This window comes from Biomphalaria glabrata, chromosome 7 (genome assembly GCF_947242115.1).
Source record: "Biomphalaria glabrata chromosome 7, xgBioGlab47.1, whole genome shotgun sequence".
In the NCBI taxonomy this organism is placed as follows: Eukaryota; Metazoa; Mollusca; class Gastropoda; family Planorbidae; genus Biomphalaria; species Biomphalaria glabrata.
The window spans coordinates 6,548,483-6,692,661 of NC_074717.1; the positions used below are offsets into that span (position 1 = coordinate 6,548,483).

Consider the following 144,179-nt stretch of genomic DNA (forward strand, 5'->3'; position numbering starts at 1 on the left):
TTTTGCAATTATAATATAGATTTTACAGATTAACTAGCCGGATATGTTTTGTCGCCCACAAGAGACGGTTCATGTATCACTGATCTAATGCATTGGATTTAACTTTATGTAAAACAATGTGTCCCAAAGTGGGATACGCGTACCCAGAGGAGTTTGGAGGTGGTACGCATAGCACCTCATTAACAATGCAAATTTTGAACAATTTATGCTCAGCTACAATAAATTATGAATAATACGTTGTAATTAACATTCTTGTATACATTTTGTGCTCTATTGTACAAATAGCCAGATTTAATTTACATCTTAAAAATAAATTTTACAAAGATGATGTTATGAATAGGCATATTTTTTCTGAATTTTTGAAATACACCTTGCCTTCTCCAACTTCATGATTGATATTGAATTTTCAGCATTTGTAGACATTAAGTCGAAGGAACAGATTGTTAGACGTGGAACAGCATCTCACATCAAAATTAACAACCAGAGAACCAAATTCTATGATCTGTCATCTCAGCAACAAATGCGAGGGGGTGCGAGGGGGTACTTGGCGTAACCAAAGTTATAAAAAGGGGTACACATTTGTCAAAAGTTTCGGAAACACTGATGGATATTAATTTAAGTAGAACGTCAGAGACTGTGCAAGAAAAAAACGAATCTACTTTGAACGATGATACGGTTCTCAAAGGTTTGAAACAGGACTTCGATTTTTTAAAACATATTTTTGTCTTCTAAGTAACTTTATCAAAATCAAGTGTTAACAACTTAGTAATTCAAGACAATATATACAACAATGAACTTATCTCTCCTCCCCCCTTCCCCAAATAAAAAAAAAATCATCTAAAAAAAAAAACTTAAATGGTCATGTTAAAATGGTAGAGAGTTTTGTTGTTGTTTTTTTTTTGTGAAAGATATTCAGAGCCCCTCTCTCCCCATAAAAAAACACGTAACAATGGTTCATTAATAAATTTTATAAATTTTTAAAATTGTACAAGCACATGTACCACAGAAAATAGTGGTAACGTATTCTGGTGTAGAAGACATAACCATTATGAACCATACCTATATACAGTGGCATAGCTAGAGTGGGGGGAGGAGGGGGGGAGAATTTCAAAATCCCCACCGGGCCCCCACTTGAATGGGCCCCCAAACGAGTGCTTTTTACATTAAATATTAAGTATTACACAAAATGCAGGGGCCTCCAAGTAGGTCCTAGCTACGCCCCTGCTTACATAGATAAATCTAGATCTACCTGAAGTTTGCATCGCATATATTACGAGTATTTAAGACGCAACATTTACATTAGGATTAATCTAAGGGGAGATAATATTTCAGGTGACACAGACTGTCAGACATGACACATACACATATCGGATGTTTGGCTCCGCACACACATATCATTCACATAACCAGGACCCGATTAAGACCTGATAAGGCCAAGCTGTTTGAAGTATGGAACCCCTCTGTAATCAATATACATGAGATCTTTTACTCATTCTACAAAATGAGTGCAAATATCACTGGAACTTGGAACCATTTTCAGGGGCTACGAAACAAGTGGGGGCCCTATGTTATAGCTTTTGTTGCCTATACGATACTATATGTAAATCTAAAACTTCACGTAACTATGATTATCTGCATACAACTAAAGAGACAGTAGAAAAAAGCAAACACGTATGTAGATCTACAACAGCTACAGATTTTACAACTTACTTTTTTCTCTTTTTTTTTGGTTTTTATTTCTCAAGGACACGTAATCCCTCCGTAATCCCTAGTTCTGGAAATTATACTTGGCGAATCTTTGATGAATCTTCACACACTTAACGCGAGAACAATGACCAGTATATGAAGGACTTCAACAATTTTCATTTTCATCTTAATTTTTCATAAATGTGACAAAAATTAGTCCGCAATCTAACGAACTATATCATGTCGCGCACGGTGATTTCCCTGCGCTGTCATAAGCGCTTGAACTTGTAGCAAGCGTAATCACAGACTTGGAGACTTCAGTGAATTTTTTTATTATACTAACATGCCAAATAAATCAATCCACGGAATAACATGAAACAGAGTCGACTCTTAATAAAGATTTATACCACTTCAAGCACTGTAGAAAACATGAACTGCTAAACATAGATCTAGATTCAGATCTATATCCAAAGGAAAACACGAAATGATTAACAAAAGGGTCCCAAGGAACCAATGAATGTGTGTGTGTATAGGTATTGTGTGTGTGTGTGATTGTTGTAATTGTTATTTTGTGAGGCCTGCCACTTGACGCTACAACCGTTGATAAGGTGTTGGCTTACCTTATTATTGGGTGGACCTAACAGAGTTGCACTACGATAAGGGTAGGTGGAATGGGGGTAAAGCGCCTCAAGCGGCCGGAAAGGGGCTCGTTTTGTCAGGTAACTGAAGCAGACTGGTGGAAAAGGGGAGGGTGTACCTACCTACCTTCACTTTGTCACTGCCACAGACGAACACATACACACCTACGCTAACTCTTACGCTGCAATGCCAGACACACTCATTAACAAAGCCCGCCATTTGAAAGATCAAATCGATAAAGGAAGCAATGGGAGGACACTATTTCAAGAGAGGGGACAAGGAAGAAAAAGCGAGGTGCGGGGGGGGGGTGAGAAGGTCAGAGTCTCTAATTGACATTTGTCATCGATTTTATTGATCCAATGTTCGTTCTTCTAATTGTTGGAGCTCGTCCGAACCTGGACGCTCAATGAACAGATACTTTCTTATCTTATATATTACAGACGTTACTTCATCCGAACATGTAGCGCTCAATGAACAGATACCTTCTTATCTTATATATTACAGACGTTACTTCATCCGAACCTGGAAGCTATATTAACAGATACCTTCTTATCTTATATATTACAGACGTTACTTTATCCGAACCTGTAGCGTTCAATGAACAGATACTTTCTTATCTTATATATTACAAACGTTATTTCATCCGAACCTGGACGCTCAATGAACAGATACCTTCTTATCTTATATATTACAGACGTTACTTCAAAAAAGAAGATAATTACGTCCTACGCATTTCATGTGTCAATCTAGTCATGCATGTTAATCAGTGACTTAAACTCTGCTACAGCGTTGGTTTTCCTGGCTGATTCAGGCAACCCGTTAAATTCTCTGATGGCACTAGGAAAGAGGGAGAACGTGTACGAATACATCTTAGAACAAAGGAACGACATGTTTTGAAGTAGGCTATAGCTACACTTTGTTTTTGAGGTAGGCTATAGCTACACTTTGTTTTTGATTCAAGATCAGCGCCCAGAGAGTGCATATTGATGGTGGCGGGGAAAGATGTGTAAGGCGCCTCTTCGCTTTGTCTTGTGCAGATGAGTCTAAATGGGGGGGGGGGGGGGGTAACACTCCAATAATGAAATAACACAAGGCGAAAGGCCAACACTATAAATGTAGTCGACGCCGATGAACGGTGTCGAACAAGAAGTTGAATTCGTAATGAAGGGAACCGTCGAATGTCGTTTTCTCTAAATATCTACTTCAGAAACTGAAGCCGACCTTACTCTAGAGCTGCCAAAAGTCATCTAAATATCTTTCGCTACACTTCCTAAAATCGTATTCTCTAAATATCTACTTCAGAAACTGAAGCCGACCTTACTCTAGAGCTGCTAAAAGTCATCTTATTACCTTTCTCTACACTTCCTAAAACCCAAGTCTTGTTTTTAATAGTCACGTCACAGTCTCTATAATAAGCAAAAAATTATCTTTCTATGGGTAATCTTATCTTATATAATACAGACGTTACTTCCAAAAAGAAGATGATTACTTCCTACGTGTCATGCATTTAGTCATGCATGTTAACCAACGACTTAAATTCTGCCAAGTCATTGGTTTTCCTGGCTGGCTCGGGCAACCCATTCTATGCTTTAATAGCGCTAGGGAAGAAGGAGTATTTGTACAAATTTGTCCTAGCATATGGAACGAGGAATGTGCCTTTACCTACACAAGACACAGCGCGGAGGCGTCTAACAGATGTTTGGTCAATGTCACAGAAAGGATGGGAGATAGCCCCATCTCGGGCTTGATCAATTCTTAGAAAGGGCGATGAGGGGCAAGGTCACATTCATTAAAAAATGATATTAGCCTATATATAATTTGTTTTGATACCTCTTTTTTTTTTCCATGTTCAAAATCGAAATTAAATCTATGAGCGTCTGATTCTCATTTTAGAAGCGGCGACTGAAATAGTTTGTTCTTCATGCTTCAGCTCCACTTGAGTGTAAAAGCTCGTTTTTTTGAGGGGACAATTTGATATTATAATTGCTTAAGTCGGGCCCTCCATGGGCTGTTGCGCCACTGGAAATAGCTTAAATTACGTAAATTAGAGACAGAGATTATATACACATTTTTTTTTAAAAAGATATCTCACTATTTTGCTCAAAATAGGAACTATTTTATGGACATCTGATCCACATTTCAGCAATAGATTGGTTTTGTTTTATAAGCTTCGTACTTTTGTTCAGAAATGAAGATTTTTTTAAATTTTTATACTAAATCTGGCCCTGGACTTTATTTATATGGAACAATTCTTTTGGGAAGGAGTGATTTGGTGGGGCACCATTAGCGAATAGCACATGGTGACATCAACCTTAACGACGCCTCTGCAAAGCAAGATTTACCTATAGGCAGCGCAAAGTAGAGCTTAGGGCCCCATATAAATATTAGCACTGGCATACCTGGACTTCAAAAGGGCCCTATATTTCAAATAGCTTTTCAAGTTTAAAAAGGGCACTGTAGGCCTACCACTGGGCTGACATCTAATATTGTTACAAATAAATTTAGACTATTATATGTCTAAATGAAAAATTTGTTTCATTTCAAATGAAATAATGTGTATTTGTTGAATGTTGTTTATTACTTTTTAATTAAGCACTATTAATGTCTTGGCTTATGGTGAGCTTATTTCATCGACGTTGATTAGAGCATAGGGATTTTCATCCATGGCGGAAAAAAAAAACTGTTAATAGTTAACTTTTTAGTGTATCAAGTGTACAGAATGTTGATACGCTATTACATTAAAAAGAATGGTGGTTTGGAAAAAAAACACTTAATTTTTCAGAGAAGATTAAATTTAGCACTAGAAGGACTGAAAGGCTGTTTCTATTACGTTGATGATATTATAGTGGTAGGAAGAGAAAGAACGAAAGAAGAAGCACTCAGAAATCATGATATTAACCCTAAGAGAGCTGAGGAAGAGATGTCAAGAACAGAAGATTAAACTGAACCATGAAAAGTCTGTTTTTAGAACAGCTGAAATTAACTTTCTCGGTCAAATTAACTTTTGGGCTCTTCACATGGGAAAAAAAAAGATGAGAACCTCTTCTACTGAATATTTAGTCAACTTAAATTTGGTGTGGGATACAATCTGTAGTCTCCAGTCAGGAGCGTGGTGGCTGATTTGTGGAGCACTTGGCATCCGACCCCAGTGTTTGAATTCCGGTGAAGAGTGGGACTTTGAATTGTGGGATTGTTTGGGAAACCATGAATCCCCACACAACTCTTAACTCTAAAATCTGAAATGGGTACGTTCTTTTACACGTATTTCCTACCACTATCAAGTTGAAAGTTTGCACAGTTATCATTGTCGATGACAACACTGAAATCAATAAAAAAAAACAACAACTAATTATTAAATCAATCAGGAGTAATTGATTAATTTTGTTGTATATAGAAAAAAGTGTTCGAGATGAACCATAGTCGTTTCACGTCAGAAGGAGGCCAATGATGATGATGATAAGATAGAAAATGTACTGAGCTAATGGGAGATAAGTCTTATGTAGAGAATTGGGTCGTTCACGAAAAAAAAAAAAATTAAACTAACAAAGGAATGGTAAAATCTTTTTTTTTTTTAACAAGTAGCTCAGTGGCAAACAAACAGACCATCCATCGTGGAGGGTCGAGTTTGAATCCAAACTCAAGCAACTTTTTTTGTTTGTTTGTTTAATTATGCCTACTTCTGAAAAGGCAGCGCGGAAACCTTCTCAAAGAAACTCCCCTCCTCAACTGTTCCACAAAATTGATTGGACCATATCGTTCTGAGCATGCCATAAGCATGAAAGTTGCGCTAAACAAAAACAATTAATAGAAATATTTTAAATCGCACAAATTTATTATTGTTAGTCTAGATCTGCCATTGACAGAGGTTCCATCCAAAGCAAAAGACAGAGGAATGGAGAAAAACGGTTGACAAATTTTATGCGGTGCCCCAATGGTCCAACAGACTAAGAGATGGGTGAAGATATATTTAAAATCAATTACAAGATTGATTGAAAATAAATAATGCTATTCACTCAATATTAGTTTAGTTTGTTTGTTTTTAAGTATTTTTTTTATACTTGTTACTTTTATCATCTCTAATCGAGCGCCTCCCATTCTGGTGGTTATGAGATACCGTTTGACCATAATAAAACCTGCTGCTTTGCAGTAAGTGTAGTATAGTGAAAGAACAATGCTGGCAGAAGAAAAACGCCAGAGAAGAAAAGCAAGGCCAATGACACTAGCTCCAGCCCTTATGGCCCCCGTTCAGGCCAACGTTCATCCCCCAAATTGGGCCCATGTGTATAGCCCTTTCATGCGCCTCAATGTTTGCCCCATTCTGGCCCCATGAGGGTTCCATCAGCGCTTCATCTGGGCCCCCTAACTGAGCCCAAACTCAGCCCTAAGGGCCCCCGTTCGAGCCAACGTTCATCCCCCAAATGAAGCCCATGTGTTTAGCTCTTTCAGGCCCTTCAGTGTTGCCCCATACCGGCCCCATGAGGGTTCCGTCAGGGCTTCATCTGGGCCCCCTAACTGAGCCCAGACTTGACCCTTAAGGGCCCTATTTGGGCTTTCATTAATTGTCCCCAAAGGGCCAAGTATCTCTGGCACTGTTGGGGCCCACAAGTCCTTCCCCTTACTGGCCCCACAAGGGTTTAACACGGGGATTTCCTGGGCCACCTGACTGAGCCCAGACTCAGCCCTAAGGGCACCCGTTCGGGCCAATGTTCACCCCCCAGTTGGGGCCCATATGGTTAGCATGGGCTGGCCCAGTTGGGGCCCTTACTGGGCCCAAAATCTTTGCTATCAGGGAACCTGCCCAGTGTGCAGCCGAACATTCCGGGCTCACATAGGTCTCACCAGCCACACGAGGAGGCATAAAACCCCAGTGCAAAGCCCTCAGCCCCCCTGGATGACAAAGTGGTCATCATCGAATCACGATGGACGAATTTTAACTATAGTATAGAGATCCACAAAGGATATGGCGCCTTACTTAACAGTAAAGGCAGCTACCCAGAGAGCTGAAAAAGGGCAAACATCACCATTGAAATTCCTCCCTCCAGATGGCTAATATTAACCCATTCATATTGAAAAATTGTTACAAAAACTGAAACATATATGAAAGAAGAAAAACATTAAAAATGCTTTTTAAAAAGACAATACCGCCTTTATGTAATTTATTTGTTTTTCTCTTTAAAATTAATGAATGTTAGATGTTCCTGAACATTAATTTGATTAAACTCTTCAGTCAGAAAAGCCTTGCATTCGGAAATTCCCCAAAGCGATAGTTATTCCAAGAACGCATTACAGTCATTTCAAAACCGATGTTGGATAAAGACCTAGATCTGGAAATCTAGTAAAATTTAAATTTATTTCTTTTAATTTGTAACTAGAAAAATGATAAAGGTCAAACTAGTGTTTTCACTGTGTGGCCAAAGAGATAGTAGGCCTATGCCTAATTCTTTTCTCATCAATATACATTAACTGTTAAATTTCTAGAAAAATCGTCACAACCGTTTTTGATATCAGCATCCAGGTTCCGCCCTCCACGTCCACGAAGTTATGAACTGAATATAGATTTGGTTAAAAAAAAAAAAAAAAAAAAAAAAGACTGATGACAACTGAAAACGACCTAGATTAAGGCCTGAAAAAGAACAACTCAAAGTTAGGGTATATCGACGAAAAGCTCAAGAGAGATCTAAATGGACAGGGGCGTAGCTAGGAATTTGCCATCATTTGGTGGCCCGGGAGCTTGACCTCTTTGGGGGGCAGGGGTCCTGCAATTTGCGTAATATTTAATGTTTAATGTAAAAAAAAACACTCATTAAAAAAAAAAAAAACAACAGCAAAAAAAAACAACAACACATCACCAGGGGATTTTCATATTCTCCCTCATCCTAGCTACGCCACTGTAAATGGAAAGATGAGTTGAAGAAGGCAATAAGGCTTGGCTCAAGCCACTAGGATCTTCTTATCTTATATAATACAGACGTTACTTCAAAAAAGATGATGATTATATACGTCCTATACGCGTCATGCATATTAACCAATGACTTAAATTCTGCCAAGTCACTGGTTTTCCTGGCTAGCTCAGGCAACCCATTCCATGCTCTAATAGCACTTAGGAAGAAGGAGCATTTGTACAAATTTGTCCTAGCATATGGGATGAGGAATGTGCCTTAAATTTATCTTTGTGTCTTTCTGAGTAGGCTATTTCATTAAATTTTGGTTTTGTATTAGAAGATTATGGTTCAGTGTTTTATATATTAAACGCTGCTTAATGAGAAAAAAAAAAGAGAGCTATTAGCTTAATACCGCATTGTATTTATAATCACTACGTGATCAGCTTTAAAACAGGAAAATAGATCTATAATTCTCAATGGTACACAATCATATCAAATTTATAATTTAAATATTTCTTTATCTGCTACATAACAAAGCCCTGTTGTGGCAGTTTGTCATACACACTAAAAATACTAAACATTTTTAGTTTATGTTGCATAATGCAAATATAATAATTTTATGTAATTATGTTAAATTTTAATTGAAATTTTACTTAACATATTTATTCTTGTTGACATCAGTTAAAAGATAGATCTATATTTATCAGATTAAGTTTTTTAAAAAATGCACACTCTTGTTAGCACACATTTTTTTTACACGCATTATATGCATGTTTGACATTTTGTAAAAGAGCAACAAAAAATCTGGCCATCGTGATAAAATATTGTGTTGATGATAAAGGAAAAACTTGATAGACAATTAGATCTAGAGTCTACATGTAGCCTATTTTCTATATTATTATTATGTGTTCGCGAAAAAGATGGAGATGTGCGACAGGTCAGTCAGCTTTCCGTATTCAGTTGGATATGCAATATACAGGGAAAGGACCATCAAGATTAACAGAGGTAAGTAAAATTACGCTACTTCCCTTCCTAACTCGGTCACCGTTCATGTCGCTGCCAGTGTCAATAATAAGCTAGGCAAAAATAACCGCGACGCAGATGCTTGCTCTGCAAAATCTTAGAATCTAAACTAGAGAATCTAGATTAATCTTTTACTCTTCAATTGTTAAAATGATAAAGATCCTGACACAAATTGCACAAAGTTGCAAAAAATTCGTTGCAATTTAAGCTAAATCCCTACCAAACTTGATTCTGATCTCTGGAGTCTGGAGTGATTCTCATAAAAATTATTATTGTCGCACCCATTTGCTTTGTTATGGATTTTTTTTTTTACCTGTCTAGACCTAGTGTCTTATGTCTAAAGTCAAAAGCACTGTACCAGAACTAAAATCTAGATCTAGTTTTTAAATTATATATTTATATTATATTATAGATATAATTATAATAATATTATAACATAATAAATTTATCTAGGTCTAGCTAGACTAGAGAGTCTACTCTGCAGACTCTGGACTCTAGTAGATATTCAAAACAAGGAATCAAGTTTAGATCTACTAGACTAGAACCTAGTAAAACATTACATTATGATTAGTAGATCTAGACTATATATTAATTCATAAATATGAGAGACTCTACTAGAATACTTGATACATGTACTTTCAACTTTATATTATATACTAATATAGATCTAGTACTAGACATCTAGGTCTAGATAATAAAAATAAAGGTATATACATAGATTATAGATTATTAATTATTTTTATAGTTCTAGATTCTATAATCTAATACTATAAAATATCTAATTTATACTCTTTCTATCTAGAGTGACTTAGAGTCTAGATATAGATTCTTTTTCAGATTCTAATTCTATCTCTAGATTTGTTTAATGACTAATTTAGGATTTAGAGTCATGTGTAGACTGTATACTATTTTAATATATTATAAGTTTTTCATATTTCTGTAATTTCTGATCAGACATGAAAGTCAATTGTTAGCACTGAATTTAAATTAGAATATCTACATTTTATTTAAAAAATTGTGTAAACAAAGTAAATATATTTTATATTATAATTTATTGTGCTGAAATCTACTGTATACAAATGGATTCTAATACATAAATATATATATATAGAAATCAACATATTATATAATATTATAATATAACTCCTAGTTTATCATCATCAGGACTTAGATCTAGTATTTAGCTAGAGAGAGTATATCAGACTTTTTTTGTACTACTGAAACTCGCTGACAATACCATTAATTAATACCAGAAAGCATTCATTGTTGTTGCTGTGAGATGACATACATATTTTATAGTTGTATGGATGGCCCCCAAAATGTCAAGTTTTTTATTGTAGATATTCTTTATCATCCATTGTTCTCCAGCTTTTGTACAATATAATTAATAATATAAAAAATGAGGTCTAAATCTAAGTATCTCACAGGATCTATGTCTATTCTGTCTACTAATTGAATTAATATTTGTAGGAATATAAGGAAGGTTTAACTATTGAAAAGCTACTTAAAGATCTATAGATGAAAAAATAATTGAAGCTAATGTCTTTCAAGTCTCTATGATTTTGATGATAAAAATAAACATGGATTGTTAGCTCATTTGAAATATTCTAGAGGCTTGATTTAGATCAGGCTGGGTAGTTTTTTTATTTTCATGTACACATTATGTATTGCATAGCATATAATATACATTTTTTTCTCTTTCTGTGTAATTGTAATTACTAAAGAAAATGAGACTGTAAGATGGAACTCTTTTTAGTTAAGGTTTGATTTAAAGAAACAAACAACCATTTTCTAATTTAATTAAAAAGTTATAAGAGGAAGAAAGTGAATAGAAAATCAATGAGTACATTGCTTTGATACACAGTTAACAGATGTTGCTGTGCCACACTCTTCTGTGAAACACAAGTGGTCATTGAACTTTTAATGCTGTTGACTGTCATTCAATTAGCTCCACCTAAACACAAGCCCTTCAACAAGCAAAACTTAATAGTTACAATAATGTACATAAAAAAATAAAATTATAAAGTTGCTCGCAATTTTCAATCTGAATCATAGTAAATGTCCCACTATTCTTGACCTTTATGGTTGTTGAACTATCTGATGGTGTAAAATAATTGCAAGTAATATTTTGTTTGGGAAATAAATAATTTAGCTTTTCAGCAAATAGGCAATGATAATAAAGTTAAGTTTATTAGGTGCTTCTGGCATCTGGGATATATTTATTTAACTTTTGTAACAAATTGTGTACCTATTATAATGTTTTTGTTCTCAGCTTCCACGCCATTTGTTAAACAACATTCCAGAAGGAAATGAAGTTGTTGACATAATATTTGCACTTGATCGTCTGAGTGTTCAGAATTGTACAGAAAGAAACGTGAATTCTGACCCTAATAATGATGAGGCTTTCATTTATTTGAAGGTAGGACTTGCCAGTTAGCTTGTTATGATTGTCTGGCTTGTTATTTTGTTATGTTTGATTTAATGAGACTACTTTGATGCTAGATATAATCTCTGTAACATTGAAACTATGTGCATATCTTAATAAGTGAAATACACCCTATTTTGATTACTACAAAAATTTTTTTTTTTTTTTTTTAAAGTTCAGTTAAGCATTGTTTCTTAATTTCGATTTGTTACAGAAAGTGCTGGGGTTGTTGATAAGTTATGAGCCCAGGCGACCAAACAATACAGAAGTCCAAGCAACTGATGAGGGTCAGGACAAGTTTGCCAGGAGCTTTGCTAATCTTGGAGGCATTGAGGTTAGTTAAGTTACCTTAAATGTTTTGCTAAATGCTACAGATAATTGTTTAAACATTTTCCATTGCTTTTTTTTTCTTGCTAATAATAACACTCAAAATCATAAAAATTTTTAGGAATTTGGGTCATTGTTCTTCTTATCATATACTCCATGGCTAGGAAGAAACAGAGACACTTTGCACCCCGGTCTCTTTGTTAAAGACCTTGTCTGTTTATTTGTCTATTTTAATGCCTCTGTTTATTTGTCTATTTTAATGCAGCTGCTAGATTGGTAAAAGAGGTGGCATAGGATCTGAACAAATTTTTCAGGGATTTCATAATTTCTTGCTTTTTTCCATAGTAATTCTCAATCAAATGCTTTTTGAATTCTATGAAACTGATTGTCATCAGTTGTTGGTATGCCAGACTTGGTTCTGAACAAAGATCTGCTTAGCAGAGGATTTTTTTTTTTTTTCTCTTTTTTTGAAGCCTGCTTGCTCTTCTCTGAACCTTTCATCCATTAGGGATTTTATGATGGGAATGTAAAAAAAATATCTTTAACTTAAATGTAAATATATTTTTTCATGGCACAGATTATGATAAGGTTTTTGATGGCAGGAACAGTTTTACCAAAGCTTGCATTCAATCGAACAGAAAAGAAAAGTGAGTACATCGTTATTGACTTTTATCAGTTTGTTTGTTTTTTAACCCTTTCAATCCTACCATTGGAAGGAATTAAGAACATTCCATTGCATTGTTTAATTTGTGTTAACAATAGAGTTAATGAAGCTTTATCAAAACTTTTATTATTATTTTTATTAGTTTTAACCTTCCTTACATGGGCCTTGATTTTATCAACTATCTAATGACATGCCAAGTAAATAACTGTATAGAAATAAGCAGTAAATATGTATATAATACATGTTGAATGATCATTTTTTGACTAGCTAACTGACCCCTGAGATGTGAACTCTTGTTTCTTTTATACTTAATAGATCTCAAGAATCATTTGTAGAAGATCTTGTTTTGATGGTGAAACGCTGAATATGTCTACATATTTTAATATGGTCAAGGTTTTGACCTGGCCTGTTCCCTGAACCTTTCTTATGCTAGTCTCAAATAGTAAGGAAACAAATTCAGCTCTCTTGAAGCTGCAGTCAAGCATGAGAATAAAATGTGGTCCAAAAATACAAATGAAAAATTATTTTTAATTGAATTTCTAGAGTGAGTTACGACAAATGTTTAGATTGCTCCTGTCTTCTCAAGCTTTAGTTGTCATGAATTCTTGCTTCATTGTGTCAGATAGATTGGTTGAAGTATTCTTTTGTAGAAACTGTCACAAGTAGATATACAATCTCAGCAGATGTAATTTTTTTCTTCTTCGAACCAAAATTAGTAAAATTTAAGTTGTCATTAAATTATTGTAATACATTGTATCTTCTGACAGCACCAGTTTGTGAACATCCAAGGGCACTAAGAATCAAGAGCCTGGTGCTGGAAATACTTATAAAACTTAATACAGGGGTGAGTAACAAGGATATTGATCTCACCTTGTTAAAATGTTTTAAACAAAAAATATTAAATGCAGTAGTTTGTCCTTGAATAAAAATCTGGACGGATGCTCTTAGGTTACTCGGCTGTAGTTGTGTATTTTAACTCTAGTGGGGAAAGTAAAAGTGATGGTCGATATACTATCAGTGTAGCACCCTCATCAAACATAGACCTAAAAAGATTTTATTTTTTTACATGCATGTCTGTGCTTATTAGTGCTAATTGTATTATACTGATTATTTGTGTACATTTTTTTTTAGTGTGTCGCTGAAAAGGCACTTTCAAAAGAACTCTTTTGTGATGAAACCATGAACTACTTGTTCACATTGTTGGCCACAAAAAAAACGTTTGTTAATGCTTGTCAGTTAATAGAAGATATCCTACAGCACAGGAAAGATGTGTTGGATTTACATCGAATCAGTAAGAGTACAGCTTGACTAACTTTAATCAATTTAAGTTTTATCATGTTGTAGATATTGTTAAACTGAATTATTGATAAATTCTTATTTAATTTTTTTTTAGCTAACTTGCGTGCACTAGTGGCCTGTCTTGATGATTCACAGCTGGCAAATTTCTGCCGAATACTGGCCGTTGCAATTTCTGACCTAGATATCTACGAAAACAAGTCCTCCTGTAATTATTTTCTTTTCTTTAACTTTTTTTACTATTTGTTTGAAAATTAGGGAATCGTACATTCATAACATATTTGATTTTTTTTTTAAAATTCTTTCATCATTACAGTATTTGCCCAAAATAAACAGAAGAGATCTAAAGGGTTTGTAAATTTACGAGACATTAACCAAGGTAAATCCAACACATTGTTATTTTAACATAAATATTGCTGTATATGTTATTGAAAATATGTTACGACTTATTTAGATTTCTTTATATATGTGTCTAATTACATTCAGATGCTATCTTTTTTTTTTTTCGTTTTTGTTACATTCTGATATTACATCTGATTTTGTTCTTAGTGTCTCATTAATTCTGATTTAATTTTTTTTGTCTCATTACATTCTGAAGTTATACTTTTGTATTATTTACATTTAGATAGTATTCTTTGTGTCTTATTAATTATACATTTTTAAAATTATTATACATAGAGCTATTGTTAAGCATCCCAGACTTGTTACCGCGACTTGTACAGATTGCAATTAGCAAAGAATGTAAGTGATTTTGTTTGTAGTTTTATTCTATTATGATGTTTTAACTTAAACTCTTTAAAGAATTGTCTGATGACCCACATGATAGTGAATATGTTTGCAAATCTAGGTGTAAGTTATAAGTAGAACGAAAATACTTGTATGCTGTATTTTCTCAATAAAATCTTGGTTAGAAATTATTTCTGTATTTCTGCAGATATTTATAACCAAGCACAATTTCAATCTAGGTTGTTGGTTACTGTAAAATTGCTTGTCTATTTACTGTAATACTAAATTTGTGTTCAGGGTTTTAATTGATTTAATTTGTTTATGAATTCATTTGTTTAGACGTTTCTCTTAATAATTTTTTTTTTTACTTTTGTGTATCAGTGAGCCATCATTACAATAGTTTTAATCCCTAAAAAATATTAGATAAATTATTTTTGTTAAAAATAATTTTTAAGATAATTCTTTTAATGATAAAATTTGATTAGAAAGCCAGAGACAAAAAAAAAAGGATGGTCATAAATGTTTCAGATACACCACGCTACAGAGGAATGCCAAGTGAACTGGACTGTTGGATGGAGTGGATTGACAACCAAATGGCAGATGAAGTCTACGAACCTCAAGTTGCTGATGATTATGATGACTTTGTAGGAGGTAAGCCTCTTTTGTTCAGATAGTTATTTTGTCAAATAGAAGAGACAAAATTTTAATTTCATTTTAGAATCTCTATTGTAGTTTCAGTATTTATGTTTAATTGTTATTAAAATTTACTTAAGTAAAACTATTAAACTAAGATTTTAAGTCATTTTATTGCAAGGGGGAGGCTGAGTGGTAAAGTGCTTAGCTTCTGAACTGGAGGTCCCGTGTTCGAATCCTGGGGAAGACTGGGATTTTTAGGGCACCTCTGAGTCCACCCAGTGCCTGGGTACCTGACATTAGTTGAGGAAATGTAAATGCAGTGGTCTTTGTGCTGGCCACATGACACCCTCATTAACTGAGGGCCACAGAAACAGATGTCCTTTACATCATCTTCCCTATAGACCCCATGGTCTAAAAGGGGAACTAACTTAAGAGACATTAAAATCTAGGTCACTATATCACAAGATGAAACATTTTTATTATTAGCTTTATTCTTCAGCAAGTTAAAGCTTTTCAAAATAAACTTGCCTTATGATTTAACCAATGTACTTTTCAGGTGTATCAGAACCTACATCTGAAGGTCAGCCAATGATTGCCCAGCAGGCTTTGACAATAACTGAAGAACTGGTCCAGAGGGTAGAAGTTGTCTATGTATTAGGTCTTTTTCTTCTTGGCAAACACAGGAAAAAGGTTTGTCTTTTAATGTTTTATTTTTAAATACCTTAATTATACTATTGATAATTTTTTTTTTAAATTTAGCAAATGCTCATGACATTTTGGTTTAATTAATTTTAAAGGAAATGGCTTCTTAGGTTAGACCAAAATATTTAATTTAGTTAATATTGGGTAGCTTTTTTTTTTTTTTTTTTTTCCTGACATTTAATACTATTTCAATTAAATTCAATTACATTTCATGCCATTGGTTATACAGAAGGTTTCTATTAATTATTCTGATTTATTTAAAAATAAAAAATTTACGCGATACTACCTTCATTAGTCCCTTCCATCTAAGTTTGTCATAATTTTTTTTTACCTTATTGCATAAAAGCTGGACATCAGGATGCACATAATAACAATGGTTGTTGTGTATGTGTATATATGTGTGTGTGTGTGTGTGTGTAAAAACTTGTTAAAAATCTTATTTTCATCTACAGGTGCAAAGAAAACTAGCTGAACTGAAACTAGCATCAGGGCTGAGTGATTTGTTTGATCAGTTTATATGGAAGTGTCAAGTGTAAGTCAGCAATGAATTGTAATCTATACTGTATACAGAGTAGCTTATTACACCTAACCAATTTTAGCAGGAAAAAAATATTTGAATCTTTCCTTTTTAATGGTGATTTTCCTTTTAAATGTCTTAAAACTGCATTAATTGTCAAATAAAATCATTATGATCATAGGGTTGACCTGCAGTCTTGAAATACAATTTCTTGCTCTTTTTTTTTATTTTAGTGGTCGTTCACAAACAAGACATCGTTTGAGGGGGCATAATTCATCCTGTGAATGTAGTCCAGTAAGTACTATTGTTTGCTTTGACATTTTCTCATTTTGACTTTATGAAACCATTACTTGTTTTACAATTGAAACACTGAAGTTCTTAATGACCTCTGACACTGAAAAATGTATATTCATATTAACCTCTGACACCTGAAACATCTGTATTCTTAATGTCTTCTGACACCAGAAACACCTATATTTTTAATGTCTTCTGACACTGAAACATCTATAATCTTATTGTCCCCTGAAACATCTATTTTCTTATTGACCTCTGACTCAAAACATCTCTATTCTTAACACTACCATACTGGTGGTCTGCTTTTTTTTTTTTTGTTGTTGTAACTTCCAAAATGGCAGCTTTGCTGGTGGACTGGTTTTTTTTTCAGTACTTGCTGATTTCATTTTTTAAAAATGAATCAGAATCTAAAAATAACCTACCAATCATAATAAAACTATATGTTGCCTGTGCTATCTAGGAAAACCAGTGACTTGGCAGAATTTAGGTCATTGGTTAATACGCACGACTTAATGCATATTGGCACGACATGGCCTAAATTGTGCCGATGTGCCTTAACTCAAACTCTAAATGCATGACGCATAGGACGATATCATCTTCTTTTTTGAAGTAACGTCTGTATCATATAAGATAAGATATGTTTAGCTTTGCAATTGGCTGCCCCCATGTGTGTACAATGAATTGGTGTGGTTTTACATGAACATTTTCAGAAAATTTGCAATAAACATGAACCGGGCATGTAAAAAGTTGATCGATATTTGAGTTGATATTTAGACTCTTAGAAGTAAAAACTTCATAAAGAATGTTTTTTTTTGTATTGAATGATACTGTACGAGATTGATTAATAAGGAAAATTGTGAGATTCATTACATATAGAGCTTCAAAGATAGTAAGTAAAGAGGGTGGGGAGCTCAGGGCATAGGTGATAGTCTTTTTATGTGGCTCAAGGCTGGTAGGTTTAATGATGTCTGACACTGAAACATCTATCTATATTCTTAATGACCCCTGACACTGAAACATCTATATTCTTATTGACTTCTGAAACACCTATATTCTTATTGACTTCTGAAACATCTATATTCTTATTAACCTTTAACTTTGTACACTCTTACATTGGCACTTCAATATTCTTGTTTTCATTTGTTCAGGAAGTTGCTCTAAAGATTCAATTTCTGAGACTAGTACACAGTTTCTGTGACCATTCTGAGTAAGTTTTTTACCAATATTTAATCAATAATAATAATTTAATTTTTTATAGAGTGCTGGTGCTGTTAAGAAACAAATCAGCACAATGTCTCAAATACATGATGAAGATGTTGTATTAGTTGCTTCAGTATGTTACCTACAGTCTGTAATACCTTTTATTTCTAGCTACAAACACTTGTTGTTATCAAAGAGTGAATTAAATGAAGTCAAGAAAATCAATGGTAGGTACTAGCTGCATGAATCTTGTTTTTTTTTTTGTGTTTTTTTTTAATCTGTATTTGAGTTGCACTAAAAATTTCTCATGGTCAATTCCTATGACTCTTTTATTTAGGGATATTATGAGTTTAAAGTTTAAAATTGATGTGTATCATTTTGTCATTCCTTGAAATAACATGAATTATTTCCACATTTTTCCTTTCATAGCTTCTTTGATGCTAGTTCTTTCTATTAGTTCTTTCTCTAGTAGTTTGTATATTTAAGAAAAAAAAAAAAGAAAGACTCAAGATTGTTATAAAAAATTTTTACTTTTGTTGACCAATTGTTGCATTTGTCTTCTCTTTATATAGTTCGTGCTGGAGGATTGACACTGCAAAGTCTGGATGCAATAAACAAGTGAGTCATTCATAGTGCAAGTTGTTCATATTTTTAGTCACCCATATATTGGTTATTACTTGTGCATCACATTTTTTTGTGTATTATTGCTATTGAAAATGATCTAATTATATTCAAAATAGATCTTTTTTTTTTTTTTTTGTCTAAAAGAAATGATTGTTAATGTGAAGTCTAGAGAGTTGTAATATTTAGAATGGGAAAAAAAATGTTATTCCCTCACTGTTTTGTATCAACCATACTGCACCTTTGCTTAAGTTACATACAAATTTGTTATGACTTTGGACAATTAGTTCTACTGTAATATATGTATGACCTGACTTATTGGTGTCATTCTGTGCAGGCAACTCATGTGCAGAGGGTCCAAAGGTCTCCTCACAAAGATTGTTGAGGTGATGAAGAAGGAACCAACTACCTCGACCTTCAGGTTATGGTTTGTTCTGTTTGCATTTCTTTCCATTTCGTTATTTTTTTCTTAATTAAAGGATAGTCTGGGTTTAAATCTAGTAATTTGGGGCAGGTAATTTGTAAAGAACGTAGACCTAACCTAAAATCTGTGTGTTAAAAATTTCTAGATCTCAAGGACTATGCCTATACATTTAAGCATTTCAGACGAATTTTGTTACAACTTTAAGCAATAACATTCAAAGTTAAATTTTAAATGCAGCCTAGGTCCAGACTTTTAAGGTTCTAGCCTTTATAGTTTTAGTGACTACATTTGTCATGGCCCATACTAGAAATAAACAGTTAAAAATTTAGTCTGAAATTGTCAAGCCACAAATAAACCTATTTTCTATCCAATTAGGTACATTAAAATATAGGATTATGTCAAAGAAAGAAATTTAAAGGTGCATTAAAATTATCAATGTAGCTTTAAAAACCTAACTAGGCATTTAAAAGTAAATTATTAAATATAGGAATTAAACTTTTTTTTTTAGTTACTTCCAAATCTAGATGCTATTTTCATAACCATAAAACAGTCCATTCATTTGTAGTTTTTATATTTTGTCTATCAACATTTTTTGGCACATAACACCATTGACCCAGTCAAGCCCAATTAGCACTTTTTTTTTTTTTCTGGCATGTTGTCCATCAGATAATCATGAGTTGTCCCTATCTTTTAAAATAAGCTGATGGTGTTGAATATTTCTAGAACATTTAAGACATTTTTGTGCCAAGTTAAGACACTAGATGATTAATGGAATGTAAAATAGTTCATTCCACTCCATTTAAAAAAAAATTAAAAACAACTACAAAACTACAAATGAATGAACAAGTAAATGAAAATAATATAAAATATGAAGCAGGTTCATTCTGGCTTTGTTACCTTGATCCCCTGTCTTGTTTTTCTATGCAGGTTTTGGCTGGCCAGAGCTGTAGAAAGCTATTTGCGAGGGGACACATCCTATTGTGATCAAATATTTTTGATGAGACGTGGCCTGCTGGCTGTAAGTTTATCTCAGTTGATAATAAAATAATCATGCATTTTTTGTGGTTAAAATATATTTCTTGTATTGAAGTAGAATACATGTGTCAAATCTTAATCTCAGTTTGGCTTTTAAAAGTAGTACATTCTGCCTTGAGCAATCCCCACTAAAAGACTTTCAAAGATCTTGATACAGATTTAACAAGTAAATATTTGTCCCATTTTCCTAGCATGTGGCTGGCAACATTGTGGAGAGTGAGATCAGACACAAGGAGATCCTGCAGAGCAGCTTTGACCTGCTGGGGGAGCTCATCAAGTTCAACATAGAGGCTTTCAAGGCATTTGACGCCATACTGGCCAGTGAAGACAAGTTTGATAAGTTTGTCACAATGGTCAACAAAAGTTTGGTGGACTCCAACATGTTCATACGCAGTCTGATTCTCTCCCTGGAGAACTTCAGAGCAGAAGGATCAGAAAAATGTAATCTCATTTGTTTGCTTTAAAATAGTCATATATATTTATATGTACATGTGAATGTAAAAAATTATATATGGAAGTAATGTTTAATTTGGATTCTTACACAAATGTCTATTTTATAGATAATGAAAGTAAAAAAATTGGTTAATGCAGACCTGCCTACCGTTACGCAAAATGCGTATTCGTTACGCAAAATCTCCAAAAAATGACCGCCAGTACGCAAATACGAATTTAACAGTCGCGCTACGCATTTCGTATGCTTTTTTTTTTCTCCTCTCTAAACTAGTTTACAAGCGGTCACGGAGGTCACGCTAAGCCCACCTGTGGGGAAAGGGGCGATACAGAAAAGGTGGGGTGAACACAATGTGCCCAGATGTATACGTTGATTGTTACTTAATAGCAATTAGATTTAGTCTAGAAATGAAGAACGCGAGAGTGAGGGAGTGGCGGGTTGGTACCGTCAGTTAGCTGTTACTTAATAGCAATTAGATTTAGTCTAGAAATGAAGAACGCGAGAGTGAGGGAGTGGCGGGTTGGTACCGTCAGTTAGCTGATACACCAACGTGACTTTTTTTTTTTTTTTTTTTTTTTTTTTTGTGTAAGTTCATGAGTAGAAATTAATTATGTTGGTGCATTCCTGATTCTCGAATTCATTTGTATAGAAAAAAAATCGAAGATCTATCGATTCAAAACACATTGAGTGACATTGTAGATATCTAGTCTAGATCTGGATTCTAGATCTAGAATCTAGATAACTTGTTATACAGGAATAGATCTAGCTAGAGTCTAGCTAGTCATTACGTTATGATTCTCTACATTACTCTACAATCTAGTTATACTGGTTATAGTATGATTGAGAATTTAGATTGACTAGATCTATATCGATAACATCTTATCTTATCTTATATAATACAGACGTTACTACTACAATCTAGTCTAGATCTAGACTAGATTCTTAGTCTTAGTATAGAATAGATCAAGGATGAAGGTATGCCTACGAAAGTTTGGAGTAGACCTACGTTTGTAGTGGATCCACTGCATTGGTAACACTTTTGAGCCCAGATCTAGAGTAGATTATATTCATTATATAGACATAGATCCGCTTCTAGTCTAGATATCATCTCTATTGATCTAGATTTAGATTGTAGATCTAATCATGACATCTAATATTATATATATATATGACAAAATAGTGGATCACGTAAGTGTTACGCATTCTGGTGCCAAAATACGCATTTTGACCGTAAGTGTTACGCATTTGGACTTTTTTTGGTAGGCAGGTCTGTTAATGTTTAAAAAAATGAATGTCAATGAAAAGTAGAAAAGATTTGAATTGCGATTTGGACTTGTCTTATGGCATTGTGGCTGGGTGATTTTGATTTCATGACAGGTCTTTAGAACACATAGATTTTTTTTTAGGATGCCCCTGAGCCCACCCAACTTTAATGTTACCTCAAAAGCATTGAGGGAGTAAAGGCGGTTGGTCATTGTGCTGGCCACATGACACCCTCATTAACTGTAGGCTGTAGAAACAGATAACCTTTTCAATCTGTGCCCTCCATAGATTGGAAGTATTAGTCACTGTTGAATGTCAGTTAGATTAGGGCTCATATATTTATTCCATTGCATTCTTCAGCGCTAAACTTTGTGACATCCTTGGATGGAGAGAGAGGAGAAAAGCGAGAGAGCCGACTAGTGAGCTATATTGGAGACTTCAGCAAACAGCTGGAGTACCTGTACAAGCTGATCAATATCATCAGTGTCCAGAATCTCACTCAGGAGAATGTCAGCTGCCTCAATACCACACTGGTCTTTCTGATGTTTGCAAACAAGCGCAATCAGCTTCCAAAGTATCTCCAGGCCCTGAGGGATGAGCAAGATGACGCCCTAGAAAATGTGAATGGCACCTCAAGTATATTACAGAATTTTAGGTGAGCCATGATTAAGGAAAAGTCCATTTCATTTGAGTGTTCAATCAACTGTTTTAATGGTAGGCTCAGTTTTAATCTAGAGGTCCACAGACTGTTTTGAAACTAGCTTAACTAGTTAAAAGCTTGTTCAAGGGTGAGTGAAGTAATGATTTCAGTAATCAACTTTACAATGGACTAAAAGGTTTTTTGAGTTAGCATTAAACAAAAATTAAACCATAATGGTAGAGAATATTACATTTTACCATTAGTTTGTCAAAGAAAAATTGTTGGCTAAAAATAATTAAAACATGTTGTGGATAGGATTGTTAAGGAACCATAATCAGGTGCTCTTTCATATTCTGATTTTATGAAGATGATGATGTGTCTTATAAAAAAAAAATTGAACGATATTAGTTGTTTTTTTTTCATTTTGTGACCTTTCTGTTTATTATTTACATTGGAAAAATTCAGAAAGGAAGTTAAACTATGTATTCATTTCAATTAATTTTTAATTGGTACAAAAATGTAAAGTTAAGCTTTTTTTTTTCTCTTTTCCTTTTAGCTTTTTTTTTTTTTTTTTCAAGTGCTTGTACAAGTGGCTACATATCTCTGCGCAAACTTCTTTATTTCTTCAACTTCAGGATATTTACAGCCTCACACCTGCTTCAGCACTTCATTTCATTAGGTTCTTGACCTTTTCACACACAGACCCTCTATTAGAAACTTCCATTCTTTGAGTATGAGGACAGAAGCCTAAGTTTCTTTTCATTTAATTGACCACCAGCTTGAATGACTAGAACTTTAGTCCTTTGACTCCACATCTAAGTGAAGTGAAAGCTACATTATACCCCCCCCCCCCCCTCCTGGCTTTGTGTGTGTAATGGCAATCTTTTTTTTTTCCCCCAGAGATTTGTTGATATTTTGGCAAGATCATTATTTACATAAAGACAAAGATTGTAGTGCCTTGGAAAAGGTAATGTATTGCTGCATTCTAGACATTGTTTCATTTTTTAATATATTCAATAAGTTCAATATATTTCATTTCTATTATATATTTTTATTATAATTTAAAAATCAACTTAAGTTTCTCAAAAAATATTGAAGAGGACCACTGAAAAAAAAAAAAAGCTAAAAAAAAAATGAGATTATAGTTTTAGATTAAAATGTAGTTACATTTATACCAAATTACTAATAGTTTATTTTTTCTTTCATTAATGATCAATTATTCTTTTACTTCTTTAAATAATTATCAATTATTCTTTTACTTATTTAAATCACAATCTGTACATTTTATTATAAAGATCACATTCCTGTTGTAATTACATCAAATATGCAATTGTTTTCTTTATAATTCAAGATAAGTAACTCATATTTTATGTGCACTCTGCAATAAAGCTTATATTGTACAGAAAACAAATGCAGATTGACTTACATTTACTATCCTTAATTTGAATTGTGTGCGATTATCCACAGAGCTCAAGAATTAGTTTCGCCTATTGGAAGACGACTGTGTCAATGCTGGTCTCTGAGGATAAGAGTTTGCCCACGTCAGTCAGCTACTATATCAACCCGTTACCTAGTGACAGGACCAACTGAAAGTGTTTTTGTTAAGGAACCTGGCTGGTTGTCCAGGCAAAACTTACATCTAGATAGTTCACTGCCTGTTTTTAGTGTCAATAAAATAAACAAAATTTGCTGCAATACTTTTCTCGATACAGTGACGCAGTGTGGATTTTATTTTTTAAAAAATTTTTTAATCTTCAATGGATTCAGGAAATTTTGAAAGTGATGACCATTGTACATGTTTTAAGTATGTGTTTGATGTTTATGTGTGATACATCGTTTCTGACTTTGTAAGATGTGATGAATTGAGACTGTAGACTTGTATCGACGCTGAAGCATATTTTGCATTTTTCTGTTATTGTGTCTCATGGTGTGAATATAAAAAAAAATAGAACAGTTACACAGTTAAGCATATAAAGGTTTTAAGTGGTGGATATGTGTGTCAGTAATCAAAGTTTAAAGTAATGGAAAGAGAGAACTCAAAACTGGTGCTTGTATTCTTTTTTTTTTTTTTATAGAAAACATATTTTGCATTGACAGGAAACTATTTTTGTTTCTTACGACTTGTCTGTTCTTTACACGCAGGTATTTTTAAGAACAGGCATTAGAACTGTAGTTGGAATCATCAAATTTAGATGTTTGGGTCCTTACATATGTTAGATTTCAAAACAGAATTGAAGGCATTAAAAGTTGAGATTTAATCATCCAAAATGATTATATGATTATTTTGCTGTCATACACAGAAGCGATATTTGCTGTTTCATTTTGAAGTTGAGCATTGAAAGTTTATTTTACTCAAAATAAGTCTGTTGGTAGAAAATTACATATTTGTATACATTTATATATATTTATAAATATTACAGATTTACATTTTTTTAGATCAGTTATTACAACCAAAAAAAAAGTTATTTGATCTCTTGTAACTATTAATGTTTAGTTTGTATGTAGACATTTTTTTTTTGCAACAAAAAATTTAATTTTAAACTTGTGCTAGTATCACTTATCATGTATCATGATATGAGTTGATTATCCTAGTGACAGGATTTGTTTGCAGAATACCTAGGTAGTGCCCCAACAATTTTTTATAAATAAAATTAAACTCCATTGGGGTAGTAGCCTACCTACTGTGGGTATTGTAACATTTCTTAAGCTGTTCATATGAGCTCTGAAATTAAAGAGAACATTTACAAGTTTAAAAAAATAAATTACATATTTAGATTCGATTAGATTTCAATTCTAAATTTCTATTAGCCTCAATTTATTCCCACGACTCCTATTTTTCATTGGTGAAATATCAGGCGATTATTTAAATATTCCTATAAAGTTTGAAATTTTTTTTTTTAAAAAAACCATTTGCTGTAAAAATTTTGAATGTTCCATTTTTGTCATAAACTATTTTGTAGCATTCTTATTTTTTTAAATCATGTAATTAAATAAAGAGTTGGCCAGATGTTTTAGACTAATCTTGTAAAATAGTTTGACCTGAGTAGCTACTATAGTTTGCCAGACTGGAATTGATGACTGTTGTGTGCAAGTGAGAACTTAAGAAAGGAATGAAGGATGCTGCGTATGCATGTTGGCAAATATTGTTTGTACATAAATAATCTTCTGGCCAAACCCTGATTTTATTTCTGTTGATGTTATTCTTGTGAAATATGATATTTTTTGTACATAGTTTGAAATTGTTCAGAGAAAGTATTTGTTTATGCTCAAAAGTTGTTCTTGTAAGAAGCTTATCTTTTTTTTGTTTATTTTTACCCAATCTATCATTCTTGATAGTTGTATGTAAGTTTTTTGTGCAGCCCATTTTTATGTCAGGACTCTGTTAAGCTGTCTTTAAGTGTGGCATATACAAAAGAAGGAAAGAATCAGTGCAGGGTATGGTCTTGATACTAGAAATTGTATACTCTGTGGCTACTATGAAATCCTTTTTTGCTGGACACCATTTCCTAGCAGCCATATCAATGCAAGATGAGCTTATACTAAGGAGGTCTTCAGGTGTCTGGTTTGATTTTTTTTTTTTTTAAACTAATTTCTGATTCTCCCATGAAGCACTGGAGCTTGATAGACTTCAAAGAGTTGTTCACAAACTCATTTTTTTGTGTATTAATCTTAAAGAAGAATTAGATTGCAGTGACAGATACTTCATTTTTAATATATATTTTAGGGGGCTGAGGGCTTAGTACTGCATTTTTGTGTCTATATTTGCCAGGATTTTCCAACACATTGGGCAAGCTTTTCCAGCTTGGGGCCCGTTTTCTTGTTCTTTGTGATTTTCGGACCAGTACTTGCCAAGATGCCCTATCATTTGCTCCCTTCTCTCGGGTGTCGGGTCCAGGCTCTCAGGAAAGTTTTTACGGTGTCATTGAAGTCTTTCCTTTGACCACTCTGAGCTGGCTTTCCCTCTGTTAGCTGGCCATGCAGGAGTTGTCCTTTATGTGTAGTGGAGACTACATCAGGATTCTGCTCTATGCTTTTGGTACATCTTGCCAATTAATTTTCATAGCACTTCTGAGGCAGACCATGTGTAAGTTATTTGAAAAGACATCTGCACTTGATCTTAGTGCCAACATTGTCAGGCTTAAATAACAAAGTGGCAAGAATTTGTTTCCTTTTTGTTTGAAAGTCTCGTATTCTTATAAATTAATGAATGAACTTTTTATATCTATTATATTTAAATGATAGCATTTTGTTCTAGAACCATTACTTGGTTGATTGATTCCTGTTTTTGTATTTACAAAAACAAAAAAGGTTAAAGGTCGATTTTTGTTTCTGTTTTATGATATGTCAGATGTGTCTTACTATTGCCCTGCAGGTTACTGCTAGTCTAATTGCTGGAGCATTTTGTGTACCTCATTTGCAGTGTTTATGTTTGACTGTTTAGTTAGTTCAGCACTGTGAAGCCTACATTATTACCTCCCATTATTTAAATGTGTATGTATGTGTGTTCATTATCATCATCCGTCCTTGAAGTTCCTCAGGGAACATAAGGGCCTCAGTAGAAATATGCCACTCTCCATGGTCTCTCTTGCTACTCTTTTAATTGCTTCCCAGCTCTTTCCTGCACTCTTTAACTTACACTGCATCATCATGTTCCTTTTGCTCTTCCTCTGAAGCTTGTGCACTGTTGGTTCCACTCTAAGGTGTGTCTAGCTCTTTTGTTGCCATTTTTTCTTAGGGTGTGACCTCCCCAATCTGAGGCCTGTCTAGCTCTGTTGTTGGCATTTTTTCTTAAGATGTAACCAATCCATCTCCCCAATCTGAGGCCTAACTAGCTCTGTTGTTGGCATTTTTTCTTAGGGTGTGACCAATCCATCTCCCAAATCTAAGGTCTGTATAGAGCTTTTCTTAGGATGTGAGTAATCCATCTCCACTTTCTAAGATCTGCACCTCTATCTCTCTGTTTGCACACCACCCTGAGTTTGCAGTTTTCTAATTTTGTCCTATCTCTGTATTTTCAAGAAGTTTCTCACACATCTGTTAATTAGGGTCTGTTGATTTGTTGTTGTTTTTTTGTTTCAGTTGTTCTGTATGTTACAGCCCCATGTAGTAGGTCTGCCTTGACATTAAAGATTGTTGTGTGTTTGGTAGGAGGGACATATTGTATGTCTTCACTTCTACCTCCCCCCTGAATCAGTTGCTGTGCATCTAATTGGTTTTGAATTCCTGTTTTGTCTGTACAAACTTGATGTCACATCACCTTTTATTTACTGCTCGTTTTCATTCTGCTACATAATTGACATTTTTTGTTGTTGTTTCAAAAAGTTAGTTTTAACCACCGTTGATGATTGATCCCCACTTCTTCATACTTTTTAAAGAAGCTTAGGTCAGCAATGAATATCACTTCCCCTTATTTTGGTATTTTAATTTGGTCACAATTAGGCAGTGAATTCTTAAAAAAAAAAAAACAACATAGCAAGCTTATAAACAAAACCTAGTGCTGTACATAAAGTAAAGTTGTCTACTAAACAAGTTTTGTATTGAGAATTAGCCAATACATTGTTGTTGTTTTTTTTACTGTTAACTGGTATGTGAACCAACAGATGAAAATTATGCATTAAAAGGGGAAGTTATGCTGACACCAAATGATAGTTCTGTGATCAGTTGGCATTTACACTCATCCTAAGGTTCTGAAATTGTTTTGAAGTATTCAATGTCCCTGTCTCCACTCCCATTCTTTTGTTATGTTAATATCTGAATAGTCCTCCAACCATGTACCCTTGTGATGTAGACATCATTAATCGAATCTCTTGAACAGTGAGCCTCTTGTATTGATTTTATATTACTTGTCATTATTTATCATGTTTTTGTTTAATATCTGAGTATGTCTGTTATGTTGAAGGGTAGGGTTAAAGTGATTAACAGGACAGTCAAATATCTGTATAGGGTTATAATAATTTGTCAACTTTTTTTCCTTGTATGGTAAGCATTTTCTGGTGGATAAGTTCACAAGAATCTTAGATTTTTACAGAACTAGAAATAAGTTTCAGACTTTGTTAATGAATTTGTTCTACATATTGGCGTCAAACCGGGTTATTCAATCAAATTGAAAAATCACCATGAATTTTAAAACTTTTTAATGTCTTAAACTTGATACTTAATTTTGATTTAGAATTGTAATTATAATACATAGACCAGGCTTTTAATGTTGTTGTTTTTTTTTCACTGCAATCAAGTTCTGGAGGATATATTTGTTAACATATGTAATGTATTTTGTACTGTTTATAGATCTCAGATAGAATTCTAATGGTATCATTAACATTTTAGATCATATTGAAAAAAATTACAATTACTTAGAATGAATCTCTACTTTTTTAAATAGACGAAATATATTCCAAAGATTAAAAAAAAACAAGTTTGTCCTCAAGCTTACTTACTCATAGACTAAAAGAAAATAACATTTGTAGCTAGAAATTTATTGAGAAAAACTTGGGTTTAGTCGTTGTGTAAAGTATATTGAATTCAGAAGAGAAGACATGTCAACTTTTAACTGCTGTCATATTGACATCTTGTGATAATGTCACAAATTGTTTTCAGTAAATGGCAACATAAAAAAAATTGTACATACTAGACTTGTAGTCTAATTGTTTGCACTGGCCTGCATATCTTTTGATTCATTTTTTTGTGTGAATGTTTTAATAGCAGCTGTCTCTATAAGGGTGAAGTGAGTATGTGTTCCAATTGTACAATTATTTATATATTTTTTTTTTTTGGTATAGTTGTGAGTTGAGGCTTGCAAGTGCTGCTCCCTGATTGATAGAATTCTGAGATCAACTAACTCTTGACAATAAATATTTATGAAACAAAAATAAAATGCATTTACACAATGTTTATTACCCATTGTTCCTTGGACATTTGTTGTGTTTATTTCAAGGAATCACTGATTCAACTTCTGCATGCTTAAATAGCATAAAATTGTGTAAATAGTACCTGAAAGAGAAAAATTTGTTTGCATAATTTTATTTTTTGCAGTCGAAAACAAAGTCAAGAAAGGTCACTACAATTTGATCACGTTTATTGAATGAAAGTAGTTATATAATAGAAAAAGACTAAAATAATATCACATTATTGAAATTTAGAAAATAAAAAACTGTGATTTTAATCTTACAAAAGAGTGGAACAAAATATTTTTCATTCAATGTTGGTAACTTACACAGCTCTTAAGAAGAATAAAATACATCAAATGTTCACTTGACATAGTGCAAACACAGGATGGGAACACTTGCAAGTTAATACACAAGAATTGTATAAATAGCAAAAAGTAAACAGTATAGAGACATTTATCAGATCTAATACTCAACACAAAAAATAAGAATGGACCCTTCCATGTTGAGCTACACACAATTTGATCACTTTTCCTGATATTCTATCTTGTGTCATTATAAGAAAAATAAAGTCAGTTTTTTTTTAAGTCAGTTAAAATTTTTGCAAAACACAATTTAAATTTTTTTTATTTTTTTGTGTTTTTTGTTATATAAATTAATAGTGTAAATACTTCTGAAATGTAATGCTATGTGACTTAAAATGAGTTAAGCTGTTTATGAATCACATTTTTTAACTACAAAAACAGGTATTTCTATTTCTACATTTTTCTAACATATATAGTAATAGGTAAGTTCTGGTCTTAAGAAATTTTTAACTAAAACATAACCTTTGACATCTGACTAAAACCACTAAGGGTAAAAAAAAAAAAGGGATCTATCTATAACAAAAAATATTTGTAAAATAAATGCTTTTTTTATGTAAATTAAAACAAAATTGTAAAATTCACACATACATAAATAAGAGTATTATTGAAATAAAATATTCTAAGCCACAAAAGCCTGTTAAATGTTATGTACATATATTTATATATAGTTAAGAAGCAAATGGCATTCACAAACTTATGAGAATAATTTCAGCATTTGCTAAAAGCAAATGAAGTCATTTACCAAAAATAAAATTTAAAAAAATGTGTGTTAATTATTCTGATAGCAGAACTTGTAGGGACAAAAAAAAAATTGACAATGTGTTCTTTGTCAGAACATAAACATCTTGAAACCCCAGAGACACAATATCGAGAGGTTCTCAAAGTGACATAAACTCTTCAAGTGACTAGGAGACTTCCAAGTCTTATTATTCACATCTTTACACGAAAAACAAAATTCTATATTAATACTTTCAGAAAAAAAAATGATATTCCAGAAACATACAAAAGCTAGTTGAAGCTCTAATCATTAATTACAGTTAAACACAGATGACAGACACTCAAAATATTTCATTGAAATCACAAGCTAGAGTCATTAAGTCTAATGACTAATTACAGCTACTATAATATAAATAATCACATCCTGTGTTACACAGATTATAAATGCTTACTATTGACTATTTGGGGCCTCTGCAAATTTAAGTTATAATTTAACCAAAACAAGAACAACATTTAAGAAATACTTTTTTTTTTAAGTCAATACCTCATTAATACAACTTATAGAGCAATTGTTTTACTCTTAATAACTAATGAATGTTACTTTTTTTTTAAATGACCCATTCGACCCCCCCTCCCCAAAATGAAAGAATCCTGGTTAAGGGAATGTATAGATGTACTACACACAATATACCAATGATAGGCTTTAAGATCTAGATTTATAAGATGATGCGAAAAATGTTCCTGACATAGACATATATTATATCTAGACTGGAAATTGGAAACAAATTCTTATCTGCGATTCATAGACCTATATATATAGTGAGATTTTTATGTAGGTAACTCTTTTTCAAGCTGTAAGGGAAGTCGCCCCAATCAATCTTTTCTGTCATAAAAAAGTAATAATCTTTAGTTTTCAAAGTTTAGAAATAATGCAAAATCATTTCTCTGATTTTCTTTAGAATGGGCTATTAATCACATAACTATATATTCACGCACATATATGAGACAAAGCCATTTCCTGTTAGTTTCCATTGAGATAATGTTTCAAAATACCTAGATTGAAATAATTCATGTCTGTTGATTTTAATCATCTTGTGTACATTTAAATAAATTGATTACCTAGATCTTTCTAGACTATGTATGTAAAACTTGCAAAATAATAATTATGAAACGAGAGTACTCTTACTTAGGTTAGGGTTGAAAAAACAACAACTTTACTTCTTTTAACTACTTTACAAAACAACGCCTTGTTTCAACTTAAAAAAAAAATTTTACTACATTTTTTGTAGTGTTAAAAGATCTCCATGTCCAGTCTAGATATAATATATATATATATATATATATATATATATATATATATATATATATATATATATATAAGTCTATGATTCCTGAACATTAATTTATTATACTTTTGAATGAATGGGAAAGACCCAAAGACATTTATCATTTAGTCTGTTCAAGATAAATATTTTCTAGATCTCTAGCTAAATTTATTTATTTTTTTATTTTTTAACTTTGAAAAATTATATTGGTCAAGCTAGAGTTTTCCCAATGAGCTAGCAATTCTTTTTCCAGCGATATACATCAACTGTCAAATTAGTAGGAAAATCATTAGAGCTGTTTTTGAGATCCGTGTCCACCCAAGTTTGTTGAGCCCACCCAGAAGGTTTTGGTTTCCACAAAGGTACGAGCTGAACAGAGGATAGAGGTAATACGGAAATAAACCAAACAAGTTATAAATAAGTAAGAGACATACATTAAACCTGAGAACAAATATACACCAGCTTATGATCTTTGATCTGTCCATGAGCAATCAATAAGACTTATCATCTAATTAGAATTCTAAAATAACAAATGTATCTTCATCCTTTGTAACAGATGTATTGTTTCATAAACCACTGATTTATCATCTAATTAGAATTCTAAAATAACAAATGTATCTTCATCCTTTGTAACGGATGTTATGTTTCATAAACCACTGATTTATCATCTAATTAGAATTCTAAAATATCAAATGTATCTTTATCCTTTGTAACGGATGTATTGTTTCAAAAACCCAAAAATACCTCAATTAAAGCTCAACTGCAAATAAAGATTTCAATTTTTAAAAAAAAAATAATTTTGTTTAGTTTACTCTTGAAACTATCCATTGAAGAGAAGATGTTTTCTACCTATTAGCACTTTCTCTGGCAAAATAAATGTACCTTATTTCCAATCAGATGTCTTAGGAAACACTTTTGAAAATATTGCAAAAATCACAACAACCAATAAACTCCCTTTCAGTAAAGCACAAACAAAAAACTGAATTGTGGGTTCATAGAATACAACACAACTAAACTCATTGTGAAAATGATCAAAGGCAACAGATATTGCAATAATACAAATAGTCTAAAACTTTTTAAAAAAATATCACAACAAAAATGTGAAATACATTTTTCTTAAATTTAGTCTTACACATGGCAACATCTATAGCTCAACAATTTATTTTTATATGCTTACTATACATAACCATAAATGTAAACATAATTATATTTTGATATTCAAAAAACTTAAAAGCAGAAGTACAGTAGCAAGACATAATTCTGCAAAGTTATTACATTCTTCATAATTTTATAACAATATTTTAACCCTAAATCTGTAATTTGATCAAATCAAATTGTTTTTTCTATTAATCAAGAATTAATTTTAAAAATTTGTGGAAATTCTGATTGCTGTTATTGAATCTTAAAACAAAATGCAATGTGTTTATTCAAATAAAACTACTGGGTAAATTATGCTAAATATGTAACAAGATCAGCTTAAAATATATACTTTAAAAAGTTTCAATCAGATTTTTCATGTTCTGCTTATATTTAGTACATTAAAAAAAAACAATTTATATACAGTTTTTTTCAACTTAAAAAACAACAAAGAACAACTTGCACTATATTAACAGCTCGTCTAAACCAGGCATTTAAAAACAAAACTTGTATCATCTTGACTTGTAAGTTTCAGACGCTCCTTCAGAAAATTATTGTCCCAGCCGAAACCTCCTGATGGATGTCATAGGGCAGGGGTTCAAACCCTGGACCATTGAGACAAATGACGACAGCACATACCTCACAACCAGTCAGCCATCATAAATAACATTCCATAACATTTCACAAAACAAGAAGAAAACAAAAATCAAAGAAACTTGATGTGTAAAACTCACCACCTATTTGAAAAGAGATGATAGACAACTGTTGTTGATACTTTTCATTGTGGTACACTGTTTACTTTAAATACAAGATTAAAAGAAGTCCAGAGTTGAAATCCTAATCACCAGGACTCAAACCTGCTAACAAGCATTCTACTTTTCTGTTACCATGTCCCATACACTGACATAAAACAAAGACATAGAAATAAACTTTGGTACATTGAAATTGTTATTATTATAAACCCAATCAGCAACATAAAATTACTAAGTTACAACTAAATAATCTCAAAAACAACACATATAAACACATTAACAGACATTATAATTGTTTTATATAGGACTAGGCAGCCTTTACAAAGAATTACTTCTTTTTTCTTTAAGTCTTGGGCATATTGTCATTACTTAGACCATATTGTGCCTACTAGCCAGCATTTTTAGTTGTAGCTACACTAACATTTCTTTAGTCTGATAAGAGTTTGATAGAGGAAAAAAAATTGTTTATCTTCTGGATATATTGGTCTAAAGTAGAGATCCACGCTAAGCAATTCCTATTTTTGTCCCTTTGTTAGGTTCTAAATTGTTAATTGACACAGTTATGAATTCTATTTGAGATACATAATTACTACAAAATACATTACATTATGTAAAGAAAACAATTGGAAACTACTAGTCAATTTACTATTTCAAAGCAGTCACTGATTGTACAGGCCTTACATATTTTTTTAAAAATTTTGATAATTCACCCATAACGATTGCTTTACGTCCTTGAAAACAATCCAATGTCACTATCAGTGCTTTAAGCCTTAGAAATATTTTCAGGATAGAAACCTTATTTTATTTCCTTCTAATAAAATAAAATTCCGCTCAGAGTAGGCAAACAAAACCACAATGTCAGCCAAGACACAGTGGGGAATTTCTCACCTTTTAGGAAAAAGAGGGTGAGATGTGTAATGTTTAGAATAAGAATTATTTAAAAAACAACAACATTGTCACAATATTATTATTATTTTCAAGACCAAAAAATCTAAGCCTATAAATCAAATATGTCTCAAGAGTAATATTAATTCTGACACATAGTGAACACACATAAAAGTTTCAAAATCTGAAACAATGTTTAAGTACAAAATGCTTACATATTTTCAATTTATAAATACATTTACATTCAAAATAATTACATCAACCAATTTACATACTATATTGATATTATGCATAAGATTTAGAACTGTTTTGATCAACGTAATACAATTATTTATTACCATTTTATTGCTGATCATACTTGGATATTTTCAGCACATTGTTATCAGGAATACAACAAAATCATTAAAAAAAAAAACACAATTTCTCTAAACAATTCAGTTTAATATCTTTTTTTTTTGTCCATGAAGAATAAAAATACTTTTTGCACTAAATAACTTCATCCATTGTAAGATGCCTTACCCATGGAACAAGAAGAATTCTTTTTACAGAAAAGTTCAAAAAAAAAGTTCCTACCACATACAAACTCTAGAAATTTGCCATTAAAATTGCATCCTAAATAAACAGGAGCCATTAGATTAGAAAGATGTTCCTTCTCAAATGAAGATTATTGTGTCCTTGCTCAAACCTTCTGCAATGTCGCTTGAGGGGGGGGGGGAGGTTTTGAATGTAAAATCATTGTGATAACAGGCTGAAGCGCACTCTTGAACATGTGTTTTCATTTATTTTAATTATGTATGTTTGACATTAAAGTGGGTTTTCTAAAATGTAAGATCTACACAGATAGGTCTATGTAAGAGAACACCAATCTTTTATACAAAAATAAATATTTACATCTAATTATTTTAGGACTTAAGCAAAAGAACTTGTCAAAACATGTTTAGTCAAAACTGCCAAAGCTTCCAAAACTTCCACAACTGCCAAAGCTACCGAAGGAGCTGAGAGAACTCCAACTGCCCCAGCGGCCAAGTCCCCAGCCTCCTCCTAGCATGCGGGAAGCTCCATAGCCCAACAAGGCACCACCTGCTAGACCTGACAAACAGACAAAAAAAAAAAAAGTTTAAAAAACAGGTAATATTTATATATCAGTTCAAATTTGGGGATTACATTTTGTTATCATACATATGATTAAACCAAGAAGAAAAATCATAAAAAATCAATAGAAAAAAAGATTAAAAATACTTTTTTTTTAAATAAGACAATACCTTATAATAACTTTCAATAACTTATTGAATAATTGTTTTTCTCTTAAAAATTAATGAATGTTAGATTTAAAAACATTGTTTACCCCCCCCCCCCCCCCCCGGGACCCCCACAAGAAAAAATCCTGAAAAGCAAATCTATAGATCTAGTACACCTTTTAATATTCCAAAGATAAGCATTTAGATCTAGACTTAGGAGATGATGCACAAAATTTTCTTGAACATTAATTTATTAAACTCTTGAATCAATAAAGCCTTACATTCAGAAATTCCCGAACAGGACCTAGATTTAGTCTCTAGCCAAAATTACATTTATTTTATTTTTACTTTGAAAAATTATAACGGTCAAACTAGAGTTTTCCCGATGTGGCCAACGAGCTGGTCATTCTTTTCTCACTGATATATGTCAACTGTTAAATTTTTAGTTAAATCATTAGAGCCGTTTTTGAGATCAGCTGTCTGCACACCCTCCATCAAGTGACTTAAATAAAATGATCTAAATATTGGAATTATTTGACTGGTTAAAACCAAGAAAACTAAAATGACATAATGCACAATTGTAAGACTATTTCCTTAAGGATAATAAAGATTATGAGTAGGAGTAGGCCTATTATATTTCATTATTTGACTTTACCTGCAGCTAATTTCCCAGCATTTCCACCAGGAAAACTTTTCTTTTTTGTCTGGTAAACAACAGGCTGCTGATAAACGTAAGATTGCTGGGGTGGGACTTGGTAGCCACCTGGTGAGCATTTTCAGAAGATTTTTAACAAACAAAGCATCAAATAGACATCAACACTTTACTAGTTACCAAACAAACTGATAGATGCTATTGTTGTCCCATTGTCTAGCACCCTGATTGGGTGAAGTTATCTAGTCCTTTAGTTATAAATATTATGGTTTCTCTCTCTGTGTATAATAAACTAACGTCTTAACTCAATATCAATAGAAAGTCTTACAAAAATTTAATGACTGGGGGGGGGGGGGATAATTCTAAAAATAGATATCATCATTTCCTTTTTCCTATAGATTCAGTTTGTAATAATTGAGCTTGAATGAGACAATAGATAAATAAAAAAAAAAAAAGGTTTGTTTCCATAACTTAAATGAAAAAAATAAAAAAAATATCAAATCCTACTGCAGTTGGAGTAGATAAGGAGGGACCAAGTAAGAAGAAATAATTTAATTTAATTTAAAAAAAAAAAAAAAAAATTTTGATTTTACTTTAGTGGTGCATGGTAAAAGAAATTTGAAGGAAAAATACTATCATTTAAACCAAGTTCAAATATAGACGTTATTTAATAATAAAAAAGAAACTAACAAATAAATTTAAATAAATGCCAATGAATTAAAAATGAAAATGTTTCATAAAAAAAGAATGTAAATTGAAGTATCCGAGTACAAGTGTTGGTTTTAAAATGTTAGTGCATTCAAGTTAAATGTGCTTTTTTTTAATCTAAGTGCAAAGACAAACGCAGGTGGTGAGCTTATTGATAGGGATTAGGTCTGTTAGGAGAAAATGAAAATATAACCGCAGACACTAGCATTGACATTTTTAAGACATTATATTTCATTTGGGAGCCCCTATTAAGAAGCCTTAAATCTCAGGAACTACACAATGTTATTACAAACCAATGATCAGAGACCACAGGTCGATGCAGTGGTTGGATAAGGCAATAAACAAATACATAATTCAGTCCTCACACTACCAAACCTCACTCAATCAATTTGTAAATAAATAGTTCAGCCCTGATGAGCTTTGATCGTTAAAAGGTCCTTCTGAAAATGAATGGTGAAAACTTATTCAATTGTTTCTGTATGCAGCCTAACAAGTTACCACACTATTTTCTGGTCTCAAAACATGTCAGAAACTTCTTTTGAGTCTGGAGGAGTCAGAGATGTTCTAAAATCTCAAACCAAACTTCCAGATGAATGTTCTTGGTTAGGCATTCAAGCATTTAATTTTAATCACCACTCTTCATGCGGCCATTTTGAATAGCTTGATTCAGGGTTTTTCAGACCGCGGGATCTACAGGGTAGATAATGCAAAAGTCCACTGTTTCTTTAGTCTATAGACAAGTACTTCAACTATATGTGGCTCAAATGTAACAAGTTTTATTTTTTACAGTAAATTCTTTGATTACTATTTGACTATTTCTACAAAAGTGTCTCTCCAAAATAGGGCTCCACAGCCACATGAGGAAGTGCGCGAGATGAACCATAGTCGTTCTACGGCTGAAGGAGGTCAAGTATTTCAACAAAATCATAAAATTCATCTTTCAAGAACCTGTGGAGTGAGCTGAAAGAAAGTCTCATCCAAAGAATAGCCTAGCCTCACTCTTGATATTCTGCTAAGGACAGCTGCTGACCAGGAAGAGTAGATGGATTTGGTTAGGCCATCTCAGGCATCTGTCACACACCCCCCTACAGCAAAAATCAAGGGACTGATTTTGATGATGATTTCTACATAATAATTTAAAAAAAATGAATCTAAAAAGAAGCTCAATACCTCAAAGTTTGATACCAATGCAAGTAACAAGATGGCAATGTGCATGTAAACAAAAAAAAATATAAAAAAATGAAGCAGCACACAGCTATTTATACCTGGATAACCGTAATACCGAGGTGCTGCTGGGTAATAGCCTGGATATGATTGACGAACTTGAAACAAAAAGTGTAAAAAAAAAAAAGTAGAAGCAACACAGGAGATGAAACAAAACAATAGTAAGTAAAAAAATCACTTATATTAAATCATTTTTACCAAATCAAATTTAAATGCAAAATAGAATTTTTAAATATAAATTAAATTTAAAAAGAAAAAAAAAAGAAAAGAAACTATTAATTACTTTCAATAAAATTATTAAACTTAAGGTTACTTTGAAAAAAAAACAAAAAAAAAAAAAACATATAAACATATGTTCTGACACAATGTTTAGTATTCTGATCATGATTTTTTTCCCAGCTTTGTTGATTATGCATTATGTTAGTGAAGACTATGATCCAAAAACAAATGAAATGTCTATTGCCATCTCCAATGTGAAAATGTCCAGGTTTAGGAACTTATCTCAACCATATTTACCAGCATTGTGAATTGGCGAAGACAACATTAAAACAAATAAATGTGCTTTGAAGCGACAGATTGTGAAGAGTTGGCAGCTTTATGTCAGCAGTGAAAATAGATATTTTAAGTCATTTTGTTTCTTTACAAATATTGAAGGACACTTTCATCAGAAATTAAGCTTATTATCATTCGCATTATCCCCCCCTTTTTTTTTTTAAATTACTTTTAAACAAATGCAAGCAAATATAATTTTAATATAATTATCACTAAAATTAAGTCTTAAAATTTTGAAAATTAGTTATGTGAATTGCTAATTAAAATGTGATTTTAATTATGTATATTACAAGACACTGCAATAAACATATTAACAGAAGAACTCTCTGAATAAGAACTAAGTGTTACTCTCTATCAGTTATTTATTGCTATATAAAGTACATTACAGAGGTTCTCAATGACTGACTGCACAAGAAAAACATACCTGCAGGTTGTTGATAGTATTGTTGTTGTGGGTAGCCTTTTTACAAGATGAGAAAAGAAAATAATTTTTTATTTAGTTTGCTTTGACAAAAAGCAATTAGTCATAAGAAAGAAATATTTTCCGTTTACAGATATGTTCTATTATAGATAAATTAGTCTTTATAGACTCCAATAAAACAAAACCAGCCACTTAAACTCTGCCATCTACAAAGATGAAACACAAGTATTACATGTAGGTTACACCAGCTATCTTGAGCCAGACAGCCAGAAACATTGGTATTTGAGGGAGAAAAAAAAACAAGAAGAAAGAAGAAGCATGAGCAGAGCCACTAGTCTTTGCAAGGAACTCAGGAAACATTGTAATAGGGTTGCAAATACTAGGGATGTAGATTTGAAAGTTCATAGACAAAGGACGCAAGATATTGAGACCTTTAAAAAAAAACGAAAGATTTTAAATATGAAAACAGTTGATCTTGCCACAAAACTCACTTTTTCAAGAATGTTATACTTCCAATCACCCAGTAAAACACACAACCAAGTTAATTCCTCGAATGTTTTATGGGTTACTGAAGACACGGAGGCTAAGTGGTAAAGCTTTCATCCTGGGGTTTTTAATTTTGGGATCCTTAGGGCGCCCATGAGTCACCCAGCTGCAATGGGTACTTGACATTAGTTGGGGAAAAGTAAAGGGGGTTGGTCGTTGTGCTGGCCACATGGCACCCTAGTTAACCATGGGTCTCATATACAGATGACCTTTACATCATCTGCCCTGGAGATCACAAGGTCTGAAAAGGAAACTTTACATTTTACTATACTTGATGGTTTACTAAACAACAAGTCCAAAAAAACTTTTGAGTGCCATTTATTTTGACATTTTCCTATTATGGAAATAGGTAAAAATAAATTTAAAAAAACCCATTCAGATCTTTAAATCTATGGGGGGCAGATAAAGCTCATCTTCTTTTATGATCATGGACTGTTAACAAGGGTATCAAGGGGTTAGCACAACAACAACCAACTGCCTTGACTTCCTCAATGTACCCATCAGGGTTAGTTGTACTAAGGCGTGGCATCACCAGAATTCAAACTCAAGACCTCTTGGTTTAAAAGCCAAGGGATTTACCGCTTGGCCATCAATCTCTACAGAAAAATATTTTTACTGAAAAAAAAAAAAGCTGTCCTTATAAATCAGCTGGATAAGTTATGTTCTAATGTTGACTTCACCTTGAAATACCAAAAATAGTTAAGGGATACAAGGATATCCCAAAATCACCTGCAATGCAATTTGCGTGAACAAACTGCAGCTATCTGACATTGACTGGGGCTGCTATTGAGGATAAGATCTACAACTGCTCAATGGGACATATTATGCAAAATAAGCTGACCATATAAGTTCTTAAAATAATAATAATAAGGCTTGTCTTCGAGTCCAAAGATTAGTGTGGAATGCAGTATTTCCCGTGGCTATGCAGCCCCAGCTGTGACCTACATATTTTGCCACATCCAAGTTCTTAAAAAATGTTTGTTTAAATAGCAAGAGTTAAAAAAACAAACTTACCAGCATTCTGCGGAGGGGTAGGATAGTATCCAGGCTGCTGGTAATAAGCTGAGACAGAAAAATTATTTAAAAAACAATAATTGAATAATTAAGTAAGAACATGAAATATTTTTTCCTTAAAAACATATAGGTCAAGGGGGCATTTGAAATGAAAACCCTTCAAGACAAATAGGCCAATGGGGCATTTAAAATAAAGTTCCCTTCAAGACCTATAAATACATGGGGACTTGAAATAAAGTTCCATTTAAGACTTATAAAGATATGGGGCATTTAAAATAAAGTTCCCTTCAAGACCTATAAATACATGGGGGACTATAAATGCATGGGGGGCTTGAAATAAAGTTCCATTTAAGACCTATAAATACATTGGGCGTTTAAAATAAAGTCCCCTTCAAGACCTATAAATACATGGGGGACTTGAAATGAAGCTCCCTTCAAAACCTGTAAGTAAATAGGGCCTTTAAAATAAAGTTCCCTACAAGATCAGTAATTACATGGGGGACTTGAAATAAAGTTTCTTTCACTTGAAATGAAGCTCCCTTCAAAACCTGTAAGTAAATGGGGCATTTAAAATAAAGTTCCCTACAAGATCAGTAATTACATGGGCACTTGAAATGAAGTTCCCTTCAAAACCTGTAGTATATGGGAGGCTTTGAAATGAAGTTCCCTTCAAGATCCATAGGTCATTAAGACATTTAAAATGAAATTGCCGTAAAAAATATTGAGGCTCATGGGGCATATAATGATCCATTAAAAACCATTTCAGTCCATTTAAAATAAAGTTTTTTCTAACCTTGTGAGCTAAAAGGGTGCGTTGGCTGAAAGGATAAGCCTACCTGGGGTCCTGGGTTTGAATCTTTTTGAAAACTTGGATTTTGAATTTCAGGATTCTTTTTTAGGGCGCCGCTGCGTCAACAAACTCCAATGGGTACCCGAATTTAGTTGGGGAACGTAAAGGCGGTTGGTCGTTGTGCTGGCCACATAACATACTGCTCATTAACCGTTGGCCAAAGAAACAGATGACCTTAACATCATCTGCCTTATGGATCGCAAGGTCTGACAGGTGAGCCTTCCTTTTTTTTTCAAGTGAGCTAAAGTTTAATGTGACCAGCTCGGTGACCTAATGTCCTAGCCCTCCACAGCTTATTTCAGTTTTGTGAATAGAAAAACATATTTACCTTGTGGAGGAGGTGCGTAGGCTCCAGGAGGGGGTGCATAATACTGCTGCTGTGGGTAGTGAGGCTGGTGCGGTGAAGATGGAGGTCTGTACTGGGGGGAAGGAGGGGTGGCATATGATGGAGGTGCACCCACTGTTTCCAGATTGAATATGAAATAGAGAAAACATAAGCAGACATTAACCATTAGCTTTGATTTATAATATTAAATCTAAACCTGTCGAAAAGTGTAAGAATTATTTTTAAAAATCTATTAGCTAAAAAGACTTTTAAAATTGTTTTTTGTTTTTGGAAAAAACAAAATAAAACAATAGCATAAAATTCTTTTTTTTTCAACATCATTTCAAATGGTTATAATTATAGCTTTTCTATAGGGCTACTTTCATGCTAACAGCATTCTCAGAATGCTATGGTCCAATTTCATTTGTGGACCAGTAGGGGAGGAGGTGGTATTTGGGAGAAGGTTTTTCCGTGGTGCCTTTAGGGAGCTCAGTAAATAACTGCTCGAGTCGGGTGTCAAACCTCGAACCCCTCGTAGGTAGCCAAGCCAAGGCAAGTTCATGTGTACTTAGCCTCTCAACCATGCATTTCACATATGGTTACAAATTATATAGGTGTGACTGTATGGTTGGGTATACAACTAAAAATTAGTATTTAAGCAAGACAAATCCAAACAAATGACTTTATCTTCATTACAGTTAATAATTACAAAATGAAAATTTTGAATTGAGATTATACATTCTTTCGGTTGTTTTGCTTAGTCTCAAATGAAAGAACAAAAAAAAAAGCCATTCATTTATTACTATACTCATGCTTCTATGGCATGCTCAGTGTGCTGTGGTCTAATCTCTGTTGTGGCTATCAGGGAGGAGAGGGCAGCTGAAAGAATTGGGATTCAAACACGAGCCCCTACAGTTAGGTAGCCAAGTGATCAGGAAACTCAGCCACAAGGTAACAGTTTATATTCAAACTCTTTTCTATGAGCATTGCCACAAAGTTATAATTGTACAAAATTTGCTATAGATCTATATTATCTCCTTTAACCTATGCCAGTCCAAAGTTGTCTATTAATAAGTAAAGGGCATCTAAAAAAACAAAAAACTATTAATATAACAAATACAGTTATGCGAGCAAGAAAAAGATGATTGACCTTTTTGTCTTGAAAAGGTTAATTTTCAAACTTATACGAGCTTATAATTAGAAAGTTGAAAATGGGGAGAGTTTCTTACATGAGAGGTTCTCAAACCCTAGTGGTGGGCCTGCACTGGGAGGAGGGGGTGCTGATGCAGCAGGCTGTTGCTGATGCTGAACATGTTGTGGCTCATTGTCTTTCTGTGGTGGTGGTGGTAGCTGGTAGATAAAAAAAAAATGTATCACTACATATGTATGTAAATGGAATAACTGGAATAATTTAAGCTGTTCACTATTAAACAAACATTAGGTATTAGTCTATTTGACTATTTAGTGCTGTCTAGAAAAATAAAAAAACAATGATAAGAGTATCAATATTATTTATTATTTTCTTTTACAATGAAATAACAACTATCATTCAAAATGTTCATAACAATACAAAAGTGTGGAAACCTAAGTGTGATGATTACATTGTATTGTGAATGGTTGATAGAATCTAGGAAGATATGATTGTTTTTTACAAAGCTTATGTCAACTCACTCTGTCTGTCTGGTAAAAAGTGTGTACATATTATTTCTCCCACACCCATGGCTCGGATCAAGCTGAAACTTCACACAATTATTCTTTGACATAGACAAGACATGAATCAATAAAAAACTAGGTTATAAAGACAGTTAGTGTGGAAACACTCAAAATTGGTCCCCGAAGTGGTCCACCCAGGCAAGTAAAAAGGCAGGTTTCAATATTTTCAGAAAGAACATCAGAATGAAATTCTATCAAAGACAAATGACAGAGAAGAATGGAGAAAGAAGGTTGACACATCTTGTGTGGTGCCCCAGCAGTCAAGCAGACCAACCGAAGGATAGGTGAAAGTGAATGTGAAGTTAGATGTAAACCTGGCCTAACTGATGTATTATAATGAATATCTAATTGATCTAATTGTATTGTAAAGGGTCAATGTCTTAATCCTCAAGAAAAAAACATTTCTGTACAAAAAAAATATTTTTCCCTTTAGATAAGTGTTCTCTAGACATGCTGCAATGCTGCAGTTCACACGATAATATGAAAAACTACTGATTAATTGTTGTTTTAAATTATGTCCAACTTATATGCATACTAAATAGATTTTTTCTCTTTAAAAAAAAGTTAACATTTTTTTATGAGTAAATATAGTAGTTAGTATGACAGAACTTACATAGCTTAGCAATACAAATGTAAAAAAATATATATTTTTTGACAAAAAATCTAAAACCGTTTGCATAAATATGTTAAAAATATGGTAAATGGTCTTCTTCCCTACGAAGGAGCATCCTGTGTTTGTTGCTATTAATAATGAATAGTTGAAAAAGTGATGTATTTTTATGAAAAAACTGTCTAAAATATTATGATGTCAGATTTTCACTATCTTTTCTAGCTTTCAAGATCTAAACAGGACAGACAGACAGACGTTCCACACAAAACTAATAGCATCTTTTCCCCTTTCAGGGGCCACTAAAAAGTAACCAATTAGACGATTAATTACTGGTAATTCATTATTTTGTTTAATAGCAACAAGGGAAACTAATACTTCAGTATTCACAGATATGGCTAAATTTGTTAAGTTTATTCCCCTTAAATAATTGTTAACGCTATTTCTCCCTCACGCATTCTTCGATCAAGTTGTTACTTTAAACATTTATTGCACCTAACAAAACATGAATCAGGAAACAAAAATATTCACTTAGTCAATTAATTATTGGTAATTTATAATTTTGTCTGATATCAAATAAGGGAAATAACTTGTACATTATTGGTAGATATAGTTTTAAGGACAGAGTTCTTCCCCTTTAAATAAGCTTTGTTTTTTTTTGTTTTAATTTTTTTTTGTTTTTAATTTTGCTTGATTCAGCTTTGATTTCTTTCGTTTGTTTGATAAAGTGGATTTACGGTGCTTGGGACAATATTTGTATTGTTAGAATCTAGTGAGATGCAGTTTAATAGTTCATAATTGTAGTTCTGCGTTTGATTGTTTGCTACAGTCTTGCTCCAATTAAATCTTGTTATCTTATTAAATATTTATTCTATTCTTAACTAATTCCTGGAGTTGTTTTTTGTTTTCAATCATTGATTAGACACAGCCTGTTAGTCCATAAAAGTCACAAGTTCACAAAAATTTAAAAATTTGCTTTTTACCTCTTTCTCACCGGAGATACTTATCACACTCTCAATGAATAATTCACTTGGCCCATTTATCACTACCATGTTAAAATAAGTGGATAAGTCACCTAGATCTAGATGTTTAACAAAGGGAAACTATTGTAGATTCTGTTTTAAGCAATTAAAAACATTTCAGGAGAAAAAAAAAGAGTTTTAAACTGCTGAGAATGTGAGTGTCCACCCAACAGAAAAAGCCATTTCTAAACACTGATGGAAACACCATTCGAGAAAGAAACAGTTACGATTTTGACATGTTCTAAATTTCACTAAAGACGGCACATACTTTATGCATCATTGGTTGTCCAAGATCAGGAATGAGGATGTTAAAGTAAAGTAATTACATTTTGGGGATTCAAAAGAAAATAAATTTAAGATTTTGACATGTTCTAAATTTCACTAAAGACGGCACATACTTTATGCATCATTGGTTGTCCAAGATCAGGAATGAGGATGTTAAAGTAAAGTAATTACATTTTGGGGATTCAAAAGAAAATAAATTTAAGATTTTGACATGTTCTAAATTTCACTAAAGACGGCACATACTTTATGCATCATTGGTTGTCCAAGATCAGGAAGGAGGATGTTAAAGTAATGATAATTACATTTTGGGGATTCAAAAGAAAATAAATTTAAACACTTTATATTTACCACACTGCATATTGCTCTCATCCACTCACTGTGATAAGAAAAAAAAAATTATTATTTATGTTGATATTCACAAGTCATAAATCAGATTGAAAAAATAAAAACAAAACAAAAAATGCCAGTACTATAGCTATAATATATGCTAATTTTTTAAATATGTTTCTAAGTTATCATGTTTTAATGCCATTAATCATTAATCATACTTACTGGAGCTCATTGGTACTGGAAAATAAAAACCAGTGTATTTTGGCTTTACTGCTTGGCTTTTGGGGAATACCCATAATGCAGTCATATGTCGCACCTGAAGGTAACTCAGGCCTATCTGGCATTCCAGCAGTGAACTCCCCATAAGCAAAGTATTTACACACATCCTAGTAAAGAATCCATTGGTTTTACAGGTTACTACAATTTACTTTTTACAAATATATGCTAGGATTGTATTGGGTAGTTAATACATCTAGCCGAGATTCCTACAGGCCAAAATGGAAATGTGTATTCCCAGACCTGGAAATGTGCATTTTGAGGGGTGAATGATTATTTTCCTATACATAAAGAAATATACTCAGGAAAAACTAAAATCCTTTCAGATTGCAACATAAACAAAATGAAGCAATCCTAAAAATTAACACAGCATAAAGTTATATAAGACATGCTGTGCATTTTTCAAAATATTTAGACATTTTGTCTTTGTCATAGATTTTTCAAATATGTTACAATGTTGCCATTCTTGTCACTAATTTTATAATGATAATGAATTTAAGTGCTTTATTCTAGATTCCATAATAATTGTCTCAAAACCTAAATATTCTCTTACATGACAATGTATACAAGATATAAAACTTATAATAAAGACTACCCTAAAAATGATTTTCATTGGTCAACTCAAGTAGACTAATTACCTTCATGAAAATTGATCCCTGACATTTGGAGTCTCCTTGTTTTTTATAGACATTCAATGTTGAGTCTCTATGAAGTTCTAAGAAAGACTTGTTCCAGCCACCATTCAGAAAACTCTCTAAAGATGAAAAAAAAAATGATGGATAAAATCAGCATATATTTAAAATAAAAAAAATTATTATCAAATCAACTTATATTATTTTAACAAAATGTGTTCATTTATAAATGATTTTTAAAAGTGTGTGGTTGCAGCTACTTAATATCTACATTAAGTTTTCTCCCCCTTTATAAAGGAAAATCGAAATTGACTCAAAGGGTGATTTCTTTGGTAATTTCTAGAATCTTTTTAGCTTTTTTATGAATGTTTTTCTCTAACAGCTGCCTAAATGGGGTTTGTTTTTTGCCAATGACTTTACCAGCAGCATTTAGGATTCTATGAAGTTTATTTCTATTTTTAAACTTTAGATTGCCATACCATGCTGTGATATTAAAACTTAAAATATTGCAGATGTGAGTGTGATAAAACATTGCCAAGGCCTTTTTGCTAACATTAAATGAGGACATTTTTCTAAGTAATCGTAATCTTTGCTGCCTTTTTTTGCTGATATAATCAGTATTTGCAGTAAAATTTTATTTATTGTCTAAGACAGTGCCAAAGTATTTAAAATTTTGCACTATTTCAATGGTCTCTCCAGCTACAGAAACAATATCATTTTCCTTCTTTTTCCTACGAAAAGTGATTACCATTTCTTTAGTTTTTCTGACATTTAATTATATAAAATTATCTTTACAATATTTTTCAATACTGTGTTCTATTTCTCTGAAATACTCATTTAAATCTGAGCTCTCTGAGAGCAGGGCAAGAAGAGCCACATCATCAGTAAATAAGAGCAAAAAGGGTTATCGGATTGAAAATAATTAGTGTAAAAAAAAAAACACAATGACAATGTCACAGCCCCGTGCGTTAACTGTATGTGCATTTGGTATTACATTGTTTACCCTAGCTCTCTGAGGTCTCTGGGTAAAAAATTCTTTAGCACATAGTATTATTTATGGACTTCATCCCAGAATGGTTGTGGGAGAAATAATATGTACAATTATCTAAAACAAATCGTATTACAACATGATCATACTAATGATGTAAAACTGTAAGGTGAGCATTCAAAGTGTGTGAGCTGATTTTAACATGCTAAGTCAACAAAACATGTTTAAGAGATGGTATATTTATAAACAAAAGCTAAACACATAACAAAACAGTACTTACTGCTGAACCGTTTAACATATCCACTTTTAACAATATCTCCCATTCTCTCAGATTCACAAGAGATTTAAGAAAAGCTGCAGCTTGATTAAATATTTTAAATCCAATGCAATGGCAATGATATATATATATATATATATATCAACTGATAGAAACTGAGTCAATTAAAATATAACAAAAAAAATATATATATATATATATCACAGGGAAAATACTTTTTTTCTTACTAGTCTGGGCACCAAATTAAATTGCCTACAAAGTGTACATCTGAAAAGTTGCAGAGATACAATTGGTCTCCAAGACTATTATATTTATATTACTTTGGTCTCCAAGACTATTATATTTATATTACTTTGGTCTCCAAGACTATTATATTTATATTACTTTGGTCTCCAAGACTATTATATTTATATTACTTTGGTCTCCAAGACTATTATATTTATATTACTGAGTTTAGTTTAGCTGGGAGGAGGGGAGAATGCTTTTATTTTAATATGATTGATATTTGTTGAAAATTTAAACAAATATTAAGCTACTTCCAAAACAGTATTGCCAATATGCAGCTACTCTGTAACTGGGCCAGTGTCTTGGTTTAGAGTTAATTAAATCTTACTTAGAAAGACAGGCAATAGATCTAGTTAAAATAAATAAATTACATTATAGATAAATCTAGCCTATGCCTATGCATAACATAAAATCTATATTTTTTTTTTATTAAATATGAAAAGTAGTAAAAAGTAATAGATCTAGTGGTAAAGTAAGTGGAACCTGAATTCAATTGACTCAAGTCTTATCAATAAATCAGTATTTGTTGAATCAAGAAAACAAGATGCCTCAATTAACATTTTAATAGTATTTTACAGATTCTATCTAGATCTATAGTAATCTAGACCCATCTAAAATCTAATATAAAATATAATTTATCCTAATGGAGATTTCTAGAATGTCTAGACCCATCTAGCATCTAGAATTTTCTTCTGTAGCTCAAGATCTAACTTGACTAATCACTAGTAACTAGTCACTACAGACTTACTAATAACTAGAATTTTACAAGCGACTAGATCTATAATTTTATATATATATATATATATATATTTAATTTTTATAGAGAGATTATATATTAGAGAGAGTAGAGAGTCTTAGTGTTACTAGTCTAGTATAGTGACTATAGTTATAGTATAAATGTATAATATTTACAAATATTAATTATATTATAATTATATATATTATATCTTGATCTAGACTCTAAATTTTATCTAGATTCTACTATTTCAGATTCTATATTAGTGTATCTATAGAATACTATCTTATAGACTATAGATCTATTTAGAAATCTAGATTGTCTAGATGTAGAAATAGAATAATTACTTAAGACTTAGGCTTAAGAAGTCAAGTCTTTATTATAATTATACTTTATTTATTGACTTTATGTACTGAATATGAATTTTTTTTTATCAATAGTTGAATAGATGTCTAAGACTAAGATTAAGATGATAGATCTAGAATCTAGACTGATTACTAGAGTACCTAGTAGTAGGCCCTAGCCTAGAGAAACTAAATCTATTATTGACTTTTAGTCTTAGTCGACTTAGACTCTTATTTTAAGTTTTACTAGTTAGACTAATTATAAATTAACTAATTTGTACTAGTAGAGTGTAAGTGTCGCTAGTACTAGAGACTAGACTGTATAGACTCTAAATTGACTCTAGTCTAAGACTAAATCGTCTAAATTTAAATTATTCAAATTATTATTATTGTAATTGTTGTTTGATAAAAATAGAAAGGCACAAACAAGACAGTGAAGACTTACATTTAACAAGTTACAAGTAAATCACTAAATTTTTTAAAATTCTAAATAAGTAAATTATATTAAATATTTAAGATGTATTTAAAAAATAGTTATAGTGTCAGCAAACATATTACATATTAATCTTAGTAGATTCTTAGTCTATCAAATATTAGACTCTACTCATCACGATAGAGTGTACATTGTTTTGAAGGTAGATCTATAGATTTGTAAATATAAAGTATCAACAAATTCTAGAAATAACTAGACAATCCTCCAGTAATAACAACCAAGGGAAGTCACTCTTATTTGAAAAGAATAAACTGACCTATATATAATAATAATAATAATAATAATAATAATAATCTTTATTATCCGTAAGGAAATTTGTCTTACAATTTGTGCATTACACCAAACATATATATATATATATATATGTGTGTGTGTGTGTGTGTTTTCATAAAGGCTTATAAAATAGAAATCTATTATGTGTGTGTGTGCGCGTGTTTTACAATTCGAAGCTTATTTAGCTTGCGAATTCATGGGTGCCATTGAATGAAACAAGTATTCATACCAGGGCCGATTTTGCTATCCAGTCTGACTTTGTCTTAGGCTGTCTCTGCCACACAATTTTGATTTTTTAGCGCTTATTTCCATTCCAATAGCTTTAGCTGAATCCTTCATTTAGGAACTGAATTATTGTACTTGATAGTCATTTTCTCCAATGAAATTTAAATCATGTGCAAACCTAATAATCGTTTTTCTGTCAAGTTTAGGCCTATAATGGATATAAATTTAAAGGTACAGAAACTTCTTTATTTATATAGGCCTTCAATAAATAAATGGTCTATCTACGAATGCGAAACCGAATAATTTTTTTCTTTACTATGATCCTTCTATAACGTTTTGCTTGTGTCAGTGTGACAAGTCAAAAACTCGCTGTCAGAGTCACTCTAAATTATCACAGCATTAATTATTATTTTTCATTATTTATTTATTTTATTTTAATTATTTCCCCATCCTACCCCCAAATTCTTCACCCACGCCACCTTTTCCGCTCCAGGCTAGACTTAGTTGACCACATTGGAGATAGCTAGGCCACGTCTTTCGAGTTATCTTCCCTTGACCGGGGCAAAGATACGCACAGACTTTGATCTTATCGACAGGATGTCTGACGGCCGCGGTTTACACCACCTTGGTTTGAATGCAAGCTAATCCTTCTCCCCCCCTTCTCTCACGTCTCTCTTTGATCTAAGAGATTACCCTGGTCAACACACCGCGTGATATTCCAAGGTGCGGCTCCCACCTCGAGTCAAATCCACCCACGTGTAAGATAAAACTTAGCCGAGGGCATTTCCTGTGTCCGCCAGCACTTTCCAGGCTTATATAAAGTAAACCAACTCAAGCCAGACCCTTTTTCATTTCTCATTCGAGCTGAGCTATCGAGTCTGGACTATATCACTTATTCTCCCTCCTAGAGGAATACCTGGTGGTAAGCCGAACTTAATCACAAGTTCCACCTTAATTACTCTGTGTATATTTCCATTGGATTTTATCATGTGCATTTTGCTTAGTTCATTTATATTTAATTAGTGCATTGTGTATTTCTCACTGGCGTAAGTAGAAAACATAAACATGTGCTATGTATATATTTTTGTATTGCATTAACCTATTAATGCTACGTTGCTCAATTGATCATTGATGCAACTATGTATATATTTGTACATCTTATTTTATTTCCTTTATCTCGGTTGGCCGCCTTGATAATTTTACTATCGCACTAATACTGCGCTTAGAAAGGAGATATGAATTATCTCCCCTGTAATGAATTATCTCCCCTTTACTCATTTTACTCTAATGAGAGTTGCGCCGCTTGAACGGACACACCATTCAAGCGCGCTCCATTGTTCTCGACCCACGGTCATATGTAAACAATCATCTGGGTCGCTGACCACCGCCCAATTCACCCCCCCCCCCTTTTCTTTCTCTATCCACCTGTGTTGTTTATTTGAGATTATTATTTCCCCTTCTATGTACATTTTTATATTAGTATTTCCCCTTTTATGTACATTTATATAATGCTACCATCTGCCATCTATTTTCCAAATCCCATTTGTCATCATCTCCTCATTGTGCTCTAAAGCAATTTCACCAATCTGACGAATGCACCTCAGTCGAGGGCATCGATAAGATGTATGAGAGACATGTCCTAACTTGTCTTTATTTATCCGCAGCCTCCCTCAGGTGTCTGCCTATTTGCCTACTGGCCTATCTATGTGCTTAGTGCTAATCAGCGCTGCACTTGCCTAGTTGCTATCAAGAATCACCTATTGCCTATTTGCCTATTGCCTATTTAGATGCTTAGTGCTATTCAGCACTGTATTTGCCATCGAGAATCACCTATTGCCTAGCTATTGGATCAACGATCTATTTACCTGCATATGTGCTTAGTGCTATTCAGCACCGCACTTACCCACTGAGATCTACTCAACTCTACCACTTGGCGCTATCGGCATTGCCCGCCTATTCGACAGCCCACCTGTCAAGCTATTAGGCGCGACTTCCCGTAGATTCAGATCTGTGTGAGACGTCATAGCTACGCCAACTTTCTGCAACTCACTGGACATATCCTGTCAACTACGCTGCCCACGGCAGATCAGCTCTGCCCGCAGTAACCTTGTGCCCACGGTAGCCGGCCACCCGCCCTACTGTGCCCACTACAGATATTAGATTTTGGGGATTGAGACTCCACAAGAACTATATCACCGGCGTCCCTCTATCCGCTAGAGCGCCACCTCCAGCTGCAGAACCTCAAGCCAGGACACAGCCAGCTGCGACATCAACAGGAATACCAGCTAAGTCAGAGGACAAAGTGACATTCTCTCTTATTAGGTGCAAGAGTGATGATTAAACATAGAATATACTAGAGATAGATGCAAACCCTCCCCCTTTTTATTATTACAGGTATATTTATGTAAATAAATATCCTTTATTTTAACTTTTGTATCTATCTTTCCTTGCTTTGTCTCGTTGCGTGTCTGCTCCCGATTCACATGCTGATAAGTGGGGGTGTGATAGCATTAAAAATAATCATCCCCTAGACATAAAACGTGCCAAACACACGTCACATTTCCCCACCTGTCACAGTCAGCAGTTGTCGAGTTATTACCATCCTTAGAATCCTTGGGCTTTTGCCTCTTTCGTGGGCTTTCTTAGCCTCTTATTTGGGCTTACTTTTTTTTAAATTAATTTTATTAGCAACTTTGTCCATTTACAAAAGATACAATTAGACTATTTAATTAGATAATTAATGAAATAAAAATAAGTTTTAAATGAAACGATTCTATATTAACGACTGTATTCCATTGTCGCCTCTTGATCAATGTTTTCATACAGAATTAGGCTATAATTGTTTGAGTTTATGTCCCCTTTCACGTGTGTGTTCTATTGCCTCACCACATAGGCGAACATTGTTTTGTGATCTAGGGGCCTATTTAAATCACGAGTATGTATCGATATTTGTCCTAACAGAGGATATACAAACATGGGCGTAGCCAGGATTTTTTTCGGGGGAGGTGGGATTAAGTTTGTGTGTGTACACACACATAATTAATCTTTATTACATTCTGACCCTTCATTCTTTCGGAAGACGTTTATTGTACCCTACAATAGGTTCTTCCTAGAGTTAGTGGAAAAAATGTAGACTCCCCGCCCTTGTCAGCAAGGGGGTCTGGGGGAGCGATGTGGGTTCACCCAGCGCGGGGACGTCGCGGCTAAGCACTATTTCCGGTATTGAAAGCCAACAAAATGCATAATCTGAGGTATTTACAGTGCATTATCCTGCTACTAAAAATGTTTATTTAAAAAAAATCTTACGTGCTTTTCTTACTGACTTACATCCTTTCGCGTCGTTCAGCGCATTGGGCGGCAAACTTCTTCCACAAAAATCTGTCACTGGCAATGTCTGAGACCTCTTCCTACCTGCTCTAAGGACCCCCTCCCCCCATGAAAGTGTGGCGCCATGTTGTACTAGGATGTCCCTGTTTGCGCTTTCCTTGTAGGCCTAATGGCCTCCATGTCATCGCAACTCTTATTATGCGTAATTCATTTATCGGAGAATATGTCCTGCAAAACTCATGAGACGCTCTGTCACAACCTTACTAAGGGGTCGACTTTCCTTGCTTGAGACCCGATCTCTATAACTGACTCCTAAAATCAGTCTTAGCCATCTTTGTTGAACCACATTTAGTCTTTTTTTTTTTAATTTTGGCAGATGACTATTACACACTCAAAATTTTATGAGCGTCTCAAGAGGGGTCTTGATTATAAACCCTCTCCTGTAGAGGGCTTTTAATTTAAAAGCCCTTCAGATGACTTTGAGATTAAAACCCCCCTCCAGCGGGGTTTGGACCTAAAAAATACCTCTTCAATATAAAAAAGCAAATTACACACTCAAAATAAATGAGCGTAGCCAAATGGGGTTTTGAGTTTAAACCCCTCCAGCGGGGTTTGAAGCTAAAAAATACCTCTTCAATATAAAAACAATGCAAATTATACACTCAAATTTCTATGAGCTTAGCCAAGGGAGGGGATTGAGCTTAAACCCCCTCCCTCCAGAGGGCTATAGGTTTAAAACCCCTCCAGGTGATTTTGAGTTTAAAATCCCCCATCAGATAGTTTTGAGGTTGAAAACCCCTCTCTTCAATATTATTCTAAAGCAAACTACAGTCATCAAATTCTATGAGTGTAGCTAAGTCAGTTTTGAATTTGTTAAAAAAAACAAAAAACTCCAGAGATTTTTTAGTTTAAAACCTCCCAAAAAAATTATGCTGATAAAACGTCCCTTTTCGATATAAAATCTGAAACAAACTACTGTCACCTAATTTTAAGAGCTTAGCCAAGAGAGGTTACAATTTTCTACCAGTCACTAGGCTCCATTAATAAAGTGCAGTGAATAGTCATCTGCCGAAATTGAAAAAAAAAAGACTAAATGTGGCTCAACAAAGATGGCTAAGACGGATTTTAGGATTCAGAGATCGTGTCTCAACCAAGGAAACCCTATGCCGAACTGGAAGTCGACCCTTAGTAAAGTTGTGACAGAGCGTCGCATGAGGTTTGCGGGACATGTTATCCGACAAAAATGAATTACGCATAATAAGACTTGCCGTCACACTTTCATGGACACCAGATGGAAAAAGGATTCAGACATTGCCAGTGACAGATTTTTGTGGAGGCAGCTTGCCGCCCAATGCGCCGAACGGCGCGGGAGGATCTCAGTCCTAAGTAAGTAAAAATAGCAGATTAGGTTTTTAAACTAAAAATTTTAATAGCAGGATAATGTGCTGTAAATCAATACCGGAAATAGTGAATGGCGAGGTTGGGGTGTCTACAATTTTCCCACTAACTCCAAATGAACCTATTCTAGGGTAGGCTACAATAAAAGTCTTCCGAAAGAATGAAGGGTCAGAATGTAATAAAGATCTATTATGTACACACACACACACATATATATATGTGTGTGTGGCCGGGGGGGGGAGAAAAAAAACCCGCCCCCCAAAAAAAGAAATCCTGGCTACGCCCATGCTTTAAACTATATAATAATAATATATTAATATATTTAGAGAAAACAAAAGGGAAAAAAAAAGGGGGGGGGGAGAACACGTAGTCACAAAATAGCAGGGCCGGACCATTGTAACCAAGAAATATCACTCTTTTTTTTTTTGTTATTTCTATCTCACGTTAAAAAAAAGGTAATCTACTCTGTAGTAACTATTGAGGCGACAGAGCACGCTCAAAAGTTTTGACACCATGGAAAGATCACTCTTTTATTTTTTGCAACTCGGACGGAGGGAATTGTCCTAGGTAATTTAAGAGGCAAAAAAAAAAAAAAAAAGGGGCGAGGAGCAAGTAGTATTCATCCGTCACTAAATAGCAGAACCGGACTTAACCATTGTAGAGCCCTATGCGAAACGGATTTCGCGTAGCCAAGTTTGGGTAGCCTACGGATAGGATAATACGTGAAAATTAAGAGTTTGTATTAGAAAATAAATTCGTCTTTGCATTTTATTCATCCTTTACTACGCACAGAATTACTTTAAGAGCCTTGCATGTAGCGAAGTCATACAGTACATCTATTTCCTACATAGATCACGCTCAATAGCAAAAATTACCAAATGTTTCAATCTATCTACGAGAATTGTTGATCTCAAGTAATTCTTCATTAGTTTGAGGCGCGAGAAGCTTCTTTCACTACTTTCCACAATTGCGGGTATTGCATAATGCCGTTTTTTTGTTCTTTTTTTTAACGCGCGTAGGAGTGGCGTTGTCCATATTGAATGACATCCCAAAACGACAATTTTCGTCTATTTATTTTCAGGAGATTTGTATGAGTTTTCAAAAGATTTTAATAATTTCCGAATATTTCCAGGACTTTTTCATATATTTTGCAATTTCAGGAGATTTCCAGGACCTCCTGTTAAATCGACAGGAGGCCGCGGGAAATCCGTTATAAGTTCTAAAATAGTTTAATTTAATAATCTATACACCTAAAATTAGTGCGGGTCCTATAAACGTGCAGGGCCCACTGCGGTCGCATATGTAGGTTGCAGACGTGGCCTAAGGTCGGCCCTGCAAAATAGCGGTGTATGATACGCCGCCGGTCGACTAGTATATTATAATTCATATCAAGCTCAGCATTGTACGTCATCTAACGTCGCATGCACACGTTTTCAATGCTTTATCAAAATTTGCATATCATGAAGACAGGTACGGAATGAATAAATAGGCCTACCTATCATATGGCAGGCACGCAAGATGTGGGCCGAAAGGTTAAGTTATATGTTAGGACCGATTTTGGCATCCAGTCTCCCACCCCCGATAGTCGACAAGAAAAGAAACATAACTCTTTTGTAACGATTACTTTGGTGTACCAAAAGTTGAAATCCCAGCAGACCAACATCAAAGCATACTTGGATCAGCAATACTTGCAGACACTACAAATCTTTTGTAAGAGATTTTATACTTTTCCAGAAATGAACATTTAGGCCTATATAGCTCCTCCTTCGTGGTCGAAGATGAATACATTTCTCATTTCCTATGGACTCGAAGATGGCTGTTAAGTCCAATCCTCGCTTTAAAAAGCCGGCCGCATACGTGGCATGGGTGGGTTAGGTCAGTAGCTGATAAGCCTGCTTCTTGTTAGGCTACAAATACTGATGCTGCGACAATTAAAAAAAATTGAATGATTCTGATTCAGTTATTTGCAACATATCTTATCTCGAAAGACATTTTTTACTCTACCAATGAAAAATTGACACAATGCCAAGAGTTTTAGACAATCTATTTTTCCGATGGTTTTACGCGACCCTTGGAAAATTGTAATTCGACCCCCCACCCCATGAGGTCGCGGTTCACAGGTTGAGAACCCGTGCCCGTGCTCTAACATAATCTACATAGATGTATTCCAGAAAAGCAATATTGTCAATATTATTTAGATCTAAACTTTCAAAAAAATATTTGGGTCACGACACATTTTACTATAACAGAGAAGATGCACGCAAGACACATGATTGTCATGATCAATGATCACAAAAAAAAAAATAAAAAAAAAAATAGTTAAATACCAACAAACATAAGATTAATCAAATGATAATGAAACTGGTAAGAACGTATTTAGATCTATCTTGATCGTTTATTATTGTCATAATCTATTGTTATTTGTAATACACAAATTTTAATACAGATTTTCTCGAGGATAATAAAGATTGTTATTCAAGTTATTGTGATTATTATCACTGGGAAATTGTGTTTGGCTAAGGTGAGTGCACTGTAACTTCACTGACTTCTCTGAACTAGGTGAGATAAACTCTCCCTTCAAAAGAGAAAAAAAGAAAAACACCCGGAAGAGAGCAATGGCTCTTGCATTGCAAATCTCCATCACAAGAGTGCCTGTGACCTGAATTTAATAAGGAATAATGTGATTCTCGAAGATAAAGATCCATGCAATAGTTCTAGATCTATATTCTTGGTAATTCTAGATCTAGATCTCGCTTTAGTCTAAAACTAATGTTACTTAATGTAGATTAACTAGAATGATACAAAATCTGTACTCAAACTCAAGTGAGATAGACTAGACAGTCACAGAGAGACTCTTGACTCTGACTGAGAGTTAGAGACTATACTAGTATACTACTACACTACTAGATTATACTAGATATGTAGACTAGTCACAGTGGGATTATTACATTTTACATATCTAGATCTAGCTTCTAGATCTAGATCTATTTAAATATAGATCAGATTTAGTAACAGTAGAGTCAGTTAATCTAGCTAGAAGTCTCTATAATCAGTATAATCTATATATAATAAATAATAATATATAATATAATATTAAATATATTAAAATATATATAATATATTATATATATATATATAATATTATATTATATATTATTATTTATTTATATATCTAGATCTATATTCTCTCTCTATATATATATTATATATATAGAGAGAGAATATAGATCTAGATATATATATAATATATATATATATATAGATCTAGTAACACTAGTTCAGTTAGAATAAGACATAAGAGTACTAGAGAATTATATTTATATCGTTTATATAAATCTTATGATACAGATGTTACTTAAAAAAGATGATTATGTCCTACACGCTTTCTACAAACCAATTATCCTAGCTTGTCTTTCTAACTGATGCGAAAACAACCCTCCAAAGCTTGCAAAACTCTGATTCCTTTTATATTAAAAACCTCAGAACAGCACTTACAAAGCTCAACAACAACAGCAAAAAAACTGTTATTCAATGGATACCAGAGCTCATATACAACTAGAAGGAAATGAGAAGGCTGACACACTCGCCAAGAGTGGGAGAACTGACTCACAAATAAACTCTGCACTCTATCCAGAAGAATTGAAGAAATTAATTGTAAATAAAATAAATGAGAAATGGACGAGCTCTCATCCAAATCACAAGAAAGATGACGCTTACTATAAGCTATCCCGACAAGACCGTCTAATCTTTCGACCGGACACAACATAGTAATGTTATGAAATGGTGGGGGGGTATATAGATCTAGACTATTTTTTTCTAGACCTAGATAACTTGAGACAAAATCTATAGGTCTAGGTCTACTACTCTTATTCCTTGTTCCATATGCTAGGACAAATTTGTACAAATGCTCCTTCTTCCCTAGTGCTATTAGAGCATGGAATGGGTTGCCTGAGCCAGCCAGGAAGACCAGTCATTGGTTAACATGCATAACTATATCCATGACGCGTAGGACGTAATTCCAGTTGAGTATCTAGGACCGCAACTGTACTAAGCCATCTGACTCTGTGCTGAGCAATTTCTTTTGTTGGGTCCATGCCTTCTTTGCTTCTTGTTATAATGATCTACTCCATGTTTGCTTTGTTCTCCAAGCCTTTCTCTAACCTTGTGGGTTCCAGACAATAAAAAGTAAGTAAAGTTCCCCTTTCAGACCTTGTGGTCTATAGGGCAGATGATGTAAAGGTCATTTGTTTCTGTGGCCTACAGTTTACGATTGTGTCATGTGGGCAGCACAACGACCAACCACCTTTACTTTTCCCCGACTAATGTCAGGTACTTAAACATTGTTGTGGCAATCAGTGCAGACTACTGCAAAGGTTGTCCGTGTTTGTGTTTCATCAGATCGGGAATTCTTGGGGCAGTCTTTGCAAGATCACAACCAATGCATCTTCTGTATCAAGTCTACTTGTGTATTTAGACTTGATAGCTAAACAGGCTAAAAAACCATGTTTTTGCAAAATTATATTATATTGAAAATGGAAGAAAAAGAAGCAATACAGACAAATGGCACTGCAAATACATTCTATATTTGTGTAACTGAAACCAAATCTAGTTCTTTTTCATCGAATCACTATTAATGAGTTCAGTAAATTTTTTTTTGAACTTATTCAACTTGTCATGTAGATTTAGATAATATGATGAAATTTATTTCGCAAACGCTCACAGATGTTTCTTCCAAAGATGTTCCTTCAAGAGTTGAAGATAGTTTACTTCCTAGTCCAAACCTCCCACAGGATGACGTGAAATGGGAGCGGGAAGAGTTTGAACCCGGGACGACCTATAAGTCCGAACGACAGTCCAGTGTACAAACTGCATGACCAGGCAGCCATCATATATTTTCATTCTATGTATTTGCTTAAAGGATATTATAATTAGAATTATGTAGTTTTGTTATTATGATTTTATTTAGCATTTTTGCTAATACAGTCCAACCAATAAACAGTGGCGTCAATGATTTTTTCATTACAATACATAAAAGTGTTTGTGAGGGGCTGTAGTAAATTAAATTTCATTTTACCTTAGTTTGACATTTTTGGCTCAAGTCTTTGTCCTAAAAATATTTCTTGCAAATTTTCTACTTGACACTTGAAGCTTTAAAGTTCCTCCATTGAATTAACCTCTTCCATTAAGTTCTCAGGTTTTTTTGTTTTGTTTATAAGGAAGGGAAATGTTTTGAGAATATTAGAAAAGGAAAAATAACTCCCATTGAAATCTATTGTTGTAAATATGTAAAAGAAGTATCAGGCTTCATATCATAATTGAGAAGAAACAAACAAAATCTCTGTAGGTAGCAATGTAACTAAAATCTTTATTTTGGTTTTTATTTTTTTTTTTTTTTCTTAATTAAAATGTAAAATTTTGTTGTTGTTGTTGCATCATTACTATAATCACATTGATTATAGTTTGGTAATGCACTGTTTATCCCATCTCACCTCCTGAAAACATGCACACTGATTTAATGCCTCTGCAGTTCTTTTAATTAATAACTAACTTCTTATATAAACTAAATTTGGGCACTTGATAATCTTAGAGGGGGTACGAGCTTTCTTAGATTTGTACATATACATCAAAATTCTCCCCACACATACACACAACCACTTTTGACTATAGTATTACTCTTTTATTTAAGTAGATTATTAGAACAAAGACTTCTCCACGCCAAGACAATTAATCTAGGGCAAGCTTTTCGTATGTAGGGATAATTGAAAATCTAAAACAAAATTTCTATGTTCTTCGTGTATGATTTTAACATTGTATGTATGATTTTTATTTATTTAGTTTGAAGAGCATCTTGAAGTACAGAGATCACCTAGTTCTACACCAAGATGGCTTCAATAATGGTGAATGGGGGGCCTCCAACCCCTGATCTTGTGGAAATAATGAGGCTGCTTGAGATGGGTCTTGTCACCACCATCTTTTTTTATCGCAAACGCCCGGAGAGGAAAACTCTGAAGGTTAAACTCGAGAGCAGGCAGTTAATGTGGATTAAAACTCAAGCTGGACGCCCTGAAGGTGTAGGTAAGAGGAACATTAATTCATCATATATTTTAATCTGTATTGTTTTGTCGAGACGTAGTACAGTGCATAATGTATCTTGAAATAGTTTGAATCATATTGATGGATATCTAACACAAGCTCTTGGTGTGCACTTTTAGAGATAACATTTAAGCATTGTCATACATTTGGAACTCGGTTGGGTCCATGTCCATCATGCTGTTTTACCTTTTTGGTGTGCCCATCTCCGTTTTTTTCTTTTAGTCTCCCAGCCTTTCTCTTCTTTCTGTGGGATCCAGTCTAAAGCCTGCTTCGCAATATTTTCCCTTAATCTTAGCTTTGTAGGTCCAATCCAGCGTTATTTGCATCTTTTGATTTCTATTTGTGTTTGAGTAAGAGATTTTGTTTTGTCATCTTACACCCATTAATCTGTATTGGCTATTTGTTACTCCCCATGTCACTGTTGACTCATAAATATTTTTTTTTTTTTTTTTTTATTCTTTGCCTGTCAGCAGTGTTTTCAGAAAGTGGGCAAGACGGACATAACACAAATGAGAAATTAGTCCTTAATTTTGGTGTGATCTTTATTAACTCAACCATTATAGTCTCTGACTTCCTCTGTACCAGTTTTGCTCATTTTTGTTAATCCAACCATTATAGTCTCTGACTTCCTCTGTACCAGTTTTGCTCATTTTTGTTAATCCAACCATTATAGTCTCTGACTTCCTCTGTACCAGTTTTGCTCATTTTTGTTAATCCAACCATTATAGTCTCTGACTTCCTCTGTACCAGTTTTGCTCATTTTTGTTAATCCAACCATTATAGTCTCTGACTTCCTCTGTACCAGTTTTGCTCATTTTTGTTAATCCAACCATTATAGTCTCTGACTTCCTCTGTACCAGTTTTGCTCATTTTTGTTAATCCAACCATTATAGTCTCTGACTTCCTCTGTACCAGTTTTGCTCATTTTTGTGAATCCATTGACTATTGTCTTTGATTTTCCTTGTAACCACTAGTAACCAGTTTTGCTTCTGTCTATGAATAACTCTCTCCAGCTAATTTACTATGATATATATATATATATATATTTATTTATTTATTTTTATTTTGCTTACTTAAACTATTTTTAACTGAGTGTATATGCCCCTATTCTCTTTCTTTAATTTGTCTGCTAATTTTTATGACATCAATTACATTAGTTATACTTCGATGAAAGGGAAGACTTGGCAAAATCAGATTAAATTTTTATTGACTTAGTTGCCAACTTTTAAGCATTTTTTAAATTTAAAAATGCTTTTTTTTCCCCCTTTCTTTTTTTTTTTTTTTTTTCTAGCAAGTTTAAGAGATGTAAAAGAATTTCGCTGTGGCAAAAATTCAAGAGATTTTGAAAAATGGCCAGAAGAAGCCAAAAAGGTTGACAGTCGCATCACATTTACTATATATTATGGGAATGATTTCAAGTTGAAGTCACTTTCAGTTGTTGGTAAATATATATTAACTTGTTTATGTAAATTGCAATATGTTAGTAAATCTTTCTTAACTTGCTTGTACACAAATATGTGATTGCCTATTAGTTGGTAAAAATGAAGAAAACTTTATCTGAGCATCAGAGGCTCTTTTTTTTTTTTTTGAAATCACAAATTTCATTAACATGAAAATAGAGTCAAATAAAATATTGTAACATTAATGTGATAAACCGAGGCAGTGCTGTCATTAAATGTGCCAACTTAAAAAGCTTCGTCTGATAACATGTAATCAGCAAATAAATTTGCTTAAGCATCAGTATCAGCAACATTAAAGCCGTAAATGACATTTAGAAACAGTCCTACTGAACATGCGAGGACCAATTTTACTTTGACAATTTATGCGTGGACCAATTTTACTTTGATAATTTATGACTAATTACTGACATTTTTAGAAGCCAATGGGAGCTATTGTGCTTCCTTTTTTAAAAGACTGGGTGGTCACTGAGAGTGAATGTAACTCCTACAGCAATTTCATTATTTTAATAATGAATAAATATACTTAATTTGTTTGGTGATTTTACACATTTTTTTAGTTTGTGAAATATCTCTGTTACCACCATAATTATATTCATGCCAGTAGAATGTTACTTTTTCATCCAATTAAGTGCTATCGCCAATAAAATGAACCAGTTTTCTAGTGCTTTGATCTAATCGCTCAATTTTTCAGCCAATGATGCTAATGAGTTTGGTATGTGGCGTAAAGGTTTAGACTACTTGGTAAAAGAGTCCAAAGAAGCCAGCTATCAGCTGCAGGTGGAAAGGCAAGTAGAATTTGAAAAACAACAAAAAAACAAGCCTTTCACCTTAGAAAACCTCATTGTAGTAAAAGCTTGTCCTTGCACATCTGTGGTGAAAGTGTCTTGTTCTAGACTTCCCTGATTAAAGCTTGTTCTTGCACATCTGTGGTGAAAGTGTCTTGTTCTACACTTCCCTGATGAAAGCTAGTCCTTGCACATCTGTGATGAAAGTGTCTTGTTCTACACTTCCCTGATGAAAGCTAGTCCTTGCACATCTGTGGTGAAAGTGTCTTGTTCTACACTTCCCTGATGAAAGCTAGTCCTTGAACATCTGTGGTGAAAGTGTCTTATCCACACTTCCCTGATGAAAGCTAGTCCTTGCACATCTGTGGTGAAAGTGTCTTATTCCACACTTCCCTGATGAAAGCTAGTCCTTGCACATCTGTGATGAAAGTGTCTTGTTTTACTTGCGTCATGAAAGCCTTTCTCTTTTGTTTATTATAATTTGAACAAACAACAAAACAGCTTAATCATTTATACCGGCATACAAAATAAATAAAATATACAAAACAAGTTTGTTAAAAAAATATGTTTTTGACTATCATTTATATAATAAATTCTTTACTTTAACTTTTACAGATGGCTACGTAAAGAATTTTATCTGATGGAGAAATATGGTTCATATATGTAAGTATTTTCAAAACTGAATTATTGCTAATTGCATAACAATAACTATTACATAATAACAAGGTCTGAGCTTAAATATCAATGATGCATAGAAAACACTAATTACCTAAGAAATGTATTGGATTGGTCATTCTATGTACTTTCACTCTGTTGAAGTTTCCTTGTCAACAAAACATCCATATTATAAGATAGGGGAAATAGGGTTAATATTGAAGAAGTATGAGATGCTCTCTAACAAGACTACCTTAACTCCAGTATTTCAGAGCAATATATTCAAATCCCAATTCTCCCAACACTCTGGACTCCTGATTCAGTCACCAATTTTTGTCTCTAAGTCTTGTACTTAATAAAAAAAAATAAATGACAATTTTTTATGACCAGATTTCATCATGATTTGTCTAGTTAGCAAATTTATAAACTGCCTGCCTGGTTCTGCACCTTTTTACAATATGTAGGTCCTTGCTTTAGTAATAACAAATATCTCAACTTTCAGAGATTTGGTGCAATTTTAGGAACAATTTAATGTTATTTAAATCTCTGTCAAACTATTAAATGTTTTTGGCTAACTTTGGTGAGGTTTTTGTAACTAAGAATTAAAAGACACATCTCCATTGATTTAACCTTGTCTCTTTTTAATAGACTGACGTTGAAAAACTTGAAGGCCTGGCTGCCCAGAATAAATTTCAAGATGCCAACCAATCGATTGCGAGAAAGGTTTCAGGTAAAACACTAGTCATCCTGTCTAACCTAATTTGTTGGTGTGTGTGGGAATCCTAAGGTTTTGACTTGACTTGAATTTTGATAGCCACATGTGTGACTAGGATGGAGAGAGAGAGAGAGACTTAAGCTGAAACTAGGATTTGATATGTATTTCATTTTGTCATATCATTTCAACATTGTCTTCTATGTTGACCTACCATTTTATCTTTTCTTTCAGGAGTTTGACACTGAGAGTAAAGGAGAAATTAACTTTGAACAGTTCTCTGCCCTCTACAATAAGTTAATCCATGTAACTTCTGTAAGTAGGTTTAACTTAGACCTTTCAAAAAATTTTCTTAAAAAAATATTAATTGCAGTAGGTCAAATTTGGTATTAATAGCCTGTTTTGTGATCTATAATATTGAAAAATAGTTTGTTTGGTAGCTCATTATCTTGTTCTCTACATCTATTTAGATTATAGACGACAATTTTAGCAAGTATTTTGAAGTGTATGGAGAGGACAAGTATGTTGTTGTTTTTTTATTTTACTTTACTTTATAGAAATTGTATACCTTTTACCATAACCTTTATAATTTCAGAGTTGATAGCAAAACACACTAAAGAATAATTTCTTGTCATTTCTAAGAGCAATAATAACAAGAAAAATATAAAAATCCTTTTAAAAAACAACACAAAAAACAAAGCTATCTAAAGGGAAAGAACTCAATATTTAAAACTATACCAATAATGTACACGTTATTTCCCTTATTTTGATATCAAACAAAATAAATAATTACCAATAATTAATTGACTAATTGGTAATTTTTTTATTATTGATTCATGTTTTGTGAATACAATAAATGTTTAAAGTATCAACTTGATTGGAGAATGCGTGAGAGAGAAGTAGCATTAACAACTATTTAATGTAAACCTAACAAATTTAACCACATTTGTGAATACTGAAGGATTATTTTTCCTTGTTGGTATCATAATTGGAATCATAATAAATTTCCAGTTATTAATTGGCTATTTTTTTTTTATTATTGATTCATGTCTTGTCTACGCCAATGAATAATTGTGCAAAGTTTCAACATCTGAGAATGGGTGTTGGAAAAATAGTGTGTACACAGAGTGAGCTCCCATATTAGCTTTGTAAAACAAATGGTATGCAGCAGATGTGAAACACAGCATACAATACAAACTTTAATAATATTTGAAGGTCTCAATGATTTTCTTGGATGTGGTGAAACATGTTCTGTCAGGGCTTCATCAATTCCAAACCTTTAATCTAATAAGATATCATAATGTATCAGTGTAATGAGGGACCAAGTGTCAGAGTTTGTTTCACATGTTTTCAATGTCCCTTCAGGGTTGAAAGTAATCTATTTCCTAGTCCAAACCTCCCGCAGGATGATAAGTGATGGCAGTGGGTAGGGTATGACCCTGGGACTATCAAGATGACTGTACAACAGTCCAACCGACATACAACATGACCATTTTGAATCCTTACTAAAAATTTGGTAACCAATTCTGGATTCTAATCACTATATAGTAAACGAAATTGTTTTTCTGAAGATGCTATTGTTTTGATAGTTAAGTTTACCCGTAGGAAAAGATTCCGTCTCCTCAGCATGGCGCCTCTGTGGAAATCAGAAAGGTTTAGAAACAGGGCCCTTCAGTGGGCTACCACAGTTATGCTCTTCCATAGTTGTTAATGAGAATTTTTTGTTTTGTGTGAAATGATTTTTGCTTATGACACTGTGTGAACTATTATTTGCTTATGTTACTATTAAAAAAAATAATAATGTGAAATGTCAACATTTGCTTCTGTTTCTTGTTGTAGGAGAATGAGAGCAGAGAGTTTTCAACTGTTTTTACTTGAAGAACAAAAGGTGAGGATGTGCTGTAATATAGTTTTATGGTATTTATTAACTTGAGAACTGTAGTTCTTATAAATTGCTCTTAAGAGTTTGTTTATTCTACAAAGGAACTCAGTATGAAGAAACAAAAGGTAAAAGGGGAGTGGCAGGGCTTTTCTTTATTGCCCAGTTATTTTGGTTAGGGTGACATCGCTTCTGCAGCCTAAGCCAAAATAATAGATAATGTCTTTTGATCTTGTTCCTTTTATTCTTCACTCAGCCATTCCTGTTCATTAGAAGACTGACACATTGTCAGCTGCCCTTAACACAAATACTCACTAGAATAGAACAGGTATTGGTGAAGCTTGATCAACTTTTTTTTTTTAAATGATAGATTTTGTTTTTTTTTTCTTCTTCTAGCCAGCTTTTTGCTGCTGAGCTGTGAGCTTTTTTGCAGACTGTGCCAAGGAAAAATAGTGTGCTGTTCTCTTCAGTTGTTTAGCACTGCCGTACAGGGTGTTGGTTATGTTGGGCTGTAATGGTAGTAGGGTCTGCCTAAGGTGGATTAGGAAGGGGCATTCAAAGAGGATTTGGTTTAGTTTCAAAAGAGTGGACGCAGTGTCTACAAAGGGATAGTTGTGTGGGATTTATTATGTTAAGGTGGTAATTTAACAGAGGTGTATGTCCTGTTCTTAGTTGAAAGATGGTGGATTGCTCTTTGCAGGGGGAGCAAGTTAATACTGTCCAGTTTGCTGGGCATGGTCATTTCTTTGTGCATTATGTTTTTATAACAGCCACTTCATTTATAGAATTGTTCAATGGACAAATCATTTCAAAGTGTGAGCAAAAGATGATTTACCAGACAGACACAGAGCAGAAGATGATTTACCAAACAGACACTGAGCAGAAGATGATTTACCAGACAGACACTGAGCAGAAGATGATTTACCAGACAGACACGTGGTTTAGAGCCCTCTAGGCTTCAGAAAAGTACTAGGAAATATTTGTGGTTGAAATAATGTTGTTCCAATATGATAAAAAAATCTGTTCACAGGGAAAGTATAGTTTCAGCTCTCCATGCTTCTTAAAATAAAGAGGAGTGCGGCTTAGAATTGCAATATAATTATCAAAATTTTCATTGTCCAAATTCTTTTTTTGTGTAGGAAACCAAAGCTAATGATTTATCGTATGTGAAGGAACTTATGCTGGGTTTTCTAGAGGATCCAGTCAGAGCGGCACGAGGAACTTACTTTACTCAGCAAGAGGTGAGAACTGAAGGTGCTAGCGCTTAAGTTTTAAATAAATACAAAACTCTTTCATGTTAGTTTTTTGTTAGTTTTGGTTAATGGCATTCATTCAGATAGTTATCTTAGCATGTAAATATCTCGGTGAATAGTGACCTAACTAAATCGAAATGATCTGTGGCTTGTAACAATGTCACTCAATAATAATGTACTTTTTAAAAAATAAAAGTTGTAGAATCACTAATTAGTAAAAGTTGCACAAATTTGTAATTATTCAAGAATGTATGATGGTACATTGGGTGGGAGCTTTCTTGTGGTTGATAAATATGTTTCAGTGTCATACTTTATTTTCGGAATAAAAAAAATGATTCTGATCTTTTCATTTCTCTCAACATTCATCCCTAGTCCATGAGCTATCAAACCTCATCCTTTCTTTTAAATCAAGCCATCTACAGTCAGTCCTATGAAACTTAAAGTAACCCCTTTGAGACCTTATGATGTACAAGGCAGATAATGTAAAGGTCATCTGTTTTTATGGCCAGTGGTTAAGGAGTGTGTCTTGTGACCAGCACAAGGACTTTTACTTCCCCAATGTATGTCAGATACCCATTATAGTTGGGTGCACTCTGGGCATCCTAAAAATTCCTAAATTCAAAATCCCAGTCTTCACAGATTTGAACCCAAGACCAATTGGTTTGGAAACAAAGCCAAGCGCTTTGCCACTAAACCGCCATGCCCTCCAGTCTGAAACTTAAAAATATTTTTTTTTTACACATTCTAAATAACCTTTTCTTAGAGACTTCAGAAGAAAGGCTCTATTGTTTGTAATACTTTACAATTTAATATCAAAGCAGATTCTTTATTTTCAAACATTCTATTGAACTAGAGTTTACATCATAACATATTTTGATGTCAAAAAAATTCAAACTCATTATTTTGATGTATTGCTTACATAAACTCAGCCAGTACTGTGCATAGAATGTGCAGGCTTAAAGGATGTGATTGGCATACTGTGGTGCCCACTTCACTTTTCAGATTGTCACCTAACACTATTTTCCTGTCTCCAGTTTGAGAAGTACCTGTTCTCCAATCACAACCCATTGTATGATAGCAAGTTTGAAAGTGTGACTCAAGACATGAACCAACCTTTAACCTCCTATTGGATAGCTTCATCCCATAACACGTAAGCTGCTACTCTTGTGTATTTATGGAAAATGAAAATTTGATATATGTACATTTCAAAACTTTTATACAAGTTTTTACATAAGACATGAATCAACCTTTAACCTCCTATTGGATATTTTCATAGCACATTAGCGGCTGTATTGAATTTTTGATATATGTACATTTTAAAAATTTGGTGGAATTTGCTAAAAAAAAAACAAATTGGGATGTGTGGCATAAACTGCTTGAGTTTGAATCCTGACTCAAGCTGAATTGTATTTGGTAAGCACCTAAAGGTAGCTTGCACCTTCTCCCAGATAACCCCCCCCCCACACACACACACAGGTCCACAAGAGATTAAAGCATAGTGCAGCTAGAGCATGAAAGATGGGCTATAAGGAAGAAATTACACAGAAGTTTTGAATGACAGTGTACTGATGTGTGTATTTAAATTTTGTGTTCAATTATAATAATACAGTTGTGTTAAATTTAAAAAGAAGAAACTTGTAAATCCATAATATTTTGATAGAATTATATACATTTCTTATTGTCTTTATCATTTTCAATCCAGATACTTAACAGGGGACCAGTTGTATAGCAGTTCATCGCCTGAAGCTTATGCCAGAGCTTTAAGAATGGGTTGCCGGTGTATTGAGTGTAAGTTTTAAGCAAGTGTGGATGTATGGCAAAAATATTCAAAATAATTTTTTCTTTGTCTAAGACAAAAAGGTTAAAAAAAAGAATAATGTTCATTTATTTGAAAGAAAATGATTGCACTGAGGTATTTTTTAGTTTTTAACTGATTGACCTGTTTTTATTACAGTGGACTGCTGGGACGGCCCTGATGGATACCCCAATATATACCACGGTCACACGCTCACCTCCAAAATAAAATTTTTAGATGTCCTCAAAACCATCCATGATCACGCTTGGGATACTTCTGAGTAAGCTTTGTTCTATTTATTTTATACGCTTGTTTCTTGAAAACACAGAAACTACTTGTCATTGACTCCCTTTATTACTTTGAAGAATGCATTAGTTCCAAATTAGATGGACATAGCTGGACATAGCTGGATGTTTTGATAGTCACTTGTGGTCTGCAGTTCACACGTCTTCCTTCTTGTTGTGAACAGCCCAATACATGATTTAATGAAACTTCTCATTCAGTTCTCTCAGTGATTTGGAAACATGGGCAATTTTATTAAGAGAGAAAGAAAAAAAAACATTTATTAAAATATATTTATCACTCCAAAGAAAGAACACTATGATTATTGCTACAAAAAAGTGCCTTTCGTAATAGAGTCCAGACTGTCAGGTGGGATTTCAGATTAGCTAGGGTATGATATTATGGTCCCGTATCCCCAACCTGAACAGAGTAACGCAAGAACATAAAGGTACTAGCATGTACAATACACACATTGAATAAAAGTTATTCAACTGAACATTTAGTGAATACCAACAGTTGTTCAACGTGAATGATATTAAGGCTAACATAAGTTAATGTCCATTAGTTAACAACAAGGTTGTACTTTTAACAATTTAATGAATGTATGAAATAGGATGACATGAGTGATAAATACAAGTCAATAGTATGTTCCAAGGAAACACAAAGTATACATATTATGCAACGAAATATATCACACCTTCAACTCGGTGCCATAATTCAATCACGACACAGCCTACACTCAAGGCCTTAGATACACAGGCCATACCAAACCACACTGTGAATCAAGCTTGACTCCAATTGAGTCCCAAGCCTGCGTCCCTATTACAGAAATACATATTCCTTGAGACCGCTGTCCACACGATCAGAGGAACAACCAAACCACACTGTGAATCAAGCTTGACTCCAATTGAGTCCCAAGCCTGCATTTCTATTACAGAGAATACATATTCCTTGAGATCGCTGTCCACACGATCATAGGAACAACGAATTTCGAGCTACACCACGAAGACTAATAAAGTAAATAACTGACTTACCCAATACTGGGGAAGAAACACAGAAAAGAAACTCGCACAAGAGCTCCAGCCTCATCACACAACAGAAGCAAAACAAGGAAGCAAAATGACATCAACAAAAGTGCGTTCCTAGAAACCAAAACTCACAATCTCTTATGGTACACAAAGGAAAACACCAAAAGAAGATGCGCATGACACAGACTTCTAAACACATAAACACTGATCCAATGGCTGTAATTCCTAAACAATACACAAAATAATTTCTCCTATCTTAATACTTAGTTTCTATCAATAATAATAATAAGGATTTTATTTATAAAGCGCTGTTAACAAACAAAATGTAGGCTCAAGGCGCTGTAATATTACAAACACAAACATGACAGCTAAAATGTCAATTAATCTAAAAAAGTTTTAAACAGATAGGTCTTAATGTTCTTCTCAAAAGTGGTGTAGCATGTTGTCTGTCTGAGATCAATGGGGATTGAGTTCCAAACCTTTGGTCTGTGCACTGAAAAAGCCTGCAGACCGTAGCTTTTGAGGGAGAAACGTGGCACCACTAAAAGCGTTGAGTCCATTGAGCGCAGGGCTCTCTGGGGGACATATGGAGTTATCAGTTCGCTAAGGTACAAGGGCATCTCATTGTTATATATACACTGATGACAAAGTGTGGCAACCTTGTAATCGATTCTCGCTTTCACGGGAAGCCAATGGAGCGTGCGCAAGAGCGTAGTAGCAGAATCTCAAGTCTTGTTTTTCTTAGGACTATTCGTGCGGCATTGTTCTGAATATGTTGCAGCTTGGCTATTTTGTCATCGAGTATACCCGCTAGCACAGCAACGGCGTTGCAGTAGTCAAGGCGGGAGAGTATGAATGCCACAGCTAGTGTTTTTGTTCAACCATCAACTATATAGACAACTAATACACTTATCACACTTTATTCCTGTCAGTCTTTAGCAACTAATTAGGCACTTCTAAAAACAAGAGGCTTTTACAACATGTTTACACTGTACCTAAGCAATCACAAATCATTGTATCATTTTTTTTTTAAAACTAAATCCTAAAGCTAAAAAATTGTTTTTTAAGAAGCAATGGGTGGAGAATCTGAATGAAGACATTTACTAACATTTTATTATTTATAGGTATCCTCTTATTATATCAATTGAGAACCATTGTAACCTCAGCCAGCAGAGAAATATGGCTATAGCATTCAGGGAGACTTTTGGTGGTGAGTATTGCTTTGAATATACTCGAAGAAAAGGAACACGAATAGAAAATCGCACACCAATGTATGAATTAGATAAAAGACCTAAAAACAAGTATCCACTAATTTATAATATTGTGATAATGTTTGTTTAGATAAGATTGTAATGCCTTTTCTATTCAAGGATGTGCTGTGGCTAAGTGGTAAAGTGCTTAGCTTCCGAACTGAGTTATCCAAGGTTTGAATCATGGTAAAGACTGGGCGTTCGTATTTCGGGACCTAAGGGTACCTCTGAGTCCACTCAGCTGTATTGGGTACCTGACATTGGTTGGGGGAAAAGTTAAGTCGGTTGATCATTGTGCTGGCGATAACAGCATCGTTAACAGTGGGCCACAGAAACAGATGGACTTAACATCATCTGCTCCATAGATTGCAATATCTTAGGTTACTTTCTTTTCAAAGGAGAGCTCAAGTTGGTTTCATAGGGTTAACTTGTTCTTTGATTGCCAGACAAACTTCTTATGGAGCCTCTGCAGAAAGATGCAGTGTTGATGCCATCACCAAATGAACTCAGATTCAAGATTATCTTAAAGGTTTGCAGTTGTTTTTTTTGTTTTTTTAACTGTCCGCTGCTAAGATACTAAGATATACTAAGATACTAAGCATTTGGAGTTTATTTCAACTGTTTCTATAAACATGAATATTCCAAACTTTACATACTCAGAAATGGTTACTAGTATGCAATCTGCATATTTCTCATGAAAATGACCATGGAAACCTGTGAGTATGGTATTTCAGAAGTTATTTTTGTGTGGATAAAACCACATGACTTTTTAAAAATTTTTGCACATTACTTTAAATTTACTGCCGAGGGATGACACAATAGTAAGTTTCTGAGCAGTTTGTCAACACAGTTTTTGTTTCACTTCACTTTACATGCTGTCCACTGTTGTTTCCTTATAACTTTACTCTTCACCCACTGATTAGATAGTCTTGCATATCATTTCCTCTCTCTGCATAGACGTTGTGATAGGCCTGCGCTGATGGAGGGGGAAGACAAAATGGACTCTTCTGGGGTCCCAACTTAAGGATGGCTACTCTTTTTATTTCAATCATCTTGTATACGTAACTGAAGGTTTTTGGCATGTGGGGAGAAGGCAGGGGAGCCCACAAGTACCCACTTTTTAGGGGGCCCAAATATTTCTGGCTCTGGGCCTGCATGCGATCTAGAAATAATAAAAAAAAAATCACATAGAATTTTGTAACTTAAAAAATTGTTTCTATGTGAAACATTGAAATAAAACAACAAACCTTTTATTTTTTAACTGGCTCTGATTAGTTCCTTTACTTTTATTCATGTACTTGAACAGCATAAGAAATTACCTGAATGGGTTGATGACAATGAATGGCGCTATGCAGTATCCTCTGAAGACAGTGGTAAGACATCATCCTCTAAATGTTGTTTTTTTTTTTGCAAAGCTTATATCAACTCATTCTGTCTGTCTGTTTGGTAAAAAGTGTGTACATGTTATTTCTCCCACACCCATTCTTGGATCAAGCTGAAACTTCACACAATTATTCATTGACATAGACAAGACATGAATCAATTTTTAAAAATAACCAATTAGACTATTAATTACTGGTAATTTATTATTTTGTTTAATAGCAACAAGGGAAACTAATATTCACATATATGGCTAATTTTTGGGGGTTTAGTCCCCTTAAATAATGAACACTATTTCTCCCTCATGTTGATACTTTAAACAATAAATAATTGTTCCTAACAAAACATTAATTATTGATTGGTAATTAATTATTTTGTTTGATATTGAATTGTACATTATTGGTAGATATAGTTTTAAGGATGTAGTTCTTCCGCTTTAGATATTTGATTTTTAAACAAAAAAGCATTTATATCTTGCTAGGTACCCATGATTTTCAACTATTTTTTTCAAAACCTAACATATTGAAATCTTTGTAGATGAATGACACTGACCTATATATCTTTTTTTTTTCTTTAAATGTATCCTTAACACCTTCTTAAAGTTTGGTGGCTGGTCATTTGGTTTTTGAAATTTTAAAGGAAAATTTAAGTACAAGTCAAAAAAATGAATTTGTAGCTCAAAACAGCTAGTCCAACTAAATAAAACTTGAATGAAAGTAACATAATTTGTATTGCCAATATACTGAGCTTTTGACTTGACTGTTGATGTATGTAGAAACACAAGTGAATATGATCTTCAACAATTTAAACAAAATACAATTTGCTGCATGTCTGTCTCCTGACTGAGAGCTTGTTCTCCCATTTCAACTTTCACTCCCCTATATATAATCTCAGTTACGACAGACTTCCTTGTGATTGTTAGAAAGACCCTACTTCCACTACAGCCCAACATAACCAACACCCTGTACGGCAGTGCTGAACAACTGAAGAAAGCAGCACACTTTTTTTCCTTGGCACAGTCTGCAAAAGAGCTCACAGCTCATTAGCAATAAATCTGGCTAGAAGAAGAAGAAGAAGATTGTTGAATTATGGCTGGTCATTGAATTGAGTTATGTGGCTGGCCATTGGGTTGTTTATAGTGGCTGGTCATTTGATTGTTGAGCATGGTTTGATATGGTTTTGTGTTATCTTGTGATTTGTTAGTTCTCTTTTACGAGAGGTTTCTCTTGAAATGAATCTTTTTTTTTTCTAGGCACCTTGGAACCTGATCTCAGTTCATCTGTAAAAAATGGAATTTTATATTTGGAAGACCAGAATGAAGGAGTGAGTTTTAGTTCTTCTTATTTCTTAATCCTAAAAACTCTGGGAGTTATTTCTTATTGTTAAGATGTTGTTTTAAATTTTACTTTTAAAACTTGCATAACTTTTTGTTGACCTCAGACTTGGCATCCTCATTTCTTTGTGTTGTCTGGAAGCAAATTATTTTATGCAGAGGAGACTCCAACAGAACAGGATGATGATGAGGATGATGAGGGTTCAGTAGAGGTAATATTTCTCATTAACTGACCTGTTAGAAAAAGGTATTACAGAATGTATCATACAAATCATCAAAATATTTTTTTGATTCTAGGAATTTTTCCTTTTTATTATCTTGGTGGTAGCATTGTTTTAATACTATGCTAAAATATTTCCCCAGGGCCGTCCTGTTGATGAGCTTCACTACAGTGAGAAATGGTTTCATGGCAGATTGGAAGGAGGGCGAAAACGGGCTGAAGAGTTGCTTCGGCAGTACAGCTACCTGGGAGATGGTACATTTTTAGTCCGGGAAAGTGACACATTTGTTGGAGATTTCTCTCTTTCATTCTGGTAAATGTGGAAATTGGAAATAAAATTACTTTTGAATAGAAAAAAATCTCAGTGTAATCCATTTTATTGCATAGCAAGGTCTGGTTTTTACTATTAACCAGACTATGCAAATAAGTAGAATGCCTGTATTCAAAAAGTATAAAGTGCATTTGTATTTTGGATTTTTCTATTGTTATGCAATTAAACATACTATGCATTAATACAGTTTTCAATTAAGTTGGTTTAACTACTAAATTATTGTTATTGATTTGCACATAATTATAGTGCACAAGAGCCTTATTTGAAAGTAATGCTAAAAAATTATTTTTTTTGCCATATTGATTTTCAAAATAATTTTTACATTTATTTTTTACTGAGTATTTTAACAAAGTAATCAGATGATGTTGGCAGGAGTTTTTAAAAAGTTTTCTTAAAATTAACTTTGTAGTTATTTTGTAAGTGAAGTCTCACTACTGCCATTGCTTTTTCAACATTCTGACTTCAAGTCAGTATCATTGTTTACACATATTGTTGGTACATTTGCAGGAGACAGGGTCGTGTGAACCACTGCCGTATCAAGTCCAGGCAGGACAGAGGCCAGGTCAAGTATTATTTGATAGACGCTGTAACTTTTGACAGTCTGTATCACCTCATTGTGCACTATCGTCAGTTCCCGTTGAGAAGTTCAGATTTTACTCAAGTCTTGAAGGAACCAGTTCCTCAGCCTCAAAGTCATGAAGGGAAACCGTAAGCCTTCTTTTTTTTTTTTAGTCTCTTCTAGATTTTTTTTTTATTAAACAGCATAGATGCTTTATAAAAATATTTTAAAATTTCAGCAAAAAACGTGCAATAATTTGAAATATCCTCCAATTGGTAGTTTGGCAATGATCAAGTGATTTGGAGAAACCAAGGTTTAATTAGGTGTATTACTGCTTTATTATCATATAGAGCTACAGTTTTGTTTTTGGTATCCAATGCATTTGTATTATTCAAAATGATGACATCTTTCATGCTTTAGTTTGTACAATCTTTTTTGGGTACTATTGAGTGGAAGGGGTATTTAGGAGGTGGTCAATCATGCTGCCTTTAGGTGCTCAGCTTAAAAGGGTATTTGAACTTAAACCCCCTTTAATTGGTAGCCAAGCAGTCTATGTCACTGAGTCACACAGCCCTTTCTAGGTGCTTTCCTTTTTTTCCTTATCAACAAGAAGACTCTTTGCCTTAGGAGTTTTTTTTTTATTGTTGTTTTAAATGGTTTTCATAAGCAGAATCAGAATTTCTTAGATGCATGTATTTTTGTTAAATTCAGATGGTATCATAAAGAAATGAGCAGAGGGGAAGCAGAAGAGTTGTTGAAGAGAATACCAAAAGATGGAGCTTTTCTGGTCAGACACAGCGTTCAGGATCAGCAATCTTATGCTATATCTTTCAGGTGATTTACATTTTGATACTGGCTGACTTGGGCGTTTCAACTTAGTGCAGTAGTTAACTTGGAACAGAATGATTATACGCTTGGTTATATAAATGAAATATTGATATTCATAGACCTAAAAGTATTAATAGAGCCAAAAGTAATCTTCAAACGGCAATGCATGACAATATAGGTCGCTGGATTAACCCAATAGCACCTTTTGTGATACAATGTATTGTTTATGGTGTTAGCCTAATGCCTCAGAAAGCGTTAGGATATGAACACAGCAGTTTTATTAAATTTTCATACAAAAAGAGCTCATCATGTCTCATTCAGAACGAGAGCATGGTGACTATTTTTTTGTTTGTTATTGCAAAAACCAGATTATTATAGCTATTTTATTTTTTTGTTTTGTTTTTGAAACAAAAGTGCCCATACTCCAGTGTATAAAGGTTATGGATTCAAACCAATTTCTCCAGAATAAAATGGAATAATTAAATAGCATTGCAAACATGTATGCATTCAAATACTTAGACTGTAACTGAATTAGAACATCATATGCTAGGTCTATATCCTTTAAATATACAATACAGATTTAATTAACAATGGCGATCATCATTTCCTTACAGAAAATTCTAACTTCAGCCAATTTTCTTAAACAAAGACATGTGATGTCCCTTCTATTAATGGCACTATCAAATATTTCCATTAAAAACCAATGCCATAAAGGTTCATATGTTACACTGTAATCTATTACAGATATTTCATGAAGCCAATATATGTATCATAAGCTCTTTTTCTTCATGTTCTGTTCAGGGCTGAGGGTAAAATCAAACATTGCCGTATCAAGCTTGAAGGCAGGTTGTTCCTCATTGGTAATGCCCAGTTCGAGTCTCTTTGTGAACTAGTTCAGTACTATGAGCACACACCCCTGTATAAAAAAATGAAACTCCGGCAGCCAGTAAACCACCAGCTGGTGGAGATGACCAATATGGTGAGTGTACTCCCATTTTCATTATTGACTTCATCCTGTTTAAAATGATTTTTGAAAAATAGTTTGTTTTTTTTTCTTACAAGAATATGCCATGATAGTATTGATAGTAAAAGTTTGGTCGCATTAAAGGCAGTTGTGTTGTTAGGGATTTTCATTTGGCATGACTGTGTGTATATCAATTACTAGTGTGAATGTAAACACCAACAAAATATTGGGGTTTAAAACCAACTTTTGCTTTTTTGAATAAATTATATTTATGATAAAATAAATTTATTTAAAAAAAAATATAATTAAATGGATTAGTCTCTTATGGATTTAAAAGATACATTGAAATGGCTTAACAAAAGTATTTTTTTTTTAGGAACCTGCTAACAAAATGCAGCCAGAGAGTTATTTGTATCTTAAATAGTTCTGTTACCCTTCTGTTATGCTTTCTATTATTCATGTCAACAGACTCCAGATGATACTGGTATCTATGGGGCCCCTGACTTGTATATAAACCCTAATGACTTCACCACAAAGGTACTGTAGCTCTGGATAACTCCAGAGTTACCTCTGAGTCTTAGCCTGTGTTGGTAGAGTGGCCATCCTTTTTCTGTGTTTCGATGTAACTTGCATGCTGGGTTTTTTGGTCTGCAGCATTAGTTGTTTCTCCTTTTGATCTTTGACTTGCTTGGTATGCTATCAGATGTGGTATTTATACTATGCATTACTGTTAGCCATCGTTTGTATACATCTAATAACCTTGATGTAATATAGAAATAGCCACTAGCATGCATATAGTTTCTATATCTATATATAGATATGTAATTGTGTAGATACCTTTTTTTTTTGTTTCGCATGGTAGCATTTAGTATATGTGGTTTTGTAGCAATATTATTTTAGAGGGAAAAGTTGGTGACACTTTTTTTTGTTTAAAGTAACACATATCCTTGTTCATTTGTTTTGCAGTTTAATTTGTTTGCTATTGTTGTAGATAGACCAGATTTTTTTGCAATTTAAATATTACATATTTAATAAAAGCTATGTTTGTTACAGCCTTAGCTGATTGAAAGGGAATAGTTAAGTTTATATTTAATGCAATTGAATTTGGGGTAATTAACCAACTTGGAATAAGATTTTTTAAAAAAAATTTCTTGGGGTAATATAAATAAATTATGAAAGGGCTAGATAGTGATGATGATAGATAATTTTTCCTTCACTTTGTGCTGCATTCACATTTTTGTAACAGTCAGGAAAACATTATTTCCTATTTTATATATTCCAAACTGTGCACAGACTTCTATCTATGAAATCAAATAGAATTGCATTAACTGATTGGTTTCTATTGAGAAGGACTCTTTATTTCTCTTTATTATTGGTTGACTCTGAACTGTATTTAGTCTTGTTTCAAAAAAATTGTTTGGTCTTTGATATGCGCTTGCAGTTTAGGAAAGTGCAATCAAATGTTTTAGATTGTATAGAAAAAAAGCACAGTGTTAAGTCATCTCTGCAAAGCTTATATCAACTCTGTCTGATGCAATATTTTCTTTAACACATTATTCTCCCACTTTCTATTCTCAGATTAGGTTCAAACTTTACAAAATTGTAAAGATTAAGTTCAAACTTTACAAAATTGTAAAGATTAAGTTCAAACTTTACAAAATTGTAAAGATTAAGTTCAAACTTTACAAAATTGTAAAGATTAAGTTCAAACTTTACAAAATTGAAGATTAAGTTCAAACTTTACAAAATTGTAAAGATTAAGTTCAAACTTTACAAAATTGTAAAGATTAAGTTCAAACTTTACAAAATTGTAAAGATTAAGTTCAAACTTTACACAATTGTAGATTAAATTCAAACTTTACAAAATTGTAAAGATTAAGTTCAAACTTTAAAAAATTGTCATACTTAACAAAACATGAGTAAAAAAATATAACCAATTAGTTAATTAATTATTGGTAATTAATTATTTTGGTATTGAACAAGAGAAATAAATGCTACTTATTGAGGCTGTATATGTGAGGTGTTCCCTTGTCACATTTTGTACACATTTCCCCCCACTTCTCCTTCTCAATTGAAATTTCAAATAATTTATTCATAGTTGAGGACAATACATGATTCAATCCAAAAATTAACCAATTTGTTAATCAGTTAGTGGTAGTAAATTAATTTAGTTATATATATATATATATATATATATAAAAAGGAAGCTTATTCGTGCAGTATTGAAATATATGCCAGAATTTTTTTTTCTCCCCCTTGGATAAGCTTTGTTTTTAAAAAAAGATTTAATACTATGCTTGTTTTCTTTTCTAAATTTTGATAAATTAGTCCTAGTATGTATACAAATGCAAACAAAACATAAATATCAAATTGTATTAAATACTTTATTTACTTCACTTTATTGACTTGAAGTCCCATATTTAAACATTTAAATGCAATCCAACAGTATTTCCTCTATGTATTTTTAGAGCTCACAATTTCCCATCCCACAAAAGTGGTCATCAACTTTTGCTCTAGCTTATTGAGCGTCCATCCATCCATTAGTTCAACTGGATTAGGAATCTTGATGTGTCTAGTGCAAACATTGTTTGATGGCTTATTTTAGTCATTTCAGGAAGTCCAAAAGCCTTACGATGGAGCTGTAGGTCACTAGATATTTGTGTACTCACATCTCTGTTACTGTCATGGCCCATTAACGTACCATACAGTAGCTACTTTATTCACATACAAACTCACCAATTCAAAGACATTTTTTTTTTGTATCTAGTTCAGACATATGTAGTAGTCAGGCTATCACAATAAATAAATAAATGTTTTATAGGTAACACTCTGATATATGGAATTCTTGCTGTAAATGCAGCATCAAGTTAGCTTGCATTGCAGACTCTGATGAGATAATAGTTAAGCTAGATGTATTCAGGAATGTTGATTGTTGATATAGGCCTACCTGACTATCTCAGCATTTCACATTCACAAACTTGAGTACCTTGACAATCAGGGGAGGGAGAGGGAATATTAACTTTTACTACAAGCTGACATATCTTCCTAGAGTTACAAATTATTTAAATGTGTGTATATTGGTTTTTAAATTAACTGTTTTGGTGTAGTCATTTTGACCCCCATCTGTGCTATTCATGTTTTAATGTTAATCTTAGCTAGTTGTTTTTTTCTATTTATGTTCCTTGCATGCTTTTAGATGTCTATCTATGTTTTAACACTATCCCATTGCTTGGTTGTCTACTAGCCGCCAGATGAAAGTGATATTTATGACTCTGGCATTTATCACCAACCTAATGATTTTGTCAGTAAGGTAATAATCTTTTTTTTTAGTTATAATTAGAGATAATAACTTAATTGGTTATTTTCACTCTGTAAAAGTAATTTCTATTAAGTCAAGATAGTTCAAATAATTGTTTAATAGCCATACATCAAATCTTAAATTCAAGACTACAAATTATTGATTGGTAACAGTAAAAAGACTGGTGCCTTCAAATTAATTTTCTAGTAAATACAGTTATATTGCAGTTCAATTTGTTACATTTTTCTAAAAACCTAAGTTGTTGTTTTTTTAGTAATGAACAGGATTTTTTTAATTTGATTATTTGAACAAGCATTTTTAATTTCAAGTATTTTACAGGTCCACATATTAAAATTGTTTATCTATGTCCTATTTCTCACTGAATATATGTGCCCTTGCCTTTATTTATATAATGTTCCGAAATGGATGCTTATCATTAAATATGTTTATTTAAATTTGAATTTTAAAAAATGAAAATTATTACATCTAAGTCCAAACTTCCGGCAGGACAGCTATGGATGTAAGTGGGCAGGGTTTGAACTCAGGATCATCATGATAATATGTCAAAGAACAGACCAGAGAATCATTCTTGTCCATTGTGCATATGTACTAACTTGTTAATTATAATAAATTTAGTTAGGTTAAATAAAAAAAAACCCAAATAAAACCTTCATGATAGATAAATTTAGATGAAGCCAGTTGAGATATTATTTTAAATAGAATAGTAAATGTATTAAACATAGTGTATTGTCTTTGTGTCATAGAAACTAACATTCTCATTTGTCAAGTAAAAAGAAATGTTTTGTACAAATTACATTACAGTGTGTCAAAACTCCAAAATGTTGGCCTAATATTTCACAAACTCCAATAGTGTATTAAAAGTAGATTTATGATTTATTTTACAGTCTCCATCCATAAAGAGTTCGTCTTCACTCAAACTGAAGTTTCGTCTGACACGTGTAAAATAAAATTTATGATTAAAGGATTTTTACATTTACTTTTTTTATAAAGCAATCTTTTGGCTTGTATCTAATATATTTTCTGAAATGTATGCATTGGACACAAAACTAAAACAAGTTTTTCAAAAATCTCTTTCTAGTTCTTATTCTCATTGTCTTAAGACTCCATAACTCTATCAAAGCTTCAATATTACAAACCCACGCTCATTTATTTCTTCACTCTCAATTCAGTTAAGTCCAACTAAAATAAGGAATGTTAATAGGATTGTTCTTCCACTTGTCACACAGCCCCCCCCCCCCCCCCCCCCCCTTTTTCAAATTTGCTGTTACTGGCTTATGGTTTATGGTTGAAAAGAAAAAAAGTAAAGCATGTTTAACGAAATTAAATGAATGCTGCTTCGTTGTTCTTAAGATATGATCTTCACTAAAGGCAATATTTTGTTATGAAATGATTCTCCTATTTACAAACACTGTGCCAAGATGTAATACTCCTCTAAATATGTCTTCAAATTTACTGTTTGTTGACTGGCTGTGCTTTATTTGCATTATTTTTTTTCTTTCTTTATTGGTTTTGATAAAAGTTTTTAACAAAATTTAAAAAAATTGAATGAATTAAAAAAATTATATGAATGAAATACTAACTTCTGATATATGAAAAGAAATTTAGGCAGATCTACTTCATTGCTTGGCAAGCTCTGAATCAGGCCATGCACATTTAGATTATGTTATTAACTGGGCCAGGCCATGTTGTAAAGTCTATTAGTGTTCAAGATTAGGCCAATTAGGCTGTATGCAATTAACATGAGCCACTGTATTATTAGTATAGGCAAAATAAAAAAGTTAAAATGTAATGATGATCTATTGGCAAAATGTCAGTGAGTCATTAGCTGGCAAAGCAGGAAAATTCACTTTGATCAGCACATTATTATTTCTTAAAACATGATTGAGTGGTTAGTAATTGAAGAGTTGAACTTTAAATTAGACTCAACAAAGGAAAATATCACAATGACTTTTGCTTTCTGTAGTTGCGAGTGAAAGCACTTCATGATTACAGTGCCAATCGCAGTGATGAACTGTCTTTCTGTAAAGATGCAATCATAACAAATGTTAGCAAACAAGATGGTGGATGGTGAGTGGAACTTTTTTTTTTTCTCAAGTGTTTGCCACGATAAGTTTAAAAAAACAAAGCGATTCTAGTTCAAATGTCCTTACTGAACTTAGTGACCACCTAGCATTTAATTAGATTTAAAAATAAATGTCCCTTAACTTGTTAATTTGGACAGATAAAGTAAGAATTACTGTTGTCACTTGAATAATCTAATTGTAAGAAGTACAGGGCAGGACACATACATGAGACTTTTTTTCCTAGTACTCATTCATATATGATAGATGCGGTGGCTGTGTTGTAAAACTTCCAAATCTAGGGGGTCCCTGGTTTGAATCCTGGTAAAGACGGATTTTTTAATTTCTGTATCTTTAGTGCGCCTCTGAGTCCACCCAGCTAAATGCGTACCTTACAGTAGTCAGGAAAAATTGGGTAAAGGTAAAGGCAGTTTGTCGTTGTGCTGGTCACAATAATGATGGGCGATAGAAATAGATTACCTTTACATCATCTTCCTATAGGTTCTATACTTTTCATTCATATATGGAGGGCATGTTGGCTGAGTTGTAAAGCACTTAACTTCTGAACTGAGAGACCCAGGTTCAAATCTCAGTGAAGACTGGGGTTTTGAATTTAATGATTTTTAGTATGATGTTTAAGTTAGATGTTTATCTTATGTTTTGTCCACCAGGTGGCGTGGTGACTATGGGTCCAAGAAGCAGCTTTGGTTTCCTGCCAACTATGTTGAAGAGATTGACACACAGGCTGAGAACCCAGCAGAGTCAAACCCACTTGGAGTTCTACAACAAGGAGCCATAGATGTTCAAGGATGTATTATAGGTGAATTTTTTAATGTTTATTTAATATTGACAATTTTGAAGGAATAGAATTCCTTGAAGCTGTTTGCATAATTATTATTCCTTATAACAATTACTTTGAGTCAAATGCCATTCTATTAGTTTGTAGATGTTATATGAGATTGTTTGCTTTTCTCTAATATCCAGGAGTCGTAACTCATTTAATGTTTTCTCATACTTAGAATCTTAGCAGCTAGAATGATTCTTACATACTTTTTGTCATTTTGTTGTCCTACGTTGTTGGGTTAAGACAGACCTCTATTCAACTACTTAGAGACTAATTAAATTCTGACCTTTTAATCCTAAAGCATACTTAATGATTTAGGATGCTGTGGCTGAGTGATTCAGCGCTTGACTTCCGAATCTGAGGTCCTGAGTTCGAATCTCAGTGAAGACTGGGATTTTGAATTTCTGGATTTTTAGGTCGCCCGAGTCTACCTAACTTTAATGGGTAGGTGACTTTAGTTGGGGAAAGTAAAGGCAGTTGGTCATTGTGCTGGCCACATGACACCCTGCTCATTAACTTTGGCCAAGAAACAAATGACCTTTACATCATCTGCACCATAGATCACAAGGTCTGAAAGGGAAACTTTACCTTTTTTTTTTTTTTTTGAGACTTATGCTTAATAATTGTAAGGAAATAAAATATACATTTTGTACATGCATTGACCATTTTTTCTTGGCATACTGTTTGAATAACTGTTATGTATAAGGTATATGTGTACAAGCTTTCTTATACAATTTTGTACTTTTGATGTGTACATTTTCTAGATGTACTACAACCCCGGGGTAACAGATTCTTGTTCAGAATAGCACCAATCAAAAACAGTCCGACCATTGAAATAGCTGTGGACTCGGAGGAGGATATGAAAGACTGGATTGAGAAGATCTCTATATCATCATCTACAGCTCTGCAGAGGGTGAGAATGGCTGCTATGAATAGATGGGTGCCCAGGATGTACTTGGGATGTAGTTGCCAGTAGCGTAGCTAAGGTGGGGGGGGGGGATTTGAAAATCCCCATCGGGCCCGCACTTGAGGGGGGCCTCCAAATGAGTGTTTTTTTTACATTAAAAATTTAATATTACGCAAAATGCAGGGGCCTCCAAAGAGTTTAAGCCTCCCCAAGCCTCTAAACGATGGAAAATTCCTAGCTACGCCCCTGGTAGTTGCCTTTGATTAGAAAGGCTACAGAGCCAAAAATTTTGCTGTTCAGTGATGGTGAAAACCTTTCAGCTTTGAGTTACTAACCTTTAGCCTAATAGCATCTACTTGACTTTATATATTGACCTTAAGAATTTAAAGGGGACTCTTACTAGAATAAAGCATTGAAAATAGCAAGTCTGTTTCGTTAGAAGTATTGATCAGTATGTGCATAGTTTCCATTTAGTTTAACTCTTTCTCTCCTAACTGACGATATCATCGTTGATGTTATCCCAATATGCAGCCTAATCAACGATATTTTCATCTATGCTTAAAAAGTCAGTTATTTTATCTTTCCTAACAAAATGCTTTTAATTGCTTTAAAAAAAAGTGTTTTTAAAGAGTGGAGGCTAAAAAAGACTGTTTCTATATTAATTTTTATAGGGGATGTGACATAGGATAGTGACCTCGAGACAATTAATATAAATGTTTTATATATGTTATATATTAAGTTTTGTGAGAATATAAATAAATATAATAAAAAAAGACTTTTTATTTAATTTGGATCATAAAATATTGCCTAGATCTAGTTGAGATCTAGTTTTAAGGGAGACTTGTCCAAATAAGTCAATAAGTTTTACCTTTAAATGATGCTATCCAAGATAAACTTTTATTTTCATTTTATACTTTTATATCAATTTATACTATCTAAAAAGGGTGTGCATTTTCCTTTGATTGTATACCAAATATAACATTTTCTGATAACAAACAAAAACGTTATTAAAGTTTAATCATAACAGCGTAGTGGAATATATATGAGTAAAATAAATAATTCCATCGGAATGTGGAAAATAATTACGGAGAGAAAGAGTTAAAACCTAGCAATCCTCAACTCTTAAGGAAAATCATAAACAAATGTAAGGGGCATGTAAGGCTCATTAATAAGGCTCTTTAATAAGGCTCATTAATAAGGCTCATTAATATGGCTCATTAATAAGGCTCATTAATAAGGCTCCTGGCTTTGAACTAAATAAAGAGTTATGAGTTGATAACTGGGATTAAAAAGTGAGATTTTGTGGATGACCTTGAGTCCACCTGACTCTAATGTGTACCTGACATAAGTTGGGGTGGTTGGTCATTGTGCTATGATACAAAACAGGTGCACAGTCTTAGAGGGTGTTGGATATAATTGAGTATCCCTGTAATTTTATTATTATTCATTAAAGTGTGATATTTGGTCAGAATGTTTCTGTTATTAAACTAGTTAAGAGTAATTACATCTAGTTTCCACTCCTTGTTTGACATACATATTGAATCTCAAAAGATATGATTATCTTTTGATCTTAAATATTCTATGAACTATTACAAATATCCACCGTGTAACTCTAATATCAGTGTTTCTCAACCTTAAATCACAATTGTTAATCTCCATACCTGATATATACAACAAATGTAAGTTCTAGTAGCATTCCTATAACTATACAAGTAGGCAATAGAGTTACCTAAAGTTTTGTGTTTCTAAGAATTGACATCAATCAGTCAAACGTCAGGTATTTGGGCTTTGTAAGCATTGACTACTTGGCTTAGGTACTTTGAATGGATGGGATTCAGATGATTATAAAAGATTGAGAAACACTGCATTGACTGTTAATGTAGATGGTATCAGCATGCTGGCGTATTCACTTTTAGTTCAAATTGCAGACCACCGGACAGAAACAACTGGAGAGGACGATGAGGATTGCAAGGGAGTTTTCAGATTTGATTGTGTACTGTCGAGCTGTGCCTTTTAATCCTGATGGTGAGTCAGTGTTGTGTGAAGACTTTCTTATTAACATTTGAATTTGTGACAACCTGCACATTAGTTTTAAACTGGTTTTGGAGATGTAAAATGTAACTGGTTGCATTGTTTTCTTATTTCTAGATCAATTGATGATTGGACTTTGGATCCGAATGGTTCCCTCATATCAATTAATGTTTATTTTTCCTCTTGCTGTATAAGTAGATTAAAATAATATAAAATATTTATGTATATAATATAATATTCATAAATTTCTCCTAATGCTCCCAGAGATCCCTGGACCCTATTATGAGATGTCATCATTTCCAGAGACGAAGGTGGAGAAGTGGGTCAACAAACACAGAGCTAAACAATTTATAGCGTATCCTTACATCCGAAATGTATTTTGAACCTTGTTAATTACAAAGTTGTTTGCTGCTTTTCCTAGAATAGTTACCATTTAAAGAGGAATGTTTAAAGAGGAATGTTTTCAGATTATTTAAATTATAGCGTTGAATGTTTTTTCCTAACTAAACACAACAGCTACCATAGAAAACAGCTGAGTCGTGTGTATCCCAAAGGTCAGAGGGTAGACTCGTCCAACTATGATCCAGTTCCGATTTGGAATTGTGGGTCCCAAATGTTGGCATTAAACTACCAGACCCCTGACAAGTCAATGCAGTTGAATCAAGGTCGTTTCCTCATGAACGGAAGGTATTGTGTGATGGAGAGCTGTTTTAAATAGAATCACATTTGAAAGTTACATTCTACATTATTTGCTTTGCTGGCTAAATTTAACTACATAGATGATCAATTCCAAATGTCAATCATCTTTAAGTGGAAACAAAAACTTCTGCATCAAAACATTGGCTGTTGCTATGAAAAAAGCAGGCTTAATAAATCAATTTTTGAACTTTTTTTTTTCATCTAATTAAGACACTCAAACCAAACTCTAAGCTAACTGTTTTATTTTTAAAATTCCAAAGAGTATTATTTTAATACAACCAAAAAAAAAAGGATTCAGATAGAAGCACTCTAACACTTTAATAGAATTTCAAGGACTTAATTATTTTTTTTAATATCTATTCCATTGGACAACAGTGGTGCAATATTGTTATATTTTCTTATTGCTGAATCATTTTGGAATCTATTGATTAATTTGCTTATTTGTAGGTCTGGCTATGTCCTCCAACCATCAGTTATGAGAAGTGATTTGTACAGTCCTTATGAAAAGAAGTTTTTATCTGCACTGAATGTTGAGCCTTTGACTCTCACTATCAATGTAAGTGTTTGTTGTATTCATGTAAGGATTTTTTTTTTTTATGTATTTCTTTTTTTGTGTGTGTGAAAATAATGTTTTATATCATGTAAAGTAAAGAGTAGTTCCCCTTTCAGACCTTGCAATCTATAGGTCATCTGTTTCTGTGTCCAATGGTTTATGAGGGTGTCATGAGGCCAGCACAACAACTAACCGCCTTTACTTTCACCAACTAATGTCCGTCGAGTACCCATTAGAGCTGTGGACTCAGGGGCTCCCAAATATCCCAAAATTAAAAATTTGAACCTGGCTTGACTGCTTAGCCACCACACCTCCTTTATATCAAGTGAAGTGATACAATGTTTGAATTGGGAAAAGTATAAGAGGGAGGAATAAACCAGCAGTGCTGCTGGAAGAGAGAAACAATATGATGAAAAATTGATAGTGAGTTTTCATCGTATGATTTGAAATACAGATTTTGTGCATATCTTTCAATGTTCATGTTATTGTTGTTGTTTTGGGGGGGGGGGGGGGGCCACAACCAAACCACTGGACTGTTGCAAGTGTGTTCAGTCAAAACAAGTCATAGCCAATCATTAACCATTTTTTTGGAAGGGGGGGCACAACCAAACCACTGAACTGTTGCAAGTTAGTGGTCAGTCAAAACAATTCAGAGCCAATCATTTAGTTTTGTTTTTTTTGGGGGGCACAACCAAACCACTGAACTGTTGCAAGTTAGTGGTCAGTCAAAACAATTCAGAGCCAATCATTTAGTTTTGTTTTTTTGGGGGGGCACAACCAAACCACTGAACTGTTGCAAGTTAGTGGTCAGTCAAAACAATTCAGAGCCAATCATTTAGTTTTGTTTTTTTGGGGGGGCACAACCAAACCACTGGACTGTTGCAAGTTAGTGGTTAGTCAAAACAAGTCAGAGCCAATCATTTAGTTTTTTTTTGTTTTTTTTTTGGGCACAACCAAACCACTGGACTGTTGCAAGTTAGTGGTCAGTCAAAACAAGTCAGAGCCAATCATTAAGCTTTTGTTTTGTTTTTTTTTGCACTGAGTTCTGTTGGTTGCAGCATCTAAATAATATACTTTGAATAATTGAATTGAACCTATTTCCTTCTTGTGTGACAATGCTGTCTGCTTGATCTACTAGATCATGGGTGCTAGACATTTAGTGAAACAGGGTCGTGGTGTAGCCAGTCCATATGTGGAAATTGAAATTGTTGGCATGGAATGTGATAATCAAAAGTATAAAACAGCCCCACACGGTAAGTTGGAGTTTTTTTTTTGTTTTTCATTTACTAAAGTCTCTAAATGTCTTGAGAGAAAAAAAAAAGCGTATAGATAAACTGTTTTTGCAATTGAAACTCAGATCGTAGCGATTGTAAAGTGAATACAGTTAACCGTTGTTTTATCAGTCAAAGTTGAGCCTAGACCCTTAATGTAAATCCTAATTGCTTGTTGAAAACATTTGCTTATACATAAGACATAGAAATCTTGTTTATAAATTTAAGCATATCTTTTTTGTTTTTTAAGTAGAGATAATATTGTTTTTTCTGAGGGGTTAAAGCAGGGGTTCTCAACCTGTGGGTCGCAACCCCCTTGGGGGTTGAATGACAAGAAGCCAAGAAACCTTATTTCATTATTTGTATTTGTATCTTATCCTATAAAATACATTAGTTCAAAAAAGATGATGATTACTTCCTAAGCATGTCTCTAGGTCAATTTTGTCATACATGTTAATCAATGACTAAAATTCTGCCAAGTTATTGGTTTTCCTGGTTGATTCAGACAACCCATTTCATGCTTTAGTAGCACTAAGGAAGAAGGAGTATTTGTACAAATTTGTCAGAAGCAGCAGTCTGAGCACAAGGAACAAGGAATGTGTCTTCATCTTTGTGTCTCTCTGAGTATTCATTGAAGAACTCTGAGAACTCTAATTATCTAGATCAAGATGAAGACAGCATTTATATATTTCTATAGATCTAAGATCTAAAAATTAGGTCAAAACTATTCCACAGTGAAGAGCTAAAAAAAAAAAAAAGAAAAATAACTGAGAAATAATCAAGCTTTTAACTACAATAAACCCAATTTTTCTCTGTGTTAAATGTCAACTATTCAGTTTGGGATTAAAGCTTCTTTTGGTTTACTTATTTTTAGAATGGCATATTTGAATAAACCCTATTTGCTATCATTTTTAATTTAAAAAGTAAGTGATCAATAAGTATTCATAAACATTATTTCAATTGAATGATTTTGTGTAGTAGTGTACTGAATGTTCTCAGCCTATGTTAACTAAATAACTACAGGTCCAGTTGTTGACCTAAGTAATTTCAACATTGTTTAATAAAATGATATTGTAACTGTTGATTTTCATAAAAATTGATGTATTAAAATGGTAAATTTTACATACATATTTATGTCTACATGTATCTATGCATCTATTCCAGTGGACAATGGTTTGAATCCTATCTGGTCAGACTCGTGCGTGTTTGATATACTATGTCCTGAGTTAGCTCTCATCAGATTTGCTGTGATGGATGAAGATATATTTGGTGACCCCAACTTCTTGGGTCAGGCCACATACCCAGTGCCATGTATAAAATCAGGTAAGGAGCTTACACAGTGACTGATTTAATTTATTGTGCTGGACCTCATCACCTATGTTCTGATTGGGTTCTAGAAGTTGCACAATGAAATACATTAACTTAGCTTTTGTAAAATTCTGTTTCATTACCTGGGTGGGACGGAATAAATTGCATTAACTGATTAAAGAAGTGACAGAATAAAATAAGTTTTGCTAAGAGTTTAACACGTATCATCCAATCAGATTTGAATAATCTAAGTTTCGAATTATCACATGAATCTGATTAACAATTTACAGCTGTGCTAAATATAATTGCAGTTAGTTTAAAGCTGTCTAAATAATTATAAAGATTTACTGCTTCAGGAATGTTTTTAACAAAAAAATCATTAAAAATAGAGTAATCTATTGCTAGACCAAATTAAAACAAAAAAATTAGACCAATGAATCCTTTATAAAATTTAGAAGTAAAACAGAATAACGCTAAGTTAGCCAATTGCCAGATGAATTCAATGAGACTGAATTGTTGAAGTAGAAGAAAGCTTATGGAGTTGTTTAAAAGGTAAGAAACTAAGAGCCAAAGTTTACCTAAATATATGGACATTAATTTGGTTGAAGTTTTGTAAAAAAGCATCACTGAAATATTGTTATCACATTATAATAAATGTCAAAATGAAATGAAATCCCGTTGTCATAAACTGTCTATACATTTGACTGAACTAGGGCTTGGAGCTGCTTGCCAGTGATCCAACCCCCTAGACAACCACTTTCACAGCAACCCAGGCAATCTTTATATATATGCGGTTTGTGACAACTGGCAATCTTTTTTTTTTCTTCCAAGATTTAACATGTAGCAATTGTTAGAAAAGTTCCCCTTTCAAAGACCTTGCGATCTATAAGGCATATAATATAAAGGTCATCTGTTTCTGTGACCCTTTGTTAACGAGGGTATCATGTGGCCAGGACATGAAGCAACTGCTTTTACTTTTCTCCAACTAATGTAGGGTATCTATTGGGTGGCCTTAGAGGTGCCCTGAAGATCCTGAAATTGAAAATTCCAGTCTTCATCAGGGTTCAAACCTAGTACCCCTTAGTTTGAAAGCCAAGTGTTTCACCACTCAGCCACCATGCCTCCAATTGTTAGTTATTACTACACATGTCAACATTTTTTTTTCTTTTGTGTACTCATAGAAACTCTGGCTTTATTTTGCTTCTTCTTATATTGTTCTTGTATATTCTTATTTATGTGCCTTCTTTCCCTGGGGTTACAGAGGGCATTAGTCATGTACTGGCTGCTGAAAGAAACTTAGAACTGGCCTAATTTATGTCTTCTTTCCTTAGGCTACAGAGCTGTGCAGCTGTGTAATGGCTACTCTGAAAAACTTGAGTTGGCTTCACTTCTTGTCTATGTGGAAATGAGAAACCCTAAGGTAAATACTGACTACTGCATCCAATATATGAAGTAGAATGTAAGGTGTATGTAAGTTTTCTTAGAAATAAGATAAGATAACTTTTATTGATCCAAACAAATGGAAATTCAGTTTGACTACAATTGAAAACCTCAGCGTAACAACTGTACAATAACAATATAGATGCGCTATATAGATGCACACACGAAGAACATTCACGCACGAAAAAACACATACACACTCATAACCAGCGCTTATAAATAGACTTTTATGTACTTCTCGATGATGACAGAATGTTAGTTTTTAATGTTGGTCATCCAGGGTCTATTATTAGTGAATGTTTTTAATTTTCTTCTTTGATATAATTATGTTTTCACAGAACTGGATAATAAGTTCATCTGTCTGGGCAGTTGTTTACAAACATATCCCAATCTGTTTGCTCCAGACAACTTTGTAGGACAACTAACATATTGACTATAAGTTTTCAAGTGTTGAACTAAGATGATTGAAATCTCCCATAACTAGTCGGACAGCATCAGAACTTTTAGTCCCAATTATATGTACAATGTCTAGTATATGGTTTGCTCCTTTCTCTGTGTTGGCTGTGGGTGGTATATACACAAGTATGACGTAAAATTGTGTAAACTTTCTCGGCAGGTAGTATAGCCTGAGATTGTTACATAGTAGTTCAATATCGGTCGTGCACACGTTAGATTTGATTGAGATATTGTTGACACAGCAGTACTTGATTTTTTTTTTTTTGCGAATCTAAGAATCAGCCTTTTTTAAAATGGTTAGTATAATGACAAAAAAAAATCAACAGCTTGTTTAATGTTAGAAATATATTTGAGTTAAAAAAATAAATTTTGGGTATTTAGGAAGGAGAAGAATCTGACATCTATGCCAGCATACAAGAGTTGAAGGAAGAATCTGACAAGTTGGCAGCAGAGCTTGAAACACTGGAGATCAGGGGAGACAGGGAGCATGCGAATGTGGTGAAGAAAGAGCTGCAGGAGACACAGGAACGTCTGCTGGCCAAACACCAGGAGAGGCAGTTGAGAAAGTGAGTCAAATTTATTATTTTTTTATTTATTGAATTGATATTTTGACCGATGGATGTCCTTAGTATGGATGTCAAATCAAGCAACGAATGTCCTTAGTATGAATGTAAAGTTAACCAATTGATGACCTTAATATGGATGTCAAACAACCAACGGATGTCCTTAGTACCTTTACCTATCTCTTAGTCTAATGGCCTAGCAGGGACAGATGTCTTTAGTATGGATGTCAAATCAACCAATGGATGTCCTTAGTATGGATGTGAAATCAACCAATGGATGTCCTTAGTATGGATGTCAAATCAACCAATGGATATCCTTAGCATAGATGTCATACAACCAATGATGTTGTATAAAATACATTTGTATGAATGTTACATTGACCAGTGTATTCCTTATAAGGGATGCGAAATAATAATGAAGAAATTCTCAAATGGATGTTAATTAGAACCCTGCATGTTTTTTTTTAATCTGAATGTTACACTGGCAGGTTTTTCATCCTTCTTAAAGTCCTCTATGTGTCTTTGATACTAATGGTCACCAAAAAGCAGCCGTATTTCTATTATCTATGTCAACACATTGTTAACTTCTAAGTAGGCTAATATAAAGATACAAATGACTTTGTTAAACAGCTAATGCACATTCTGAATATTCCAACCAATCAACTCTGCTGTGGTTCATTTTCTTAAGAGTGATTTTCATGTTTGATAGATCAGGGTAGACAATTTCAATGAGGTATTAGAAATTGATGCATTGTCTTATGAATCTCTGTTTTTTTGGGGGGAGAAAAAACTTTGAGCATCTTGAAGAATAAAACAAGTGTTAGACATTGTTAATGGAAGTTGCTGGATCTTTCATTTCATGTACAATTTGATTTTTACAAAGCTTACATCAACTCACTCTTTCTGTCTGTACGGTAAAAAGTTTGTACACATTATTTCTCCCACACCCGATCTCGGATTAAGTTTAATTTTGCACAATGATTTATGCTACCTGACAACACAAGAATAAATTTAAATTAATAAATTAATTAGCTAATTAACTATTGGTAATTTATTAATTTGTTTGGTATCTTGATCAAGGTAAAGAAATTGTACTTGACAGATATGATGGTATAATTTGAATTAGTTCCCTTGGGGACTCTTGAGCCCTGAGGGAACATTTTTTATGCATTTAAAAAAAGGATCATGTTAACATTCACCAAGATATACCCCCTGCTTCCTGCCCACTTTCTCAACTGTTTCAGACAAGTGATAGTATCATAGCACATTTAGTATTATGTCTAGGTCAGTCATACAAATAATTACATGACTGTTCGAAACTAATTGATACAATTACACTTAAGATAAGCTTTGGTTGTTTTTTTTTAAATTATGTTTTTTTGTTTTTCTTGTTATTGGCTTTATTTTAAAATTCCCTAGTTGATTTCTCTAAGAACAACTCAGGGAAAGCTAAATATAGACCCCATAACTATAGTTTGAATTCATTTTTGTATATCATGTGGTGTATATATACTATATATATATATATATGTATGTATGTGTTCTCAACAGGTGTGGGTCAAGGCATCAAGTCAAATACATTCGTCAATCCAACGCTTGATGGTCCTCATGGAGTTCAGACTAGTCCAGTCAGTGTTGATTAAAGCTTACAATGTTGCTTTACAGAGATCACTAACAAAGTGAACTAACCTGGATGTATTAGAGCTTTGTTACATTTGTTATGCCATTGAAAGATTATTTTTTTGTTGATAGAATTATTATATATAACTGATGATGTTAAAATTCGCCCAGCTTGAAGTGAATGTGTTTTGTTTTTTTTATTTTTCATCTTTGTTGTTGCTAAAAGTGTAATAAGTTTGTTTTTTGTTTTTTTTTTGCTACTTATGCCACTAGACTGAATGCAGTGGATAGGATTAAGCTCAATGCTGGACTATGCAGTGTTGGTTACTGTGCGCATCATTTCATGATTAACTTGGAAGAGAACTTGAGAGCAAATAGTTTCCATCTCCTGGGAAGTCAGAAGTTTTGCTTGCACAAAAAAGAATTTAAGCTTGAACTCTTTTGGTTTGATTTTGGTATTCGTTATCAGCTTTCAATTTTTTTTAGTTCCAACTTTTTAAAATTATTCAAATTTAAAGTTATATTTTTTCTAAGTCTGCTTTCATTTTCTTATAAGATCTTCGTACAGATTTAATCATGCGCTTTATTTAAATATAGAAAAATTTCAAATCTTTTTGAGTTAGTCATTTATTTTTATATTGAAAGCTCTCTTTGTTATATTGAAAGCTCTCTTTGTTATATTGAAAGCTTTCTTTGTCTTGAAGATGTCTATAATATCTCTTTCAAATAATGGTATGCTGAAACCAATACAAGTTCTACAGATGTATGTTGGATAGTAAATATAATGAGATGATGGGTTGGGGAGGGGGTGTTGCATCAGCATAGTGTTGGTTTGATTGTGTGATGTGATTACTTGAAATGTTTTCTAAAAAGAGCATGTTTCTATTATTTTGGAGTGCTGTGCATATGTAGTGTATACTTAGAATCATTGCTTGTTGAGTAAACATAATACTTGTGATAAGATAAACATTTGATTGTTCATTAACTCCCTTTTTTTTTTTATAAGTGTGTCTGATAGACACCTTCTCTTGACCATTATGTATGTATACAAGTGACATGATGATATCATAGTTTACACTAGTTCAGATATTAATCAGAAATGTATTTTTAGATAAGCAGATCACATGAACAGAAAGAAATAGAATGCTCTCACGTTTATTGTATTTAAGTTACGTATTCTGTACAAATTTAACCATACACTAATAATGTTTTCCTATTATGCTAAGAAATAAACAACAACTATGATAGATTTGTTTTGCTCTGACACTCTTCTACACAATGTATTTCAACCAGACTCATTTCAAAGTCTGGATTCTGAAATTCTTTTTCCAGTTTTGTATTTTTTTGTAATATTGGAAAGTTGCAGAATTTTCATGGACTTCTTGAAAACTTGGGGATTGAGTGACAATCCCTTAGCATTCATGTCATGTTCTGAACAAATAATTAACAAAAGAAAGAGGACATGGTAGATTAGTGGTAGAGTGATTGGTTGTACAGCTGATTGTTTTGAACCGGTTCAAACCTTGTTGGAGTTATTTGGGTTCTATTTCTTTTCAAGCAAGTCATCATCATTGAATTTTTTGTTGTTGATATTTTTGATGTTGTTACAGTATGATCACGACTATAAGATCATGACAATGTGTCTGGAGGGTCATGACCATGTATCTTTTTCTGTCATGATTCTAATGTCCTGTCAAGTTGCCATTTTTCCCATATGGGTCCTAACTACTTCAATTCATATATTGATGTTATGTGTACTCTGTGATGTCTACATTATAGAGGTTTGTGCAATTCACTTAGTGCTAGTATTATATGCAGTTGTTAGTTCTTGCCAGACTGGCAGTCCAATGAGTATTAATAGACATTCTCATTTAGAAGTATTGCACTATTGCTAACACTAATAAACCAACCAAAATATTTGCATGCAAAGATCACCGTGGTGCTCAGGGTGTAAATGCATACAATACATTATCACCTTTCTCTTGTAAATTGTTAAGACATTGGAATACCAGATGCTCTCAGAGATGTTAATCAAAAATTATATTTTCATTGCCATATAGAGTTGTTGTTTTTTAATCTTATTATTACTGTACATATATTTGTTGTGGTCAATTTTTTGTTTGCTCTTAAGATTTCTTGTTGCAAATATTAATGACACTTTTATTATTAAAAATATCTATCAGGATTACTATTGACACTATTAATATTAAAGACTTAATACATACTTGTTGTATATGACATGTGGCCTAAGTATAATTGTTTAAACTTGATTATTGCTGGATGTTTTCTGTAACATAACATTGAAAGAGTTAAATGTTCTATATCTAGGATAAACTACACAGTTATTGGCTGTTCTCCATAGAGTTTGTTCTTGTGTAGTATACTTCTATACCAGTGCCGCGGCTCATAGGTTTGTATGGCTTGGTATAGAATTGAGAAACAAGGCTGAATAAATATGATGTTTAATTCACTGGGGAATTCTACATTCCTGAGTTTGTATTTTATGTCTGTATCTGGTGCAGTGGACACAATGTGTTACCTCAAGCTTCTTGGCATAAAATATGTTTAGGGCGCAACTTTGCTTACATGGAGATATGTGAATCTTTTTAGCTGGTCTTTGGTCCAGCCACACTATATGTGGCTTTAGGATTATCAACTAGCTTTCATTAGCCGCTGATTTCCTTTTCCCTTTCTTACCTATATCACAGCCTCATCATCAGCTTTCAAAAGAGTAACTTGACGCATCTTTTGATGATTTTCATAGTGATAAAATAAAAGCCAATCTATGCCTTTGTTATTTTGACTTTGCATATTTTGTGAATAAATGTTGCTGCCCAGCATATTACTCCCCCTTCAAACATGTCTTTGATATGATTTTACTTTATTCATAAGTAACATGTTAATTTGTGTATGTATAATATATATATAATAGCCAACAAAGAGTGAGAGCATTTTATTATAAAGTTTTTTTATTTTGACATTTACAAATTTATCTGGTAATGAAGAATAGAAGCATTGGAAACTATACTTTACACATAAGGACCTAAACTTGGAAACTATACTTTACACATAAGGACCTAAACTTGGAAACTATACTTTACACATAAGGACCTAAACTTGGAAACTATACTTTACACATAAGGACCTAAACTTGGAAACTATACTTTACACATAAGGACCTAAACTTGGAAACTATACTTTACACACAAGGACCTAAACTTGGAAACTATACTTTACACATAAGGATCTAAACCTAACAGAACATTTACAAAAGATTATAGATTTCTTTCCTTTGTTGTGACTGTATGTATAAGGTCATTTTATGGTTGTATATGTGTGTTTGTTTCAGTTACAGCCGAGGGTCATTGTTGTCTAAGTAATTGATAATAAGCCTCTCCCATTCTGTAATGCATGAACTTCTGTCGACAAAGCCATATGTTCAGTTTAGTGAGAATTCTGCCAGCAATGTCACCGTTGTCATTCTTAATTTGTATCTATGGCAATCAAGAGCTTGCAGATATGAACAAATATATCAATAAGCAATTAGTACTGTATAATTACCATGATTAGAGTTGATGAGTGTATTCATACAGTATTGTTTTTACTGTGTACATTTTTCTTTGTGTACACAGAACTTCTGTATGTACTTGGTATTAAGTTTGTTGTATAAAAAAAAAGTATTGTCTATGATGGAGATACACATGGCTTTGTGAATCAAATTTTTTTTTGTATGCAAATGCTAATTTCAGTAGTTGAAAAAAATGCAGGTGTTGTCAAACCCTTATTTTACTGTACCGGTATTTCACTACATTGACATAATTTAATTTCTTAGATAAGGTCGTTGTCACTTCTGTACATGATCTTAACCAATTGCAATAGTTTGTAGCATTCATATTTCTGCCATAATTGTAGCTTTATCATGCAAATTTCAATTTAACAGTATTTGATCTATTGAGCTTTATTGATATACAGGTTAAACTTTTATTCCGTTATAATGTAATTGCACTACAGTTTCTAAAAAAACCTGGCAGATGATATGATAAGACACTTTTGTTTATTCCTGATGGAAGAGAAGTAAATATTTGTTGGTTGAACTCTTTTAGATCTTATATTCATTAACAAGATTACTTGATTGTGCTTTGGTAGTTATCAGACATAAATAGATATTCCATTCTCAAGTTTATAGACAACAACAAAAAGTTGATTGCCTTTTTATAAAGTAACTGGTAGAAAGAGAGATACTGCTGAGAAATGTTTCCTGTAAAGATTAGTTAAATGAGATGTAGTGTTTTCAACCAACTACTCTTCACTGACACCCCCCCCCCAAAAAAAAAATTAGAGATATCACTTTGTAGGTGTGTGATAGCCTTAGGCTGTTGACTGTTGTCTAATACAATTGTCTGTCTCTTTGTTTCCAATACAAAAAGCACAATAACATAAATATTGAAAGATAATTTGTTAAATGTCAAAGCTCTTCATAATATTCATTGAATCACCAAATTTTCATTGTAACAGAAAGTTGTTATTATACTTTGTCTCTGACATGTTTACATCAATTATAACAATCCTATTACAAACTGTTCAATAAGTATGCATTTGAGTCCAATAGAGCTGTGACTTTTTGTTTTTGTATTGGTTTTTTTTTTCTAAGAACGGAACAACATTAATTCCATATCATGTATTTAAAATGTCAAGAAATGTTCGCAGTGAGCAATACTTTTACGTTTCTGAGGCTTTTTTTTTACATCTAGAACTCAACCCATATACAAGAAATGTACATCTTAATTAGCTGAAATATATTCATGATGGTATAAGATGGTAACTTAACAGCAGTGCTGAAATTCAAATGCTTTCTGCTAATGCTGCTATTATTTTCCCCCCCCCCCCCCCTTTTAACACCTAGAACAATCATGTTTTCTATATAAATGTCAGCTATGAATCTTCATCTGGTGTATTCACAACATCGTACATTTTTTGTCATTAATTAGCATACATGTTCTCTGATTGCGTTTGTCTTTAATATTTTCTTGTAGAATTTTTATTCTTTTCCTTATCAATGTGACCCATTAGAGTGAAAAGTAATTGTACTTGAAATCAGAGACTATGAATTAAGGTCTGATTGCTTCAATTTTGTATCTGTTTGATGATTTAGCTGATTTCCTGATTAAGAGAATCTATTTAATTTTTTTTTTCATTATAGAAACAGTGTATGGATTGACATAGTACTTTTTTTCTTTTACCTTTGACACAAACAGTGAAAACTATAGTATTATATTATAGGAAAAGAAAGACAACCAGCCAAAAGAGTTGGGTTTTTTCCTAAATTTTATTTCTGAAAATTATTTTAAAACATTCTTAAAATGTTTATGGAAAAAAAAACATGACTATATAATATATATATTTACACATAATTTAGAATATATAAGATATAATTTAGAACTCAGTGTAGATATCTATTTTAAATAAAAATCAAAAACATAATTTAGTAAAACACATTTTAAAATCAGTTTGCTAGAATGAACATATATATGTGTACAAGAAATTTCTTTTCAAGAGACTACAAAATGGTGACATAATTTAGGTCAACTAAATATATACAATTTCAACTGAAATTAAAATTTTTTTTGCAAGTGGAGTAGGACTTGATAGTCTTTTTATATTGTTGGTTGTTGACATAAATCTTTACTTTGGTTGTTTGTTTGTTTTACATGTTTCGGATGTTCCTTCAGAGTTGAAGATAGTTTACTTCCTAGTCCAAACCTCCCGTAGGACGACGGGGGATGGGAGCGGGCAGGGTTTGAACCCTCGACGGTCGATAAATCCGAACGACAGTACAGCGCACAAACCGCACGACCAGGCAGCCATCTGGTCATAGAACATAAACCTTTATCTCTTGATAAGGACACATTTTGGCTGGATGAATGAATGCAGTATGTTGTCTTGATTCTCAGAACTGGTGCAACCAAGCAGAACCCTCATAAGCTTTATGTAAACTCTTCTCTGATTGACCTCTTGTTTTGTTTGTTGATGAACTTTATTAATATAATTGAAACATGCCTTTTACTTGGTGATTCTATCTCATCTCTTGTCTTTGATTATGATCTTACAAAGAATTCTTTCTTGTAACAATTTTTTTCCTAACATTTTGAAAACACTTTAAAATGTTTTTATACTATTTCTTTTGTTTAATAAGGTAGTGTTTCACTCAGAATTGGAAGTACTGGTACATTTATATATACATATATTGTTAATGGCCCTTGAAATAAGGTTATGACCATACAAACTTTTTAGGGATCCCCAGTGTCTAGATAAAAATTGAACATTTTATCAAGTTTTTGTTTTCAAATAGACAATGCTCTATAACTGATTGTCTCCTTACCACTTACTGAATCTCATAGTCTGTCATTTCTTTCTTTTGTTTACGCTGACCAACCAATACTTTCAATATTTTATTTGCTACAGTTTATTCATATATATATATTAAGTTGTATTACCTCAATTTAAGTCTAAGTCTATGTTGGAATCTGTTCAGATTTCCATTGTGGTAAGCTTAAGTGCAGAAGAGTTGGATGAGACAGTAAATTCATGTCTAATAATATTGTTTTTGTAGATGTATTTGTTACACACTACATGATACAAGCTCTGCGCCAAACTTTAATGGTATATTTCTTTCTTTTACAAGGCTTCATCTGTTTAGTTGATTTCAATTTGATTACAATTGTACTTTCTTTTCAATTATATTTTGTCTAAAAAAATGTCTTTAGAAGTCTTTGGTTGCAAAAATTATTTTCTTTTTTCTTTTGAACTAGGAATATATAATTTTGTTTAGTGTTATTAAATAAATTTTTTTTTCTCTAATTTCATTATACTATTTTTTTGTGACAATATTTTTTATAGTATAAAAGATTCTGTTTATGTTTGTAGATTATATTTAAAAAGATAACAATAAAATGTTTAATGTGAAAAAAAAAAGAGTTTTTTTATTTGTATTACTAAGTCTTTTTTTTTAGTAAATTAGAATTTTTAAATATCAGTGGGTATTATGTTTACATATTTCTGGGGGTAACTGTGCCATTAAAATATAAGACAAAAAAAAAAAAAAGGCAAACATTACTTCCCTTGCTGTATGGGCTTGACCAATCGTTATAGAAGGCCTGGACACTGACCTGCAATATTACAACCTGTGGGCAATTTCGACCAATAGCTCGTTGGAGAGCCCTGTGGATGTCGGAGAATGAACACTTGGTTATCCCTACCTTGTCCCATGGATATTCCAGTCACAGCTAGTTGCAAATTCCCCTTTTTACTTCAACATAGGAGACGCGAACATGGCCAAAAAACTTCCTTGAAATGCGGTGAATATTCTCAAAGAATGATACCCTTCAGCCTACACTTTAATCTAGAGTAAATACAAAAATGAAGTGACGAAACAGTTCATGATAAATAGGACCTATATATTAAATATCTAAAGGCAGAACTAGGGACTACATTGTTAATGGGAGAAAATGGTGAAGAGACGAAATTAGTGACTGCGTGGACACGGGCACAAACCAGTTACCCTCCGGGACGTCAACTTTGCTTAGCAGCAACGCAGTACGGCGAACTAACCACTAAGGCAGTCTGGCGAACTATAATAACCACTAAAACAATGCCCCCTGGCAAACTAACCTCTAACACGGTCTTGGCGAACTAACCACTAAGGCAGTATAAGGCCTACTAGCGACTTAACCACTAAAACCATTATTATACATAAAACACTGAACCATAATCTTCAAATACAAAATCTAACAAAATACTCAGAAAGACAAAGATAATGGCACATTCCTCGTACAGTATGCTAGGACAAATTTGTACACATGCTCCTTCTTCCCTTATACTATTAGAGCATGGAATGGTTTGCCTGAGCTAGCCAGGAAAACCAGTGAATTGGCAGAATTCAGGTCATTGGTAAATATGCATGACTAAATGCATGACGTGTAGGACGTAATTATCTTCTTATTTTGAAGTAACGTCTGTATTATATTATCTTAATAAGAGAAAACAGTACTGGCGAACTATATATATCGCACTAAAGCGGTACTGGCGAACTAATCACCAAGGCAGTATTTGCGAACTAATCACTACAACATTAAGCAGATGTCCAAAAAACATCTATCTGATCTGTGGCATTCGCAATTAAGCAACGGCAAGAATGCATCCGCCATATACCCGGGGGTTAACCGGCGCATATGCCCCGCCCTACCTCGTTACACCTGACACAGCCGAGACGTTAGGCACATTTGACAAACAATAGCTCTATTTGGGCTGTATAGGACCTTAGTCCTAGCTCTTAACAGATGATAACCATCGGACAACATAATTAAACACTATATTATGTAGAAATTAAGCTGTACACGTAAATACAAATGTGAAGCTAATAGATGAAACAACGAATGATGAATATGTATTACATTTAGGGACCACATCTTCAATGATAGAAAATGGTGAATTAAATGTAACAAAATAAGGGACTGCAACGACCAGGGCACGAACCAGTCTTCTTCTTAAATATTACAAACGTTCGCATTTTATGTCAATCTAGTCATGCATGTTAATCAATGATTTAAAGTCTGCTAAGTCGGTTTTCCTGACTGATTCAGGCAATCCATTTCATTCTCCAATAGCATCAGGTAAGAAGAGCACTTGTACAAATTTGTTCCTGCATATGGAATAAGAAATGTGCCTATAGGATAGCCTTGTATCTTTCTAATTATTTCTGAGTACCCTACGAGTCTTCTAAAATTTAGTCCTTAATTAATTTCGAGGTAGGTAAAGATTTAGCTGTTTGGTCATTTACTGTGCGCTCTGGACAATCGTCTCCATGGTCTTGTGTTCGAATCCTGTCTACCGCCACCCCCCGCCGTGCTGCGCGGGTCGAGGTTTAGACTAATCAATTTTAGTTCTGAAGGAATATCCAGAACATGTACAACAAAACAAAGGTCTATAAAAAGAAATAAAGGAATACTCATTATCTAACCGTTGTGCTTTTTCCTTTTAAACAAAATATGCTACTGTAATAAGATTATATATTTTGGAAACAATATAAGCTATAAGCTAAATCCTCGCTCGATATAGAATCTAAATCTAGATTAGATCTATAGTTATAGGTCAAAATGCACTTATAATTTTTGGCTTCGACTGCCTTACCGGATGTAAAAATCTGGCCGCTTCTCATTCAAAACAAAAATACAACCACGTTGTCCATTACAATAAACGTAATTTAGGTAAACAAAACTAGATTACTAGACTAGTTTAGATCTAAATAATTAAGTTGGCTGTAAACTGATATCTAGATCGATTAAGTTCTAAAATCAAAGTGACAAAAATCAAACTTTTATCTACTCCTAGTCGTACTAGTGACTAGTCATCACTAGTCAGACTAGTCTAGTGTCCACCGTCAACATTGGATGATCATTGACAATCAGACATTGATGATGGATGATTGTTGGCAACAATGCCCAATGATTTTGAATTTAAATGAATAAATCATAAATGTCCAAATGAAACATACATTAGTGACAAGAATTACTCAATTAGTCATTATCATTAGTAATTTAATGAAAGACCCAATCAACCATTGCCCAATCATGGACCCCCAATTTGAATGTCCTAAGCCTAAGTCCTAGACTCAAGTCTTGATCTACTATCTCATCTCTACTCTCTACTAAGTCTACTCTTAACTTTAACTGTGTGATTCATGAAGTGTGTGTGAGTGTAGATTCTGTCTAGACCTATAGTGCTATAACTATAGAGAGGCGCTATACTTATATATATAATAGTTTATACTATAGATGAAGTATAGATCTATTTTTTAACCCATCAGCTCCTTCTGCAGTTGGAAACCCGTTTTTGTCCTAAACCGTTGTAGAACGTTTCTAAAACCCCCTATTCAATATACTTGATTTAAACTTTTTAAAAACAAGATTTCTTCTAGTCTCGTTGCAAGCGTGATTACAAATCATTTTGGAGATTACCAATTCTATTTTTAATAAAATCGGAAAGGTTTTTATTTTTTAAATAATTTTTCAAACGAACAGGCCCATAGCCCCAGTGTATAAGCCCCCACGTGGGAAAATGACTATTTTTGAAGTTTTTTACATTCTAGTGGTATTAATCGTATATATTTTTTAAAACTAGACATATAGTTCTATTTTTTTAAGTTATTTGTTTGTTTATTTGTATTAGATCTTCAATTTGATTATTTTTTGCAAAATACATATTTTTTAGGATTTTTAAAATACTTCTTCCCTAGTGCTATTAGAGCATGGAATGGGTTGCCTGAGCTAGCCAGGAAAACCAGTGACTTGGCAGAATTTAAGTCATTGGTTAATATGCATGACTAAAATGCATGACGCGTAGGACGTAATCATCTTCTTTTTTGAAGTAACGTCTGTATTATATAAGATAAGAAGAGTTATCCCTCCTTGCTTAGGACTTTAAAGGGAGTTTTTTGAACCGGAAATAGGAGCTATTGGGTTAAAGACTCTACTCTACTGTAAATAAAGATAATTTAGACTATAGAGTAAAGACATTAGAGTAAATTTAGAAATCTTAAATATTTAGTAATTTACACTAAGGCTAAGCACTAACTAATTTGTATTTAACCATTTCACTACTAAGCAGTTGTAAAAAACTACCCCATCCCCAAGAGAAGGGATATAACTCCGTATCAGCTATCAGCTATTTTAAAAAATCAATTTTTTGACTTTTGACTAAATTCGCAGAAAAAAACTAATAAAACCTAACAAAAACCTTCTTTTTATAATAGAAAAAATAGACCTAGGGTTAAGCATCATGTTTGAAGTCATAAATAGGCCTACAGGGCTCAAAAACATTAAAATATTATGTCGTTGTCGTATTTAGTTGCCTTCCAATCTCCTGTTTGACTAGATCCAACATATATGATAGACTGGATCTAGCATCAATTTTATAATTATATTTATTTTCACTACTATCGGACTTAAATAGTTCTAAATCACTTACCCATGGCTGCCTGGTAGTGCGGTTTATGCTCTGGACTGTCGTTCGGACTTGTGTATGGTCCCAGGTTCAAACCCTGTCTGCTCCCACCCCCTGTAGGTTTTGACTAGGAAGTAAATTATTAAATCTTCAACCCTAAAGGAACATACGAAACATGTATGGAAAACATTTTACAAACCCATTCCATGCTCTAATTAGCACTTGTAGGGAAGAAGGAGCATTTGTACAAATTTGTCCTAGTATATGGAACGAGGAATGTGCTTTTATTTTTGTGTCATTGAGTATTTTGTTAGATTTTGAATTTTGTTTTTGTATACTTTGAAGATTATATTTGAGTGTTTTATGTATAATTGCTACTTTACTTTTGAGTCTTCTACCCTGAAGGCTTTCTAAATTTAGTGATTTTATTAAAGGCTAAAGGTGTTACTCTAGTCAAATGTGAATATTCGTTTGTTATGAATCTCACTGCTCTAGTCTATTTTGTGTCCATTCCAGTTTGAGTTTCTTAATGTTTTCTTGAGCTGAGGGGTCCCAAACAGAGGATGCATATATTCTATTATTAGCCTAACAAAGGTTAATACCAGAGGATGGCTACATATCCTAAAAGTTGATCTTTGTAATTGTCTGCTCCCTACTGGCCTAATCATAAACATAGTCTCCTCTAAAGGAGTCTAATGTCTGTTGCAACCGAGGCCCCTTGTTTTGGCAGAGATGAACTCCTATTGAAAAAAAAAAAACAGAGTAGGAAGGGCTAGTCCTCCTTTTTTTATCCTCACTCTTCACAATCTGTGACTAATAATTTAATCTAAAAACAAAAATTGAAAATGCCCTGCAAAGTTAGTTCACATTATAAATACTTTTAATTTCAATACATTTTGAGAATAATAACAAGCTTAAAAAATACTAAATTTCTCAGGGAGGCCTTATACAGTGCAGTAACTTTTGATTTTTTTTAATTAAGAAAAGAAATCCAGCAATACACATCCAGTTTTTTTCACTAGATAAATAGAAAGTCGTCACAATTGTGTTCTCTTTCTGAACAAGACATGATAAACAACTCTTGTTTCTTACCATATTTAGTACCTACTGTAAACAACTCTTCCTACCTCAATGGTGCTATTTGTTTTCATTTATGTTTTTTTTTAAACGCTCTCTTTTAAATTTTTCTTATATGTCTTTCAGATTGGTTAACAAAAATGGGGAAAAACAGAAAATCTGAGGCTGATCAAACTGATGATAATGATGAGTCTGTGAACACAACACAGACCAAATTAAGCTGGGAGGACAAAGTCAAATATCTCAGCCCCATCGCCAGGCCTCTGGCCTCAAAACGGCTAACTAAAAAGCTGTACAAAGTCATCAACAAGGCCAAGTCCCAGAATTCTCTGTTCAAGGGCATCAAAGAGGTTCAAAAGAGGTTGAGGAAAGGTGACAAGGGCATTGTGGTTCTGGCCGGAGATGTCAGCCCAATGGACATTATAACACACATACCCATTATGTGTGAGGAAAGGGATATTCCCTACTGCTACACACCTTCCAAAAGTGAACTTGGTGAATCTTACGGCACTAAAAGGCAAGCATGTATTGTGCTGATCAAAGACCATGAAGCATACAAAGATTTATTCACAGAGTGTAAAACGAAGATTGCAGAAATACCTATTGACTATTGAGTTGTTACTGAATAGTTTGTTTTAATGTGACTGTATGTGTTGTAAATATATACATGAAGGTACCAATGTTTTATAATAAAACCCAGTCTAAGAATCGAAATTGAAAGTTTTCATCTTGATATGTTAATAAATGTTGTAAAAAAATATATATTCTTCAGGGTGTCATTGCTGTAGTTTGGTAGTTAAATCATTAAATTACTCCGAAGACATGCTTTTTCAAGGTTTCGTTTTTGAAGATTCACTAATTTTCTGAAATATTAATTTAAATGATATATCAACATTTTTTTTTGGTTAGAAACAAAAATTTGCCATAATACCCTATAAAATGTTAACAATTTAAAAATTTTATACATAATGCATCAATAATATTAAAATTAAATACTATATACTGTACAATACAAGATTTATCAATTATTTAGTGGGTGAATAAAAATAATTTGTACTTGTTCATTTCTCCTTTAGCTGCTTTGCCTACATGAGAATTACAGGGCGCAAGTGTCTGTGCTCTGCATAGTTTATTTACAGCTCTACAATGACAGAGCTGGGACATTTCTTTAAAAAAAATGATACAATTGTGTTGCTACAGCATTAGATATAACAATAGACCTGGATCAGGAATGCTCTTTATGTCTAGTTATTAGCTGGATCTACAGTTGTTGTGACCTGGGGGTTTAAGTTGGTTCTGTCTGAGAAATATTTATAGATGAATGTTAAAAAAATTATACACCCTACTTGCAGATTTCAACAATCCTGAAATGATATGATAACACTGTTAATTTGATGGACTATATATTAAATATGGTGTATCATGAAATTAGAGTTAAATATTACATCAACTTGTATAGTATGAATTGTATACAGCTTCATTCATATACTGTATCTCACACACACACACATGGGTTTTTTAAAACAATGTTCAATCATCCATTTAAAAGGAAAAAGAACTTACTAAAATAGGATTAACTACCCAGTATTGAAACAGTTGTGATCATGAATATCAGATCTCATGTTTTCTTTGTTCCTGTATGTGCCTACGTTGGTAATTGTCTAATTGACTAGAAATGTATATTTTCAATGAGTACCGTAATAAGAACAAGTTTAAAACAACTGTTACTTCATCGGCCTGATTATTACATTGATGACCTGTTTAATACCTCTCTATTGTATTTCAAGCCGAATAGGCCAGTGGACACATAACAGTAAGACAAATTAATAGCCTTGCGATTTCTATTATTTTATTTAACCACAGTCTTGGTATCAATTCATCATTTTGTAATGTAATCTGATGCCAGGTATACTAAGCCATTTAATAACTGACCTTATGTACTGAAAGTTACTCACCTAAAAAAAATATTTCAATTAGTTTATAGCCAGTTGCCAGCCTGGCTGGTAACTTTTCAAATTCATTTTCTCAAAGCTCATTTCACTATCCTATCATGGCATCACTGGTTTAGTTGTATGAACTATATATTTTTGGTCCTTTTTAAGAAATAAGAGAAAAAAAAATTGAATTCATCATCTTTAAAACTGTTGTATGAAACCAAGTTTAAAAACAAAAAAAAAAGATATTAAAAAGAACTTGTGAACTAACAGTTTTGTTGTAACTATATCTTATACCATTCAAACAAAATATACTCAACATGTTGTTTTACATATTCCTTAGCAAATAAAAATTTCAATACATGTTCATAATTTCAATACATTTTCATTGACATGCGCATTAATACTAAGCCAACAGATTGTTTAAAATTTACATAGTTTATGTACATATATTTTTAACCCCCATAACATCTAGTCCAACTATTCCTGCAATATAGTCTTGTAACCTTGACCTTTTGCCCAGAGTCTCCAAAATATCTGCTGGTGAATAAAAGAGATGATGATGCGGCTGAAGCAGGTGAGGTGTTTACAATTTTACTTTGTCATTGAGTTGATTATGGACATATTGTTATTTCTATCAACTTTTTTTTTCTAGTCATCTAGTAGTGCTCAGGTATTTTGTTTATCAAGTTGGGGTTTGATGCACATTTCTGAGCACTTGAAACCTGTAAATCATGATAAATTCTGTTGTCTTATCCTTTGTTTACGCAGCTCTGATTTGGTTAAGAAAAACAAGCGATGTGTCTGAAGAGATGGAGGCCATGAGGAAAGAAGGACAGGACCTCAGGAACTCACCAAAGGTAATTTTTGTATATTGCATTAGCTCTAGTACAAAACTTAAGTGTCAGTTTAATAATTACTACTATTTAAGGTGTGAAAGTAGTATTTTCACTGTGCTTTAATTTGTTCACCCACTTGCAAGATAGCAACTGAAATGAAGCAATGCTATGAATTGTTAAGCAACTTACAGCTACTAATGTTATTAATAAAATTAAAGCCTTTATCCAACAATGCTCTCAATAACTAATTAGTGCAGCCATACTGTATCATAAATGATCTCCATTACAGGTCACTAAGGTCAGAAGTGTACACACACTTGTATGTCTGTCGTCAATACATCAAGTGCACAAAGGCCAGCAACTCCTTGTGTATCTCATATTAAAATGTATTTTGTTTATCTCTCAACATTTACATCATCTGCCCTATACATCACAAGGTCTGAAATGGGTACTTTACTTTTAAATTTTTTTAGGATTAACTAGAGTTGACAAAACTACCCAGAGATATCAAATTGAAATATATTTTAATTCATTTAATCAATTGAACATGAAACATAAGGCCTCAGTAAAAACATGCCACTCTCTACAGTTTCTTGCTAGTTTTCTAATGGCTTCCCAGCTCTTTCTGTCCTCTCAGCTTCATCTAGTATACTGCATCACCACGTTCTTTTTGGTCTTCCTCTACATCTTGTGCCTTGGGGGTTCCACTCTAAGGCCTGTGTAGCACTGTTGTTGGTATCTTTTCTAAGGCTGTGACCAATCCATCTCCATTGTTTCTCTAAAACCTGCACCCCTTATTTTTCTGTCCACCCATCTCTTGCAATGTGGTGTTTTCTATTTTGTCATACCAGTGTTCAAGTGTTGGGACATGGGTAGAAATTAAAGATTTAATTAATGAGAAATGGACAAGCTCTCATCTGAATCACAAGAAAGATAATGCCTATTACAAGCTATCCCAACAAGATCAACATCAAATCTTTTTAATTAGGACCGGACACAACAGAATGAGACAACATATGTACCTTAAGCTTAAAATTGGAACCAGCAAAATCAAATCTGCCCACATGGAGTGTCACCAGAGTGCTGACCATGTCCTTCAAAACTGTTCTCTTTACCAACTGGCCCATACAAGACACTGGCCTCAAAACACCCCAATAGAAAGAAAACTATATGGAGAGCTCCCTGATTTGGAAACCACTGCGCAGTTCATATCATATATTGGTCTAGTCATCTGAATGCTCCAACATAACAATGAGAATGAGGAAGAAGAAGAAAGATTTTTTTTAAAGCATTGTACGTAGATATTAAAAAGAAACACTATGATAGACATTTAATCATGGAATGGATTCACTCCCTACTTGAAGTCTTTCTTTAGTTTTCACTTAGAAAAAAAAAAAACAATAAATCTACTTATAACTTTTTTTTTCATCTTAGTTTAGTGTGCTTGATTTGATGAGGACCAGTGATTTGCGATGGCCACTAATTATATGCGTAGTACTACAAATGTCTCAACAGTTTTCTGGCATCATTGCTGTGAGTTTAATATAGTTATAGTTAATACAGTCGATAAACTATTTATTTAGAATTGATACTGATACATTGCTATGATAGCTTTGCTTCCTTTAATAAACCTAGATGGGACTTGGGTTGCTGGTTTGAGTTCATGCCTTGATCATTGGTTTTTATGTGATGCAATGAGAGATTTCAGTTCAAGATGTTCTCTCATAGGTAAAATACCTAGATATACCTAGATGGTATTAAATGGTAGGTTTCCATTTGAAGATGTTGAGTTGTAATTCTTTTGGGTTAGTAGATTTTTCATTCGAGATTCAATTTGAGCAGAAATGTGTTCCTGAAGTGCTTAGCAGTAAAACTTAAAAAAAATATCCCTCCATATAAAATATTTACAATCCGGATCAGCAATCCCACCAATAAACACTTTTCCCACTACAGACATTATAAACTTATCATTAAAAAAATGAAAATTTGAAAATCCCTTCCAGACCCCTATTTGAGGGGTCATCCAAATGAGTGTCCAAAATTTTTTGTGCATTAAATATTAAGCCAATGACATTTTATCTTTCTATTCATGTTGTTATGTAAATTATTGACCATCTTGCATGTATTCCACACATTAGACTTATCTATTTATTAAGTAGGCTACATTATCTCAAGTCATGATGTCAAATGTCAACACAAAGGGACCCCCTTAAAAGGCCAAGTCCCCAGGACACCTAAATCCCTTGCTACGCTACTGTATTTATCAGAGATGATTTTTCATGATTAAAAATGTAATTATTACTAAGCTACTTTTTTTTTTTCCTTACAGAAGTCACTAGAAACATATTCCTTTCTGCCTTTCTCTGTCATGCTGTTGTTGTTCTTCATCTTCACCTATATGTTTGTCCCAGAGACCAAAGGCAAAAGTATTTCTGAGATTACCCAGCTGTTTAAATCTCCCACTATGGATAGATCAGAATTCAGAAATTCCTACAAAAGCTCAAAGAACAGATACAGCACCCAAGTCTTGATAATTGATCCACCTCTCTCAGAAAAAGGGACGGAATATTATATCGAGTCCAGCTACTTATAGAATTTAGGTGGCTGAACAATTTTGGCGGCTGTTTTATTTTTTGAAATGTTAGTCCTTTGATTTAGTTTCATGTTGTTGGATAAATTTGTTATTAATAACATTTTATTATACAGGGCTTTCATTAATTTATCAATGCAAATACAATTAATCAGTTTTAAAAAATATATTCATCATTTTAAATGACAACTTTTGTTATATTGTTCTAAATATGTATGATCATGTATCAACATACCTCAATAGAATTGTGATAACACACCACAACAGTTGTTTATGAGATACCATTTAATACATTTAAAGGAGGCCAGAGACTTTCTTCCAATAAAGTGATTTAAAACTATGTACTCCATCAGTTTTTTATATTATATTTATAAAACTAATTAAAGCAGTTGTATTCTGGCTGACAATGTCTGTGCTGAATGTGGCAAATCTGGTTGTGGCAAACTATGTAAGTTGCAGCTGGAGCTAGGTAGCCATGGGAAGTACTGCTTTCATTAAATCTTCAGACTTGAAGACAAGCCTTATTATTATTAATCTGGCCAGTGATTTCAGTGCAATATGAACACTAATGTTTTGTGTAACTATTTTTCAATAAGATTGTTTTCTATGAAAAATATTTTTATTATAAGTTTCAACTTTTATTAGCACTGATTACTTGAATGAGATTGTGAGATTCTGTTTTCAGTTATTTAATATTGATATTTTTCATGTAAATGTTTTGTTTTGGATGTTCCTTTGTAATTGAAGATTATTACATCCTAGCCCAAACTTCCTGCAGGACAAGGTTTGAGCCCAGGAAATTTGAGATGACAGTCCAGAGCGTGTACCACATCACCAGTCAACCCAAAGGCCCAATATTGGTCCTGTTTGAGCATCTTAAATATATACTGGTGACTTGAAAACAAAGTAGAACTTTTTTCTATTTAGTTTTTAGGAAAAATAAAATAATCAAAAGTTATTCCAGTAAGTAAAATACCCTTTCATACCTTGGGGCAGATGATGTTAATGCCATCTGTTTCTGTGGCTTCCGGTTAATGATGATGTCATGTGACCAGCACAACGACCAACCACCTTTACTTTTTCTTGACTAGTGTCAGGCACCCATTAGAGTTGGCAGAATCTGGTGCCCTATATATCCCTTAAATAAAAAATCCCAGTCCAGATTTGAACCTGGGATCTCTCGGTTCTGCAGCCAAGCTGGGACCCAATGGTTCTGCAGCCAAGTGCTTTACCACTGAGCCACTGCGTCTCGTAAAAGGTATCCAATCTTACATAAAGCTGCATAAAACTACATGTTCCTGAGCCAATCAGACCATTAAAAAATATAAGCATTTTTTATTAGTAGATTTTTAACAAACAGTTCACCAGAAATTAAACACTAAATTGTGTAGCAACTTCTCCTTCATGGTCAGAGACTAGCACAATCTCATTTCCCATAAACTTGAAGATGCCTTTTTTTTTTGTTTACTTTTAAATTGCTTTTGAGTAGTGCAACTGTCATGCTTGTAGTATTATGCCCAATCTCTTTTGGACCAGTGGGGGGAAATGAAGATTGGGGTGAAAATTTCGATACTGTCGTTAGGCACTCGGCTAACACAACATAGCTTGAGTAGGATTTGAACCTTAGCCCCCTTGATAGGTGGCCAACTGGTTTTTTCCTCTCAGCCACATATACCATTAATAGATAAAATTTATAAAATTATACCATTAATAGATAAAATTATTCTGTCACCACCATCATCACCACTTGGCTGTTTACCAAAGTAAAGGGATTGTTAAAGAGTTTGATTAATTAAATCTATTAATCAATAATTCATTTGATGTCCATCAGTTATTTGTTTTATGAGAAGGTAATGATTTTCCTTTGTTTATAAGCTTTCTAGGCAGCATGTAGTTATTCCTTGAGAATTAGAACTGCAAAACTGCTTGGGTGTATGTTATGTAGTACTGACTGTCATCACAAGGGTCCTGAAATCCCACCTGTTGCTGTGCCTTAAGAATTTGGCCTCTCTGGTCACAAAAGAAATTGTAAGGGGGAAAGGTCGTCTCTTTTGTTGATATGACCTTAGACAACTTATTACGACAGAAACACAGTCGTGTGTGTTGACAGTGAGAACAGGTTAGCAATGCAGTGTGAAGGATGCAGGATAAGTGGCATTGTTGTTAGCGGTCTTAGGTAGGGGAGACAACTTAAAGGAATACCCGATTGAAAAGACATATTATTGTAGGGAGTTAGTTGGAGTTAAATGTCCTGAGGCTATGGGGTTGGCAAAACACTAGGAATGAAGCCAAACATCCTCGGAATGTTGGGTTGAAAAGACGCCGTGAATGGCATCAAATGTCTTGAGGATGAAGGGTTGGAAAGATGTCTCACCAGCAGACTTGTACAGTTAGACTTCAATTTGTTTCTTCACTATCTCTGTATTCTCTAACGGTAGCATTAATGTTGACATAGTCAAGTGTAAATCGTCATCTCCTCGGTTGGTGTTGTAGGCATGTTCCAGGAATGCAGTCTCAATTGCTCAGGTTTTCAAAAATGTCTTTCCGAGTCTTTGCAAAATAAACTGTTGACAATTACTCTGCAATGAGTTGACATAAAGTTGTCAGACGTTAAGAAAACAAAAAAAAAAAAAAAAGTCTATATTCACAGCAAACTTGTGACCAGATCAAATAAATACACATCGTTTCCTTCTGGTCGCTAGATCAAAAGTCAAGTAGTACACATTTTTCTGCCAAAGTGTTCAACACAGGTATGTCCACTTCGTTGTTCACTCTCACACTCACAGGTCAACGACAGTTCTACATATTGCGGATGTTCCTTTAGAGTTGAAGATAATCTATTTCCTAGTCCAAACCTCCCACAGGACGAGTGTAGTGCAGCGGGCAGGGTATGAACCCGGGACCATCGAGACCACACTCCAGGTCTCCAGCGCGCATACTGCACGGCCAGGCAAGCCTTTCAAAACATGCTTTATAACTCTCTCCTGGACCTTTAGAAAGTAGTGTCCTAACTAAAGTAGCAGCTTTACACGTGTAGTTTTAAAATTCATACAGCAACTAAAAGCAGGTCATAACTTCTCCCTCATCAACAAACATATTCGTCGCTGCGTTTCCATTCAAGTCTTTCCACAAGCTAACTTATATAAAACAGACGTTACTTCAAAAAAGATGATTAGCTATACTAGACTTCCAGATGCGGCGCAGTTAAAAGCCTCAAAACTTAGTTGTAAATCTTTCTCTCTGCGGTTTCTAGTAAACAGACACGTTTCCCCTTCCTCCTCCAAGGCTCTAAGAAGGTGCGACGCCATGTTTTGAGGCCTAAATTGACCACCTTGCTTTCGTTTTCCTTTTTTCGGCTTCCTACGTCTTGCCTACGAATAGACCTATGCCCCGTGAACCTAGTAGGCTATAACGTTCGGTCACCACCATTTCCCTTTTTTTTTTACAATAAATTTTCAATGTCCAATACAAATAAAAACTAAAATTAACATCATTAAGTCGTGTAAATCTTTTAAGATTTTCATTTTTTTTTTTGCGCAGACGATAAAGGACACATTACATAACACGAGAAATATCCTTTCTTCCGAGAGACCAAAGCCGATTGTCCGGACAGTTTTGTCGAGTCTTTGTGTATGTAATATGTGTATTGTATCATTTCGAATAAACTGGCTTTGTTTGTTTTACATGTTTCGGATGTTCCTTCAGAGTTGAAGATAATTACTTCCTGGTCCAAACCGACGGGGGATGGGAGCGTGCAGGGTTTGAACCCTGGACCATCGATACATCTGAACGACAGTCCAGCGCGCTGAATGCACGACCAGGCAGCCATCCATTCAAAGATCTTCTCAAATTGACAGCTGACTAGAATTTTTCCTCCAAGACAAAAAGAAAATAACATTTTATCATATTCTAGGCCTTAACTAGATGTAATGATAGCTATAGGCTAAGTAGGCCTGTGTGCAAATGAAAAAAAAAATCGTCACGACTACGTGCTACAGAATTTTAAATTGCAAGCCCATTTTATAATAAAGCGTGCATGGTCGGACATGAACTACAGATTAACTTATTCCAGTATATTACAATTATATAGCTTATCCTCATAAACTGTATTTCAGTGAAATCACTACATGCTGAGTTGCTTCGTATCAGAAGTTATTGATTTGAATGTGTAAAAAACATGACAACTCTCTCGCGCGCTTAAAGATTGCACGAAACAGGAAAGGCTCGATATTAACTATCAAACAATTTAAAGCCCTGACACCAGAACATAACATCTGGCATAGGTTTCTGTCACATACTCGTTTGAGATTCAATGTGACATGAAGTGAGTTAATAGTCATTTGACTATCTCGTGCCATATTTACGAAGAAATTATTGGTCTGTAACTGACCACGGGGTGAAAACCTCAGTTACCTTTTGGACTCCTAAGAGTAAGGAGATGTATGTATGTATTGTGTAAGAGATACGAAATGTAATATAAATGGATTCTAAGTGATGTATTTCCATGACTGGAGTTGCCAAGTTATTATGCACTATTTTATTATGATTATTAAACGTTTTGTCTGTTGAGACGATGCTTGCTTCTAAATATAGGGGCCTTTGTGTTGTGGTCAAATTACTCAGTGAACATAGTGGCACTACGCAACAACAAAATTGAGCAGGATAAAGTTATTTAATGTTTGCACAAAGAACATTCTAACAAGGCCAGAAGAGGCCCTAATGCTATACATATAAACATTCGCGTTATCAGCATATGTCAAAGATATGACAGTTTCGAAACAGCTTATGGACCTGATGTAATCAGAAGAAAAAGAGAACATTATTGAACCCCAACCCCCCGGCTACGCCTATGCCCAGTAGCGGCCTTAGGGGGTGGCAAGTGGGGCAACCTCCCCAGGCCCCGCGATTGGAGATTCCCTTGACACTGTCAGCTTCGAAAACCAGAACAGTTCTCATATATACTCAATATCTTTGGAAATCTTTCCAGGCATCTTTATAATACCAAATACTATTTCTATGTAAGCTCTTAACATGACATAAACTTCAGCAGCATGAGGTTTCTGTAAATCCCGTTAAGTGTGTGACTTTCTGGTTGGATTTAGCTCCGAGAATGTCAAATGGTAGTACAACGAATAACGTAATGCAAGAAAAATTAGAAAAGTAAAACTGCTGTAGCGCGCAGTCTTAACAAAAATTCTAGCGATTGTACAGTACCTTTAAGAAAACAACACCGCATATCAAGGGAGAACAGAGAAACAAACGAAAACGGTGATAGCCGAAGTCGACCCAACCATGCAAGTAGCCTACATCTTCGAAGAATTAAGAACGCTGAGGCTCACGGCCATTACATCGGGCATAGGATTCAAAACGAGAATATGAACATTATGGCATCAGAAGTAAAAGGGAACATTATTGATAAAATCAAACTTGCAAAATATTTTTCCGTCATTCTTGACTGCACACCTGATGTTAGCCACAAAGAGGTGATGTCCCTTATATTGAGTTTTTTTGGACGTATCCTAATGTTGACAACTTAACAGGAAAGAGTTTGTCATGGCGCTTCTTGCTGCGCTGGTGAACCTTGGTCAGGACATCGCCGATTGTCGTGTCCAGGGATACAAATACAATGGTGTAAACTTGAAGGGAAAGCACCAAGGAGTCCAAGCATACATTATTCGCATCAACAATCGACCTTTTGCGCTCTTCTTGCGGCGGCCATAATCTTAACTTTCAGAGTGTTTAGCAGAAATAGTATTATGTATAGTTTGTTGATTGTTCATGAACAAATGTCTTAATCCTTAGTTACGTTGATTAAGGCAAAATCTTTCATGAAGTACATTATGTAATGTAGTCAAACGGCCAATAGTACAATACATACGTTTTTGTAACAAAAATAACACCTACAGCATTAGAGGCGGACGAGACATTAGGCCTACCGTGATGTGATGTGGTATGGATATATAGCCTACACTTACGGCTAGGGCCCCGCATATGACGATCGCCCAGGGCCCCGTGCACTGCTAAGGCCGCCTCTGCCCATGCCTCCAGAGTAATCTGTCCAAGTCAGACAGCCATCAACAAATACAAGGCAGGAATATCACAGTAGTCATACTTACGCAAGTATCTTTTTTTCCATAAATTGTGAGAAGTCACCTTCCAGGAGCTTCTTGTAAATCAGGAGGCCACGGAAAATATGTTAAAAGTTATAAAATGGTTTTATTTTAATAATTTACACCTATAGACAGTGCGTGACTCACTGCGGTCGCATAGGTTGCAGTGACCTAAGGCCGGCTCTGAAAAGTAGCGGCGTATGCTACACCGTGGGTCGACTAGCATTTAATATTTAATGTAAGAACACATTTACTCAGAGAATTTAATAATTCATAATTCAGTGACAATGAAAAGTAACATCTATTTAGCACAAAAAAAAATAATTGCAATAAATCTTTATAAAAAAAAAAAAAGAATTATTTTATTGTGGTCTAAACATAGGCATAAATAAATATAGACTGGCCGATGGAAGTAACTTCATGTAACTTGAAAACATATATATCTATTGTATTCGGATTTCCAAATTATGAAAAGTTGCATGGTCTTCATTCCTAGAGATTAAACAAAACTACACTGCCTCATATTTACAATATATGGGAAAGGACCAATGGCGAACGCTTTTGTGCCAGTTTTTAGTTTAGAATTTATAACTCCGCAATGGTTAAACTTATTTAAAAAATGAAAACATCTGCGGACTCCTCAGCTATTGGGCGATAAAACTAAATTTTGAATCTTTTTTCCATATCAGCTATTAAATTTATAATTCAAGTCAACTTGCGGTAGGGGTCGGACCTAATCAGCGAACGCAATTTTCGCGGGAGTCATAATGAGCGAAAGGCCGTAAAAAATAGCGAAATAGCATGTTAAAATATAGGAAATTATGCTTCAATTAGTTCTACCATTTAACTTCTTCCATGAAACATTATAACTATTGTCCTCCTTGTGACATTAGGCCTAAATTTGTTTTCACTTTTCTCGTGCTCCACATCTCCTTTCTCTGCTTGGAACTGATGTATATATAGCCTACGAAACTTGCGATCAAATATTTTTCTTTTAGAGAAAGAAAGAAACTACAAAATTCTATCTCGCCTCCTCCCTCTAGGCTAGTCCACGTCATTTTACTCCCCATTTCATAAACTCTCGTTACTGTGACTATTTTTTTAAGAACACATGTTCAGTGCACTTAATTTAATCAACATCAACTCGACCCCCCCCCCCCCACACACACACACACGCGCGCTCGCTGATTGACCCAAAGGCAGATCTCGAATGCGATGGATTGATGATGTATGGGAGGTAGATCTTCAACAACTTGGGTTTCGGGCATGGAGACGAAAGGCTCAAGAGAGATCTTGTAATTTTATACATGTATATTATATGGTAATTCTTATATTTATTACTAAATATATATTTAGCGTTTTTTTCCGCTCCTGAAATCGAATATTTTCTCCTGGAAAACTCTTGGAAATCCTAATGGTGGGGGAACCCAGTGAAAATGAATTCTGATCTTCTTTTAAACACCTATACACATATTGATATCATTAATTAGTAACAAGAGGTTAACCAGCCAGTTACAAAAAAAGGAGGACGGCAAAACAGAGGTCCCCCCCCCCCCCCCCGTATAAACCGTATAGGCCTAAGCGCTGTTTCAAATGATGCGTCATTTCACCCTCACTGGCATAGAGGAAAGTAACTGCCAGCATATGACTGTTGGAGAGAGAGGTGCGAGTCAAACATTTTAGACGGAAAGAAAATGCGGGAAAATATGCTGGTCACAACTGGGCGTAGACATGTGAAACATGTAGGCTACTGCACTTATCCTTAATCTTCGAAATCGAAGACATTGGGTTAAGGTTAAAAATAGGCCTATTATTTTAATATTTCAGTTTACAAACAATAACAATAGATAAGACAAAAAGAAAAACAGATTAACTCAGTAACTAAATTATTTTTAATGGCTTTTTAAGCTTATAATAGGGGTTTCGCTGAATAGGTTTTCAGTTAAAAAGGTCATTTTGAGCGAACACCCCATAATATTTTTTTTTCAACGGAATGAATAGCCTTAGCTATTCTAGCTAACTATTTCCTCATCAATTTAGAAGCATAATAGGCGATTTTTTTTCGGCCGATGTCCATTGGTGCTTTAAAATCGCCTTAAGTTCGGACCTATTCTCGTTTATCCGGAAACGTTTTGAGAATGAAATTTCCATGCATGTCAACTTTGACCTTCAGCTATGCTTTATTTTATGAGGGAAAACGAAAGTGACTATGTGGGAAATATAGAAAAATGGAGTCTTTGTAATACCATTTTATTAGTTCTGCAGTTACTTTTGAAATAAATAAGAATGGATAAAAATTACGGGGAGGTGTTCGCTTTATATGCCATTTCGCTGATGGGCCTTTCCTATATATATTTATATAGGTGTGTGGCTGAAATAGCTATGAATACTTAGCTTTTATACTGCTCATAAATGCTATATAATAAAGTACACAAAATTGTAAGTCACAAATTTTCGTTTCATAAACAAAAACTCTTTAATCGGCCAGTCTAGATTAGGTAGTTGCACCAAAAAATTTCAATTAATCCTATACCAACAAATGTGTAATAGAATGAAAGAGGATGAAAAATGCTTTCCAACAACACCAAATTTATTATGCTAGCATTATTGGTTCAAAAGTTATTGTGAATTTAAGTTTGTCCGAGGCGTCCTGACAGTGACATCCTATGGACTTTATAATAGATCTAGAGAAATAAAAAAAAAGTGAAGCAAATTTTTTTTTAATGTGAATATTTCAAAAACTATTGTGAATACATATACAAATGTGTATATCAAATTGTACAGTTTTAAAGGAGGAATTTTAATTTATAATAGGCAAATCAAAATGAAATTTAAAATACAATACAATTTTTTCTAATTTTCTTAAAATAGTCTATAATTATAAAAAGAAAAATGCTCCTGGTTGTCAAGTTTTCAACACAATAAGCTTCTAAATTGATCTAGATCTATCTAATTATAAAACAATAGTGTAGATTAGAAAAAGAATCTTTAGATTTAAGATTTAGATCTATTTAATTATATTTATTTGAAAGAATATTTTAGATGTACCTTGATTTACAGATTTTAGCTTCGACATCGACTGACCAAAAGAACTCCTAAGAATACAGATCTTTATTATATTTTATCTTAATAAGCAATGATATAGGTATTTACAAGTGATTCATTTAATTTTACATGTTTTAGTGTACACTAATTTTATTCTTCTTATGTAAAAAACGCATATTAATGATAAAAGGTCATCCCGACCTTATTGAAATTCTAGTACCTAAAGAAAGTGTGCTAAGTTTTCAAATATCGTTGACTCGTTTAATCATAATAAATTTGGTATCATTGGAAAGCTGAATGAATTTTCTAAGTGTTTGGTTTAAAACTAAAGATGTACGGAGACCCTTTATTTTTTTCCTTGTTATTTGAAAATTTCACATTTTTCAGATTAAAATATTTTGGACATAGTAAGAGAAAATTTATTTTTTTTTCCCACTAGCCGTTAGAGGAACCTCTTATCTTTAAAATAAACTCAAGAAAATGTCATAAAAACACTCAGTTATAAAGCAATGTCTTTTCATAGGACATGCTTAATTTCAGTTTTGTAAAACCTGAACAGGAAATTGTTTTGATGTCAAATATGTTTTTAGATCCAATATGGCCACCTGTGAGAGTACCTAGTCTAGATCTATATTTATTTATGTCTATGGATTTAAATTATTTTGTCTAATATTAATACAGCTGTACGTTAATGGGTGTTTCTCATTTCTAGTTGGCAGCACTTAATGATGCCAACATTATTTTTGATAAAAAACTCTGGTTTGTATTTGGCCAGGCAGTGACAACAAGTAATGTCGCGAAAAATAATTTTTGACGCTCACATTCATCATTAGTAATAGCAATAATCAAAAACCTTAAGTTTATGATGGTTTCACCTGCCAAGTAGCTCACACTCAGTGACAAAATCTCATTTGATTGTCAAAGGAAAGATGATGATGATAGAGTCTTGACTTATTAAACTTACTCACTTGATGGTGACTTAAGAGTTAGACTTAAATTTTATCTAGTTTTTCTACTGACTCGTTATCTACTATTTTTTTAGTTTTATATGTCTATACTTAATACTAGTAATAGTAATACTACTACTAAAGTTGAAGACTAAACTACTAGTTGACCCATGGCGTAGCATACGCCGCTATTTTGCAGGGCCGGCCCTAGGCCATTGCAACCTATGGGATGGCAGTGAGCCACATACTTTCATTGGACCCGCGCTAATTCTAGGTGTAAATTATTAAATTAAACCATTTTATAACTTATAACAGATTTTCTCCAGCCGCCTGATTTACCAGGAGCTCCTGGAAATCTCCTGAAATTGCAAAATATACAAAAATGTACTGGAAATCTTTAGAAATTATTATTGTCATTTTGGGGTATCATTCAAATGGAAAATGCCAACCCTATGTGCTTTATAAAAACATCATTATTAAATGCAATACCCAAAATTGTGGAATCTGGTGAAAGAAGCTTAATTCTCGCCCCTCAAACTAATGAAGAATTAGTTGAGGTCAACAATTCTCGTAGATAGATTGAAACATTTGATAATTCTTGCTATATGTAGCCTATGTAGGAAATAGAATTTTTATGATATACAGTATGACTTCGCTACACGCAAGGCTAGTAAAGAAATTTTGGCATATCAATGTAGTGAAGAATGTATAAAATACAAAGACAAATTTATTTTCTAATACAAACTCTAAATTTTCACCTGTTATCTGTATCCCTACACAAACTTGGCTATGCGAAATCCGTTTCACTTAGGGCCCTACAATGGTTGAGTCCAGCCCTGCTATTTAGTGACAGTTGAATACAGAGTAGATAACTTGTTCTCCCCCCCCTCTTTTTTTTTTGCCGTTAAAGTTACTTGGGGTAGAAATAAATAAATGAATGATCTTTCCATGACTTCTTGGTCACACTGGTTAAGTCCGGCCCTGCTATTTAGTGACAGCTGAATACTACTTGTTCTCCCTACCCCCTTTTCTTTTTGTGGGGTAACTCTAGTCTGACTTGTAGAAATAAAAGAGTGATCTTTTCTTTACTTCTCTGTGTCCAAACTGTTGAGCCATGAAGAAAATTATATAGAGATTATAGTTATAACACATTAAAATATTTGTAAAATGTTTTACATGTTTCGGATGTTCCTTCAGAGTTGAAGATAATTTACTTCCTAGTCCAAACATCCAGCAGGATGACAGATATGGCAGCAGGCAGGGTATGAACTGGGAACCACAGTCCAGCGTGCATACTACATGACCAGGCAGCCACCCTAAGACTCTTCTTTACTCTTAATACTATTAATAGGCTTAATAATAAAAGCCTAGAGTCTAATAACTAGAATATCTAGATCTATATTTCATAACTTTAATAAGATTATTATTGATCTAGATTCTAGCAGCAGCAGTCAAGCTAGACTGTAGCCACTGTAAGCTGTAGCCATGCATCTAGGTATCTATCAAGATAAAGTATTATCATGATTATTTAGTAACAGAGGCTACACCTCTACTTGCTTATTACCAGTCCAGTTAAAATATATAATCATTTTTGTTTGCATAGATTTTATAAATAGATCTGTTAGTAATTGTCCTAATAACTGATTTATAATCATAGCAAGAAAGACTGTTTACTACTGTATAGTATGAGATGATGAATGAATGTCTGTAATTTATAAGATACAATGTTTTCTGGCCCAGTTTTTAACCCAGCTTTTTCTCAAATTAAAACTTCAGACTTTGTTACATATATATATAGCTAGGTTGCACAATTATGAGGCTCTGTAGTTTGATCTAAATAAAGAATGAAGTTTTAATTTGATAAGGAAGCTGGGTTACCTTGGGTTATACTTGTCTCACAGTATTGATTGTTACACCAAAGATAGTCTCAGATTCTAACACCCCCCCCCCCCCCCCCCCGAGGTTTGAGCTAGGATGTAATTATTTTCAAAATCTGAAAGAACATCTGAAACATCATGTAAAACATTTTTCCTATTTGTTTTTTTTTAAATTCCATTCTATTTATTTTTAGGAAATGAATGAAGGAAACCTACATCTGATGCTGCAACAAAACTGTCACACATAAAGAACAAAGTTCTTTGACCTTGTCACACATAAAGAACAAAGTTCTTTGACCTGGTCACACATAAAGAACAAAGTTCTTTGACCTGGTCACACATAAAGAACAAAGTTCTTTGACCTGGTCACACATAAAGAACAAAGTTCTTTGACCTGAAATGCAACACTAGGATTAGTACAGTCTCAAACATGACGTCTATCTTGGCTGGTTTAAAATTGAGATTTGGTCTACGAGAATTATTTTACGCTAGTCTATGCATTGTGTTGGGTTATCTCCTCAGAGTTCGGGATTCTTACTCTCTGAATCCTGTCTGGAGGAAACGAAGTGAAGTCTCGAAATTTGCAAATGGAAAATTTATGACAGACGCGGACCGTTGCCCTCCGCCCATTGTGACTGATTTGGAGGGTGATGGTGTGAATGAAATTGTTCTGATTTCTAATGACCTTCTGCATTTGAATATATTGGCTATGCCATCGCTAAGTGATGATAATGACAGAACATTGGCCCATGTGGCTGTTAAAAATAAAGTTGAGTTGACACTGAGAGAGAGAATGAAAGGTTATATGTCAAGGCCTTACTCCATGGGTGTTGGTTATGTAGCAGCCTCGTCATTTCCAGACCAAACTGAAAAACAAGTAAGTAATAGAAACTAATGTTTTCAGTACTTTAACAAAAATGAACAAAAAGTTTCTTCTATGTTTTGTGCTTCCTATAAAAAAACTACACAAACCTAGGTATAACAAATAGGTATATAAAAGAAACAGCAGCTCTCAAACAGACTGCTAATTCCTTGAACAGGTTGATAATTGTATTTTAATCATTGTTAAGAATTTATAGTCTGATCCATTGAAAGGTAATTTAACTTTTTAAAATATTTATGTTATTTCATTTATGAATGTAATCCAGCAATTAGAAAAAAAAAATCAGTTGAAAGTTGCCATCTGAACTCATAGGGATAATGAAGTTATCCGTTTTTTTTTTTTGGTTAACAGATAATGATAAAATGTAGTCAGTACAAATGTCAACAGACTGAATTATTTTCAATATATTTTAAAAGCTCAAAGCTTTAAAAATTTTTCTTTTTTCTTTGCATAAACATGGTATGGTATTATTTTCTAATTATTATTTTTTTGGAAATTTTTACAAACTGCATTTCCATTTCACACCAGTATTTTACACAACACTAGGGCTAGGATTAATTATGAAAATGTGGGGTTTGCTAAGAGGACTTTAAACAGCTACTAAAATTTAATTCAATGATGTGTTTTCATTTATCATCATTCATTGCTGTTTCTTTTCTCAAACAAATAATTTATTAATTTATTTATTATTACCTTCAATAGTTTAACAACTAAAAACAATAATATATTTTACAAAAGGATAGTCAAAAGTAACAAATAATACACAGTCAAGCACATTCTAGCAGAAGTATGTAAATTAAAAGAATTGGGGAGAAATGGCTGTACAAAATATAACACTTGTTGCTGCTGACTTGATTTTGAAATGTTGTTTTATTTAGCAATTAATTATGCTCAGTTGCTTTTTCAGTTCTATGAATGTTAAGCTTCAACTGTTTGTATATATTATATATATGTACAGGGTGTTCTAAAAAGATGTAAATAATTGAAAGTCAGGTGTCTATTATTATTTGTTAATTTTTTTAGTTCATAAAATAATTTGTAGACATTATTTTATCATACTCAACCTTTTACCATCTGATAACTCAAATACAATTGAATACCAGGGAATAGTTTCATGATGTGTGCTATTCTATTGCTTCACATTACCAGTGGTGTCTGGACCACAATGGACATTAGATTGAGAACAGACAGTGACAAAATTATAGAATAATGTTTGTAAATTATTTCACGTTAAAAAAATAATAAATATTAATAAACATCTCATTTTCAATTATTTAAAGAAATATATTTTGGGACATGCTGAATATATCAAAATATTTATAATGAATATCTAAGAGGAGTTTCAGTTCTCTTTTGTTCCCGCAGATAATTGTTGTGGTCTCAGATGATTGGCAAGTCCTGTGTTTCAGCCATGATCTCAAGTTGATGTGGCACCAGCTTCTTCCTTTGCCCGTCACTGACTTGAATGCAGTGGAGGTCAAATCTTTGGCAGTGCAGGTTTCACCCTTTACAATAGAGAAAAACCACAAAGATCTGGTGGTGGTGGCAGGGAGTTTTCGGCACAAGACTCACAAAGCAGACCTTGTGACAGAGTGAGTTTGTGTTAAATTTATTATAGGAAGATAGGTAGCTTTTAGCTGTGCTGTAAGATTACTCACTAAAAATATTTATTCACCAGTGAAAAATATTGTTAGATTTGTTGTGGGCATCATTTTTTTTACAAGTCATTGACTTTTATGCTGTATGCTTTATGTTTCATTAGGTGGACAGAATTCTAAGTTATGAATATATATTCTAAGTTATCTCCCTTACAAAAAAAAGAAGCCTACTCTAACGCAGGGAAAGGAATCCAATGGACTCTCACACAAAAGCTGGAAGATCTGGAATAAGGTGATGACATAGCCCTATTATCACACAGACTACAGAATATGTAAGAAAAGGTCACAGCTTTAAGCGAAGTAGGAAAAAAGTAGGCCCAAAAGTACTTAAAGTAAACAATAAACAAATTCTAGACATAGTACTGGATTCTCAGACAATAGACCAAGTAGAAAATTTTATATACATTGGGAGTGTAGTCTGTATATCATGTGGAACAGATGAAGACATTAAACGCCGTATAAATCTAGTGTGTCAGACATTTACACAGCTAAAACCAACCTGGAAATCTCCTCACATCTCAAACAAGACTAAACTAAGAATCTTTAACTCTAATGTCAAGGCTGTCCTACTGTATGGTTCTGAAGCATGGAGAACAACTGAAGCCACAACAGAAAAAATACAGACCTTCATCAACAGATGCCTGAGAAATATCCTAAAAATACACTGGTATGACAAAGTAGAAAACACCAAACTGTGGGAGATGAGTGGACAGAAAAATATAGAAGTACAGATCTTAGAGAGGAAGTGGAGATGGATTGGTCCGACCCTTAGAAAAGATACCAGCAACAGAGCTAGGCAGGCCTTAGAGTGGAACCCCCAGGGAACAAGACGCAGAGGAAGACCAAAAAGAACGTGGTGACGCAGTGAACTAGATGAAGCTGAGAGGACCGGGAAGAGCTGGGAAACCATAAAAAAACTAGCAAGAGACTGTGGAGAGTGGCATGTTTTTGTCGAGGCCCTATGTTCCATGAGGAACTCAAAGGAGTGATGATGATGATGATCTCCCTTACAACCCTCAACATCATTCATTCTAGTAGATTGACTGTAGAAATGGAATGGTAATCCCCTTACTTTTCTTTCCTTCTTTTGGGTTGCATTGAGGAAGAATTTATGATGTTTTTGTTCATACATTTATTTTTGCCTTATAAAAAGTAAAGTAAAGTTACTCTTTCAGACCTTGGGATCTATAGGACAGATGATGTAAAGGTCATCTGTTTCTGTGGCCCATGGTTAATGACGTTGTCATATGGCCAGCACAATGACCTACCCCCTTTACTTTTCCCTAACTAATGCCAGGTTCCCATTAGAGCTGGGTAGACTCAGAGGCGTCCAAAAGATCCTGAAATTAAAAATCCCAATCTTCATCAGGGTTCAAACCCAGGGCTCCTTGTTGAGAAGCCAAGTGCTTTACCACTCAGCCACCACACCTCCTTTTTAAAGTATACTTAACTTTATTTTAACTCCAAATGATCAGTTTTATGAAGTTATCTGCTCTTGATCACTTCAGAGTGAAGATGGGAGAAGAAAACTTGACCCAGAATAATACGATGGAATATTCCGCTGAAACTGAGAATGAGACGCTGACGCATTTTTCCACATTTGCTTTAAGTGCCGAAGATGGTCTTCTGTTATGGAAACACACTGCTGGTGACTTTGAAGAGGCAAGGGCAGATAAAAAGGTAAATTACCGTTTGAGAAATTATTCTCCTTTTATGAATCTTAATAAAACACGATGATTATAAATTAGACTTAAAAGTAAATAGGTTTTGATAAATACTTTGCTTTTATCTATGAGAGGATGTTGAGGCTTTATTGTTTACTTTTTTTAAACAACTTCCAACTGTCTTGATCTTCTAGCATTCTCAATGAATCTGCAAAGGTTGAATTTTAGCTCTTAAGTGGCATCAACCCAATGTCTCTCTTTTCCTTATCACTTTATTGTCCTAGTACTTTATGGGATTTCATTTCAGACAAGTCCTCCCGCTTTCTTTGGCTTGAATTTTTGTGTGCAAGAAAGATATTTCTATGTATTTCTATAATTTTTTAACATTTGAGACTCTTTGCTATTGTATGACTTTAAAGAATTGGGCATCAATAAAAAAATAGTCTATTACTTAATCAAATTAAGGAGGCATGGTGGCTGAGTGTTAAAGCGCTTGGCTTCTGAGCCATGGGTACCAACTTCAAATTCTAGTGAAGACTGGGACTTTTATTTTTGGGATCTTTAGTGCACCTATGAGTCCACCCAGCTCTAATTGGCTAATGGGTACCTGACATGAGTTGGGGAAACTTAAATATGGCTAGTCATTGTGCTGGCCACATGACACCTTTATTAACCGTAAGCCATATAGACAGTTGACCTTTACATCATCTGCCCTATAGATCTCAAGGTTTGAAAGAAGAACTTTACTTTTTTTCTTTTAGATAAAATTAAACTTTACAAACTTTAACACAGACTTTTGCTAGGAGTATTACACATGATACACTAAAGCACAAAATGTTACTCAGCCAGTTATCTGCAGTAATTATCAGAGTAAATGAATGTATATTAAATATCAGTTATCTATCCATAGACATTCTTCTTCCTAGCTTCTTACAATACTACTATTTCTATGCTAGACCTTGACATCTACATTAACTTTTATGCTCAAAAGAAACTTTGCATTCATAGTTAAATTAAAACGATAAAAAGGTTGATTTATCTGTTTCAGTCTAACAGTCTCAGTGACCTACATTGGAAATTAAGTTTACACCACAAGAAAGCTCACAAAGGGGAAGCACCATGGTCAGACTATGGAGATCAACTTGATCAATTTCTAGTAAGCTATAAGTCAAGTGAATTTGTTGTAAGCTTAAAATTAAAAAAAATTATTGTATGTAAGTGTCAAATAAGCCAACATTTAAACATTTAAAGCTGTCTTCTGCTTCTATAATACTTACAAACCATTTATTTTATAAATAAAAAGTTCTTGTTTCTATATTTTGACAGCCCCATCTGTGGGCAGACAATTCTGACACAGAGATTCTTATGGCCAGAGTGAACAAGCAGTTTGGAAAAACTGTAACCAAAGAGGCATCGGACCCACAGAATGACAAAATGCCCACTTCTTCACCGACATCATCTTTCCTGCCAGATAACTTGATGGGTCTGGCTTACGGCAACAAAAAGAAACCACGTAAGAACCACGAGCAAGTGAAAAATCCTAACAGGTAATATTGGGAATAGTAGTTTGACACTAAGACTAATGAGAAATTTAGGTCTTTCACAATAAGTTTCTGAGAGCTTAGTCATAGATTTCATTCAAGAAGGTAACAAGCATTAGAAAAAAATAATACTTTTAAAAAGTAAAGCTTATCTTAGGTATGGAAAAAAACAGCTAATTACTACCATTTATCTGAAAATTACAGGGTTTAGATCCCTTTCTGCTATTTAAACAAAATTAATTAATTTGTACGATATCATTAACTAATTGGTTAACTTTTGGATTGATTCGTGTATTGTCATGTACTATGAATAATTAGGCAAAATTTAAACTTGATCCGAGAAAGGGAAGTGGGAGAAAAAACATATATACATCCACATGTCTCATTAAGTAGCATTTATTCGTTTTATTTTGATATGAAACAAAATAATTAATCACCAACAATTAATTAACTAATTAGCTTTTTTTTTTTTTTTTTATTGATTCATGGCTTGTCAGGTTTGATGAGAATTGTGCAAAATTTTTACTTGATCCAGGAATGGGAAAAGGGAGAAAAACGTTCAAATATTTAACCAGACAGACAAAGTGAGTTGATATAAGCTTTGTAAAAATACATGATTTAATCATGATAGAATTTCATAGTTTGGCAGGTGAAGAAGAGTAGATTCTCTGTAATTTTAAGTAACAAATGCTTAGCTTAGGGGTGGTTAGAACACATTGTGAAACATGGCAATTGTATTCTTCAAACAATTATCACACAGAAAGGTCTCCACAAGACATGTTGGTCATACAATATGGAAGGGTCTTAGGATCTGCTAATGGGAATGAATTCTGACTTGGGTTTTGGGGGAGAGCATGGCTTGGCTCCATTTCACAGCAAATGACATTACATGCAATTAGTGAATAGAAAATATTTAAACATTAATTAATCGCATTAGTTAAAATCTCTCAACCAAGGAAAACAAAGGTATTCCTGGGCCAAATGAAGCATTTCTTGTCTGACCTAGTCTTTGGTAGTAAATAAGGGTGTTAGCATCACATGAGCACATTTACTCTTTACAGCAGATTCTTTGAATCTGTGTGCTCTGGTGATGTTTTGAAATTCTGAAAGCATGTTTCAGCTCCTCTCAGAATTTAAACTTCTGAAACTCTTTGTAGTATTCATGATCCTTTTATCTCAACCACCTCAACTTTTTTCTCATAGAGCCTTTCATTCTTGTACTGTTGTTCCATCAAATGTTTTGTAGTAATATAATTTTATTCAATCAGTTGAGCTACAGTAAACTTGAAACAAGTTTTTCAATTAAGACCCAACTTTATTCACAGCATTGTCATCAGATCTCCAGAGGGCTTGCAGGTACTATCCCTTGTAACTGGGCAGCCAAGAACTACTCTTCACTTCCCAGCTGATCGCTCCCTGTATCTGGATATGGATAAAGATGGGCATGTGGAAAAGATGGTCTGGGACTTGGGTCAGGTAAAAGGATTTTTCTATTTCATCTTTTGCGTGGACCGACTGGTTGTGCACTTTGAACTGTTTAATTCCATTGCCATGATGAAATCTTGCTGCCATCATTTCTCTTAGCACCTTATTCTCCCAACCCTGTAGGAAATGTGAATGTTGTCTCCATTGGTGCTGCATTGATTCTTATGCCATAATTTATTGAGAAAGATCACCTGAGCCCTCACTATATAATATTATTTTTGACACACATTTTAGTACATGTATTTATGTATAATTTTTTAAAAAATATCTTTTCTGAAAGACAAGATAATTCATTTCAAAGATTTCAGTTCATGAGACATACAATGAGGGAAAAATATTCATAGTTGGTTGTCATTGAAAGAAGCGAATAGAGTGAGATAAATGACATGTACAATAATCTGATTCTAATTTTAAATACTCTCATGTGACATTTTTTTTTGTAGGCCTTTTTTTTTTTGATTCATTATATATGGCCTAACCTTTTTTATTTTCAGGAATGTTGAAAGTAACGAATGAGAGATCTGTATGATCTTAATACAGTTTACTCCTTTTTTTTTTTCAGTATTACTCTCCTTGCTACCTTGACCTTTGGCGATTAACTCCTGTTCAGGAAAAAATTGACCAGATCTCACTGTGTACTAGTAAAAGGCTTTTCTGGACTAGATCTTGGAGTCTTGAAGAGGATATCTACAAGAAGATCCCTCCTAAAATTATCAAAAGGTAATTAATCTGTTTAACATGCTTTGCGCATTGGGAGGGAATAGTCAAATAAAAAAATGAAATCTTTGTTCCTTCAAAAAAGGAAAGATGATCATTATTCTAGACTATGACTACCAGTAACACATATCCATGTATTAGCCAAGTCAGACATTTTAATTAGACTTAAACTATGTTAAGTCTTTGGTTTTCCTGCCTGTCAGGTAATCAACTCCTTGCTTTAGCTGTACTAAGAAAGAAATAGCACTAATAAGAATGTGTCTTAGCATATTGTCACAGCCTGGTTCTTGTTGTAGGCGTGATGACGCGAATGTCTCTGTGCGTTGTAGATACCTCTTCTGGTACTACTATAATGTTCTCTGACTTGTTAACTAAATACTTTCTCACACGCACTAGATTTGCAGGTGCGTGAGAACACTAACATACAACATTTAGAATTATTAATAAACGCTCTTGTAGCAGACATGAATTTTATTCACATAATAAGAATGAAATAATTCATCTCAGCCATCACACATTATACATATCCAAAAGAAATAACTCCATGATCATATATTATACTCGAGGAGATAATAACGCTCCTCTCTCCACAAGAGACCAACCTTAACTGAGGTGTTCACCTCGTGGTCAGTATCCGACCAAACAAAATCTCGTGCCGACCGCACGGAATAGTTAAGTGACCACTAGTCACCAAATATTACAGGGGTTCTAAAACTGATATATGACATGACACATATGAAATAAAAAATGTGTCTTTCTGGGTATTTTATGATTTAGTGTTTTATATATTATATTATTATTTGGAGTGTCTCTAAATTTAATTGTGTTACCACTAGTCTTTATCTAGTACTTATCATATTGTAAGCAATCATTGATGATAAAACATTGATCTTTTCAGTCTGTTCTAGCTTTATGCGGGATCCCAAACAAAAGATCCATATTCTACTATTGGTCTTACTAAAATTAAATGCACTCATTTACTGTTGTTATTTTTTCTTGTGAATTCCAGCCTCGCAAGAAAATCTGGAGTTTTACGGCACTTCCTAGGTCATAATTTATTTGAAGATAATTCCTATGACATTATTATTTTCGGAGGTCAAGGCCGAGTCAGCTCCATTGGTCTGGATGGAACGATCCATTGGCAAGTATGATTACAGTAGAATGTAGGCACATTGTTGAATTTTAGACAAACATTACTATTAGTCTGATTATAGCATGTTGAATTAAATTTTGTTTTTCTTTCTACAAGACCATGACTGAATCAAAATGGGGAGATATCTCTCTGAATATTAGAAGATCAGGACGCCCAACTCCTGACAACCTCAAAGAAGAATTCATGTTGTCATTCCAGCCTGGCCGCATCATCATGCCTCTCCATGACGGCGGAGCTAAGGTTTTTATCGTAATCTATTCACAAGACAGTAAACCCAGAAATAATTTTGATTCACTTTGTCCTCGTCAGATTTTTTTTCCCTTAAATAAGTAATGCATGTCATTGGAAATAGCATACCATCTCAAAAGACGAAGGCATTAATGCATCTTGATGGATGTCCTTGTCTAATTAATTTAATGTCTCCCATTTCCAAGGCAAGTTACATGAAAAAACATGTATTCAAGCTGAATATGTTATTTACTATTATGTTTGCTCAATATCTAATCATTTTTAACAAAACTCCAGTTTCCAAAGCAAATTCAATTATTAACATTTAGCTTAGTACCGGTAGGCTTAATTTTGCTGTTTCTAAAGTTTAATAGTATGTACATCTAGTTAAAATCAGAGTTTAGATCTTGAAAATTTATCTAGGTCTATAATTTTAAACCTAAAAAAAAAATGCATGCTGAGACTAGACCTACAGGACACTGTAAGAAGAATGTCATGTGTTTGGTTAGAACTAGTTAGGCTTTCAGTATTGTGCAGAGTGACATAGAAACTGGCTTAAAACAAAATCTCTCGCAATCCTGTTTTTTTTTCAGATCTTGTGATCTATAGGGCAAATGACTTTAAGGGCATCTTTTTCTTTGGCCAACAGTTAACAAGCAGGGTATCATGTGGCCAGCGCAATGGCCAACCACCTTTACTTTCCCCAACTAAAGGCATGTACCCATTAGATTTGGGTGAACTCAAGGGGGAAACTTAAAAGTCCAGAAATTCAAAATCCCAGTCTTCACCTAGATTTGAATCCAGGACCCCAGGTTTGGCAGCCAAGTGCCTAACAACAGCCACCATGCCCCCCTTATGTCTAAATTATTAAAATAAGCATCCAAATAAAAAAAGGTACGATGTCTACTATTAGATTTTTTTTTCACAAAATTTAAATTTGACACGAAAAAATCAGAGTTTCCTTTTAATCTATGTATTAATCTGCTGGTTTGTATGACTTATTGCAGGTGGCAGTGGCAGTGTCTGGGTGGAACACATTAACAGTCGTTGACCTGGTGGAGGGAACTCTGTTAGCTCACCATTCCATACCTGCCCCACCCACAGCTCCACTTGTCTATGGTGATTTTGACAATGATGGCCTGGTAGACATCATACTTACTTGTAAAAAAGGGTAAGCTGGATGTAATGCTGGATGTACTTGACAATAGTGGCATCACTAGGGGGGTGCAGGGGATGCGGTCTGCACCAGGTAACATTTTAGGGGATGACACCCAAGTGGAAAAATGCAATTTGCAATAACTAACCGTTTTTAAAAAAATGTCCGTGGCTAAATATTGGAACTTCCATGTTTTTCACAATTAATAAATGTACATTTTTAAAAATCTTGGCTAAACATATTTAAATATTAAATAAACTTCTATCAAAATGTCCAAAACATTACATCATTCTTTATATAAAAAACAAAACGTGAAAGCTTACTTTAACCTGTATACCAGCTGCATGAACACGGGCTTTGATTTTTTAAATATTTTTATTGAATCTATTTTATAGAATCTATTGAAATAGTGGCTACTAACTAGCTTCGTAATACAAGGATGCCAACCAATAATCATTGTTTATCAAATGAGGACATTCTTTGGGCATAAAATATTACAAAATCTCACATGCCATTAAATTAAATTCCACAGAATTGGAAAGTAATTAAGTGGTAATTGACATTTCTAAAGATGATGTAATTTCAAAAGTTGACTGTAAAAGAAACTCTATCCAAGATCAAGGAAATGTAACAATGAGTCAGTTGAATGATATATATTTTAGAGGATTGTTCTTCTTGACATGTGCCTATTTCACATGATTTACAAAGGAAATTATATAGAGGAAACTGAAAAGTACACCAGTTGTCGAAAGAGGCTTATTTACTGGAATGAATTAGTTACTTGATAGCAAAAAAATTTATTGTTTTTGTTTCAACTATTTTCATCCAATTCTATAGAAATGAAGTAGAAATTTGTTACTTCATTTCAGAGGTGGTGTTAATAAAGTCTAAAATTGGAATATTAAAAGAAGTATGAAGAATATTCATCTGGCTTGGAAAATAAATGCTAAAAAAAAACAAATAACAGGGAACTCGTTTCTATGATTGATACAAAAAAAATGGAAGGATACATTGCACACAGTGTTTCTATAAAAGCAGAAGAATTGACATTGTGTGACCATATTAACGACGACGCGTCTTAATTGAATAAAGATTTACCTTGATATGATGGAAATGTTTAGACCAAAACTGAAAGTACATCAATAATATTGACAAGTTTGTAGATGTCTTAGCAAACAACATTTAAGGCAGAATGATTCAAGGCACCTTTGTATTTCGTTTGACAGCACGCCTGACATAACAGACACTGATCTCATTTAGAAGTTTAAGGGAGAAGAATGATGAGGTAAACTTAATATCTTAAAATGTCTAGAAAGGGATAAGCTTCAATGTATGATTTATGTCGAGCTCAGGAATATGAAAATGCAGCTTCAATGTCTGGAACCATGGAGAAGTACAGAAGATTTTAAAAGCAACAGATAAGCTGTTTAATAGGTATGCAAAATATTCGCTAAATTTATGTGGTCAACAATCCTTTTGGAAAAGGCTTCTTGCCTAAAATGTTTTAGTACAATTGAATGAATTTTTCGTTCTGAAATTATAGATACGTTTTAATTTTTGAGAAGATGTACTAGAAGGCCAAAGATGCACAATTGTACCTTTAAACTTTTGACAAAGTGGAGAAAAGACTTTAAAAAAAAACAGTGACTCAATTTAAAAAAAAACAAGAAGAAAATGTCAGGCGAGCAATCACAAGTTGCCGAACTTACAATTTGGTAGCAAGTTCCCTTTTCAAACCTTGCGGTCTATAGGGCAGATGATGTAAAGGTCATTTGTTTTTGTGGTCTACGGTTAACGATGCTGTCATGTGGCCAGCGCAGCGACCAAATGCCTTTGCTTTTCCCCAACTTATGTCAAGTACCCATTAGAGCTGGGTGGACTCAGAGGCGACTTAAGATCCTAAAATTAAAAATCCCAGTCTTCACTAGGATTCAAACATGTTCGAAAGTTAAGCGCTCTGCCACTCAGACTCCAAGCCTTTATGTGCGCTGATTGTTTTTTAACACTGAACTTCTACTCATACTGGAAGCAATCATTGATGTAGCAGGTACATTTTGAGCGATCCAACCAAAAAGTCTTTATTTCAACAACTGTCAAAGTATTGTAGATGTTAGTTTAAAAATTGTTAGCGTATTTGATGATTCTCCAAAAGACTACATTTAAACAGATATAACATGATGAAGAAGACATTTAAAGACAGCAAAATTTTTCTTGAAGAAACTAAAAATTGACAGACCTTAAAGAATACCTCTGAATCATTTAACAAAGCCTTCAACTATTTCTTACCATCTTCGTATGTGTGACATCATGTGAAAAATGTTTTTTTTTAAAATCAATTTAAGTTAAGAAATATTTAAGATCGACTTTAACTTTTATTGATAAGTTTTCAAGTTTTAAAAGAAAAGAAAAAAAAACATTGTAATTTACTTAAGGCTGAATTGTTGCAAAATGGAACTGTATCTATAGACACATTGTAATAAATAACAAAATTCTAAAATAGAATCAGCAATTCTTTTATAGTTATTTAACAAGTAATTACAATTAATTAATGTTGGTAATTATAAAGTATATGTTTTATGGCTTAACGAAAAAATGGGAAGGGGGGTGACACCCTGAACTGACAGCGCCGGGTGACATGCATGCTAGTGACGCCACTGCTTGACAATACTAACAGAAACATTGAAAAGTTAATAAAAGAGAAAAATTTGTTAATTTTTTTACTGTGAACATTTTTTTTTATTATTATGTTTCTTATTCTTAAAAAAACAAATTGTGAATTAGACCTAAGGTCACTTACTATATTCCTAATCATGGCAAAAAACCAACAAACATTAAACAAAATACAATTAAAGAAAAATATCTTAGTATTTTCCTCTCTTAATTGATTGCCTAGAAATAAAAAAACAGACCTGCATTGTTGTTTCATGAATTAGTGCTGTTAACAACTAAGGCTGTAGGAAGTGCCTTAATTCCATTACTCTCACACAGTATGCTATGGTTCAAACTTCACTATCTTTTTAACAGCTTCAACATTTAAAGCTTTTTTTTTTGTTTTTGGTGTTCTAAAGTTCTTAAAAGTATACTTGTTTTTGTTTATTTTTTTTTCTGTTTTGTTTTGTTTAGAGAGCAATCCTTTTTGCTTACAATCAAAAACCAATTAAAAAGTTACAAATACAAACTTAATAAGGTTAATACTTTCTTGTTATACATACCTTATTACATATATATAAACATAGAAACTACATACTTTTAAGCTAACAGATCTTATAATGACCATTGTAGGCTAGATACATTCTGTACTAATTGTGTTTGTCTATTATATTGTTTAGCTTTCTTCTTTACTATATTTAAAAGGCCTAGTAAATGTATTAATTCAGTTCATGCAAGTTTAGTTTAATTCTGTAATTTCCTATGCTTGCTTTATTTATGAGCTGTATTTTGAGCTAATTTCCTGTTGATCTGTTCAGGTATATTGGATTTGCCTTGAAGTTACAACACAACTATGAGCTGACGGTGCTCTACACTATTTCTGTTTTTCTCATCATCATTCTCTTCTCATGGTTGATATCCACCTCGTCACAAGGTGATAATGACAGTGACAAAGACAGTGACAAAGATGACGGTGAGGAAGATGATGTGATTGGAGGTGATGACCGTCTGGCTGATATGCAGTGAACTTTCCTTACTGTGTGTTAGGTTTTGGTTTTATTAGGGTGAAATGTCAACTGGCCGATTGCATTAATTCTCAGGGGATGTGTCAGTGCTGATTTGATTGTTTTAAAAGTGTTATAGGGGAGCGTTAATTGGATTTGGTTTGAGTTATAATGGAAAGATGATTTGATTTTTTTAAGAGTGTTATGATGGAAATTTGCTTATCTTTATTTTGAGAGCGTTATAATGGATGGTTGATTTGATTGGTTGCTTTGAAAGAGTTATAATGTAAGTTTGATTTTATTGAGTCTTTTTGTCAGGACCGAAGGAGGCCGTAGATGTTTTGTTGTGTGATGTTTTAAAATCTTGACCTGAGTTGCAATTTACAAGATTGCAATACATTTAATTATTATGGCTAGCTGATTCAATGTAATTAAATGATATCTAAACACAGACCTGAGGAAATGATTTGTTTTCTCTAGAATTTCTTGAAGAAATTGTCATTTATTACTGTCAATGATAGAACTGGAAATACTAATTTATTGCTGTAATCATTTAAATTAAGGTTTAGATATACTGTAATTTCGCATACATTCCCTGCATACCCAACTTTTAAATACAATGCGTGCGCAAAGAGTGACTTACTGTAAACTACATCTGTGCTTCCTTTTTTTTTTGAGGTTTAGAATGAGATGTTTATAAAGCTTTCCAATGTACATTTCACAACCACACAGCGAACTATAGGAGGTATAACGACCCACCTGTAAATCCATATTTTCCTTTATGCTATGTTTATGAGTAAAATAAATTTTGTAAATCTCGCAGTTATTTGTTTATAAAAACTTGTACAACCTAGGGCTTATATGTGCGAAAATAAAGTACATACATTGTTTGAATCAAAAGTATGACATTTGTATTTATTGACATTTATGATTGATCTTTTTGTTACTTTGTTTGCTTTATGACTCTAAGTCTTTTTGTAAATTTGGATTGTTACATTAGCATATTTATAGTAACATTTATATTAAATGTTAATGTAACTATACAATAAATTGCTTTCAGTCACTTGTCCTACTAGTATTGTTCTATTTAGTATGTAGTTTCAATGTTTTATAATTTTATCACATTATTTTACATAGAAATGTGGTAGATGTTGAAAGACAATGCAAGCACAACAACATGAAGGATTTCAAATTGAAATGTTTTTTAAAAATTTGGTTTTTCAAGATATCTCTTGGTCACCCAGCTCTCATGGATCCCATTTTTGTTGATGAAAAATAAAAGGAAATGTTGGTTTGTCTTTATGCTGGGTACATGACATGCTTGTTAGCCATTTGGGGAACTTTACATCCAAACCTCATAAAGATTCAAATAGGACTTCCCCCTCCTTATATAATACAGATGTTATTTAAAAAAAGATGATGCACAGACTTGACTCAAAGCAGAAGCACTAATTTTATAAATGACAAAAAATATAACAGAAGATCTAAAAAGAATGAAGCCTTGAATTTTTCTGTTGGTTTTTTTGTTATCTATTTCAGGGGTTCTCAACCTGTGGGTCGCGACCCCCTTGGGGGTCGATTGACGATTTGCTAGGGGTCCCAAAGACCATCGAAAAAATGGATTGTTATTGTCTATGCATCTATTGCTGTGTGTGTGTGTGGGGGGGGGGTCGCGGCAGAGTGGTGGATTGTAAAAAGGGGTAGCTGAACATAAAAGGTTGAGAACCGCTGATCTATTTGCTTCACATGTTGTATAATTATGGAAAGGCTGTGTTGCTGGTATTATTACTTAGCAATACATTTCTACAGCAGTGTTTGATAACATTATGTAATGGAAGTAAATAAAAAAGACAGTTGCTTCTACCATGAAGTTATTTGTAAATGAATGCTCCATTCAATTTTCCAATATATGATGCCTAGTTAGCAAATGACCAAATGAGTTTATTTAAAGATCACAGCTTTATTCACTTTGAGCAATTATGTACATTTCTATAGACAATTATATACAAAACCATTAACGAACAGATTAAACCACATTTTCAAAACAAACCAGAAATATGTCTACCTACAATCAATATACACACAAAAAAATCCAACATATATAAAATATGGGAGCATTACTGAACTAATCCATTAAAGATAGTATACAATAAACTATATACAGCACATACATAAAACAATATTAAATTTATGATGCGCCATCTTTGAAAAACTTACTGTTGTGCTCAGTAAATATTGTAATGGTAGCCAGTTATCTCTAGGTAAAAACAAAGGAATGTTACTCAACTCAAGGTATTCATAAAGTTAATGCACATAATGTGCCAGTCACCTGAGGGATAAGATCAGGCACTGTGCAGCCTATTTGTGCACAGAAATTCATCACTGTAGTTCATGTGAGTACTGAGACATGTTCTATCATCTCTGCAAAAGGGCAGTTGTCTTTTTTTTTTGTTTTAAAAAGCTCTGTGTCTCTGTGCACAGCAACAAACCAGAACTCTTTTTCTATTGCCGAAATTGCCAGGCAGGTCATAAATAAAGCAATAACAAATCAAAATGTCAGGTCAATTTTCAAAAGTTTTGATATCAGTAAAAACAATATGTCAAGAAAATAATCACATTAATATGTGAGTATAAGGGGGGTTAAGTGCTTGGCTTCGGAACCTGGGGCCCTGGGTTCGAATCTCAGTGAAGACTGGGATTTTGAATTTTAGGATTTTTAGGGCGCCCCTGACCAAACTCTAATAGGTACCCGAGGAAAGTAAAGGCAGTTGGTTGTTGTGCTGGCCATGTGAAACCCAGCTCGTTAACCGTTGGCCAAAGAAACAGATACACTTAACATCATCTGACCTATAGATCGCAAGGTCTTAAAGGGGAACTTTATTTTATTAAATGAGCATATTAACTATACAATATTTCCACTGAAAACAGAAACACACACTAATCTCAATGTACCAGTAATTATGTACACCATTTCAAAGTTATTGGTACAAGAATGTGTACATTAATAAGCAAAGTTTCTTTTTTTTTTAAATCAAAAAATGGTCATGGCAATAAATAGATAATAATTTAGGAATTTCTCCATAAAGTTTTGTAACTGAGAGAACAATAGTAATACAACTTCAATAGACAAGGTTAAAGCCTGCCAATAACTTTATGATTTTGCCACTAACTCTAGGAATTTGTGGCAGAGTGGTCAGAGCAAAGTTTACCAAACCAAGGGAGAGTTTTGATTACTAGTGAGCTCTGAACTTTTTACTCAGGATGTCCATTAACTTGACAACACTGTTAGGACAATATAGCGTGGTTGATAGTTGCTTAGGACTCACAACAACTTCATTCCTTGTTAGCTAGAGAAACAATTGAGCTGTACTTCATCTGCCTTCTCCATTTTAAGTTTCAAAAAGAAACAAATTTGGTTTCAGTGACACTTTTCTGCCGTTATATTAACTAAGTCTCTTATCAGTTTCTGGACTAAGCAGTTAGTCAAAATCTCACTAGAATACTGCTTTTAAGTCTGCTGGCTAAGTTAGACTTCAGCTAGAAAGTTACAAAACATTACAATGTTGCCAAAATGCGTAGGAACGAGACAACTACTACCATAAAAGTATGAGCTATGCCAAAGATGATTGCATAGAGAGGCTGTAAAACGATATCGGAGGCTTTCAAAACACCAGCTGTTGCAGCACCTTAGGAAGAAAAAAAAAAATGTTTTTAAACAAAGTCTATGCATCATCCTACCAAAAACTTTAATATTTAATTCAAATTAAACAGAATGTAGGAGGCGTGATAACAAGGGTGTCATGTGGCAAGCACAACGACCAACCATCTTTACTTTACCCTAACTAATGTCAGGTACCCATTAGAGTTGGGTAGACTCAGAGGCTCCCAAATATCCCAAAATTAAAAATCCCAGTCTTCACCAGGATTTGAACCCGGGACCTCCTGTTCAGAAGCCAAGCGCTTTACCACTCAGCCATTGCGCCACCTCTTAATGTGATTACAATTTAATTTTCAAGAGCCATTTCTTAACCAAAGCCCATTATTATTATTATTTATTCTCAGAGTGCTCTAGTCCAATCTCTTTAGTAGTCATGTATAGGGAGAAATTATTAGGGAGAAGGTTTCTGTACTGCCTTTAAATGCTCAGCAAATATAACTCCGCTTGAGTCAAACCTAAAATTTTAAACACTTGTCTACATTGGACATTAAAACCAAAGTCCACTTTACTTAGTTGCAAAATGGCTTTTGCCACTTTGCCACAATCCTACTCATGTTTAACATGTAAAATATATCTATAATGAAAAAGACAATCTCAATACTTACTGCTAACAACACCACCTGTTAGTGGGGACAGAAACCCCATAATGAGCATTGCCAGGGGAATCCAGCGACCAATGTTATGTTTTCTCAATCTTAGAAACGCAATGAGAGTAGCGACTGCATGTACAAACAATGAGGAGATCAGAGCTGATAGAAATATGTAATACCAAATATCTGAAATGAAAAAGTTGAATATTAAAAAAATATAGACCTAGGGACTTTTAAAAGAATTAATAAAAACTATAGGACAGATGATGTAGAGGTTATATCTGTTTCTATGACCCATGGTTAACTAGGGTGCCATGTGGCCAGCACAACAAACCACTGCCTTTACTTTAACTCAACTAAGGACAGGTACTATTTGAAGTTGCGTGGACTCAAGGGCGCCCTAAAAATCCTGAAATTCAAAATCCCAGTCTTCACCAGCATTCGGAACAGAGACCCCTCAGTTCGGAAGCTTAACCACTTAGCCACCACACTCACTGTTCACTTATAGAATATAGTGCACAATTCCAGGATATGTTAACTGGGCTTATAACCAATAAAACGGATGAACCAAGAAGAATTTTTCTTAATCTGGAAATATATTTAATACAGTACTGTCGGAGGCTAATCAAATGATTCATTTTTCTATTTTACTTGCCTGACACAATTTTATAATTTATTTATAGTATATAAGCAGTTTGAAAATAATGCCTCCAGCCTAAAATTAAATTTTGAAAAGGAATGTTAGAGTGTGTTATGAGCGGCATGATCATAATTATTCTAATTGTTCTATTTCTCAAAAGATTTTCACTATTTCAACCACAACTTAAGATTCTTAAGTAAGTAATATTAACATCCCTGCATCAAATAGAAACAATATTCATATAACTTAATAGGGAAGAAGGGGTTCTTGTACAAATTAGTCCTAGCATATGGAAAAAGGAATGTGCCTTAAGTGTCTTTCTGAATATTTTATTAGGTTTTGTTTTTTGTATTCGAAGATTATATTATATGTATAATTGCTACTTTACTTTTAAGGGTCTCGAAATTTAATGATATTACTAAAAATGAATCTTAATCAAATGTTATGAATCTCAATTCGCTATTTTGTATCTGTTCTAGTTTCTTAATGTTTCCTTGAGTTAAGGTTCCCATACATAAGATGCATATATATATATATATATATAT

At 33.6% G+C, this 144,179-nt stretch overlaps 7 protein-coding genes across 18 annotated transcripts in view; 5 read left to right on the plus strand and 2 right to left on the minus strand.

Moving 5' to 3' along the window:
• The first annotated feature begins 8,993 nt into the window (after window positions 1-8,993).
• On the plus strand, window positions 8,994-29,339 carry LOC106051761 (short transient receptor potential channel 4-associated protein-like). 3 transcript variants are annotated; one of them, XR_008778870.1, is made up of 23 exons: window positions 8,994-9,212; window positions 11,503-11,649; window positions 11,870-11,989; window positions 12,560-12,629; window positions 13,414-13,490; window positions 13,778-13,937; window positions 14,040-14,150; window positions 14,259-14,321; window positions 14,621-14,683; window positions 15,197-15,319; window positions 15,861-15,994; window positions 16,459-16,538; window positions 16,757-16,817; window positions 17,966-18,024; window positions 18,189-18,244; window positions 18,590-18,635; window positions 18,976-19,065; window positions 19,990-20,080; window positions 20,289-20,538; window positions 22,172-22,466; window positions 23,352-23,418; window positions 23,919-27,151; window positions 27,209-29,339. XR_008778870.1 is itself a non-coding variant. In XM_013206964.2 (22 exons), exons 1-22 carry the CDS (start codon window positions 9,111-9,113, stop codon window positions 24,039-24,041), a joined length of 2,388 nt encoding a protein of 795 aa, XP_013062418.2. In that variant the 5' UTR covers window positions 8,994-9,110; the 3' UTR covers window positions 24,042-29,339. The 3 variants fall into 3 exon arrangements, 2 of the variants coding, with proteins under 2 accessions (XP_013062418.2, XP_013062419.2); XM_013206964.2 differs by having other exon boundaries at window positions 23,919-29,339; XM_013206965.2 differs by having other exon boundaries at window positions 8,995-9,212; window positions 18,976-19,059; window positions 23,919-29,339.
• A 5,988-nt stretch (window positions 29,340-35,327) lies between these two features.
• Window positions 35,328-50,203, minus strand: LOC106051759 (protein tfg-1-like). 4 transcript variants are annotated; one of them, XM_056036975.1, is made up of 12 exons: window positions 50,097-50,203; window positions 48,177-48,250; window positions 46,915-47,030; window positions 46,223-46,386; window positions 46,019-46,046; window positions 43,273-43,393; window positions 42,047-42,178; window positions 40,869-40,916; window positions 39,312-39,347; window positions 38,377-38,433; window positions 36,407-36,514; window positions 35,328-35,602 (listed from the first exon to the last, which is right to left on the minus strand). In XM_056036975.1, the coding sequence occupies exons 2-12, from the start codon at window positions 48,217-48,219 to the stop codon at window positions 35,451-35,453; spliced, it is 1,005 nt and encodes a 334-aa protein (XP_055892950.1). In that variant the 5' UTR covers window positions 48,220-48,250; window positions 50,097-50,203; the 3' UTR covers window positions 35,328-35,450. The 4 variants fall into 4 exon arrangements, with proteins under 4 accessions (XP_055892950.1, XP_055892948.1, XP_055892952.1 ...); XM_056036973.1 differs by having other exon boundaries at window positions 48,177-48,256; window positions 50,097-50,197; XM_056036977.1 differs by lacking the exon at window positions 38,377-38,433 and having other exon boundaries at window positions 48,177-48,256; window positions 50,097-50,197.
• A 7,646-nt stretch (window positions 50,204-57,849) lies between these two features.
• On the plus strand, window positions 57,850-100,749 carry LOC106062205 (1-phosphatidylinositol 4,5-bisphosphate phosphodiesterase gamma-1-like). Of its 6 annotated transcripts, none has more exons than XM_056035193.1 (37): window positions 57,850-57,985; window positions 61,090-61,329; window positions 62,639-62,788; window positions 63,499-63,592; window positions 64,208-64,255; window positions 64,895-64,976; window positions 65,193-65,273; window positions 65,429-65,478; window positions 66,798-66,846; window positions 67,977-68,078; window positions 69,125-69,240; window positions 69,793-69,878; window positions 70,045-70,165; window positions 72,320-72,405; window positions 72,892-72,974; window positions 73,752-73,818; window positions 75,078-75,148; window positions 75,266-75,370; window positions 75,522-75,691; window positions 76,217-76,417; window positions 76,980-77,102; window positions 77,898-78,075; window positions 78,529-78,597; window positions 81,305-81,370; window positions 82,264-82,317; window positions 83,343-83,446; window positions 84,111-84,259; window positions 85,048-85,196; window positions 87,107-87,215; window positions 87,486-87,576; window positions 87,738-87,908; window positions 88,368-88,476; window positions 89,612-89,726; window positions 90,909-91,067; window positions 92,384-92,472; window positions 93,330-93,514; window positions 95,063-100,749. In XM_056035193.1, the coding sequence occupies exons 2-37, from the start codon at window positions 61,137-61,139 to the stop codon at window positions 95,109-95,111; spliced, it is 3,924 nt and encodes a 1,307-aa protein (XP_055891168.1). In that variant the 5' UTR covers window positions 57,850-57,985; window positions 61,090-61,136; the 3' UTR covers window positions 95,112-100,749. The 6 variants fall into 6 exon arrangements, with proteins under 6 accessions (XP_055891168.1, XP_055891169.1, XP_055891170.1 ...); XM_056035194.1 differs by having other exon boundaries at window positions 87,119-87,215; XM_056035195.1 differs by lacking the exon at window positions 82,264-82,317.
• A 3,563-nt stretch (window positions 100,750-104,312) lies between these two features.
• LOC106062207 (H/ACA ribonucleoprotein complex subunit 2-like protein) lies at window positions 104,313-107,920 on the plus strand. Its single transcript, XM_013220474.2, has 2 exons — window positions 104,313-104,394; window positions 107,333-107,920. Exon 2 carries the CDS (start codon window positions 107,347-107,349, stop codon window positions 107,818-107,820), a length of 474 nt encoding a protein of 157 aa, XP_013075928.1. The 5' UTR covers window positions 104,313-104,394; window positions 107,333-107,346; the 3' UTR covers window positions 107,821-107,920.
• A 323-nt stretch (window positions 107,921-108,243) lies between these two features.
• LOC106062206 (solute carrier family 2, facilitated glucose transporter member 3-like) lies at window positions 108,244-114,598 on the plus strand. 2 transcript variants are annotated; one of them, XM_056036616.1, is made up of 5 exons: window positions 108,251-109,717; window positions 109,912-110,000; window positions 110,269-110,427; window positions 111,414-111,512; window positions 112,309-114,598. In XM_056036616.1, the coding sequence occupies exons 2-5, from the start codon at window positions 109,953-109,955 to the stop codon at window positions 112,570-112,572; spliced, it is 570 nt and encodes a 189-aa protein (XP_055892591.1). In that variant the 5' UTR covers window positions 108,251-109,717; window positions 109,912-109,952; the 3' UTR covers window positions 112,573-114,598. The 2 variants fall into 2 exon arrangements, 1 of the variants encoding a protein (XP_055892591.1); XR_008779043.1 differs by lacking the exon at window positions 110,269-110,427 and having other exon boundaries at window positions 108,244-109,717.
• Window positions 114,599-121,130: 6,532 nt separating this feature from the next.
• LOC106073737 (uncharacterized) lies at window positions 121,131-139,755 on the plus strand. The gene is made up of 12 exons (XM_056035773.1): window positions 121,131-121,177; window positions 124,743-125,425; window positions 126,797-127,023; window positions 128,598-128,769; window positions 129,802-129,909; window positions 130,080-130,300; window positions 131,620-131,770; window positions 132,342-132,499; window positions 133,506-133,641; window positions 133,746-133,889; window positions 134,885-135,048; window positions 138,501-139,755. Exons 2-12 carry the CDS (start codon window positions 124,979-124,981, stop codon window positions 138,706-138,708), a joined length of 2,136 nt encoding a protein of 711 aa, XP_055891748.1. The 5' UTR covers window positions 121,131-121,177; window positions 124,743-124,978; the 3' UTR covers window positions 138,709-139,755.
• Window positions 139,756-141,058: 1,303 nt separating this feature from the next.
• LOC129927311 (transmembrane protein 170A-like) overlaps window positions 141,059-144,179 on the minus strand; it is a 4,684-nt gene continuing 1,563 nt past the window's right edge. The window contains exons 2-3 of the mRNA XM_056035774.1: window positions 143,010-143,180; window positions 141,059-142,372 (exon numbers count right to left, since the gene is read on the minus strand). Coding sequence (XP_055891749.1) covers window positions 142,242-142,372; window positions 143,010-143,180 — 302 coding nt within the window. The 3' untranslated portion in view covers window positions 141,059-142,241. The remainder of the gene's footprint in view (window positions 142,373-143,009; window positions 143,181-144,179) is intronic.

Bases quoted from the DNA above. Each gene is read 5' to 3' on its own strand.
- LOC106062205 (XM_056035193.1), top strand. From the start codon at position 61,137: ATGGCTTCAATAATGGTGAATGGGGGGCCTCCAACCCCTGATCTTGTG. The intron at 68,079-69,124 runs GTGAGAACTGAA...TCCTGTCTCCAG, and splicing joins CTTACTTTACTCAGCAAGAG to TTTGAGAAGTACCTGTTCTC. The intron at 84,260-85,047 runs GTGAATTTTTTA...TACATTTTCTAG, and splicing joins TGTTCAAGGATGTATTATAG to ATGTACTACAACCCCGGGGT.
- LOC106062207 (XM_013220474.2), top strand. From the start codon at position 107,347: ATGGGGAAAAACAGAAAATCTGAGGCTGATCAAACTGATGATAATGAT.
- LOC106062206 (XM_056036616.1), top strand. From the start codon at position 109,953: ATGGAGGCCATGAGGAAAGAAGGACAGGACCTCAGGAACTCACCAAAG. The intron at 110,001-110,268 runs GTAATTTTTGTA...TCTCCATTACAG, and splicing joins ACCTCAGGAACTCACCAAAG to GTCACTAAGGTCAGAAGTGT. The intron at 111,513-112,308 runs GTGAGTTTAATA...TTTTCCTTACAG, and splicing joins AGTTTTCTGGCATCATTGCT to AAGTCACTAGAAACATATTC.
- LOC106051761 (XM_013206964.2), top strand. From the start codon at position 9,111: ATGTGTTCGCGAAAAAGATGGAGATGTGCGACAGGTCAGTCAGCTTTC. The intron at 11,990-12,559 runs GTTAGTTAAGTT...TTCATGGCACAG, and splicing joins CTAATCTTGGAGGCATTGAG to ATTATGATAAGGTTTTTGAT. The intron at 18,025-18,188 runs GTAAGTTTTTTA...TTTTATTTCTAG, and splicing joins AGTTTCTGTGACCATTCTGA to CTACAAACACTTGTTGTTAT.
- LOC106073737 (XM_056035773.1), top strand. From the start codon at position 124,979: ATGACGTCTATCTTGGCTGGTTTAAAATTGAGATTTGGTCTACGAGAA. The intron at 125,426-126,796 runs GTAAGTAATAGA...TTGTTCCCGCAG, and splicing joins CAGACCAAACTGAAAAACAA to ATAATTGTTGTGGTCTCAGA. The intron at 127,024-128,597 runs GTGAGTTTGTGT...TGATCACTTCAG, and splicing joins AAAGCAGACCTTGTGACAGA to AGTGAAGATGGGAGAAGAAA.
- LOC106051759 (XM_056036975.1), bottom strand. From the start codon at position 48,219: ATGGGAGATATTGTTAAAAGTGGATATGTTAAACGGTTCAGCA. The intron at 42,179-43,272 runs GTAAGAAACTCT...ATCTGGAAACAG, and splicing joins AGGGTTTGAGAACCTCTCAT to TGGGTGCACCTCCATCATAT. The intron at 36,515-38,376 runs GTATAAATAGCT...AATGCTCACCAG, and splicing joins TCGGTATTACGGTTATCCAG to GTGGCTACCAAGTCCCACCC.